At 47.0% G+C, this 117,412-nt stretch overlaps 2 pseudogenes; one reads left to right on the plus strand and one right to left on the minus strand.

The window, feature by feature from the left end:
• Window positions 1-10,937: 10,937 nt before the first annotated feature.
• On the minus strand, window positions 10,938-41,844 carry LOC115324975 (annotated as a pseudogene).
• A 1,320-nt stretch (window positions 41,845-43,164) lies between these two features.
• Window positions 43,165-76,713, plus strand: LOC120846979 (annotated as a pseudogene).
• The last annotated feature ends 40,699 nt before the right edge of the window (window positions 76,714-117,412 follow it).

Here is a 117,412-nt window from a genome sequence, read left to right on the forward strand (position 1 = left end):
CGTGGTTTAACGTTCGCATTAAACGTCTAACTAACAAAAAAAAAAACGACTGTTCAGGTCAGCTAAACTTTCTTCAAACGATGCGCGCTGGGCCGCATATCAGCTTGCTTCCGAGGAATACGTAACAGCGATAAGAGAAGCTAAAGCAGAGTATCTTCAAAATACTTTGCCAGTCATGCTAACAACTGACACAAAAAAGTTTTGGCGTGTTATTAACCCAAGAGATAATAACGATATCACCCTCGTCAACAGTGATGGTAATGTCATTCCCTCTAATCAATGTGCCATCGTTCTTAATGATATATTTTCACGCAATTTTTCCGTAACTACAGACGTCCCACTGCCTAATATAAACTCATGTGATTACCTTGCAATGTTTCCTGTTATTATTGATCCCAGTGGTGTTGAAAGCGTAATAGATCACTCAAACAATCTTCTGCCCCTGGTTGCGATTTAATTGACCCAAAATTTTTAAAAAGTACCAGTGTTTATTCTTCTATCATTTTATCAAAAGTTTTCCAACAGTCCCTTGACGATGGTTATCTCCCTGCTGAGTGGAAGGTGGGAAAGGTTGTTCCACTCCACAAATCTGGTAACAAGAATGCTCCCCTTATTTATCGACCCATTTCGCTCACAAGCATCCCGTGTAAAATTTTTGAGCACATTCTGTTTTCTAACCTCGCTAACTTTCTTGAATCGAACTCATTTTTCACACCTTCACAACACGGCTTCCGTAAAACTTATTCGTGCGAAACTCAATTGGTATCTTTCACTCATAAACTAAACGCCATTCTTGACAGATCATCACTTGCCGACTGCATATTTTTAGACTTTTCGAAAGCATTTGATAAGGTGTGTCATAAGCTTTTACTTCTTAAATTAAGTCAGCCTAATCTCTATCCCAAACTTCTTATATGGCTCGAATACTTCCTCATTAACCGTTCTCAGTTCGTTTCAGCTAACAGCCTCACATCTCCCCCAAGTGGCGTCCACTCCGGCGTGCCCCAAGGCTCTGTGCTTGGCCCTCTCCTTTTTCTTATCTACATTAATGACCTCTTTTCTTGTGTTTCTTCCCATATTCATTTGTTTGCAGATGACTGTGTAATTTTCCGGGAAATTTTATGTGATAACGATATAACCACTCTTCAATCTGATCTTAACGCCATCTCTGTATGGTGCAAAACATGGTGCATGGAACTAAACATTAACAAATGTAAACTTATGCGTTTCTCTAGAAAAAATATTAACTCGCCCGTCTACTCTCTTAATAATGTGCCTTTAGACGCCGTATCTTCTCATGAATACCTTGGTGTCCACATTTCATCGAACCTAACTTGGAGCGTTCACACCTCGTACGTCATTAATAACGCTAACCGCATGGTGGGTTATCTTCGACGTAACTTTGAAAAAGCACCTTCATCCCTGAAACTACTGCTCTACAAGGTCCTCATTCGCTCTAAACTCGAATATTCCGTTTCAGTTTGGGATCCAAGCCACGAAAACTTGATACACTCACTTGAAATGGTTCAAAATAATTCTGTTCGTTTCATATTGTCTAACTATATTAGAACTGCAAGCATCAGTACAATGACATCTAACCTTGATCTGCCATCCCTAACATCCCGCCGCAAAATCTCTCGTCTTTGTCTCTTTCACAAACTGTTTCTTCATCCCTCCTTGCGCGCCGAACATATTTTACCCCCTCCCCCCCAATACATCTCATCTAGATTAGATCATGTTCATAAAGTCGGGATTCCATCGTGTAGAACTAATGCTTTTTTTCAGTCATTCTTTCCTCGCACATCACTGGAGTGGAATGGCCTTCCCGCCCCGACAGCAACAATCAAAGATCCCCAGCAGTTCAAGAACGCCATAGCTAACATTGTATAAATAAGAGTCAATTTACTGTACTAATAACCACTGCATTTTTTAACTTTATACTTATACATTGTACCCACTCCCCTCTCTAATGCCTTTGGCCCTGAGGGTATCTGAAATAAATAAATAAATATACGCGCGTTGGGGTCTTCAAAGTGGTAAACGCTTGCTGAGCTCCAGGGATTGTTTGAGTTCGGCTATTCTTATCCCCGCAGTGGTCGAACACGAGCCACTATGCGAGTGTCCGCCGACACATGGATTGTTACGAGCCGAAGTTGTTTGCTCACGCAGTTCTCGTGTCCAATCCACCAGCTGCTCTCGGCTGTCGCCAGGCGGGCGGTTTTTATCCCACGATTACGTCATCAAAATTTGCGAATGCAGGACTGAAAAAAAAAATGCGGAGCACAAGTTCGTTTGCTTTTTGCACAAGGGTTGCGTTGATGTCAGAACGCCGAGCTCTTATTGGCTGATTGTAAAATATAGTGCGTATAGCTCAAGGCATCCAGCATTAAGGTCAACCCACTATCCTTACAGTCAAAATCAATCAGAACTCGACGTCGTTCTGACGTCACAGCAGCCCCTGCGCAAGGAACAGACGACTTGCTCTCCGCATAGTCCACTTTTATCCTCGCAACTTCATCGCGACAAAGAAGCTTCTGAATCAGTGGCGGTCTCTGCGAGTATACTTGGCCTAGACTGGGCCGAGTATGACTCTGGCTGTCCCGCTAAAGTTGAGTCCGACGGAACCACCCCATCGCCGTTGACTTCGGTTTCGGGTAGCCGCTTTGTCTCGGCGATGTGCGTTGTGAGACGCTGAATAATTTCATCTTTGTTTCCGGTATTGTCCAGTTGGCGTCGAGCAAGTTCTTAACGAATAAGATCCGCTATGAAGCCGGCGAGCTCTGCGGCAGTGGCTGCCTCCCAGCTGATGAGCAGCATTTCCGACGAGATAAGAGGCGAAGAGGGCATTGGGTGGTTGAGGCAAATGGAAGATTTGGTAAAGTTTCGAAGGGCAAGAAAGACTCGAAGGCTAGTTTAAAGTTCTTGAGGTCGACTGCGCCAGATGTGAAACATGGCAGGGCTGAGGCTGTGCGTAATGGTAATAAGTAGGAAGTTTATTGAAGAGCTTAGATGATTACATGTTCACAGGGCTAGAGGTGAAGGCGGCCTTATAGACACAAAGCGAAGTAAGCGGCAGGCACGGCACGAGACCACAGCGAGGAACATGGGGAGAGCTGTCTGGGAATGCGGAGGGTAGACACTTGAGATGGCGGTGGCGAGAGCGTACGGGCGAGAGGGGAAGGCCTGGGAAGCATAGTGAGCGCGGTGAGGTGGAGTTTACGCGGTTGGCGTTGCGGTCTTGCGGTGGGGAGACCATGAAGCCCATCAAGGGGCTTCGTGGTCCACTCTGAGTCTGTACGACGTGGGCTCGCTCACACCAGTTCGCAGATGAGCCGTTCGAATTTCCAAAAATGCAGGGAGTCCAGCGCCCCCGTGCTGGAGTTCCTGGGAGGGGGCCGGTGTTGGAGGTGTGGCGGTCTTCGCGAATGTGAGGCTGACATCTCTCAGCTTGCGGTCGAGATTGAAACCGAGCAGCTTGCGCACCCTGTCGATGGAACACATGGTGGGTGCCAGTGGTCCGTGTGGGTATCTGACGATGGAAAAGACACGTCTCACAACCAGCTGGCTTCCTCTTCAGCGTGGTTCTTTTCCCAGCGTCGATTTGGACACTTACCTTTTTACCTATCCTCGTTCGTGTCATGAGCGATCCGTCGTTTCCTCATAGTTTCCGAAATTGCGATAAAGGAGTCAGATGACGACGATCCCAACGATATTGTTTCACAGGTCCTCACCACACGGCATTACGCGCGCCATATCGAACTAAAGTCACTGCAACGGCCGCCTCCAAAACAGTGGCGCTTCGAACAACGGGAGGCGAACCGTGATGAGAGCGGGAAGTGTACTGTCCGTGGAAGCAGCATCTAGGAGCGTTCCGTAACTGAGCTAATCTAATAACTTTGGCAGAAATAAAGCCCCCTGATTAAGGCGTTTCTTAAACGTAATGTCAACCTTTGTTGTAGAAACGCGTAAGGCACGTGTCATAATCGGGTGCTCAGCCGTTTTTCTTAGTGTGTGCATGAGTATAGACCTTGAATTTAATGTGCCTCAACTGACAACTTGTTTCTCCGCTGTAGATGAGAAAGTTAGCAAGTCCGCTACGACCGCTAGCCTGGGCTCTTTAACGTGCACGACGCAGTATGATACGAGACCGGACGCCAGTACGATGCTCATCCAGATCGTAACGCGGGTAGGGATTGAACTCAGAATCCCTGTGTTCTGCATCGTGAGATTTCACTTCACGTTCTCCGAGCTGGTCTGCGCTTACTCATTCGGCTATGGTGGCTATTATGGGAGGTGTTCCGAACAAAAAGTCAATAGCATGCCACATGTCCACGACGCCGGTGGAACCGGTACCCTGCGCCTGGTGCCATTGGGCGGCACACAAAGGCACCACACATAGAAGTGAGTCCTGCATGAGCACGCGTAGTACGAGACGCTCTTGTGCCCCGTGCACTCGCGCACAACACTTGAGACGCTTCACGCAACGCCCCTTCGAGCAGACATGCACCGGTACCTAAAGTCCCGTCATGTTTTAAGAATAGCGCAAAGTGCGTCGATACACAACGCACGTGCATCGTGCAGTTCTTGGAAAGATCATGGCGGCAGAGCGCAGCACTGAGCTACATTTCAGACGCCACGATCTTCCCAGAAGCTGCGCGCGGCACGTGTCTCGGGCATTTTAACAACAATGAATGGCACCACTTTTCCCAGGACAGAGAGGCTTTACCGGTACCTAGAGAGCTTGTATAGGCTCCCTATTGGAGCCGGAGTTGCGCGTTCTAGAGTTCCTGTATAGGGAGCATTCACTGGCGGCCATATCCGTGTGCGCTGCTGCTGAGAGCGTGCTGACGGCGAGCTTCCGCAGTCCTTTCGGAGCGTGCATTTAGCACCATCAAGGTTGCCGGTCTTAGCAGGCTATTAATGTGAGCTCGTTCTGAGCATGCACTCTAAACATCGCCCTCAAATATGGCGTCCAATGAATACCTCCTATAGACCTTTTCTGTGTACTCTCGTCCCCAGCCACATAATAAGCGTATCCGGTATGGGCGACGAAAATATACTAAAACGATTCAACCTGCAAATAGTAAAAAAATAAAGGGGAGGCAAAACGAGAAAGTGGGACGGTGACGTTTATATCCTAAATGCCTTCTATTGGCGTTGGCGACGCACTTGATGGTGACGCACTTGCAGAAAAGAACTATAGGCTCCCTACGGGAGCCAGAGGTGCGCGTTCATGCATGGCATGTGGATGCAGCTCCTCACGTGACTGAATTCGGCGAATAGCAGCGCCGCGCGTTCGAGGCGCGCGGCGCGCTCAAAAGCCGGGGAACGTAGGCCGGGGCGCGTGCAACGTCTACTTTGCTGCACGACACTTGATACGGTTCCTCACGTGATCGGATCTCGGCGAATAGTGGCGAGAGCGGCACGCGGCACGTGGAATCAAACGCGCAACTCTGGTGGTGTTCCAGAATTTACTCGATCCGACCCCAGAGTAAAGGTTTCGCACCGTGGCGTTTCAAAACTTACTCGAGCATACTCGATGACGTCAGAACTCGCGTTTCAGAAGCGGGTTGTTTACTACGGAGTAATTACTCGCGCTATCCTCCTAGATCGGGGGGTAACATCGGATCAAATCGAGTAAATACGTCGCGTGATCTGCTCGTCGTCTGCTTTCTGCGCTAACAGCCGCCAAAGCTCGTTTGCGTTGTTCCGTTCGGTGACAGATTGCAAGAATGGCTGAGAACTCGACGCCGTCGTTTTTGTGCGGTTATTGCGACATGTCTTTCTCAACTCATGAGTTAGCTGTGCAAAACATTCACAGCGTACATCTTGCGCGAAAACGTATGCACATATTTCTCAGTAGCGATTTCTCTGCATCCTCGCTCTCAGCGTTGGAGTGAGCTCGGGTTTCATGCTTTCAAGATTGAAGGCGTTCGACACTGACCAGATTACTTAGTTATTAAAAAGAGACGTCCAATCAAGCCCTAAATTACAGGGACCGACGTTTCGAGGCCTACTCGGGCTCTTTCTCAGGGGTGACTGCAGGAATGTCCCTTGCTCTGGATCATCTACTTCTTTGTCTAGGGTCCCGAAGGAAAAATCCATCAATGTAACCCTATTTGGCAGTCAATGTTTTCTAGTGGACCGCTGACTGTGCCTGACTGTACGTCAAACATGTCTGATTGGCCAACAAGTTACTCTGACCGACAGCCAAACTCCAGTCAGACCCCGCTTGTCGGCTTTCTGATGGTTTCCTGGTGGCAGTCGGCCGCCGCGAAATTCCATCAGGATGTCTTGGTGGCGATTCTGATTTTACATCGATTGGCTCTGATTGTACGTCAAAAAGCTTTGACGTGCAGACAGACGTACGGTCAAAGGACGTAAAGTTCGTTCGAATACCACTATTTCGTCAAATCTATGAATACGAAAAATAATCTATGCACAAGAAATCGATTTCGGGACGTGAGCCCATAAAACCGCTGATGTTAGAGATATGACACGCAGCCGACCGACAACCTTGATCAGAAGCCCGCCGAAACGCCGAAAACGCCACTTCGCACTTCGCTTCCTTCGCTGGGCTTTCATGAACGATCGCTCTCGACTCGTTTTGTTTGCCCGCTTGCTCCAACCTGTCGATCCTGCCCGGGCTCTACAGTGTTTTATGTTTTAGTAGAATTTCTACTCGACAAGACCCAGCCTGTTGTGAGTTCCGACGATGTAAGGGACTTTAGCGGTGTAGTTGAAGACGTCAAGGTGTACCAGGTCTACTGGGCCGGAGACGCGTGAACAAAAGGATCGTTCTACGGCGCGAAAGTACTCTACATGGCAGGTGAGTAGAACTGAAGTACGGCGAGTGATGTACGAGTGCTTTGCATAACATGCTGAAGTCTTAACTGCATTTGCAACCGAAGCATCTCGTATAAAACGAATGGTGAAATCGAGCTTTCTAACAAACGGCGTAGCATAGGGGTTAAGGTGTCCGATTTGTACGCAAGTGGTAGCGGGTTCGATCCGTGGTGGTCCTGCTTTTTTTTCTTCTTTTTTTTTTTTTGGAACATTTTGTTTTATCGAGGCATTTGGCGATATTTATGAGTGCGTATAGCTTTACTCTTATATGAATGCTGCCCTTGTTGATGAAAATTCTTAGGCAGTGGCAGTCAGACGTCATCTGATGGACCATCAGATGACGTCTGATGGTCCATCACGTTCCACCAAGGCTGCTGACTGGCAGTCAGTGTCCCAAATTACGTATCTTGATGGAATTTTCAATAGGCGTGGTGTTTTTCTTTTTGCATCGGTGATGTGACAAAGCCCGTTTACGTATGCGGATGGTAAAGCACCAAGGGATCTGTTGATGTTTCCTGGCGTGCTTTGAATATGCCAGGCTTCTAAGAAAGTCTCTGCCGGGGGTCGGGTTCAATGTCGATGACGAGGTGTACGTTTCCTCGGCGATGTATAACTTGGCTAGAAAAGAAAAAGAAAATATCGCTGACGAGGCTGTCACGCGGCAACAGACAACGCCGTGGACAGGCATTCTTATTTTCTAGACTGAGAAAGTTGCACTGTCAGTTTTCTCCGGGTGGAATCGAGCACCGGAATTAACGCACCTTTCGCCCGAGATGTATTTGAAGGGCACAGAATTTCGGTATACTTAGAGACAATAATTGCATAATGGTACAAAACTCTGATGAAGAGCTGAATTAGGAGATTTAATTTTGGGTATTAAATCTATACACAGCCCATGTGAAAGCTGAGCAAGACGGGCCACCTCCGAAACAGCCAGCTGAGAAGGAGGTGTATGTTTATTGGGCTGACGACTTGTACGTTCAAGGCTGAAAATAGTCGAACACAGTAGATGATGATGATGAAATGATGAAGTATATGATAAACATGGTTAAAAATCGCGCACAAAGAGACAAGAACAAATGGGGAGTGGAACACAGACAGGCGCGTCTGTGATCTATGTTCTTTCCTCGTTTGTTCTTGTCTCTTCGTACGCGATTTCTAACCGTGTTCAACGTTTACCAAGACGCCCAGCTTACTACTTTACTATAGAGATGCAAGTATATTTTTATTCCAGAGTGAGCATAATAGCGCTTGTAAGCAGTGAAGGCTTGGAAAATTTTATGTAAATGATCAGTTAACATGCGCCCCCCCCCCCTTTCCCCCCCCCCCCTAAAAAAATACCGTTCAGTTTTAAAGTTTTCTTTGTGATATATTTTTGTTTTTCAGCGTCAAAACTAAGGTAATTAAGTTACATATTTCACTGAGTACCGCTACACTGTGTGGAATATGATTTTAAATTTCCGCAAATCGTAATCGATGCAAATTATGATACGGGGAACGCATATGTATAAGGCACCTGGAGTATATAATAACAGCGATCGCTCTAACTAATAAAAAGAAATGTTTGATGTCTAACTGAACTGAGTTTTGACCTCAATATGCAGTTCAAAAGGAAGCTGACCAAGTGGAGCCGGTGGAGCCACCTCCAAGAACATTGACGCCAAGCAAGGAGGCGTACGTGTGTTGGACACGACCAGTCGTACTGGCCTTAATTTAACGATGTTCCAAGATGGAAAAAAAAAAGTAATCCTGTCGCCAGGACGTTCTGGAAAGGGTAAAACGATACATTTTCAGGTATTTTGTATTATCGCTGTGAAATGAAGGAAATGCATGCTCGTGCCACAGCTGCGTAGTTGCAATTTCCTCTCCTTTTTTTTTTTGTAGCACGCATTTTTATTTTATTTATGTTTTTAACGAAGATAAGGAAAATATGTCTTTGCTTACCTGGTACTAGACACCTACAGCGCGTAACGTTTCACACGAGCATGTCCGAAGATGAAAGATGTTTACAAAAGTTAAAATGTTTGCCACTCATGGGGAACTCGCCGGTTTGGTGGGCTTGCTTTTAATATAAAGAGGCAGAATTTCAATTTTGACTACTATTTCAGGGAGCGTTCATTTGGACAATCCGGTCACAAGAAACTAAATACACTAAAAAAATTGGTGGTGATTTATTTCAGGCTGGCCGAGACCCCCAATGAAATGGGGTACCCAGTCACTGAGGACCAGTGTTGCAATAAATGGAAAAAATTTGAAAAAAGCGTGTAAAGGTGTTAAGGACCACAACGCCAAGAGCGGCAACGACACGTACGCATTTCAGGTCTCAATTTTTATATTTCTTGAGTGAAATATTGATGAAATCTTTCAGCACTGTATTAATCTCGCAGGAAGGATTGGCCATTCCTCTAGGAAATGGATGAAATCTTCGGGCGAAGGCCGGATGTGGTCCCTCTGGCTGTTGCAAGCACCTCAGCTGGTCTGAGCGTCAGGGAAACCTGAGAGGAGCCGAAGGGGGAGTGCAGCCGAGGAAGCAAGAGAAAGTCGAAACTCTCGGAGTGACATGAGTTGCTGTCCAAAAAAATGGCCTTAGAAGAAAGGAAAGTCAAGGCCCTCAAGGATTTTAATTGTTTTTTTAAAGATTTTTTAGAACTCAAGAAAGCAGAGAAAGCCAGAGCGGAAGAAGAGCCATGATGTTTGAAACTTCGTAATCTAGATTTTATTTGACGAGCAAAGAGCTGCAAAGATGAGTTCACCTTCAATGTTATTTATTTTGTGTGAGTGTGTGAAGATATAAGTCACAATGATTAACATGTTCGCGTAACCGCGGGATCACAAAGAAATGTGAAAGTTCTAACTAGTTTTTAATTATTAACAGTAAATTGATGAATATGCAAAGAATAAAAAAATAGGTTCGTCTCCTATTCTTGTTAATAAACATGAACTATGTACATATACAGGGTGTTTTTCTTTTTATTCTTACACATTTGTTTAAAAAAAAAACGTGAAAGCTACACTAATGCTGTTTGTGCAGGTGGGTTATACGGCCGGGCGGACATTATGTGGGTGGCTAATTTTTGCGATAAAAATCGGCTAATTAATTAAAATTTGTTAATTAACTTTTAATTAGTGGAAATAGACATACGGTTTCAATTAGAAACTTGTAGAGCATCTTCGAAAACCACTAAATCAACCATTTTTGGAAGGATATAACGCCGGGGAAGCATTTTACAGCATTCTGTAAAAACGCTCCATTTGGACGCGTTTCAAGATTTCGGTTTCTTATCGGAGCGCATCACCGCGCCCGCGGTCCTGCTCCCCGGTGGCTGAGACGCGCAACAGACGTGCGCCGTACTTCCCTCCATTCTACGAGGGAGGCGAGGAGGTGGCTTCACGCCGCGACCACCGGGGAGCAGGATTGCGGGCGCGTAGATGCGCTCCGATATTGGATTGGAAAACCTTTATTGTTCGCTAGAGTTACAGGTGGGTATGCTGATCTTGCTAGGTGGATGTCAATGGAGACTGGCGGCGACCTCTTGGGCTCTAGTCACGGCCTGGACTTGGGTTTCCAGGTCGGAGCTGAGCAGCAAGCTCTCCCACGGGCCCGGGTGCGCGAGCCTCTGGAGCGATAATGGTGGGGGATCTGTCGGACAGTCCCAGAAGATGTGGTCTACGGTAGCTTTGCCACCGCATTTGCTGCAATCGGGTTTAAATCTATCTGGGTATGCATGGCTTAAGACCGCGGGGTTAGGAAGAGTTAAGAAACCGAAATCTAGGAACGCGTCCAAATAGAGTGTTTTTACAGAACGCCGTAAAATGCTGCCCCGGCGTTATATCCTTCTAAAAATAGTTGATTTAGGGGTTTTCCATGATGCTCAGCAAGTTTCTAATTGAAACCATATGTCTATTTCCACTAATTAAAAAGTTAATTAACAAATTTTAATTAATTAGCCGACTTCTCGCAAAGATTAGCTACCCACATAATGTCCTTCCGGCCGTATAACCCACCTGACAAAAACACATTAGTGTAGCTTTCACGTTTTTTTTTAAACAAATGTGTAAGAATAAAAAAAAACAGCCGGTATACCGGGGCTTCACAGGCTATGCATAATAAAGTCTCTCTTTGCCTTGCCCCTGGCCTTGTCGCGACTTGCCGTGGGTGTGTCGTCTTCGTCCGAGGTGGACCCACCGAACTCGCTGGAGTGGCTGTCCGTACCGTCACCTGCGGGTCCATCGTCCTCGGTGTGTAGGGGACCGTCGTAGACGTCCCGCCACTCCATGCACGCGTTGTGCATGACGCAGGCTGCCACAATCGTCGTGACGATGCGTTCTGGGCGGCGGGCTTCAATGTACTTGAGACGTCGGAACCGCCCCTTCAGAATCCCAAAGGACCGCTCTATAGCCACTCGCGTTGTTGCGTGCTTTGTGTTATAGTTTCTGTTCTGCTCAGTTAGTCGGCCGTTGTTCCTGTAGGGGACAAGGAGGCTTTGTCGCAGCGGGTACGCGCCATCTCCGAACAGGTGGCTGTCGAAGGGGAACTTGTCCGCAGTCAAGATCGTCGGTATAGCTCCGACCGCCTGTACATGCGTGCGTCGTGCAGGGACCCGGGATCTCCTGCGCTGCAGCGAAGGAACTTCGCCTCGTGGTCGCAGATTGCTTGAAGGAGCACCGATGGCAATCCATGTTGGTTGATGTACGACTGGGCATCCTTGCCCTGAAGCCCCTTGCAAACGTTATGACTTCCGTCAATTGCTCCCAGGACTCCAGGGAAGCCTGCTTTCGCCTCAAAGCAGGATATAATATGCAGTGCCTTTTTCTCCGTCGGCCACGGCACGAAGTTTGGGTTGTGGGTCAAACAGCTAGACCAACTCGGTGCACTACCCTGCACACCGTAGACTTGGAGAGTCGAAAGCGGTCTCCAACAGACCTGTAAGATATAAAAACAGCCAGCATCTAAATGATATATAACAATGAACCACCTTGAGTTCGTTCTCATACACAGTATATGCTTATATTGTCATCTGACATTTAAAGCGATGAGACCCTTTCACTGGCGCCGAACAACTAGACATTTCAGAAATCATTGTAGTCACCCAGACATTTTAGAAATTTAAAGTAAGGAAATCCTGCTCAGACGAATTGCTCCCCGCATAGCTATGCGGAGAGCAAGTCATCTGCTTCTTGCGTAGGAGTTACGGTGACGTCAGAACGACGCCGAGCTCTGATTGGCTTTGATATGAAAGGATATGGCGGGTAGATCTCAATGCTAGATGCCTTGAGGTCCCACTATTTTTAATCAGCCAAGAAGAGCTCGGCGTTCGGACATCATTGCAACCCTGTGCCAGAAGCATACGAACTTGCACTCCGCATAGACAACTAACGAGTTGGGGATATTTACTATTGGTTCAAGATCGAGAAATAACTCGTTCCTACAAAGTCACCTGAAGCACTCCAGGTTGGCAAGACTCCACACGAATATCAGAGTCTGCTTAGTAACGTCTATGGCCAACCGTCCGCGAGGAACTTGCAGCTGAGGGGCGAGCAACGTCACTAGGCGCTCGACAGAAGTCCTTCGGAGCCGAAAATGACTTTTGAAGTCCTCAGGAGACTGGCGGGGGACAATGGTTTCCGCATGCCCTAAAATCTTGGCCACTTTGCGCCTGAAATGATATATATATATATATATATATATATATATATTGTTGAGACGTTGATAAAAGAGATTTAATAGAAGATAGGAGGAAAATGCGGCCAGTATGAATGGCGGTACAGCATTCAAGAAGCGCCCGTGCCGAGCGCGCGCTTGGTCAAACCCCTGCCTGTCTGTCCGTGCCACTTCTTCTTCCTTACAATATCCCCCGGTGTTGTAAGCGCCGGTCATCCGGCGCGTTTAGATTATGAGTCTTGGCGGTAATAAGGCTTGATGCGGCTGATGTGTACCACGTCGGAGGACTTGGAGCGAAGGTCGCGGTGCGGCGTAACAGGCTCGACTTCATAATTGGTTGGGGAAAGCTGTCGGATGACACGAAAAGGGCCAACAAACTGTTTGAGAAACTTCTCGCACTTGCCCGGTGCTCGCCGGGGAGACCACAAGAGGACTTCGTCACCTATGTTATAGGCAGTGGGGAGGTGGCGGTCGTCATAGCGCAGTTTTTGTTGTTGCTGGGATTTAAGGGTGCGGATGCGGGCAAGCTGACGGGCGTCTTCTGCTCTGGAGACAATCTCCTCTGCGTAGGGTTGCATGAAGTTGTCAGGTCGGTAGGGCAATATCGTGTCAAGGGGTGTTAGGGGTTCGGATGCATAGAGCAAGTAGTAGGGAGAGTGTCCCGTGGTAGATTGTCGTGCAGTATTGTATGCATAGGTTACGGAGGGGAGGATGATGTCCCAATTGTCGTGATGATCGGCTACGTACATTGAAACCATGTCAGCGATAGTATGGTTGAAGCGCTCTGTTAATCCATTTGTTTGTGGGTGGTAGGCTGTTGTAACGCTGTGAACAGTCGAAGAAAGGCGGAGAACATCTTCGAGCACGTTGGATAGAAAGGGAGTGCCTCGATCGGTGATTATATATTGTGGAGCTCCATGGCGCAGCAGTATCGAGTGGATAAAAAAGTTTGCGACTTCGTGGGCGGTAGCGGCGGGAACGGAGGCCGTCTCGACGTAGCGTGTTAAATGGTCAATCGCAACAAGTATCGACTTGTTGTTGCGAGTGGATTGGGGAAAGGGGCCAAGGAAGTCCATTCTGATGCGTTCAAATGGGCGGTGCGCTTGGGGAAGGGGTTGTAGGCAACCTGGAGGCTTTGTGGTAGGACGTTTTTTGGTCTGGCAGTGGTGGCACGCTCGAACGTACTTGCTGATGCTGCGGGTCATGCCTGTCCAAAAGTAACTGCCTCGGATGCGAAAGTAAGTTTTAGAAAATCCAAGGTGGCCAGCTGTAGGGTCGTCATGGTTTGCTTGGATAAGATCCTTTTGTAGTCGGCGGGGAATCACTAAAAGCCATGGCCGTCCTTGTTGTGTGTCGTAGTTTCGCCTATAAAGAATGCCAACTCTGAGTTGAAAAAGACGGGCACGGCGCTGAATTTGCACAGAAGGATGCGGCAAAGCACCTTCAAGGCATTGAATAATGGGGTGCAATAAAGAATCGAACCGTTGCTCTTCTGCAATGTTGACGGAGCTCAGGACAGCAGTTGTGTCTTCGTGGGCGGAGGAGTTCGAACATTGCGACCCATGGGGAAGGGGGCATCTGGAAAGGCTGTCAGCATCAAGGTGTCGTTTTCCAGATTTGTAATGAATCGTGTAGTTATAGTCTTGGAGTTTCAGGAACCAACGTCCGAGTCTTCCTGAAGGGTCTTTTAGGGTGGCTAACCAGCATAGGGCGTGATGATCGGTTACAATAGTGAAGTGTGTGCCGTATAGGTAGGGACGGAACTTCGAGATCGCCCACACAACGGCCAAGCACTCGCGTTCAGTTATGGTATAGTTACGTTCACTTTTCGTTAATGTGCGGCTGGCGTAGGCGGTTACTCTCTGGGCACCGGAAATGTTCTGGGCCAGTACGGCGCCGAGGCCATGGCCACTGGCGTCTGTACGTATCTCAGTGTCAGAGCCAGGAACGAAGTGACCGAGCACTGGGACAGTCGTTAGGGCGGTTTTCAGGGCTTGAAAAGCATTGCTTTGAGGGCGATTCCATTGGAAAGCGGTGTTGTTACGGAGTAGCGTGTTGAGAGGTTCAGCGATGTGGGAGAATCAGGGTATAAATTTTCTGAAGTATGTGCAAAGGCCGAGAAAGGACTGAAGGTCTTTTAAATTTTTCGGAGATGGAAATTCGGAAACAGCTTGTAATTTAGATGGGTCAGGGCGAATGCCATCTGCACTAATGATATGACCGAGGACCTGAATTTGGCGAGCTGCAAAGATACATTTTTTTGTGTTTAGTTGCAAATTGGCGGTGAGAAAGCAATTCAGCACTTCTAGCCTGTGCAAGTGCTCGTTGAATGAGGCGGAAAAAACAATTACGTCTTCGAGGTAACAAAGGCAGGTTCTCCACGTGAGACCCCGTAGCACAGTGTCCATCGTGCGTTCGAATGTGGCAGGTGCATTGGACAGGCCAAACGGCATGACATTAAACTGGTATAGGCCGGAGGGTGTAACGAAAGCAGTTTTTGGCTTGTCGGCGTCGGCCATGGGCATCTGCCAATAACCGCTTCTAAGGTCCATGGAAGAAAAAAATGATGATCCCTGAAGAGTGTCGAGGGTGTCGTCGATTCTAGGTAAGGGATAGACGTCTTTAGTGGTGATCTTGTTAAGTCGACGGTTATCTACACAAAATCGCCATGATCCGTCTTTTTTCTTGGTGAGAACAACAGGGGCCGACCATGGGCTGGATGAAGGCTCGATTATGTTTCTTTAAAGCATATCTCTGACGTGATCGTCGACGGCCTTACGTTCGGTGGGTGAAATTCTATAAGGGCGGCTTCGAATGGGAGATGCTGTGCCGGTGTCAATGTGATGAGAGACTACCGAAGTTTGAGCTAGAGAGCGGCTATTAAAATCGAAGAGTTGTTCATAAGAAACAAGAAGCGTTGTTAGGGCTTCCTTCTGGTGAGGAGGCAAGCTAGAGTCTACCATTTTAGCAACTTGTGCGGCGGTGCTTTGGGCAGCTGACGGTAGCCTTGTAGATGTAAGTTCGGAGAGCGTTGCAAGCGTGGTATAAGAATGAGATGTTAGAGTGGCCAAACGTGCACCACGGGGAACAATTTGCGACTCAGTAGATGTGTTGGTGACGAAAAGAGAAACTTGTTCTTGAGTTGTCGTGGCGATGCAGTAGGGAAGAATAACTGGCTTTTTTGCGACAAAGTGGGCGATGGGTTCAATGAAACCAGTGGTGCTTTCGAATGGGCGGTCCGGCAGGAGTGTGATAGCAATAGCGGAAAGGGGGGGCAAGAGGTAATCGTCGTCGGTGTGAAGCGAAATGGGTGAATTTTCGTACACGTCGTAACTAGTCTGCCGAGTGCTCAAATGAAGTTCGCGGCTGGCGCAGTCAATGAATGCCTCGGTGGCCGACAAAAAATCCCATCCCAAAATGACGTCGACGACACAATTAGCAAGTACAGTAAACAAATGATATAGGAAGTGCCTCCGATAGAAATAGGGATGGTGCAGTAGCCAAGAGGTTGCACAAGTTCACTGTTTCCCATCCGTAGAAAATGTCCAGAGGGTGGAGGGGTGAGCACTTTGTGTATACGGCGGCGAAGCTGATTAGAAATGCCGGATTTTGCAGCACCTGTGTCAACTAATGCTAAAAGTTTTTCTTCTCCAATGTAGACGGTAATAGTTGTAGGGCCAAGGTAAGGAGGATTTAGGACCAGAGACGGTAGTGCAGCCTGACCTCCATTTTTAAGACAGGCTGCGCTGCTTAGTTTGACGACGGAAGTCCGGTAGTAGCGTCAGTGAACGGCGAGACGGAGCGGTTTCGTCGAGGATAGGGGGAGGGTGATCGACCACGTCGGAATTCAGCAGCTGGAAAGGGACGTGTGTTGCGATGGTCGTCAAAATTGCGGCGGTCACAGGAACTGCCGTGGTTGTCGAAATTTCGGCGCGTGTCGTGGTCGTCAGAATGTCGAGTTTGATTCTGTGGGGTGCGACTGTAGGCTTCAGCATTCATGCGGCGTCGGCAGTAGCGGATGATATGACCTGGGGCGTGACAGTAGAAGCATATCGGACGTTGATCTTGAGTGCGCCACTCCTCTGTCCGCCGGGGTGATAGGTAGCGTGTGGATGGAATTGAGACGTTGTGAGAAGTTTGCAGAGCGCAAATGTGTGGCGCTGAGTGCTGTAAAGAGCAGATGGGTGGTGAGGAAGTCGATGGTGCCACGCATGTGGGAGACGACGAAGAAATAGGACGAAGGGCAGCACTAAGTTCGTCTTTGATTACCTGTTCAATCTTAGGCGCCTCGGGTTGCGAGATTGAAGAACTGGCTGAGAGGCGCAGGGATCCCAAGAAGTCGCGTAGTTCGTCTCAAATTATTCGCCTGATGAGATTGGGGAGGTCAGTGTCGGCAGTTGTAGTTGAAACTTCAGGGAGCCGTTCAAATCCGGTGTTGGAAATCCGACCACTTTGAAGGTCTTCATAATGCTTGCATTCTGCAATGAGCTGCTGCACGGTCTGAGGTGACCTGGGTGCGACGATGGAAAACAGCTCTTGGGATAATCCTTTGAAGAGGTGCTTGATTTTTTCGTCCTCCGGCATAGCTGCGTCGACACGTCCGCAGAGGCGAAGGACGTCCTCGATGTAGGACGTCGATGTTTCGGAGGGGGCTTGGTACCTCCTGGAGAGTTTGTCCCGCGCTTGTTGTCTTCTGCGTTCAGGTGTACCGAAGACGTCTGCGAAGGCGGTTTTGAACGCATCCCATGAATTAATTTCTTCCTCGTGATTGTCTGATTGTCGTACCATTGGAGTGCAGTCCCTTTGAGGAAAAATACGACGTTGGCGAGTTTGATGGTGTCGTCCCAACGGTTGTGTTGGCTCACCCGGTCGTAATTTTTGAGCCAGTCCAGAACGTCAGCGTCGGCTGAACCGGTGAAATCCTGGGGGTCACGTTGGCGAGTTTTGACCGTTGAAGTGTTGGTGGGGCGCTGGAGGGCTATGTTGCGCTTTTTGCACTCCCAGGAGACTAGGGAGAGGGAAGTGACGTCAACAACGCAGCAAATGCAGATTGGATGTTGATTTTGTTTTCTTCTGTCAACATCCAATCTAATTTTCTCTAGTCGTTGACGTCACTTCCCTCTTCCAAGTCTCCTGGGAGTGCAAAAAGCGCAACATAGCACCCCTGGATAGCTAGGTTCGACATTGTACATGTACCTTTTTTTAGTACACGGAAGTGACGTCGTCATGTCTGATTGGTTGGAAACAAAAGTGACGTAATTTCCCTAGAAAAATGTGGGCGGAGTCGGCAAAACTGGGCGGAGTCGGCTACCGGACGTGACAACAAAATGACGTTTCGTTTTGTACCGAGTACGTTTCTAAAGGTACTTGCTCGGAACTAGGTGTCATTAGCAGCATGTGTTCGGCGGCGAGGCGCCGCCGTCTCGTCAATTCGTCTTTTTCTTTAATAGAGCTTTTTTTTTTTTCGCCAGAAAGGCTGTATCGGGAACACCGCGATGCATTCGAGCTCCAGGAGGAGATCTTTTGGAAGCAATACCGCCTGCCCAAGATCGTGGTGCGGTGGTTGTGCGACGAACTTCGCGAGGAACCGGAGGTGGGGAGAGTGCGTACCTCGTGGACGGTCATGACTGTGGAGCTTCAAGTGTTGTGTGCACTGCGCTTCTACGGCACGGGGAGCTTCCAAGGCATGGTGGCGAGCGACGAACACGTAGCGCGGGACCAAAAGACAGTCAGCGTTGCGGTCCGCGCCGTGTCCGTCACTATCGTGCGTCGTCTCGGGGTCCAGCGTGGCTGGATCCACTTCCCCGAGACGCCGAGCGAGAGGTTCGACGCGGAGAAGGGCTTCAGGCTGTTCGGCAGGATACCCGGCGTCATCAGTTGCGTGGACGAGACCATGGTCTCCATCGTCGGCCCGTCCAAGAACGACCCCACCGTCACGAAGGCGGCGTACTGGTGCCGCAAGTACTTCTACGCCCTCAGCGTGATGGTGGTAAGTACACTCATGTTACGTTGTCAAAACGCGCCCCAAATCTCTAGAAAAAAAAAAAAACGTATTGCCGATACGGTTTAAGTATGCCGTTTTATGACTGCGGGCTGTGGGGTCTCACGACTGCGCGAGCGTGTGCTCTACGTAGCATGTGAGCCGTGAGACGCTTCTCCCAAAAATAATACTTGTCTGTTAAAACGTGCAAACTTTCGTAAAAAAACAAAAAAAAAAAAAACATTATTTTTGTTTTAAGGCAGTTAGTTGTACCTTGCATCCAGGAAGGTGTGTTGACATGCATGTGTCAGACAAAATAACTTAAAAGGTTCTGAAATTGCGACTGCTTTGTGAACCATAAGTACAATCTACTACTTGTGGATTCAGGTAATTACATGTCAATATCTCTCTCACTTTCAGGTGTGTGACGCCGACTGCCGGATAATATGCATCGACCCACGGTATCCCGGGTCGGTGCACGGCTCCTTCGTGTGGCAATTTTCCTGGCTCCGAAGCCAACTCAAGCAAGGGCAGGTGCCACGCGACGGCCGGTTCCTGCTTGGTGAGCGTACTAAATTCATTCCTTACGCACACGGTGACTCCCACTGCTTGAAAGCCACAGTACCACACGTACTGTGCTTTGGACATTTGAGAAAAGGTACATGGAAGTGACGTAATGCAAAGGAGGAGCGTATCCTAGCAACACTCACGTGGCGGCTCTGCCCACTTTGACGCCGCTACGTCATCGCAAACTTGACACCCGTCACCCGTTTCAGCGACGTCCGGAGCCAACCACCGACGAGCGGAAGTAGCTACGCATTCCCTGAGGCGTCCCTACGCGCGGGATACGGGGTAGGATTTACTACGACGCGGGGAGCAGTTCCTGCGTTTAGCGAAGGAACGGCAACCAATCCTGTGCGTCGCTGGCCGTCGCATCTGTTCTAGTACAGGTAAAAGTATTGAAAAACAATCAAAACCTTTTGGGCGTTGTTAAAACAAACCGCTTTTTGTACCCTTTTGCAATACATTTAAGAATTAATTGGAGAGAAAGTTGTTCCAATATTATGCGGGATGAGCGCTACGCGCCTTCTTCAAACCAAAATGTCGAACCACGAGGAGCCGGGTGTGCCGGGGGCAGCGGAAGGGTCGGCGGAACCAACGAGGAGCGCGCGAGTGACGGCTGCTTGAGTCAGAAACAATTTTTTTATCTTTCGAGAACTTGCTATTGCTGTGCTCAAATAAGAATGTTTGGCGCAACATCTGTGATAATTCTTTCAAAGTGGTCCAGTGTTTATATGGTGGTATGCTAGTAAGAGAATATATAATTTTTTTTTCCTTTCGAAACTTAACTATTGTGCTTCAATAAGACCAGAGTGTTCAACAAGATATCTGTGATATATACTTAAGATTGCCCAATTGCTTACATGGTTCCTGTCGATGCTCAGTTTTACTTCCAAGAATGAAATATTACATTCCATGTTATCACACTTTTATTCATGAAGTCACAGGTTTTTCTTTAAGAAAGAAAGCAATTTTCAAAACAAACTACATGTGCACTGTCTTGAGATAACACAATCACCTAACTTTGATGAAGTACCATAAAAGAGATAATAAAATGGAGCAGAAGGCAAGACGCTTTGAAGCATTTTTAAAATGAAAAAATGTCCATGACAACAATGTCCCTGGTTCAATCAGCAACTAAGAAAGCAATCTCTGCAAAAGCAAGCATTTCTTTCTAGAGGTAGTCTAAATTACTTCCGAGTTCTTTGCAGGGGCAATTCAGATAATCTGTTGGTCTGGCAACTAAACCTCCGAACCTTTTCTGTCACTGTCGACTGCGTCTCGTGCCTTCTGCTCATAAAAATAAAAAAAAGGCTGTATCGATTTCACTGCGATGCACTCGACACGAATCCGGAGGCAGCACGCTGTCTGTGCGACGAACTTCACAAGGTGTAGGAGCTGAAGAGAGTGTGTAGCTTGTGGACGGCCATGACTGTGGAGCAGGAAGCGAAGTGTGCACTTTACGGCTTCCACGGGGAGGGCTTCACTGAGGGCAAGGATGTGACGGGGTCCTTGGTGGTCAGGACCTCAGTCGTGGTGGCGAGAGGTTCCCTGTCGCTTGCGGCGTCCGTGCTGGGCACCACCGCAGCGAGGGCGCTGAGGGGCTTCCCGAAGGTGTCCCTGGTGGTCGGGACTACCGTCGTGGCGGCGGACCACTTGCGTGTGGCGCTCCGCACGGGCACGTCTGCAGCGGGTTCCGAACCGGGCGACAAGGCGCTGCCTCAGAGCCTTCCCCCTGTCCGAGAGGCCGACCGGAAGGCCGACCGGAGGGCCGGCAGGAGCCAGCCTCTTGGGAGCCGACGCTGACCTCTCCGAGCTCGGCTCAGAACCGTCCGAGCTCGGCTCAGACTCCAACTCCGACTCTTCAGGGTCGGAGTCTGACTCCGGTTCTGGCTCGCTCGATGCAAGGCAGATGTTGTAGAGCACTGCACATGCCGAAATAATGGCGGTGGCTGTTGAAGGGTAGTAATACAGAGCCCGGTGCCTTTGCAGACACCGGAATCTGTTTTTCAACAGCCCGATGCAGCGCTCCACAACAGACCTGATCGAGGAATGCGCCTTATTAAACCGGCCGCAAGCGGTGGAGGTCGCGTGGTTCCCGGGGACAGGGGTGATGAGCCAAGGCTCCAAGGGGTAGCCGCTGTCACCTGCACATGTAGAGGATGGAACATATTACATTCTTTACTTTTTAAAATAAAAGGCAAGAAAACAGCTGTGTGCAACTATGTCAATTATAATGTAACTTAAGTGTGACTTAAAAGTGTGTTAATATTTCTGCACTACAGTATCAGTTTACATTATGATTAATTAGCACCAGCTTGCCTGCAAACTCCCTGTTATTTCATGTAACTATGTGTTTTCCTGGTGGGTTGTATGGGATGTGTGCACGATTCCTTAGGGGTGCTGTGTTGTATGCAAGTGCATTATTAGGCCCTTGCATCCGACAGATAACAGCTCTGTTGCTTTTGGGAGTGTGGCCGTGACCTTAGGCACGGGCAGAGCAGAACACGCTGGCCTTGTCTTTGGCAAGCAAGGGGATAAGGCGCCAGTTCGACGAATCTCTTTCCTAATCCTCGGTGGAGTTGGAGATGGGGAAAAGAGAGGGGGTGGTTAGATTGGAAAGGAGTCAGGTCCTGTTGGGACACGGAGGGTCTAATAGGAGGAGCTATATAGGCAGACCGAAAAAGAAGGGTCAGGGAAAAAGAATCCAGTGTGTGGGACAGAGACGACCCAAGGACAGATTTGGCGAGCCCCAAGTGGCCAAGGAGGAATTGATCCCATTCCGTACAAACTGACGACCGTCAAAGCGACCAGGCGAGCCCCCAGGTATCAGTGAAAGAGCTCCAACTTCATGCAAAAACCAACCAGCAAGAGGGTACAGGCAGACAGTAACAGTAAGTGGGCCGAACCGGACAGCGACTCGCACTGCGGTTGCATGCCTTGCGCAGTCTATCACTGTCGTGAGATTGGTGTAGTGTGGCTTTCGTAGCCTGCAGAGTGTGAGAGTTATGTGGACATAAACAGAGATTAATGGCCAAACCTTGGGTGTTGTCTCACTTCAAGGAGTTCCAGCAACTGTGTCTGTGTGCCTCACAACAAGCACAGTACGTGTGGTACTGTGGCTTTCAAGCAGTGGGAGCCACCGTGTGCGTAAGGAATGAATTTAGTATGCTCACCAAGCAGGAACTGGCCGTCGCGTGGCAGTTGCCCTTGCTCGAGTTGGTTTCGGAGCCAGGAAAATTGCCACACGAAGGAGTCGTGCACCGACCCGGGATACCGTGGGTCGATGCACATTATCCGGCAATCGGCGTCACACACCTGAAAGTGAGAGAGAGATTGACATGTAATTACCTGAATCCACAAGTAGTAGATTGTACTTATGGTTCAGAAAGCAGTCGCAATTTCAGAACCTTTTAAGTTATTTTGTCTGACACATGCTTGTCAACACACCTTCCTAAATGCAAGGTACAACTAACTACCTTGAAACAAAAATAATGTTTTTGTTTTTTTTTACGGAAGCTTGCACGTTTTAACAGACAAATATTATTTTTGAGAGAAGCGTCTCACGGCTCACATGCTACGTAGAGCACACGCTCGCGCAGTCGTGAGACCCCACAGCCCGCAGTCATAAAACGGCAGACTTAAACCGTATTGGCAATACGTTTTTTTTTTCTACAGATTTGGGGCGCGTTTTGACAACGTAACATGATTGTACTTACCACCATCACGTTGAGGGCGTAGAAGTACTTGCGGCACCAGTACGCCGCCTTCGTGACGGTGGGGTCGTTCTTAAACGGGCCGACGATGGAGACCATGGTCCCGTCCACGCAACCGATGACGCCGGGTATCCTGCCGAGCAGCCTGAAGCCCTTCTCCGCGTCGAACCTCTCGCTCGGCGTCTCGGGGAAGTGGATCCAGCCACGCTGGACCCTGAGACGACGCACGATAGTGACGGACACAGCGCGGACCGCAACGCTGACTGTCTTTTGGTCCCGCGCTACGTGTTCGTCGCTCGCCACCATGCCTTGGAAGCTCCCCGTGCCGTAGAAGCGCAGTGCACACAACACTTGAAGCTCCACAGTCATGACGTGGTACGCACTCTCCTCACCTCCGGTTCCTCGCGAAGTTCGTCGCACAACCACCGCACCACGATCTTGGGCAGGCGGTATTGCTTCCGAAAGATCTCCTCCGGGAGCTCGAATGCATCGCGGTGTTCCCGATACAGCCTTTCTGGCGAAAAAAAAGAGCTCCATTAAAGAAAAAGTCGAAGTGACGAGACGGCGACGCCTCGCCGCTGAAAACATGCTGCCAATGACACCTAGTTCCGAGCAAGTGTCTTTTGAAACGTACTCGGTACAAAACGAAACGTCATTTTGTTGTCACGTCCGGTAGCCGACTCCGCCCAGTTTTGCCGACTCCGCCCACATTTTTCTAGGGAAATTACGTCACTTTTGCTTCCAACCAATCAGACGTGATGACGTCCCTTCCGTGTACTAAAAAAAGGAACATGTACAATGTCGAACCTAGCTATCCTGGATCGCTAGGTTGGACATTTGAGAAAAGGTACATGGAAGTGACGTAATGCAAAGGAGGAGCGTATCCTAGCAACACTCACGTGGCGGCTCTGCCCACTTTGACGCCGCTACGTCATCGCAAACTTGACACCCGTCACCCGTTTCAGCGAAGTCCGGAGCCAACCACCGACGAGCGGAAGTAGCTACGCATTCCCTGAGGCGTCCCTACGCGCGGGATACGGGGTAGGATTTACTACGACGCGGGGAGCAGTTCCTGCGTTTAGCGAAGGAACGGCAACCAATCCTGTGCGTCGCTGGCCGTCGCATCTGTTCTAGTACAGGTAAAAGTATTGAAAAACAATCAAAACCTTTTGGGCGTTGTTAAAACAAACCTCTTTTTTGTACCCTTTTGCAATACATTTAAGAATTCATTGGAGAGAAAGTTGTTCCAATATGCGGGATGTGCGCTACGCGCCTTCTTCAAACCAAAATGTCGAACCACGAGGAGCCGGGTGTGCCGGGGGCAGCGGAGGGGTCGGCGGAACCAACGGGGAGCGCGCGAGTGACGGCTGCTTTAGTCAGAAACAATTTTTTTATCTTTCGAGTACTTGCTATTGCTGTGCTCAAATAAGAGTGTTTGGCGCAACATCTGTGATAATTCTTTCAAAGTGGTTCAGTGTTTATATGGTGGTATGCTAGTCAGAGAATATATATATATTTTTTTCCTTTCGAAATTTAACTATTGTGCTCAAATAAGACCAGAGTGTTCAACAAGATATCTGTGATATATACTTAAGATTGCCCAATTGCTTACATGGTTCCAGTCGATGCTCAGTTTTACTTCCAAGAATGAAATATTACATTCCATGTTATCACACTTTTATTCATGAAGTCACAGGTTTTTCTTTAAGAAATAAAGCAATTTTCAAAACAAACTACATGTGCACTGTCTTGAGATAACACAATCACCTAACTTTGATGTAGTACCATAAAAGAGATAATAAAATGGAGCACAAGGCAAGACGCTTTGAAGTATTTGTAAAATGAAACAATGTCCATGACAACAATATCCCTGGTTCAATCAGCAACTAAGAAAGCAATCTCTGCAAAAGCAAGCATTTCTTTCTAGAGGTAGTCTAAATTACTTCCGAGTTCTTTGCAGGGGCAATCCAGATGACCTGTTGGTCTGGCAATTAAACCTCCGAACCTTTTCTGTCACTGTCGACTGCGTCTCGTGCCTTCTGCTCATAAAAATTAAAAAAAAGGCTGTATCGATTTCACCGCGATGCACTCGACACGTATCCGGAGGCAGCACGCTGGCTGTGCGACGAACTTCACAAGGTGTAGGAGCTGAAGAGAGTATGTAGCTTGTGGACGGCCATGACTGTGGAGCAGGAAGCGAAGTGTGCACTTTACGGCTTCCACGGGAAGGGCTTCACTGAGGGCAAGGATGTGACGGGGTCCTTGGTGGTCAGGACCTGAGTCGTGGTGGCGAGAGGTTCCCTGTCGCTGGCGGCGTCCGTGCTGGGCACCACCGCAGCGAGGGCGCTGAGGGGCTTCCCGACGGTGTCCCTGGTGGTCGGGACTACCGTCGTGGCGGCGGACCCCTTGCGTGTGGCGCTCCGCACGGGCACGTCTGCGGCGGGTTCCGAACCGGGCGACAAGGCGCTGCCTCAGAGCCTTCCCCCTGTCCGAGAGGCCGACCGGAAGGCCGACCGGAGGGCCGGCAGGAGCCAGCCTCTCGGGAGCCGACGCTGACCTCTCCGAGCTTGGCTCAGAACCGTCCGAGCTCGGCTCAGACTCCAACTCTGACTCTTCAGACTCCAACTCTGACTCTTCAGGGTCGGAGTCTGACTCCGGTTCTGGCTCGCTCGATGCAAGGCAGATGTTGTGGAGCACTGCACATGCCGAAATAATGGCGGTGGCTGTTGAAGGGTGGTAATACAGAGCCCGGTGCCTTTACAGACACCGGAATCTGTTTTTCAACAGCCCGATGCAGCGCTCCACAACAGACCTGATCGAGGAATGCGCCTTATTAAACCGGCCGCAAGCGGTGGAGGTCGCGTGGCTCCCGGGGACGGGGGTGGTGAGCCAAGGCTCCAAGGGGTAGTCGCTGTCACCTGCACATGTAGAGGATGGAACATATTACATTCTTTACTTTTTAAAATAAAAGGCAAGAAAACAGCTGTGTGCAACTATGTCAATTATAATGTAACTTAAGTGTGTTAATATTTCTGCACTACAGTATCAGTTTACATTATGATTAATTAGCACCAGCTTGCCTGCAAACTCCCTGTTATTTCATGTAACTATGTGTTTTCCTGGTGGGTTGTATGGGATGTGTGCACGATTCCTTAGGGGTGCTGTGTTGTATGCAAGTGCATTATTAGGCCCTTGCATCCGACAGATAAAAGCTCTGTTGCTTTTGGGAGTGTGGCCGTGATCTTAGGCACGGGCAGAGCAGAACACGCTGGCCTTGTCTTTGGCAAGCAAGGGGATAAGGCGCCAGTTCGACGAACCTCTTTCCTAATCCTCAGTGGAGTTGGAGATGGGGAAAAAAAAGGGGGTGGTTAGATTGGAAAGGAGTCAGGTCCTGTTAGGACACGGAGGGTCTAATAGGAGGAGCTATATAGGCAGACCGAAGAAGAAGGGTCAAGGAAAAAATCCAGTGTGTGGGACAGAGACGACCCGACGACAGATTTGGCGAGCCCCAAGTGGCCAAGGAGGAATTGATCCCATTCCGTACAAACTGACGACCGTCAAAGCGACCAGGCGAGCCCCCAGGGATCAGCGAAAGAGCTCCAACTTCATGCAAAAACCAACCAGCAAGAGGGAACAGGTAGACAGTAACAGTGAGTGGGCCGAACCGGACAGCGACTCGCACTGCGGTCGCATTCCTTGCATAGTCTATCACTGTCGTGAGATTGGTGTAGTGTGGCTTTCGTAGCCAGCAGAGTGTGAGAGTTATGTGGACATAAACAGAGATTAATGGCCAAACTTTGGGTGTTGTCTCACTTCAAGGAGTTCCATCAACTGTGTCTGTGTGCCTCACAACAAGCACAGTACGTGTGGTACTGTGGCTTTCAAGCAGTGGGAGCCACCGTGTGCGTAAGGAATGAATTAATATGCTCACCAAGCAGGAACCGGCCGTCGCGTGGCACCTGCCCTTGCTCGAGTTGGTTTCGGAGCCAGGAAAATTGTCACACGAAGGAGTCGTGCACCGACCCGGGATACCGTGGGTCGATGCACATTATCCGGCAGTCGGCGTCACACACCTGAAAGTGAGAGATATATTGACATGTAATTACCTGAATCCACAAGTAGTAGATTGTACTTATGGTTCACAAAGCAGTCGCAATTTCAGAACCTTTTAAGTTATTTTGTCTGACACATGCATGTCAACACACCTTCCTGGATGCAAGGTACAACTAACTACCTTGAAACAAAAATAATGTGTTTTTTTTTTTTACGGAAGCTTGCACGTTTTAACAGACAAATATTATTTTTGGGAGAAGAGTCTCACGGCTCACATGCTACGTAGAGCACACGCTCGTGCAGTCGTGAGACCCCACAGCCCGCAGTCATAAAACGGCATACTTAAACGGTATCGGCAATACGTTTTTTTTTTTTCTACAGATTTGGGGCGCGTTTTGACAACGTAACATGAGTGTACTTACCACCATCACGTTAAGGGCGTAGAAGTACTTGCGGCACCAGTACGCCGCCTTCGTGACGGTGGGGTCGTTCTTGGACGGGCCGACGATGGAGACCATGGTCCCGTCCACGCAACCGATGACGCCGGATATCCTGCCGAGCAGCCTGAAGCCCTTCTCCGCGTCGAACCTCTCGCTCGGCGTCTCGGGGAAGTGGATCCAGCCACGCTGGACCCCGAGACGACGCACGATAGCGACGGACACGGCGCGGACCGCAACGCTGACTGTCTTTTGGTCCCGCGCTACGTGTTCGTCGCTCGCCACCATGCCTTGGAAGCTCCCCGTGCCGTAGAAGTGCAGTGCACACAACACTTGAAGCTCCACAGTCATGACCGTCCACGAGGTACGCACTCTCCTCACCTCCGGTTCCTCGCGAAGTTCGTCGCACAACCACCGCACCACGATCTTGGGCAGGCGGTATTGCTTCCAAAAGATCTCCTCCGCGAGCTCGAATGCATCGCGGTGTTCCCGATACAGCCTTTCTGGCGAAAAAGAAGCTCTATTAAAGAAAAAGACGAATTGACGAGACGGCGACGCCTCGCCGCCGAACACTTGCTGTCAATGACACCTAGTTCCGAGCAAGTACCTTTTGAAACGTACTCGGTACAAAACGAAACGTCATTTTGTTGTCACGTCCGGTAGCCGACTCCGCCCAGTTTTGCCGACTCCGCCCACAGTTTTCTAGGGAAATTACGTCACTTTTGTTTCCAACCAATCAGACGTGATGACGTCACTTCCGTGTACTAAAAAAAGGTACATGTACAATGTCGAACCTAGCTATCCTGGTCTCTTACATTCCCGTTATCGTCGTTCATGGTTGTGACAGTCGACCGTCCGCTGCGCAGCTCCAGGTTGGAATTACCAGATGATCAGGTTCGGGATCGCTAGCGCACCTCCACCAAGTGTTGAGACGTTGATAAAAGAGATTTAATAGAAGATAGGAGGAAAATGCGACCAGTATGAATGGCGGTACAGCATTCAAGAAGCGCCCGTGCCGAGCGCGCGCTTGGTCAAACCCCTGCCTGTCTGTCCGTGCCACTTCTTCTTCCTTACAATATATATATATATATATATATATATATATTATGTAGGATTTGTTTTAAAGTGCAGGTGCATTGGTTTCGCGTGTCTAGTCAGCTTCAATATATACATAATTTATCGTTGGTTTGCATCCCCGACAATAATCAACCAGCTACTCATAACACACGTGCGATTTGTGATCTTTTTTATCCCGGTGACCAGCGATTCATAGAATGCAAGCCTGGGCCCGTTTGCTCGAAGCACTAACCGCGGCTAAAGTTAGCCGCAGTACCTAGGAGAGGGATTTTGAAATCACGTGACTGGGCTCGGTAGGGATGCGGGGAAGCATGGCGGCGCACCAGCGAGTGAGCGCCGCTCGCTTCGGAAATAATAGGGACTTTTAGTAGACCGTGTTTCCCGCTCCGCTAGCCCACCGCTACGAAGAAACCGCCACTGCGCCTGCGCGCCGATGGCCTTGGCTGTAGAGTTCCGGGTAGCGGAGGGGCTTAGCGGAGCGGGAAACACGGTCTACTAAAACTCGCTAATATGTCGTTGTAGCTGCAATATCGAGCGCGTTAGTCAGCAACGAATGGTGCAGGAGGCTTTCGCTTTGCGTTACCTCAATTAAACCGCAAAGCATGGGCAATAGACCCCTTTCAAAATACGGTACTTTGTTGGCAGCTGTGAAATCCCTGCACAATGGCGGACTAAAACGTCAACGTCATGGCACACTGGAAGAAACACACCCACTAGAAAAGGTGATGAGCGCAGTGACGTTGCACTTTCGATGCTGTTTGATTGGCTCGTCGGCGCGTAGTGTTGGCTGCGCTCCCACATTCGCTATCTTATGGAATGACTTGCACGTTCCTCAATGCAGACGCTCCGCCATTGTGCAGTGGTTCCGACTCTCTAATAATCGGCACGTGACTTTTGAAAGGGGTCTATTACATAGGCGCATTTTTGAGATAGTGTTTTGATTCTGGGCACTACTAAGCCTAAATGAACGCGATAATTGTCGGCATGGCAACGTCTTTAGAAAGCGGATTGCCTTGACTTAATCGGCCGGGTATAGACCCTTTCCGAAATTCAGTGCCATCTGGTGGTTTGTAAAGCAGTTTAGGTTTTGCCATATCAATGGCGGAAATGAACTTGTATTGGCACCGTCACTTTCGCAAGTCAACGGCACGCGAGGAATTGTTCAGTGTGAGTTTTTTCTCGATCACTTTCAGTTCGATGGTGACCAAGAACCTGCATTCAGAACAAAGCTCCAACCCACTAAGATGCCTCGAGAAAATTCTATACACCAAAATGCTTTAAAGCCGATTGTGTGCCGACCACAGATTGACTGAATCTGAGTTTTTAGAAATAAACGCTTACGTAGCTCTTGTGTTTCATTCCTACGCCGCGTCGTACTGACCCCCTGAATGTACAGGCCTCGCAAGATCCGCCTAGGAGCATCTTCATTGTCTTCCTTTATCATCACTAGAAAGCCGCCATTGGTATGGCACAGATGCCGTTCCACAGATGATGATAGTGATCAAAGTGGCCAGACTGAATTTCGGAAAGGGTCTATTGATAGCACACAAAAGCAGACAGCGTTCCAACAGACTTTCTTCTAAATTATCCAAGCATCGCGAGGAGAACGCTCGAAGTGTATTTCTACGGTCCACGCGCGCTGGATTCGAAGTAAAAAATCATAATAAGGCTTTAACGAACGCGCGTGCAAGGCAAAATTTGTTTTATACTTTTTGCTTTAGAACGGTTACTACTGCAGACGCCAGCACGTGCGACGCGTGCAACTACAGTCGTAGCATGCACCTCGGTGCTTGGATAATTTACAAAAAAAGGTCGGTTGGGACGCTGTCTGCTTTTGTGTGCTATCAACAATCCGCTTTCCAAAGACGTTGTCATGCCGACAATTATCGCGTTCATTCAGGCTTAGGAATGCCCAGAATCGAAAGACTATCTAAAAAATGCGGCGATGTCATTGCCCATGCTTTGCGGTTTAAGTGAGGTAATGCAAAGTGAAAGCCTCCTGCACCATTCGTTGCTGACTAACGCGCCCGATATTGCAGCTGCAACGACATATTATTTCCAAAGCGAGCGGCGCTCACTCAATGGGACACCGCCATGTTTCCCCGCATCCCTACCGAGCCAGTCACGTGATTAAAACAAATCCCTCTCCTAGGTACTGCGGCTAACTTTAGCCGCGGTTAGTGCTTCGAGCAAACGGGCCCTGGTAACACAAAAACAATTCATTCGGAATAAACAAGTCGGTTGTGCATGTGTATATATAAAAAAAAGAAGAAACACTTAAGGGACGGATTCCACCCGAAGTCTTCCTTTAGATGTAAAGCGTAGCTAGTGTGGGTGTTCATGGTACATTATATAAAAGCTAAAGATATAAATAAAGCCTACACGCAGAACATAATTTACTAAAATACGCATGACGGCCAAATGTTCTTTTATGTTGCCTTTATACATATTTTACGTCCCACGCAGCTTATTGAATAAGATGAGAGTGAATACGTAATTCACTCTCATCGGAGTGAATAGTTTCGCTTTTATTTGTATACAATAACTAATATAAGCTTCAAGTCGGCGTTGCAAAGTGTGCCAATGAAGCACGCTCTGGATACTTTTTCGATTTACGCGCTAGATGCCGCTTTAAATTTTATCAGGAAATGTTTCCTTACCTCTCCTTCGTTGTAAAACTCTCTAATGTTTCCCACTCCTCCGCCGCGTCGTCACTATCAAAAAAAAAAAAAAAACTTCGCAGCGGTTAATATCATCGTCTCTTCGAGTGCTTCCTCCATGATCAAAACAGATCGTCTGCTATTTCCAGAATCGAGCCGGCTATGCTTTCGTTTTGCCGTAGCACAAGACGAAGCCAATCCGCGTAGTATCCAGGTGATCATCCAGGCCGTTCAAAAATCTAGTCGCGGATCGTTTACTCGCGACGTTACGTGGTATTACCCGCTGACGTAGGATACAGGTTACTCGGGTAAGATTTGGAACATACCCTCTGGCTCCCGTAGGGAGCCTATACAGGAACTCTAGCGCGTTCATCACCGTAGCGCCGTCTTTCCTGCATGACATCTTGATATTGCTCCTCACTTGACTGAATGCGGCGAATATCGGCGCCGCGCGCGTTCGAGGCGCGCGGCAAGCTCAAAAGCAGGGTAACGTACGCCGGGGCATTTGCAGCGTCTACTTTTCTGCACGGCATTTGGTCTTGATCCTAACGTGATCGGATCTTGTCAAATAGTGGCACGGCGGCACGTGGAAAACAGACGCTCAACTCTGGCTCCCGTAGGGAGCCTATACAGGAACTCTACCGGTACCCAGAGCCGTATATGGGGAGATTTTAGCCAATCTATGATCTCGCCACCGTAATGCCCCCCCCCCCCCCTTCCCCCCCCCCGAGTGAGCCAATCAGCCCGCGGCGCAGAGCCGCGTGAACTGCCGGCTGCTCCCAGCTGAGCGAGAAAGGCCGCCATTTTCACTCAATCGCCCGGCGGAATGCATTGGATCGACATCCAAAATTCAGTTCTTTCCTTTTATTTGGCAGGCTCTGTCATGAAAATTATATAGTGTTATTCCTCTGTGGCTTAAAAAGCTAACGAATGAAGTTCCTCCGCGTTTCAACGCCAACTTTTATTCAGGCGAAAAAAGAAATAAGCCCGTAGCGGACGACGCGTAGCCGCAACAGTGCTCGGCGCCGACAGCGTTTCCTCAAAATGGCAGTCGTCCCCTCTTTGCTTCCTTCTTTCTCTCTCGCTCCTCCGGCACTCTCGGCGGTCTTTTCCCTTTCCTTCACTTTTCTCCTCTCCGGCGCCCTCGTCGCCACCACTCACTGGCAAAACTAAGCGCCACGTTTTCGTCACGAAGCGGCGGCACGTGGAACTACCCAAAAATGCGGAGCGCTCAGTGCACCTACCTCTACAGACCGTTTTACTGAAAGAGGGCGAGAGAGAAAAAGTGAAAGGGCTACCGGCGCTTTCCCCCTTTCTGATTGTGTAGAAAGAGTGGAAGTCCCGGATGAGAGGCTTCACCGGTGTTGGGTGTCTGCTGTGCCCGAACTTCGTTCGCGCTTTCTTTCCTGTTTTAAACTCGCAAACTTAATTAGAGCCAGAGGCTTCGATGGCAACAGTCCCCCGGTCATCGGGACGCCATTGCTGGGTCATAGGGTGCAGGAATAAAAACAGAAAGCACAGAATACTGTCCGAGGACATATGTAGCTTGCAAGGTACCCGGCAAGGCGAGAACGGCTGCAATGTCTTTGAGCTCCATCGCTTTCCACACGACCCCTGTCTCCGGCGGCAGTGGATTGCGTTCGTAAACCGAAAAGGCGTTTCCTCAACGCCATCCTCTCGACTTCGCTCGGAATATTTCGTGAATTATAACCTTAAATCGCAAGCTTCACCCTTGTTGGTGTACCGAGCTAACCAGGTAAACCCCTGGTTAGCTCGGTTGGTAGAGCGCTCCACTTGTAATGGAGAGGTCCCGGGTTCGATGCCCGGACCAGGCGGATTTTTTCGGTCGCTCACCAGTCACCTAGCTGTGTTTGGAGATTTATGTTTGTCCTTTGTCCCTCTTGTTCCCCTTCTCCAGGGATTATTTTCGTCATTCTTGTCCTGCTCGCTTGCACCTTTGCATTTAATTGCACTATAATGAAAATGCGCCTGCAAACGGGGCACCCAAAGTATTAAAATAAGAAGAAATAAAGAAATGATGGAGGAAATAAGATACACAAATATATACCAGAGCCTCCTATACTCGCACCAAAAAATGTGTTTATCGCCGCCTGGTGGAATTTTTTCACAGCCCAGAGTGAGGATACTTGAACTTCTTCTCCTGGTGGAAGCACGCGCAATGCCAAGCTTCTGTGCACTGTGAAAGTTAAAACATAACCGCGTGGGTAGCAAGTGCACTACCCCTTATGAGGAAAACTTAAGCGCCTCTTGCGAGATTCTCACAATGAATAAGTTTCAAGCATATCGTATTGGACGCTCTGTATATAGACACATGCATACACGCACATGCACGCTTGCGCATTCACACAAGCAAGCACACACACGCACACACAGACAACATGTGAATGCGATCCAAGTTTGCAAGTTTCACTGTCATAACCGCTCTCGCAGATGTTGACCAATTGAGCGGCACATTGACACAGAATCTGTTCGATCCTGGGGAAGCGGCGAACGTATTCCCAGTAGGGCTTTGAAAAGTCTTCGATCCCGGACAGGATCGACAAAGAACTGTGACGTCGGGTCCACGCTGGAATGAGCTCAGGCAATTGACTTCTTGCTTAGCCATGAAACCTCTAGAAGGTACCTTCCTTTGAGTGAGACGTCGAGAGGTCGGCTGGTTAGAGTCACCCTGGCCACTTCCCGCCGATGAGCGAGGGAATGACATGTGAGGCGCTGCAGCCAAGTTGCATGGGGAAGTGCAGGTTCGGTTTGGCGGGTAAAGAATATCCGGGTGGCACGCCTCTGTACACTTTTCAGGCTGTCAATATAAATGAACCTAATATGGGCACCACACAACACTACTACAGTACTCGAGGTGCGGAAGCATGAGCACCATGGATAAGACACGAAAGGTTACCGGATTACACGCTTTTGTGGCGCGATTCACAAACCTCAGGGGATGCTTGGCCTCGGCTAAAGCATTGCGAATGTTTGCAGAGAAAGAAATGTCAGGGGTGAATGTTAAACCGAAAATCGGCATTGATGTGACAGATGTCAAGGGAAGGCCAGAAACGGTATATATTGAAGCTTCAGGGGTGCGACTTGACTAATCCGAATGACGGCACACTTGGACGAACTCAGCACTTGGCAGTTCATTTCAGGCTACTGCTGCACCAGGGGCATAGGCTGCTGAAGGCTGCGACTGCCGGCTGGAGGGGGCGCTCGAGCAAGGAGAGTGGTGCCGTCTGCATATTGAACTATATGGATGTCGTAGGACTGAGGTAGGTCATTCGTGTACGTTGAGAACCGAGTAGCGCCAAGGGTGGGCCCTTGTGGTACGCCTGCTGAGACAGTCAATCTTTCAGAACAGAATTCGTGGAGCAGGACCTGATGTGTGTGGCCAGTAAAAAAAAAAAAAAACGTGTTGTCTACCGAAGCAGGGGGCCGCTGTTACCGGCCTCTGCTACTTTTCGAAAAAGTATAATATCGTCCAGCGTATCAAACGCATTGCTAAATTCTAGCGGGGTCATATCTGTCGGTGTACACCGGTCAAGGACGCCGCCGATGTAGCGCTTTATTAATGCCAGTGCCGTCTCGGAGCTTCTATTCTTCCTGAAGCCGTGTTGCTCATGAGCTATGACTTTTGCAGCGTTAATCAAGAAATAAGATGTTGCCCTAATGAAAAGAACACAAAGTGTTCAAAGCAAGGAATACAATATTTGTATTTCCTGCCGAAGAGATTTGATTTCTTCACCAACATTAATTTGTATTGTCTCATAGCTAAAGTATGTGCAATTGTTATAGCGTTCCTCCGAGCCGTAATTGTGTTGTGCGTATCCTTATGCAACCGGAAGGTAGTCAAGACCCCAACGGGCGTCTGGTGTCTCAGCTGTAGTTGAGAAATTTCAGTGCAGTACAACCTATAGCTTGGGGTCTTTAACGTACACCAAGCAGTAGTTTTGCAGGACCGCACGCCGACACGATGCTCATCCAGACGAAACGGACAGGGGCGGTGATTGAACCCAGAATTGCTTCCTCATAAAACGACGACGACGACGACGATAACAAGATGCTACGACGGGTGAATGCGCTTGGGATCGCAGCCATCTAACAAGACTGGGTCACGTCATGGAGCCCGCTGCCGTGAGCGATGACACCACCAAACCGACCAGGGCTTTCCCACCTGAGACTTTCATCGAACAGCCAGCTGGAGCTATAGGTCACTTCATCTCACTGATTGACTCGCTTGAATCGTTCCCTAGCCTTCGAGCAACGGTGCTTGCAAGGTTGAGAACACTGCGTCGCCCTCCCTTTGTACACAGTTCGCAACTTTACTCACCTGTAGGGCTGCACTGGCGCCAATCAAAATATCGGTCATCTGGATGATCGTCGTAGAACAGTAAGTAGTACGAGGCTTCGTCTACGACACGTAAGTAATTCTAGTTTTGTTATATGCCAGCAGCATTAGAGCCTTTGTTTATTTTTTCGCATCAAGAAGGTGTAGGCAAGCAGCTTTACAGTGAAGCCGATCATCCAGGAGCTACGGAGCGGATTCTCACACCGCGGTACTACCATCGCTAAAATTTGCGAATACCATCACTTTGATCTTGTATATTATATCATCGCATAATCAGCATCACTGGAAGCGGCACCGCGGGCATCCATGGTATGGGCTGTTGCCTTTCTTTGGTGCCGCGGCACTCCTGAGGCCCGATTCAGACAGGGAAATTGCTCCCAGCAACTTGAAGTTGCCGCACCATTGTATCGGTAACAACGTCACCATACTACAGTGTACTCAAATGCGGGGTAGTGTTTGGTCCGGTGCGACTCGACGTGGGAACTTGTAAAGCTGTGCGTGTAAGCAACAATCGCGGCGCTGCAGACGACAGGGCAGCAGAAAGTCGCTTTACAACCACCACCATGTTGACCCTACTGCCGATGCGGAGGTGTCGGCACCTATCGCGATCCACACCACATGGGTAAAGCGAGCCGCTCCGGTCGCATCACTACCCTTCATTCTAGTACACTGTAGCCATACAATGGCAAACACCTGCTATATGAACGATTGCAAAAAAGGAATCGGGCCGCCGCCGTGTTCGTGCTCTTGTGAGCAAGCACGTGCAAGTGCGAACATTCTAAAGCTACATTCACGCGCATGCTGAACGTGCTTGCACCAGACTTGGACGTAGTTCAACTACTCTACTCAAACTACTGTAGTTTCAACTACTTTTTCGAGTAACTTGGTAACTTTCAATTACAACTGTATTTGGGTAATTAGTAGTTTAATTTAGCTACGTTTTTTAGGTAACTTCTACTCAAATTACTAACTACTTTCGGAATCTAGCGCTAATTTTGCTCATTAAAAAAGTTTGAGCGCAGAAATAAATAGGCTGCCGGCAGATGATGTGGCATTCCCGAACAACGGCCCCCTCCCTTTCCGTTCCCACGCGCTTATACTCGGCGGCCGTAAAAACTGCATCAGAGGCGTCCTTGGGCCACTGTGGTGACGAGTAGCCAGAACATAACACCACCACACACGAACGGAGGCAGAGATGCGTAACAAGCATTTGTCGGGTATTGAACTAAACTGGTAATGCACGCAGGCGCCGCGCCTCCAGCTGCAACCGCGAAAGACCAGAACACTCCGAGGGTTGTTGTTGTTTTCATGTTGTCAGGACACGCCAAAAATGAATATGAGATGGCTACACTGATAGGACCCTATGTATATTCCTATAATCTTGCAAAATGTGTGTTGAAAATGGCGCCGTAGTTTTAGGGATAAATCAATTTATATCTTGGACCCTCGTATCCGGCACCCTTGGCGTCTCGAGCTTCAGCTGCTTCCAGCTTCCCTTTACCTTCCGCGTTTCGAGCATGCGGTCAGTGACGATTATGTCTGTGGCATCACTCGCTTAGTTAAAGTCTTCGACACTGATGGCAGCAGCGATGAGAGTGATTGTTAACAAGAAATTTTGGAAGCTGCTCATTTCGACTGCGATGCGCTGGTCACAGTCGAAATGAGCAGGCAAGCGAGTCACAGACGAACTCGCTGTGATCGCCGTCGTCCGGGACAATCTCGCAGGCGCAAACAGGGTGGAAGGTCAAAGGGCCGGGGGCGAGAGCGTGAATAGCATTGGCGTTGCTGAGTTTCGTGAGCGGTTTTGATCGTTCCGTGGCGAGGCGAGCTTGGGCGATAATGGGGGCGCCGAGAATGAGATAGCGTTCATGATGACGTGGTTGATGGACATCATGGCTGGATGGATGGATGTTAATGGCTATATCCTTTGGAACGGGCAGTAGTTTGCGCCACCTAGCTTAAGTCTATAAAGAATAACACGATTCCTCCCGTCCTCCTAAGATCACTTTTTTTCCCCTAACTATCACCAGACAGTGTGGAATATCACCAGGATGATCTTTGTGGGATCGGGCAAAATAGTAAAAGCCTCCCCCCCCCCCCCCCGCCTCTTCCCTCCCGGCGAGGGGGTTGCCAATTTTCCTCTGGTCGAACCTCTTCGGCGTTACCCACGCACCGGACCCACCGGGAGAAATTGTTACGATGTTGGGCCGGAGCAACGCGGGAGGAAGTCCGAATTTTCCTCTGTCCCACCTGTCCCCAGCTTTGCTAGTTATTTGTGCATTATTCAATTTCCCCTAGATGATTTAAACAAATATTCTAATCGCCTCTTTGTTACTTTGATCGTTTTCCCTTCCGCCCTTCCATCGTCGCCAGCAAAACTAAAGGCCCCGGCTAAATCTACTACCCCTTAAGGCAGGGCAAGGCGAAGCCCAGTGAATTTCAAATCTGAGTGCTCTAGTGCCTCGCTCTTAATATGGCAGGCAGCAGATAATGTGTCTGTCCCTTGAAATTTAGCACTGCACGTCCGCGTCCTCAAAACTCACGGTCTCGCCTCAAACTGTCAAGAACCTCCCAATGAATTGTGAAACACATTTTCCTTTTTATGTATTGTTTTTGTGACATGTACATTGTTAGAGCCGATGTTACCCGCATTCTTAACTCCAACATTTGTCTTCCTGCCTCTTTCACTCCCTTTTCCACTGAACTAGTCTGCTCAGCCCCATCACTAGCGTGTAAGTATTTAAATGTAAGATTTTGGGTTTAATTTGTTCATTTTGTGTTTAAATGTTCCATGCATAAATATTTGAATACCTTTCGTGCTCTCCGAGTATCATTCATTTTGGTCAACCTTTGTTCGAATCTCAACTTACTAATAGACTGATCTCACTAAGTGTTCAGCGCATGCGTGACGCAGCCTCAACTTTAGTTCACGGGCGGCAGACGACACTGCATGCGAGGGCTCGAGCCGTATTGTGCTCCACAAGAGCAGAGCTCCAGCCAGGTTATCGCACGTGCGGAAAGACTTAAGTTCCCTCGATGCTTTGCGGCAGCGGTGGCGTAGTCAAACTGGTTGGTAAGACTGGGCTACTGCCTCCCTGCTCTTAAAAGACGACCAGCCAAAGTCCCCATGTGCTCCCTCATTTAGTGTCTTTCCATATGCTCCCCATGCCAATCTCCCTACGCTTTTTTCTCCAATTTTAATCCGGATTGAACCAATGATTTCATGCATAGTTCCCCATTAGCAAATAATGGTCATGGTGCCATCACTCCTTTCTATGTACCCATTGCCAGTTGATATCTATTAGAGTACCATAGTGCCTTCAGCTTTAAGCTATATTAATTTATTTTCCCTTTTACGATTATATTCTCCTCATGTTCCCCTAGATATTTTCTTCCGTCACTGAGCCAGACTACCAGATATTAGTATTTTTCTACATAGTCTATTACAATGTCTTATCTCTTTAGGAGTTCCCTCTTTCCGTCGTTAAACACAATTATTCCAAATTTGTCACCACTAAAATTTATGCCTAAGTTGTCCCCCCTCTCCACATATTCCAGCTAGTTCCTGTAATGTATCCTAGTGATTTGCCATGAGTACCAGGTCGTCCGCATACATCAGTCTTAAAATTACCTGTCTTACATTTCTCCCCTCCTTCCATATAACTCACATTATGTTATATATAACTCCTTCAATATAACTCACATCACAAAATTAAAGCAGGGATACCTAAGTTGCCCTGCTTTAATTTTTTTTCTGAGATATATCATGAGAAGAAGAGGTGACAGTGAACAGCACTGCCTGAGTCCTTTTTTATTGCTGCGTGTTGTGTAGTTCCTGCTTCCCTTGTGATAACTAGGTTATTTTCTGTGTATAGCTGCTAGAGAAACCTATCAAATTTACATCTAAATTATACTCCTTTTGCTGACACCAGAGATTTTTCTAGCTTACATAATCGTACCTTCATGTCCCAATAAGGTAACTATAAAGGAGTTTGGTTATTTATTGCTATTTCAATGCACTAAGTGATGAATGGGGGAGCGGTGACCGAGTGGGCGAGCGCACACCGGCTCGGAGCAGGTGGAGCGAAAGCTCGCAATGCAGAACCAATGGATCTTTGGTTCCACCCCTACCTCTGCCCGTTTCAATCTGGACTAGCATCGTACCGGCGTGCGGTTGTGTATCATTACCGTGTGGTGCCCGTTGAAGACCCCCAGGCTAGCGGCTGTACCGCACTGGCCAAATTGCTTATCTACAGTTGAGATACAAGTCGCCCTTTGAGACAGACTAAATTCAGGATGTACAAAAATACACACATCAATTCCTAGTAAGACGAATAAATTCTCTTTCTGTCTTCTATCTCTTCAGAATCCATTTTGGAGCTCACGCAGTATTCGCATATCTTCTGCGCATTCATCCATTCTACGCTTTAATATCTCCATAGCTAATCTGTATAGAACTGGCGTTACCATTACCGGGCGATGTGGCTTAATGTTGTTTTCGTTTTCTCTGCCTTCATATATTAGTCTCATTTTTCTTAGTTTCCAATAATTGAATGCCTCTTCTCTCATAATGATTTGATTAAGAACATACCGTCACTTGAATTTGCTTGTTTTTCCTGTGTCTTTATGAATTCCATGGGTATGTCGTCTGGCCCTGTCGCTGCATCTGCTGGAATTTTGCTTCCTGCCTCGTCCCATTCTCTTGTGGTCCTCTCCATTGTTACATATTTCTGCTCGTCCTCTACATTGCTGCTGGCAGTGCGATCCACTCCTCCCCTCTGCTCAAGCTGGGGGAAAGCCTCTTTGATTGTCTACCTACTATATTCCCGTGCTTCTTACCCCTCTAGTCTTCTTCTCACCTTCGTGGTCGGTAAGTGTTGGGAACCCTCCTTCTTTATCCCCTGTGCTTCAATGCTCTCCCAAAACTTTTTTGCCGGGTTCCTATCTTTTTTATTTATTTCCATCATCCACTAGACTTCTGCACTCTTTGGCATGTATTAAAGCTGAAGCTTCCCTTTTCGGCTCCTGAAAGTTTCCCATTTTGATGCTACTTTAGGCGTCGAGGCTCCTTATTTCTTTGCAAACCTATGCTCCCTAGATGACTCTTGGCGCCCCAACATGGCTCCTTTGACTTCCTTATCATACCAGCTTTTTGGTTTGTGCTTTCGTTTTTGCTTTCCTTTCTATTTGATTAAATGCTTCTCTAATTTTATTTTAAAGATTACTTTTAGATCCTCATACGTCCATTCTCTTTCTTGTTGTTTGAAAACTATAATTTTAATACTTTTATATACTCCTTGTATTTGGGCTCCACCTAGTTTCGGCTTACCCCCGTGTTCCTGCGCTTGTTGTTCTGGTCGAAATGCGTCAAATTTATTCTTAATTCTTTTGTGGTCACTCTCTCAGCTTTTTGTACCTTCTTCACCTACTTACATACTTACTGACTTATGTCATACAACTTGTGAGATGTGGGGCCGTAGTCTATTTTTGAGTGTGAGTTGTCTCGTTCCCCCATTACTTTCCTGTCACGTTTTACTTGCGAATTAACTAACACTGGGTCAAGGGCATTAACTAACACTAACATGGATAGTGTTGTCTGGTCACCAGATGAAAATGATCAAAGTTCGTAAATTTATTATCGCAATTACTAGAGCTATAAAAATTGCGAAACTTGGTGCATATACTCAGTAGCCTATGAGTATCGCATTTAAAGAATAATCTATCTGTTTAATGTTCGTGTCCTAGCCGTTTAAGTCCAGACACAGCCGACTCTACGACCTGATGGGGCCAGGCAAGCAGCGTCAAAAGTGCAAGTCACAGGGCATTTCCTGTTTATGATTGGTTCTGCGATGACAAAAGACTTACCTTGGAACGCCAGTCCCTGAGAAGGAAGCAGACGACGCACGTGTTCGCTATTACTGAAGGGAGAGCAGTGAGTATAGACACAGCCTTTGCATCTACCCACTAATCCTTCCAATCAGAGCTCGCCGCTCTGACGTCATCGCCCGCTTTCATCTCCTCCTCTCCGTCGGTTTCCCCGCCTTATAGCTTCCCGAGTCTGAGTCTAGCCCATTACATTTTCACTGTCTCTTGATCGTTTTTTTTTTTTTTTCGTTTTAATGACCGATTTTAGCGACCGTGTCGCAGGATTTTAGCGTATAAAAGAATGTTACGGACTGGAAAAACAAAACATTAAACCAAAGAAGGCAAACGAAGAAAATCTCTTACCTTTATTTGAGTCCTGGGCGCAGGAAACCCAACTGTGTCGACAGCGATCCTGTTTTTGAAGGGAGTGCAGATCATGCCGGCACCTTCCGTGGCTCCATAGGGGTTTCTCAACCCTTTCAAATTGAATGCGGAAAGAATTTCCCTGGCCGCCTGTTTCGAGAGGAGGACGCCGCACGCCTCCACTTTGGTCACGCTGTCGAGCCTCGCGCTCGTTCTTTGCAATTCTTTAGCAAGCTGCTGCAGTACTACGACGGGTCCGGAAAGCATCGTGACCTGGATGAGATCACAAAATGGAAGTTAGAGGATTTGCGGTACATGCCAAAGGGAAGCGAGATATCACAAAAAATTAGTTGGCTAAGTCCCAGTGTACACACTTGCGTTTGCTTACGACCGAGTTCATGTGATCTCATGCGACGACAGAACACTAGAGATCCTGTAATAGAGAGAGTCTCCAACTGTTCGATCGGAGTCGCGTGACTGATGGTGGGCCGCGTTCAGAATAACGATCTGCGAGGAGGTGCCGAAAGCCTTGATCGTCTGCAAACGTCACCTCCTTTCCGCCGGTTTTCCTCCTAGCCACGTGAAAACGTTTCGCATACGCATTTCCGATTATCTCACGCGGGAGGCGTCCGACAGTAAATTACAAGCGCTCCCCATGGTTTGGGCTGAACCCTCTCTTTACTCTAGGCTCTCTAGATAACAAACTGGCACGCTGGCGCATTCTACGAAGTGATCCTGGAACTGCATTTCACTAGAGCAAAGCTTTTGCGATATCTGCGAGATCAAATGTACGTACTATCGATGAGAAATGGTCGTTTATAACATTATCACAAGTTTTTCAATCCGAAATAGAAAGTATGGTACGCGAAGAAAAGGAACTATACAGAAATGCGAAGAGTTCCAACTTCCATGGCTACTGGATAGACGGCGTCTGTGTGATCTCTCGTCCCAGCCTTGGGCACATACTAAGTTAGATCCCGACCGTCCCAAAGGAAAATAGCCGCAGGATCATCATCTTTATCGTCGTCGCCTTCGTAAGAAATTTTACGAGGTTTTAGGACACACGGTCGTAAGCGTTCACAAGTGTGTCAACCCCCGTTCAGCTTGATAAGGTTAGTTCAATTAAGAATTAGTAACGTTAGTTTTGCTCGGAGACAAATGCGTCGCTTATTAAATTTAAGAATTAGTTACATTAATTTTGAATCGGTTAAGAATGAGTTGCATATTACGTTCAGGTAAGGACTGGTTAAGGAATTTTTTACCCGATATTAAGTTCAGTTATGAATTGTTACATTTGTAAAGTCTAGTTAAGAAATTTGGGAAGTTAGTTGAACAGTTTTGATGCTTCAATTTATGCATTAACTTGCGATGTGAAACCCTGAGGAACGCCTTTGCGAATTCTAAGAAGACAGTGTCGACTTGACCATTGTTATCAATCACTGAACCAAAATTGTGAACCGTATAAAGAGGCTGTGTCACTGTAGAAAAGCCTCGTCGGAACCAGTGATGATAATCCACTAAGAAAGTTTAAGGTTCTAGGAAAGTTACGATGTGCTCAAATATGAAGTGTTCGTGAACCTTGCTACAATGACAGATGTTCTCTGTTTTAGGTACGTAACTTTACAATTTCTCTCGTTTCTCTCTTAAAATTATTAGATGCGAGGTTCCAAGATGAAGCAGGGCATAGGCAGAATATGACGTCACTGCTGATATCTTAACACGTGGCATCTGTGCTACTAGACATCATAGCTAGTGAAGAATGTATAGTGTCATAGGTAATTAGGTCTATTTTAATACATTTGCTATTATCGTTGTCGTAACAAGCTAAACCGTCGCTTTCATCATTACAGGTTGGTGTAATTTTCTTGCAAAACCATTTTTAAGGTTTGTAGCTGCTGCCACTGCTGAGCCGTTCTTTTTTGTGTGCGCCTCTGTGTCATGGAGGACGAGGGTCCTTGTTTATCATGTCACAAAACTTTACCAGTGAATGGTGTTTTTGCGACATGTTCGGAATGTGGTCACGGTTACCACTTTGGGAATTGTGCTGGTACGGATGAAAAGACTTATAAAGCCAAAAATTGGAAGTGTTCGACATGCCGGAAACCAAAATTCAGATACACCCAAAATCCCCAAAAGGGCAAGAAGGATCAGGAACCTGATGTCGCTACACTGTTAACCGAAGTCAACGTAAAACTCACAAGCCTGGCGACAATTACGGAAAAGGTTGACACGCTAATGATCATGAAAGAAACCATCGTAAACATCGAAAAATCAGTTCAGCACATGTCTGACCAATATGATGAAGTCCTTAAGCATATTAAAGAACAGGACAACGAAATAGCTGAAATAAAAAGTAGACTTGAAAACGTAGAGAGAAACAATGGTGGCCCTGACGTCCAACAACTAAGAATAAGTGTAAACAACCTAGAACAATACAGTCGTCGACAGAATCTGGAAATACATGGCTTACCGCGGAAAGAACACGAGAACCTTCTACACACTGTAAATGAACTCGCGGCCAAACTGGAACTTCCTGAACTCGCTGAAAGTGATGTCGAGGGCATGCACCGCTTGCCAGCTCGTGCTGATAAGATCCCTGTCGTGTTAATACGTTTCAACTCACGAGCAACAAAGGAAAAGTGGATTAAAAAGAACTCAAGCTTTCGGGAAAGGCAGTCTAGCATACGCTTGTTTGACAATCTAACAGCGGCAAACAAGAAACTGTTGTGGCTAACAAAGGCAAAGGCGCAAGAAAAGGACTATCAGTTCACATGGCAAAAAGACGGAAATGTGTTTGTTCGTAGGAGACAGGGCGACCGAGCTATCAAGATCGAAAATGAAGACGATCTTCAGAAGATAAACTAGAAATAAAATAGCTACAGATAGCATATATCGGTTTTCCGTCTGAAATGATTGATAACAAAACAGAATGTTCATATTATGACTCTGCTTCCTTTAATCATTTTGTGAGAAATACTTCTACCAATGAAAGAGGACTATCTCTTTTCCACTTAAATGCACGAAGCCTGAAGAACAAACAAGATGAGCTAGATATTTCCTTGAATCAGTTGAACGTTATGTTTGATGTTCTGGCGTTCACCGAAACTTGGTATACCTGCAAAGATGACGCTGTTTTGTTTGATGGCTATCAGACTGAAAGTATGTATCGTAAACACAAAAGAGGAGGGGGGGTTTCTTTGTATATACGGCACAACCTTATCTACACTGTTTTATCTGAATATTGCTCAATCTGCTGCGATTATGAGTCTATGGTTATTAAATACGAACAGATAATTATAGCTGTGATTTATCGGCCGCCATCTGGTTGTACTGCAAATTTTTTTGGTTTTGTTGAGAGTCTATTGGATTACGCTACGTCTCTAGGTCTCCAGTTAACGTTAATTGGCGATTTCAATATTGATATACTGTCTTTAAGCCCAACGTGTATAAACCTTATGGCGATTGTACAATGCTATGGCTTTCATAACATAATTGATATACCTACAAGAGTTACACTGGAAACAGCTACTGTAATCGATTTGTGTATTACGAATTGTAATCCTAATGAACTCACAGGAGGGGTGTTAACGTGGAATGTAAGCGACCATCTGCCAACATTTTGTTTATTTAAGAGACTTAGGAAAAGCCCCATGTATTTCCCTTGTATAACTTACCGACCTATCAGCAAGGAAAGCCTTGACATGTTTTACTCCTCGGTGTCTAATATCAATTGGGACTTTGTATATAATGAAAGTGATCCAGACATATCATACAATCTTTTTATTAGCAAGCTCATATCTTTATATGACAATGCCTTCCCGCTAAGAACCTTGAAAAAACATAAGAAGTCAAGAAAGCCTTGGGTGACTCCTACGCTATATAAGAGAATAAAATATCGAGACTCCGTATACGATAAATTTATCAAGCTAAGAGATAAAGATATCATTGTCAAGTTCAAAAAAGTTCGAAACAAACTAAACTCGGACCTAAAAAAGGCACGTCGCGAATATTATATAAATAAATTTATGAGCATCCTAGGTGACCCTAAGAAAATCTGGAGCACTGTAGGGACTTTGATTTCCAGGCCTAGTGATCCACCTCCTACTGAACTGAAAATTGACGGCAAAAGCTACGGAGGTAAACAGCTCTCAGACTTGTTTAATACTCATTTTCTAACATCAGGAGCATGCTCGTCTTCCCCAACCAATGCAGCTAATGTCATTTCATATATACGTAATAACGTAACTAGCTCAATTTTCTTTTTTCCTACGGACGAGGAAGAAATAAGTACCCTGATTGCTTGCCTTAAAAACAGTACAGCCCCAGGTGAAGACGGTCTCAAAGCTGAACCAATTAAATTCATTTCCAGTCTAATATTAACTTCGCTAACACACATATGCAACACGTCACTGTTAACTGGTCGCTTTCCAGACAGAATGAAAGTAGCACGCGTTTGCGTTGCACATAAGGGTGGTGTACGGAATGACCTCAATAATTACAGGCCGATTTCTGTACTTCCTATTTTTTCGAAAATTTTAGAACAAATAATTAATAATCGCCTGACTAGTTTTTTCACAAAACATAATATAATCTCCGAGCAGCAGTTTGGGTTTCAAAAAAATAAATCTACGGAAATGGCACTTGTAAATATTAAAGATAAAACTATTACAAACATTGAAAATAATCAGTTTACCATCGGAATATTTCTTGACTTCCGAAAAGCCTTTGATTCAATTAAACATCAAATACTACTAACAAAGCTAAACATGTATGGTGTAAGGGGCATAGCGAACAAATTAATTAATAGTTACTTAAGTTCTCGATTACAATTCACCACTTATAACGGCGTCAAATCAGACATCCATCAAATAGCATATGGCGTCCCGCAAGGATCAATTTTAGGACCATTACTATTTCTTATTTACATCAATGATATCGTTAATATTTCGCATCGCTCAGAAATGGTATTATTCGCAGACGACTCGAATGTATTTTTTTCCGATAGTAACCTCCAGTATCTCGAAAGCACAGCTAATGATTGGTTAATGAATTTATCACTGTGGCTAGTTGCAAACCAGCTTGAATTGAATATTTTAAAAACTAAATATATTGTTTTTAGGGCAAGAAATAAGATGCTTAACTACGACTTAGATATAAAGTTTAACTCCTACAAATTAGAGAAGGTTGAGACATTAAAGTTCCTGGGTGTATGGTTTCATGAACAGTTGTACTGGACAACTCATGTGTCCAGGTTGTCTATAACACTCTCCAGATCAATTGGCACAATACAAAAAATTAAGATATTTATTACCAACATGGCTTAAGTGCCAATTATACTATGCACTTGTTCACTCTCATTTACATTACTGCTCATTGGTTTGGGGTACGACTACTAAAAATAACCTTGAAAAACTACTAGTGCTCCAGAAAAAAGCGATCCGTTCTATTGAGTGTCTAAGCTATAACGATCACACATCTGCTTATTTTAAAAAACATCGCTTGCTTACTATACAACAGTTAATAATGTTCAACCTTACAAAAGCCATCTTTCATTATCTCAAAACTGACACGGAGTCGTTTCACACCCAATTTCCCTTAAGAGAAACTAACTACAACTTAAGACGTGTGGATTATGCTAGAGGTCACACACGTACGAGCTATGGTGAACAAACATTAACACAGCGAATTCCCCAACTTCTAAACATGCATCCTCAAATTCTGGAAATAGCTGAAGCAGTAAATTCAATAGATACGTTCAAAAAAAGAATAAAGGATTATATTTTGAAGCTTGAATAATATATTGGATACAAATGTGTAAACAACCTTGTTTTTTTGTGTTGTATTTTTTTTTTTTTTTTGTTTTTTATTGTTTTTATCTGTGTTGCCGCTCTGAAACCTGTATGGGGCTCGGGACCTTGGTCAGGTGCTATTAAGCACCTTTTGTCCCTGCCACCCCACTTCAAAATGGTTAATAAATGAATGAAATGAAATGAAATCTACGCACACAAATGTCGTAGAAAAATATAAGCAGAAAGGCTGTCGTTTGCCGACGCCTGGTTCCACCGTCAAATATCGAATCTGCCAATGTGTATTTTGATGAAAAGTCTGGGGCGGGACTCCATTCGTTAAAACGTCGTTCAACCAACTGAGTGCCATCTTCCGAACGATTAGTGAGATTGGTCTATTTTATTCTCGCGGAGCGAGCGAAGATTGTGTTCGTAGATGGTTTGTCTGCTAACGCCAGCAAAGAACGTAGGTCGTCTGCTACGAAGCGCCATTTGCAGACGGAGTAAAACCAAGATGACGCAGTACGTCGTCTGCTAAGCGACGGGTAACAGAAGTTGATCTTCAACGAACCAAGGGAAGGGACGCAGTGAGATCGGACGCATGCTGAAATTACGATCCTCCGCTATTTCACGTTAAACATCCTTGACAACCAGCGCATCTCTTCTTTTTTTTTGTGTCAAGTCTCATGTTTCTTTCACGATTCACCAATCCAAAGCAAGGAAAAGATTCTGTCGCCCCTTTAGGTTCTTTAACCTAAATGCTCTAAGTGCCGCCATTCAAGCGGTAGAGCTTAAATGTGTTCCATTAGCATTCAACCCTGATGTGGCAATTATAATGGGACTTGGCTGCACAGTAAAATACCTGATAATGATGTTTTCCCTCATGGTTCCAAAGTATTCCGACGGGATCGTGGTTCAAGAGGGGGTGGGGTCGCTCTTTTGATAAAGGAAACCATTTGATGCACGTCTATTGAGCATGGCCAGGACTGTGAAATGATATGGGCCTCTAAAGGTTTGGTTGCCAATCAATGCTAGAAGGAGCTGTCTGTAGATGTCTTCAGGCCAGTATTGATATCCTACCGAGTTTATTCGAGTTTCTGCAAAGTAAAACCAAGCAATGTTCATGTATAGTAATGGCCGGTGATTTAAATTTACCAGACATAAACTGGAATTGCGGGACGCGCAATGGAATATGCAAGCAATCCAGGCTTCTCGTCGATATTGCGTTTAATACTAATTTAAGAAAACTGAACAGGTGTCCCGCAGGCGTGTAAAATGGTAGGGAATCCTTGCTTGATCTCGTATTTTTATCTGAGGTCGTTACCATAAGTATTCTTGGCGTATCAATCTTGGAGGGCATATCTGATCATGCAATAGTTCTATGCGACTTATCTTCACCGCAGCATGCGTAGCAAAAAACCAAAGCAAAATCTTATCGTGATTTCAACAGGCGTATGATATCGATATTACAGACTTCTAGAAGTAGCTCTGGAGAGGTTTCTTGTGTTTTCCGATGGGAACCCGGACTCAGTAGATAAGCTTTGGCTCGTTTTTTAAGCAAAACGTCATTTATTACAAATTTTGACAAGTTTATTCCAGAGCGACCGTCACAAGGGAAGAGGCACAATCCATGGGTAACTTGCGATATTTTACATTTAAAACGAAAGATAAACCGAATAAAAAGTTTGCAGCCAACTTTAAAATTTATGCTTCCTCCTCTTCGCCAAGAGCTACGCACCCTTGTGCACACATCTAAATATCGTTACTTTAATGTCGCAATACAGACCTTTCTAAAAAAAAATTAGGCTCATTTGACAAAAAAAAAAGTGTGATGATTAAGGAGTTTATTCGTAGAGGGCAGACGTTTTCGATGAAGCGAGAATCGCAAGTGAGATTAAATACTTTTTCTCTACTGTCTCCCTGTTAATAACTCTTTGTTGCCTTCATTTAATCATGACAGTTGTGAAATCAGTGACTTAGTGGTTTCTACAGAGGGATTTTTTAAACAGTCTTTTGCACATAAACAATAGAAAGTCGAGTGGCCCAGATGGAATTCCTAGCGCTTTCTCACGAAGGTACGCGGAATGGTTTCTTTACGTGATTTACATTTGCAGTTCAGAAACTTGTGACGTGCGCTTGTGACGTCTACTGAGCATCATCGACAAACACTAAACCGAAAAATTGCAGAACCATAGAAGGCACGCGCGGTATTTTACGGCTTTCTGAAAAACCGCACAACTTCGATGGGTTTTTAAGTTTCGGTTTGCAATCGGAGCTGTTCTCGGCACTGACCTCACCGCACCCCATGGAGAAATAGTGCAACCAGCCTCTGCTGTGTTACGCGAGGACAGCACAGCGGAGGTTGGTTCCACTATTTGTTCACGGGGTGCGGTGCCCTCGGTAGCGAGAAGTGCTCCTATTGGAAACCGAAACTTAAAAACCCGTCGAAATTGTGCAGTTTTTCAGAAAGCCGTAAAATACCGCGCGTGATGGGCTCTTACAGTAATGGTTTCGTCGAAACTTGTAATCTTGCAGAAATTATCTTTCCTCGTATTTGTTTGTACTTGATTTAACGGAACTTGTTATATTACATAAAATTTCTGTGCTGGGATATTTTTTGCGATTAGTTTAACAGAACTTGTAATGTCACGTATGTTTTCCCTCCTAGGATTTTCTGCAACTGCTCTCAGAGAATTTGCGATTTTACATAAATGTTGTTAGTGAGGAGCAGGAAATATATGTTGAATAACAGAAAAATTAAAAACAGAAAACATAGCTTTACAGAAATTTTCTGGCAGGCCAGCTGCCAGACAATTTCTTCTTCTTTACTCAACTTTTTTACAGTGTACGGTATGGTAACCGCCACGCGTATACTCAAGTGACGTGAACGTGGTACCTGTTTTTACGTAACATGTACGCACAGCAACTCAGCGCCGAAGGGATCACCTCACCAGCGCAGTCTTGTCTCCATGTTTCATGAGGCACCGGCGTACGGCTTCGAACATGGAAATCTCAGCAGGAGGATGCTCGGGGAACGGTGAATAGACGATGCTGTCCTCAATGCGTGCTGTCACCATCTTCGCTTTACTCTCTCGAACCGTAGCCTGCTCACGTAATGTGTTTTCAACACGCCGCTTTCAGAAACCTGTCGCAAGGTTTTCGTTATCTGTAACAACAGACGAAGTTTACAACGGCATTTTAATTGTTACTGTCGTTATTTGACATAGAAACAAACGCCCACAGGCCTTTGTATATCATACTATAGGGTGTCGTCACGGCGACATTCAGAACGCACTCAAACTTTCTTTTGACATCACTCGCGACCGCGGCCACGACGAAGTGGGCAGTAAAACTACGGAATCGGCTCCGTGGGAGCTTTGACCAAACGCGAGGGCGGACACGCGAAGGCGAAAGCCAAACGCCAAACGGCGGCGTTCCGCGTTATAACGCGTTCTACGAGAGCAATGGAGACAAAGGCACCTATAGCTCTAGGTCTGCCCACTAACCCTTCCACTCGGAGCTCGGCGTTCTGTCGACCCCCCCCCCCCCCCCTCCCTGCACACACACAAACACTCTCGCCTCCTCCTCTCCCTCACTTTCTTGGCGCGTAGGTATATACGTTAGAATATACAAGAAGATTGTTCGCGCATTCTATTTTCAGAGCTTTAAAAATATAGGCGGGTCCGTAAATTTCATTCTTTCTTCACTTTTGGTCTATAAAAATGAAAAAAAAAGAGCGTGTTCTATTTGTTGTGGTTTTCTTAGGCCTTTACATGTCTGCAAAAGACATGGTGCTCGCGGCAGACATGATGACAGAATTGTCGAAGGACATACCTCAAGCATGTTCGAAGCCTGCTTGCTTCATACATGTATGGAACATGTCTAAAGACAGTTTGTGCATGACCATTACCGACCAATGTGGCAGAACTGTTCGTACAAGGAAGAACACTCCTCAGATATTGGCTGAAGGCCGTATTTTTTATGATATATTAGCAGTGGGCGGCCGATTTAGCGACACAAATACACTTTTATATAAATATATAGGCAATTTAATTTTTACGTCGTGCTGGAAAAAAGATGGTAATATCTCAATAACAAAAAAAAAAGGATATGTACGCTGCGCAAATTCTTCACTAAAGCCGAGGTCACACTGCATATACACCATACAAAAAACAGTCTTCATCCAGATTCGAACACGAGTCAGCGCGAGATTCGCGCTTTGAATTCCGCATAGTAACGAGTTCTGTAACGAGTTCTTATGTATGATGAGTGAGCAGTGTGACTCCCGCTTTAACCCGAGATCGCACTGCAAACACCAGTAACCCCAATATCCGTGGTTCGAATGCCGCGCGCCCACGCTTCTCCTTGTCCTCGCGTTGTCATGCGGCATTCGAACCACGGATCTCGCGCTGACTTGCGGTCCAATATCAAAACCGTTTTTGAGTCATGGCTTTAGTTCTCGAGTTTTTGACAGTTTTTGACACAGGCAGATTTTGGGAATTGGGCGATCGTCACGGGTCGCGTACTTAGAAGCTTCGCCAAACTAAGATACCTTCCGCATAAGAAAAAAAATATACGTGTTTTTTTAAAACTATGTTAAAAGCAAGATGATGTTCATAAAAAGGCCTTGTTTTTTTTATTTTTGTAAAAGATCCAGAACCTGGTCTTTATGACAATAATTTCCCAGGTTCGAATGATGACAAGAAATATAACGAAAGCTAAAACAAATTCTAATTTAACAGGTACAATAAAACTCTAGACATAGAATCTTATCTTAGCGTAAAACACCTTTGAATACACGAGGAAACCCTAAAAGTTCAAATTTCCTCAAAAGGCTATTTCGAAATATTTTTGTTTATTTCTCGTTCAGGCCATTCCCTTGAAATGGCCTGAAATATTCGAACGTCTTTTAAAGACACAACATATCGAGCACCTTCTTTTCCCTAACCTTATGAGCAGAACAGGCGCACAACAACATTACCTTATATTAGAACATCAACGCTACCTACTAATTTCCGCTAAATAAAAAACACTAGTCACACCCAGCCCCGATACCTGGACAATGCCTAAACCACAGACGAATATAAATTGAATGGAGAATGGAAGCTAACTGAGCAGTATGGTGGCGGCACAACTGGCTCTCTTCCACGCCTGCAATCAGTACCCCAGTTTCACTCAAGTGTACACAAACGGATCTATTGATGATCAACGATCCGCTTCTGCATTTGTGATACCATCTTAAGATACACATCGTTCATTTCAGCTATCCCACCGATCATCGTCCACAACAGCTGAGTTACATATGCTATTCCACCAAAATTACAATTCATTTGACGTGCAAGCCCGATAAAGGAATGAGTCATATGAAGTGACTCTCAAGTGGCTCTCACATCGAAGCAATCAATGAACTGTAAAAGCATCAACGGCGGATACATTCACAAAGTTTTGATTTAAACGACGACGGCAATGAAGGCAGGCCACAACATTTCACTTCAGTGGGCTCTAGGAAACTTTGGCCTCAGGGGTAATGACGCGGCAGACTGACTTACCAAGACGGCACGCTGGGACAGGAAATATTGTCACGAATGACAAGTGATGAGGCGATAATAACTAAAAAAAAAAAACTAAGCGTTTTATGGGGCGAATTTGTGCCCAAAAATAAAAAGGGAACAGAAGAAAACAGTAGAGCGTCGCGGGCGTCGATGTCGGCGAAACCGCAGGTTCGAGCGCGGGGGCGAGACTGACTCCGGCTTGCCACGCGGAGCCGCTTTTGTACACGCGTGGGCTTCCGGAGCATTCGGCGTAGAAGGTTCGGCGCGTAGAACATTCTAACCTCGAATCAGCAAGACGGTTCTCGAATTCACTAGAACATCACATTCTAGTGTCAATAAAAATGCGTAGCCGCGGCCAGAAATCGAACCCTGGCCTTCTGCGTGGAAGGCAAGCGCGATAACCGTTAGGCCACGGGCGCTCTGCCTGTTTGGTCAGCTGCGCTCGCGGCAATATCAACGTGTTCCTTTTTCCCATGGGGACACTCGGGATATATTAAAGAGAAACTGAAGCGGTTTCGCGTTTGGGGGAAAACACTCAGATCATCTCAATTTGGCCTCCAGGATCACGAATATTAAGATTATTTTTTCGATTCGGTGCACGGAGGCTGCAGAAAATCATTTTCAAAGTAACACTAAAGCCCCTCCTTCCCGTAGCGCGACGTCGTGATACGAGTTTTCGGAATCTCCGCTCTCACGCACCTTCAGCACCTATAAAAGCTATACACTAGCAAGCTGTATCTTGCTATTGTCGAGAAGGTCCAAAGAAAATACGTCACGATTGGCGTCAGTGCGGTGAATATACTAGAAAACCTTGCAATTACACGGGCTGCCCACACGAGCGACAGGTGCTTGGCGGCCGAAAGATGTATGACATAACAACTGGTCAAAGGTTATTCGTGCTTTCTCACGTTTAGTTGTGTTTAAGGGGAAAACGAAGGTGATATTCAGATCCACCGGATAAAAATTCTCTAGAATTCACCTCTAACTCGTTTTCTTTAAGAACCTCCTTAGCGTCCCTTTAAGGTCGGTAGAACGCAAGAAGTGCAGTTCTACGGTGTTTGACGGACCGTCTAAATGCTTCATAGTCCACAAAGTCGACCCTCCGATAAAATTCCGTGTTTCCATTTCTCTCACACGCAGCATAGCCTACGTCTCATTGTCGTTTATACCGCTAGCTTTTTACACCGTATGCGTTGTGCGGGTTCTTCAGAATGTGGTTGCGGACAGTCGTCGAAGATGAAATTAATCTCTTTCTAGAATGCTCGAGATTCGAAAAGTGTTGAAGACAGCTCAATTTACGGCTCTGTACTTGAGGCAGCCCCTTGTCTGAAGAGAGGGTGCTGGGACCTCTGCCCAATCCAGGTCTGCAAAAACGGGCTCTTTTTGCCTTACGTGATTTCATATTGGAATCTAAAATAGCGGACAGTTATTGAGAGCAATAGATCTTCATCACCAGCAACACAAACATAGCACAAAAGTAGAACCACCATTATTTAATAAATTGACATTTTATACAGTCTATAACTGTATTCTTGGTTGAATATTATCGCGCTAAAATGTGCTTTTAATGTAAAAAGTGTTTTGGTAATCTAATGTAAATTACGACTCCTTCAACGTATATTGTACAGTACACAATATACTCGCCTTTGGTGAATTAATTATTTTATGTCAATCACATAAAACAATCATTGCACCCTAATGTGAATAGCATACTTTTAGTGCGATAGCATTATTATGTTACTGATCCAGATTTTCAGCTATGCATAATTTGGCCTCCTAATGCGCAGTAGGTATGCGCAGTAGGCCATTTCAGCTCACAGTACTTTCCCCCATACCGCCGCGCGTAAACGGAACGGCAGCATGCACTCCCTCATATTCGCACCCTCTTCTAAGGACCTGACGACCTTGACGTCGTCTTCGACGTCGTCCCTGAGATCGTCCCTGAGATTGGCCCTGAGGTCGTCCTTGAGGTTGTCCTAAACATCGTCATTGACGCCCTCTCTAGGACGTCGTCCTTGACGGCGTCTAGGACGACATCCTAGAGAACGACCTTAAGAGCGACGTCTAGGATGACCTCAAGGGCGACCTCTAGGGTGATCCAAAGGATAAAAAGGATTTAGCGTTTTACTAGAGGACGACGCTATATATACGGGGTAGTTTCCCCGCTAAATTTTGCGGAAAACATGACATCACGACCTGTACACCAATGCCGTTTCCCCGCTAAATTTGGCGGTGTACAACGATAACTGCTTTTGCATTCAGAGATTATATCCCCTGTGGTTTCTACAAATTTGCGTCGCCCATCAACGTTTCTTGTTTATTTTGGTGCGCATTGCAGGGTGTTCTGTGGAATGCTTAAATTATGTGACAACTCCGAAATCTCAAGTAAGTTAACACTAATCACTTATTTTACTTTTTTTTTATTTTGATCAGTTTTCAATACCGCTCCAGGATGATCGGAACTAATCGCAAAAGCCTGAAACATAAATCACTCACCCTCCAACGATGGTACGAAGCTTGAATCGTCGAAGAGGTCTTCTTTATATTGAAAAGCAAAATGAAATAAAATAAAACGTCGTCCTGTTGATTGCGCCTAGATAGGGGTAGATATATCCGGTACGCTGCCCGCAGGTAGACAGCCGCGCAGTATTTTGGATATTGAAATTTTGGAGTTGAAAGATAAAACTACAGTTTCGTGGCACATGCCCTTGTTGTTTTGATACGTTGAACTTGAAGTCAACACCCTCGGCGGCCGGCTTTGGAATGATTCTTTGCTCTGCCGGGAGCATAGGGGATTTGACAAAAAAAAAACAAAGAAACGACGTTTTGTAGCTTTACGCCGGCCGTGACTCAAACACAAAGCAAAACCACACGCGCGACTGCTACACATGCACTGAATAAAACAGAACACGCTAAGCCATAAAACATTTTTTTGTGTGTTTTATTTATGCTTTTTTTATTCACAGCAGATACCCGAAACGCTCGGCGAGGCAAGAAACATTCCGCTTTCCAAACATAGATCCACCACAAGTATTATCAATGATTGATTTCAACACCGCAGAATAAAAAAAAAACGTACGTTATTATAATTAGTTGCAACATAGATCAGCCGTAGGCGCGTCGCCTCCAACGCGAACTTTCTACTATATATAACGTCAGCGCACGCGCAGCGAAACACACCGTAAGGCAATGAGCGCGTGCTAAAGGCTGAACACTCTCTACCAATTTTATGTTGCAACCACTGGTCTCCATGACTGTTAGCTAGATCGCGTTTGCCCAGCTCCGCCTATTCGCAGGAATGTGGCCGCAATCGGCTATTTTTTAGGTTGTTATAATCTCTAGCCATCACAGTAAAAGGGGGGAAAGTGCTGTGGCGGCAGGCTGCCATACAAATAGCCGTGGGTCTAGTACACTGTATCGTTTGGTGATATTTCGTGCCTGATGGAAGTCGACCGACTAAGCAGATTCTTGAAACTCAGTAGATGCGACAGATGAAGGTCGACTATGGCGTCATGTTCTGCGGCGCGCTGTTCAAATCGCCCCAATCGCGAAATGACAAGAACTTATCATCGCTAACTATTCAGCGTTTTGTGGCTATCCTGGCGAGTAGGGACACGTTCGGTGAGAAATATTTATTTCTTCTCAAAGTTTTCATGACGTCGCCCCGTGACCCTTCAGCTGTGGGTAGGCAGATGTAAGTGGGAGCCTTTAGAGACGAGCGTGGTCTGCTCGGACTACTTTGAAGAAAAATGTTTTGACAGCACGGGTAATATTGTGCTCCGAAGCGATGGTGCAATACCCACTACCTTCAACCTGCTTTCAGACCTCCTCAAGGTAATATTGTACCCCTGCTTCTAGATATATAATCTTTATGTCCCTAAAATTTAATATCAGGGATTTTCAGAGCAAAAATATTATCCGTTTACTTATTAAACTTTAGTCTATCATTTTTTTGTTGTTGTTGTTATCGGCAATCTTGTGTATACCGGAGGCGATCATCTGAAGGATTCTTTCAATACCATCACATGCGTATTGCACAGAAGCTTATAAGTCCAACCATGGTGGCAACTTGCAACCGCCAGATGACTATGATGTGACTAGAGATGATGTAACTACCAAAAAGATGGCCTACTGTGGCCGAATTCGCGGAGTGGGCGAACGAGATACAGCAAATAGTCTTAGAGATCAGTGGTTGCAACAGACTATATAGGGTCGCACTAGAGCCCCTGTGCATGATATCTTTAGCTGCCAGAGCAGCGACACAATACAAAAATGCCTAGATGCACAAAGTAAACGCCGTATACCGCGTGCCAAAATATACTTCATCTCGCTAGAGACTAATTGTTACGTACCTCGTCGTTCAAGAATAAAATCAATTGGCATTCAGAGTTGCTCTACCTGTATTTGCAAGTGATGTGACCCGCCGGCAAAGCCATAGGGATCTCCGTTTTGGGCCTGGAAGATGATAATTGAGCTGCTAGCGGCGCCTGGCGGACTTTCGCATTAGTACGGTTCATTTTCTCACTCCACGTCTTCATTGAAACGCAATAGAAGTTGAGAGAAGTGCTTAAAAACCACATAAAACCGTGGTTGGCGTAACAGCAAAGGTATCATTAAAGTTTTGAGCGCCTCATTAACCGTATATTCAGCACATAGAAAACAAATAGTAGTCAGGAGTTTCTTAGACGTTTGCAAACATGGGTTCCCGACTGGTGCCCCATGCGTGCAAGCCGGACATGTACAAATTTCTTAAAAAAGGTAGTTAAGTTAAGTTGCTGAGTATCGACGCCAAAAGTTAATTTGAGTAGAGTAGAAATTATGCATTGGTAATAGTAATTGAGTAAACTTCTAACTACTGTAAAAAAGTAACGAGTTACTTGTGAAGTTACCTTCGAAGTTCCTTTTATATTTTTGCGATAGTAAAATAAACAGCAGTTTTTGATACCTGAAAAACCCTGCAAGCCTAAAATAATTGCCGTCATTTTATGGCTTGCGTTTTCACCAAACTAGTTCATTCGTCCATAGAAGCAATTGCCTTTCAAAGTTCTTATCGGAAAGTTTTCCCCTTTTCCTCTTAAAGACTTCCCCAGCCAAGCTAAAAAGACGTTCCGCCCCAACTCTGCGAACGGCAGCGTTGAATCTCAGAAACTGGCTGTGCAGGATCGGGCAAGCGAGTGTCGGCATCTTTGGTGTCCATGGCGAAATATGTCAGGTTTGCCTCGGCCTAGAGGGTCTTTTATAACAAACTCTCCAACTTTTTTTTTTCTTTTTTTCTACGGCAAGTTGAGATTGTTATGACTGGCCCCTCTTTATTCCCACGATGTTCGGAAAGTAGGTTCAGCGTGTGCACCTGACCGTCAAGGGATCAGGTCTAGCGCCACGACGGCGAGATCACCCGGACGACTGCACGTCTCGTCGCAGTGCTAGTAATATGCTACTAAAAAAAATTATTTTGGTTTAACAGAAGATTAAACGAAGTATATATACTTCGCCGCTGACGTCAGGTCTAGCAAAAGGATCTTTCAATGGTGACTCGCAATTCTCGCCGGCAACTCCGGTATCCTGATGCGCATAGCACGCCTGCCAAGTAAATCGTTTTCAACAAAAAGGAGGTTCCCCTGCGTGGAAGGTCGGAAGGACGCGAAGGATTACGTGAACAAGCGTTGTCGCTCGTACAGTTTCAGCTGGAAGCGTTAACGTGCACCCACGAACGGATTATTCGCGTCTGTGTTTGTGCGCGGGAGAGTCCGGCTTTGCTAGGGAGTATGCGCTGACGAGGAGACGAACATGGGAACAGGCGCTCAGGTGGGAGGTCATTCCAGTGGTTCCTCCCGTGGAACCCACCGCTTGAGTAAGACTCATTAAGCTGAAACGAAATATAGAGTGAGAAGGCGTGATTTTTTGCGGCCTTCACATGGGGGGTAGTTTCCCTCCCACGACAGCTCGGTGGTGTCGCTACAATCTCACCCTCCCTACAGCGCTTTGACTAATTCAAAGGAGGAACCCCAACCTCACAATTTCGGCACCTTTGCTCAGGGGTCAAAGTGGAGGCATTTTCAGGCTGGTTAGGCCCGCGGGCCTTGAGGCCGCCTGCCTGGAGAGACTTACGCGGACACCTTTTACCCTTCATACGTTACTGAAACGGGTTCCATGGGGGAACCCCCCCCCCTCCTTCCGCCCACATGCTGGAAGGAAATTCACATTGTTGTTAAACGAGAGAAAAGGCCGTAAGAAAGTGGCTATCAGTCCGTATGTGGCTGAGAAAAGCAGCCCGTATGGAAATCTTATATCTGGGCCATATCTGGCCATATCATACATTATATGATTATATACGGCCTATATACAGCCTTATCAGGCGTATATACAGACTTATCTGGCATATATACAGCCTGATATGGCGTATATACAGACATATCTGGCGTATATACAGACTTATCTGGCATATATACAGCCTGATATGGCGTATATACAGACTTATCTGGCATATATACAGACTTATCTGGCGGCCGGTTTTCAATAAATGAAAAAGTTGAAAAAATTTCTTTCTTAGCAAGCTGTGAATGACTCATTGTTCGCGAGCTAAATATTAGCACAAATAATTCAAAACTTCAGCTTTGACAAGCTTAAGTTTGAGATTATTTGTGCTAGTTTTCACGAGGATTTCAATGTAGCTTAATTATTTTAAAGTGTGAACATTACGCCCGAATAGACAATTTGCTAAATCCCCCAAGCGCCTCGGCCCGTAGTCGAGTAATCATGGGGACGGTGTTTCTTCAGCTGCCGAGTGATCGGAAATTTCGACCAATTCTATGGTTACACAGATTTGAGTGAAATTCGGAGTCACCCTGAACAAGTGTCGTACAGAACCCAAGTACCTGTCATACCACTTTGAAAATGTCCCGCCAATGTCAGTACTGTGCATTTCGTCCAACCTTCAACCTGGATGAGCTGCAGATATATCTCTTACATTGTTATCATTCTCGTACAGCTTCAAAGACTCTGATATTAAGTTAGAAAAGCTAAAAATGTCATAAACAGCTCCGCTGAATCCGAGCTAAATCCCGGTTTTGGTTGATGTGATTTCTCGGCTTTTAAGTAATTTCTGCTAAAACAACAATCACGAGAATGATAATATGGTAAGAGATTTCGACAGCTCAGCCTGGTTGAAGGTTGGACAGAATGCGCAGTATCATAAACGATGCCATTGACGAGAAAATTTAAAAGTGATATGACAGGTACTTGATCCCTATGGAAAGCTTGTTCAGGGTGACTACGAATTACACTCGTAATTGTGTAACCAAGGAATTAGTCAAAACTAGCCATCATTAGAGAGCTGATCCCCGTTTCCACAACTCCTCGAGTGCGGGCCGGGGCACTTGGGAGAATTGTAGACAATAAAAAGATATAAAGTGCTGATTTCAGGCTTGTGTCCTTTTGAAATGCCTTGCCAGATCTGGAATTTCCTTACTTAGCCAGATCTGGGATTTCCATACCTGGCCAGGGGTATCAGGTTATATCTGGCAGATATACCATATCAAGTTATATGTGGCCAATTTTTGATATGGCCATATCTGAAATATTCAGATCTGGGCAGATATAAATTTTTTGTAAGGGAGAGGTCACACGGCTAACACATCCTACAAGAGACAGTCTGCAGACACTGTCTGAGTCGTGTTTCTTCGGCCGTGTTCCAAAATTTACTCGATTTTACTCCAGGCTTTGGTACCTTGGCGTTCAAAAACCTACCCCCTTCCAGCACTTTTCAATCTGTGTTGTCACGTGACACGACCCGCCAGGGTAACTCATTTCCAGTTGAGTAAGATTCGGAACACAGCCTTCCTTGTGCGACGGTCCTCTCATATTGGTCATACGTGGATGGATGCATGTTAATGGCTGTACCCTTTGTGACGGGCGGCAGCTTGCGCCACCGAGTCTGGGATTAAAAAAAAAAAAAAACGTACAATTCCTCATTTTCCAAGCGAATTGTCTTCCCCTAACTGTCACATGGCAGTCTGCCATGTTTGCAGAAACTGTTTGCAAACATGTTTGAAGCATATATGAGAATGACCTACACATGTTTCGAAGATGCTTGAATCTGTCCGCAGATAATTCTGTCATCATGTCTGCGGAGAAAATTCGTGTCTTTTATGTGACATGGGAGTGGTGTGAAAGCGGCTTAATTAAAGAATCTCCCAGAGTATGCTTGAAGATTCGCTGCAGGCTCCACAATTTCCCAACCTTATCGGTAAGAGTAAGACAAGTTTAAATACTTTTTTATTTTGCGCTTCTCACATGTAAGGTGGGAGCGGTGTGTGAAAGCCCGTTCACAAGCGCGCATTTGCTTGAAACCGAGTTTATTTCGCGCTCTAGCGAAGAGAGCACAAACTGCCACGCTGGCATCGTCTATGCTGTGACCCTGAAATTGCATTTCAAGACTACGAAGATATTTCTGTATTCGCGAAATCAGGTGTACGTACTTTTTTATTGAGAAAACAAAATGTCACATTGACTTTTTTTGTTTTTGACACGATGGTAGGTTGTCGACACGAACACGGGGAGAGTCCTCGGGCCAGGAGAAAGAGGGCAATTGTACATCAGATCCCCAATGCTCCTGGCGAGCTACCGCAACAACGCGGACTTCACTTCGGTTGTTTTTACCCCTGACGGCTGGATGCTATCAGGTACGATGAAAAAAACTACGTTTTGGAATCAACAGTACTTCATTACCCGTCCAAGAAAATTCCCGCCCTATGTCTTCGTTTACTAACAATATTGATAGGCGTTTTTCAAATGGCTGACGGTTGACTTACATTTTTTTTTTTTAAGAAGCAAAGCAGAAATACTGATTCATACTGACTCCGTAAGGTTCCTTTTTTTTAGGTTGTCCGTCAAAGACATCTTCCGCTTTTATTCAATCGCTGAATTTCGGCGGCTGTGGCAGAATTAAAAATGATGTTTTGTTTTTAAGCAAGAAGTCGAGCGAAATATGATTTGCTTTTACAAAATTGGTTCAAATAAGCGAGGTTGTGCCGTGGAGTATATGTATAAAAGGCCATGGAGTCTTGAATTAACGAGGAGCAGTCTCGGTGCGATGGTACGTCAGAGCGATCTGGGCGCTAATTCAAAGTGGGTCTGAAATTCCGATAACCCTTCCAACACTATTGATAGGACAAGAACGGCGGAGTCCGTCTTTCAAACGTCCAACCTCCAGCGCCTGGTCGTTGCCTTCCGCAGTGCTTTGGCTGCGCGTCCACGCTCGTGGTTCACGAGATGCCTTCGACTTATCAAAGGCATGCAGGCAGCCCACACTGAAGGCGGGACAGCTGGAGCTCCTCTTTACTGTTCTCGTTCTGTAGTGATGCGGGACCCTCAACGGCACCTCCTAGATAGGCGGCAATGTACCCCGTGTCGATCCCACGCAGCGACGAGCACTATCCCGCTCTGCGCTAAGTCCCTCAATGGGCGCGTTTAGTCCGTCCCTTAGCAAATAAGCCTATATTTTAAATACATTTTAAATGCATTTAGTACATGTATTTTATCAAATTTTTTTGTCCGCACTTGAAATGCATTCAAATGCCTTTCTCGAAATGCATTCGAACGTATTTTTTTGGTGCACTAAAAGTATGAAGGAACATATATTATAAATGCATTCAAATGTATTCCAGAATGAATTAAATTTGCACCACGAGGGCGTTCTAAAATGTATTCGAAATGCATTTCTGCATTTTATTTAAATGCATTTTAGGTGTACAGTATTTCTATGTTCTATTTATTTTTTACATAATGCTACTGAATATCCCCCCGACTTCAAAAATGCAAGCCATCTAGTACAACAAATGCACAAATTAATGCTCACTCAGAGACCCCTCCCAGAATGCTAGACACACAAAATATAACTGTCAAACACATTGAGCATTTAACACAGATTGCAAGTAGAAACTGGTTTATTTTGTACTACCGGTACAATCGTAAACTCCATCCCCTCAGCCTTCTCGTTTTTTTTTATACAAAGCTTTATATTTAGACAACACCATTTCCAAATTACTACAGAATGCACTTTTACGCCTAACAAAAGATAAGCACTTGCTACCAACAACACTCACACGTGCGACGAAGAAAGAAAACAAAAAATAAACAACAGAGGAAACACAACTAGTGACTGATGTCCTTAAAGGTAGAGAAAAAAAATAGTTTCCTCTTGCACAACTTCTGGAACACGAACGTTGCCCGGACGCACATGCAAACAAACATTAAAAACAAAGTCAATTAATAAAACACGCATTTCGACAAAAACAAAACGCTTGCCGTGTGCTGTCGAAGATGAGCTGTCGCCCGTCCGTTTAGGCCGGCGGCCGATAGCTGAAAATCTAACACGATGGAGGCAAACACGCGTCCGGCACTGGCGAATGCTGCAAAAACAAAGGTGGTCGGTCTCGGAACTATGTGTTTCGCCTTGTAATCGCCTGGTCGTCATTCGGTCAACCCGCCAAGGCCTGTAGAATCGGGAAGGCGTCCGGCACACCTGCTGACCACCAGAAGGCACCCCAAAGTTGCACAAGAGGTGGCGCAGGATAGCCAGGCGGGCGTGAATATGGGCGCCATGTTGACTCGGCTGCAGCTGGGGTGCAATGTTGCGCTTTTTGCACTCCCAGGAGACTTGGAAGAGGGAAGTGACGTCAACGACACAGCAAATGCAGATTGGATGTTGACAGAAGAAAACGAAATCAGCACCCAATCTGAGCTTGCTGTGTCGTTGACGTCACTTCCCTCTCCCTAGTCTCCTGGGAGTGCAAAAAGCGCCACATAGCCCCCCTGGCCGCCAGTGGCGGGCAGATGGCAGCCATGTTGAATCGGCCGTCTCTTCACGATAGAAACGTGCACCTCGGAGCTTGAAAAGCTACACGAATGATCGAGAAACGTATCGTATGCTTTTCTTGAAGAGTCATGCAGCCCTCCAGGAATTGTTCGGCGAGGATTTAGACGTTTTCCGGCTAAAAACGTAGAAACTCACGGGACCCGTTGCTCTGGGGCAGGGGGCGCGAGCGCATCCGCAAGACGCGACCATGTTATGATGGCTGAACCATCCAGGTGGCTCTGTAACGTTCGATTTTGCACGTGCCACGATCGAATGCAAGCATCTGAAGATGCGCGATAACAAAACCTCTAAAAAATAAAAAAAAAGAATTATGCAGCTCGCGGCCGCAGCGTCCCATTAAACATTCCTTTCACCTTTGCCTTCTTTAATAGCTTCCGCGAGCACGTATGTTTCATTTTACGTGATAGCGAAGCCGAAGCTACTCGCAAAAGCGCGTCCTCCTGAAAGATGCTCGCACTGCACGAGCGGGCGGGCTTGGCAGGGACGCTGAAAGCTCAAAGCTCGCTCTTGTAGCCTCTGCTACGCTGGCTCTTAGAATGGAACAGAGTAGAAAAAAACTCTAGTGGGGAAGCGTATTGACGCATGTTCGAAACGCAAGCCAAATATTCTATTTTGCCCGCCTGGAGCGCTGCTCGAAACTTGAGAGCTAGGGGCCTATGGTAGAGACCTGACGCACGCTGGCCTCCTACTACAGTGCTGCCAACCGTAAAAAAAAGTGTGCATTTTTTTTTTTGGAATTGGGCAATTGAGAGTAAAATGTGTACATAAAAAAAAACTTCTTGCTCGAAATTTGCCTTGCTTTTTCAAGTCAGGTTTTGGCGAAGCCTACCTCGTGTAGCAACATTTAACGTTTATTTAGATTATGGCAAGCCAAATTATGTATTATTGTTGGTGTCGGTCGCGCTTATAGGGAGTATTCACTGGGGACATAGCTCTGGGGACATAGCTGTGCTCGACTGCTGAGCGCGTGCTGACGCCGGGCTTTCACAGTTCTTTTGCAACGTGCATTTCGCACCATCAAGAGTGTCGGTCTTAGCAGCTTATTAATGTGAGCTCGTTCTGAGCATGAGCTCTAAACATAGACCTCAAGTATATCGTCCAGTGAATACCCTCAATTAGCGGCGAGATGTTTTGGTGGCGCCCTCCTATGGTTCCCCCTTGTTACGTCATCACCTTGATAACAACAAGTTCGATGGTGTTCGTAAATAGCACGGTGGAAGCTTCAAATCATTGAGCTCTTAGAGCACCACTGCCAACACCATCAAAATTAAAGTTCTTTCATTCCTCTTATTTCCGTCGATGATAAATCCCCTTTCCTACGTCATAGTCAGCGTTCGGCCAATCGTGGAAGGCCGACCACAGCGACGCTTTCGGTCGCGCACGGGGCTAATAGCATTCCACGACTTTATGTATAAGTGCATTTGGACTGTGCCTAATTCATATTTACCACAATGTATTTTTGTAAATGATTTACAATATATTTCTGAAAATATATTTTAATACAAAGCAAAGAAAATTTTTATTGACCAAAAATATGTTAAATGCATTTTGAATGTACTAACATCGCATAAATGCCTTTAAGTGTATTTGAGGTGTTATTAAAGTACATTTTAGAAAACACTTATTTTTGCGTATTTAGAGAAATACATTTTAATATTATACGAAGGACAAACAAATGCATTTTAGTGTACATTTTAATGCATTTAGAGACAAAAAATACGTTTAAATGCATTTGAAGTACATTTGGACATATTGCGAACGTATTAGTTTTCACTAAGGAGTGCTCCAGAGCGCGAGAGTTTGGCGCTCCTTTCACAAAAACGAACAGGAGTGCCATCGAGACTGACACTCGAGCGCGATCTCGGAGCGCGAGTGACTCCTTCGCGCTCCGTGACGTCACGTAAACAAATAAGATGGCTGCGCTGCTCTTGTGATCGTCGAGACGAAAGGCGTAGTCGGACCGCTGCCCCTTTTAAGTTTATTAGTGCTTAATCCAGCTGGTAAAAACGATTTGATTTGAAAGCCAAGACAGCAAGCAATGAGCGTTCCGAAAAAGGTGTGCTCGTACATCTCGCCTGAAAAAGAAATTCATTTATCAAACGGTAGCGTGCCGATAGCACAGCTACAGGAAACGTTGGGAAGATGAGGAAACATTCGGACCGCTCTATCCCTTTTATAATTTTTAGTTCACTGAATAAAGATACTTTGATCTGAAAGCCGAAACATCAGTGAACGTTGAGGATAAGGTTTGTTCGTGCGTGCCGATAGCTCGGTGACAAAAAAGTTGTAATGAAAAGACGGTCAGACCGTCGCCTGCTTAAGGGGTGTCCAAACAGGACACCCCGTGCGTTTTGTAGTGTCCTGTATGGACACCCCCTTAGGATTCTTAGCCCAGCCGCAGCGAATAAAGATACTTAGGTTGGAAAGCCGAAACACCAGTTAGCGTTGCGGGAAAAGTTTGTTTATGCATACCGCCTAAAAACGAATGGATGTGCTATCGAACGACGCTGTGCCGGTATCGGCGCAGCTCCCGTCTCGCTGCGAGACGGAACCGACGGAACCAGGGAACCTCTGACAAATTTGAGGGTTTCCTGAGTCGACGAGCGGGTTCAAGAATGTTGTCTTTAATTTAAATCTGAACAGCATGCATGACCAATAAGTAGATTGGCCAAGGTAACCTTCCACATATGTGCATGAAGCGAGTCTTTAAACCTTTTAGGAATATTAAAACGTTCATAGAAACTTCATGACGTCGCCGTCTCTTTTGCTTTAGACTCTGCCGCTCCACACGAGCCTAATCATTTATCTTCGAAATATTTTCGGCAACTGCCACCCGTATCCACAGTCGGAAGGAGCTCGTGTGGCCCGTCGATAGTTTCTGGCCGTGTTCCAAAAACTACTCGACCTAACTCTAGGGGCTCTAGGGTAAAGGTGGTTATCGAAAACCTACCCGCGTCCAGCGTTTCTCTATTTTTGTTGTCACGTGACTTAATCCACCAGGGTAACTCGGATCTATTCGAGTAGCTTTGGAAGGCTGCCTCGGTTTGTCACGCTCCTGTACGCTATGCGTCGTTTAGTTGCTGCGGGAGTAAAGGAGCGCCGGCTTAGCGCGCCCAATGTTTTTTTCGAGAAATGTCTAGGGACGTTAGCTCCGAGGCGTACGAAGCGCTTCCATACCGTTGGGGAGAAGTTTCGTGGCCGATGTCCCTGACGTTTGTTCCATCAGAGAATGTGATCAAGTCGTCCTGCGGACTATATGTTTGCGAATGTCGTTCAGTCCGACAAATGCTTGTATGTTTCATGAAGAAAAAAAGTGCGTTTCTTCGTGCCTCCACCGTGATAATGGAACTCAACGTCGGCAACAATGCGCCGAGAAACTGAGGGAGAGGAAAAGACAGGAGCGAACAGGGACGTCAGCACGCCGAACTCTGTCTCGAACGTCTAGTGGGTAGCAGCATTTGTCTCCACTGAACTCGTCGTACGCTTTGGAACGCGAAACGCAGGTGTCAGGGGTTTAGCTTTCGCATTCGAGCACGGTGGACGACTGCAGTGGAGGCAAAGAGCTACCCACTAGTCATTCCAACCAGAGATCGGCGTGCTGAAATCCATGTTCGCTTTGTCTCCTCGTCTCCCTAGGCGTGGGTATAAACTGGGAAGAAAAAAGTGAAAGCCGTTTACAACTCCCTGTAACGCCGAATTGGAGCGCAGCTCTTGAGGAGGAGGAGGGAAGGGCACTGAGGGGAGGGTAGACCCCTCCTCCTCCTCCTCCTCCCCTCATTCTTTAATATGCTCCGGGGGGTCACCTGACCTCGGGGGGAGTGGGTCACGTGACTTCGGGGAGGGGGGCCACGTGACCTGGGGGCCACGTGACCTGGGGGCCACGTGATCTCGGGAAGTCACGAGACCTTGGGGGTCACGTGACCTGGGGATCACGTGACCTGGGGAGTCACGTGACTTGGGGGTGACATGACCTTGGGGGTCACGTGACCTGGGAGGTCACGTGACCGGGGGAGTCACGTGACCTGGGGGGTCACGTGACCTTGGGTTGACTTTGAAAGGGGTCACGTGACCTTGGGGTGACCTTCAGAGGGGTCACGTGTCCTGGGGGTCACGTGACCTTGGGGTGACCTTGGTTACGGCGACGGCGACGCCGACGCCGCTCAAGCCGGAAATCGGCCCCTAAGAGCTGCGCTCTAAAAACCCTTGGTGAAAACAGCGGCACCGCGCCCCGTGGAGAGGTAGTGCAACCAACCTCTGCTGCGCTGTCATCGCGCGACGCAGCAGAGGCTGGTTGCACCATCTCTCCACGGGGCGCGGTGCCGCCGGGGCTGAGATGCGCTTCGATAGCAAACCGAAACTTAAAAACCCGTCGATTTTGTACGGTTTTTCAGAAAGTCGTAAAATGCTTCGCGTGCCTTCTATCGTTCTGCAATGTGTTGATTTAGTGTTTTTCGATGATGCTGAGCAATTTTCTAATTTAAACCATGCCCATATACACAATATTAAAAAAGATAATTACGCAAAAATAATTAACAACTTAATTATCCCGGACTTTAATAATTTTCCTAAATGGGCCCCTGCCCAAGGACTAAAATTCCACAAGCTTTTTTGCGTTGCAATGAGTAGTTTTCACAGGAGCGATTTGGCCTGCGTTCTCTGAAACATCCTATATATATATATATGAAGTAGGAGAAACGAGGATTTACTCATTCCGGAACCAGAATGAGTGTGAAGGAAACACAAAGCCGCAGAATGTATTTACCGTAATATCCCAAGTCATCGCCCATCCCCGAGTAATCGCCCACCCCACTATTGGGGCCAGTATCGATTTTCAAATGAAACAGCGAGTCATCGCCCACCCCTTCAAATACCCCAACCCTGACTACTCGATCTGCGAACATTCATCCTACCCAAATGACGCGGCCGCAGACCTTACAGTTGGAGGGCGTCTGTGACAAAGTAAAGCGAAGGAGAGAAAGACACTTGCCTTTGTTTACGTATTTACTCCGCGAGCGACCTCGATGTCGTAGTGTATCCGTGCGAAAAGAAAACGATGGAGATAACAGAAGAAAAGTTTGTTTTGCTTAAAAAAGAATCGCCCCTCCCCCCCTCAAAAAAGGAAAAAAAAGTCGGAAAGATAACAAAAGCAGTGACCCATTCAAGGATCTCGATGTAAGCGAACGCCCCATTTTCTGGAATGTAATCGCGGAGTGTAGGTCATAGTCCGTCTCCGCCAAAGTAAGGTCGCCGCTCACCCGCTTCTTCTCACGGCGCGTCACAACTGCGCGGCTATGCAATGTCTAAGACAAAGCCAACGTGTAATTAAAGCTTTGCTGGGACGACGCACACAGACTTTTGTAGAGCGAAGCGTCCCATTTCGACCTCCGTGTTTGCGGTGACCTCCACACCACGCAGCAAAGCAAGCCGTGCACGAACGCAGGCATGTATGCACGAAACAAGAAAGTTCCGCAAGAGCTTGCGATTGACAAGGCTGACTTGGCCTGACGCCAAAGTATTTCTCAACGCGATCGCTGGCTTACTCGCTTTCCCATCATCCCTCTTCGTCGCTTCTTTGATACGCTCGCTCGCTTGCTCGCTCGTTGCGCCTGGTTGCTTTTTCTATTTTCTTGTAAACATTTTTTTTAACTGACGAGGAACATATAGCGGGTGGTTATCATTCGAGCCCGTTCTCGTTTTGACCTTCACACTTGGCCCTTCTCAAAACAACCATTCTCAAAAAGATCTTCTCTCTTGGACCTGACGCATTTGGTCCTTTCCCGTTTCGTCTTTTGCATTCCTACCCTCCTGATTTGGGCCCGTTCTCGTTTCGCCCTTTTCACCTGGCCCTTTTCAAAAGAGCCATTCTCAAAAAAAAAATCTCGCTTTGACCCGTCGCACTTGACCCTTTTTATACCAAAATCGTCTTTTAGGGTAATATTAATAAACACATTGATATAGTAATTTGTGTGTGTGTGCCACGCTACAGGCATACTCTCTCTGCTAAGGATTTTAGAAGTGCGTCGAGGTCGTCGTGAAAAGGTACTAGCTGACAATAAAACAGACCAACTATTTATCGCAGCCAGATCATATTCCTAAATGTCACGTTGTTTGAGGTCTTTCGACTTGGGACAATGCCACCACTTCTATAATGCAGTGGTTCTCAAAAGAGGGTCTGCGAAGGCATCCTAGGGGTCCGCGAAGCCCTGACTCATCAGTCAGGCACGGCAATATTAGTTGTCTTTCTTCACGTTGAGAAGAAACGTTCCAATTTTCGGGAGAGTACTCTCGTGTTGTGGGAGCCGAGGGTGAACGACGAGGCAGAGGGCACGTGACAGGCGGCCGACGGAGACGACACGAGCTGGCGCGAGACATTGCGTGCTGAGCGAGGCTGGAGCTAAGCTGGACAAGAACGACGGAGCCCAGGCTGCCTAGCCTGGCCCATAACGAACCCCGGAGCGGTCCACCAGCGAGGTCTGGAGCAAGACCGGTGGAAACGGCGAAAGGCGATCCGCAGGCCTGGACACGGACCCCGACTGTGAGCTCTGATCGACGGGCGACAACAAGGGTCGGAAAGCCCGGACTACCGGCTCTCGACGACGGGCAACCGAGAGGTACAGTAAACCCATTCGCTGTCTCACGTTGCTGTGTGTCACTCCCTGGGTGACGGGCGGAGCGCATACCGATCGGGCGGCGATTGATAGTAGTGGACCTCCATAAAGAACCAACACATTAAAATGGCGCCCAACGTGGGGCCCGTTCGGTATGCCTCTGCTTCTAGTCGTCCCCAGAGAGTCCCATGGATTCGTTGAGCGGGTTGTTCACTAACGCTAACGATGCCCGTTGAGACAAGGTATTTCGGAATTTTGGTGACTTGTCTCACAGCAGAGCTCAGCAGGTGTCTCCTCGAATCGAGTACTTGAAGGTCTCGAAGGACGAGGTTGCGGACGCGCTTTCTCGGGTACCCCAGAATAGTGGTTGGCAGAAGGTGCCGTAACCGGGGGGAACACGAGGAGCGCGGTTAAGATGTAAGAAAGTCGTCTTCGGAGGCAGAGGAGAGACACGGCAGGTTTGCTGGAAGGCAGGATAGCGACTGGCAGGAGGAAAAACAGCCAGGGCTTATTGCATATTTAGGGTTTAGGCTTGGAGTGATGCGGTGAGGCAGTAAGCGCTTGTCGAGGCCCGGGGTGCAGATGGGTTTTTGTCAGTGGGTGTCGGAAAGATTGCGGGAATTGCAGTCGACACCGGGAACACTGGCGGACGAGATTGTCAGCGGGTGTTGAATAAACTGGCGTAAATTGCAGTTGACACCGGGAACGCTGGCCGGCGAGTTAAGGAGCAGTATGATTTGTAACCGCTGGGCCAAGACGGCTAGTTGCTTCGCGTCACTCCAACAACCGACGAAAGGCAGAGGGACGACTCTCCCTTGAGAGGGTCGTTCCGAGAAAGCTACGAAATGTTCGACAGGAAACTTTTTCGGCTTCACTCTGGCCGGTCGTGGCAGTGACAGCAAGACTTTTGATAAGTTATGTCGCGTCACGACCTGGCCGGGGATGAGGCGGTAGACATTTAGGTGGCTTGTAGTTGTCCAGCTTGCCTTGAGGCGTGAACGGTTTAAGCGGGCTTGCTCGCTGAGCTACCGCCCCCTCCGAGGACCGAGCAGTCCCTAGAGCTCGTATGCACGTGGACGGAATGGACGCTGACGCTTACATCGAGTAGCACATGGTATATGTAGCCGTTGCGGAATTGTGGGTATGGTATTTGGTCATCCCGCAACAGGCTTTGGATCCCTTCGCTTGCGCAAAAGATGGACTAGGATTACGCCATCGTTACCTGTTCTGAAGGAAACTCACACTTTGAGCAACGCAGCTAGTGGTTTGGTCGCATCGCTTGCTCCGAGGTGAGAAGGGCACCCGAGGTATAAAGAAGCGAGCGTCGTGTCTTACTTCTAGGCTTACTCGGCGAGATACAAACGAGGACGCTTGCCCGGTTCACATCGCTGACTTGAAAGGATACTACCGTCGTCGCGATGGGGAAGACGTATAGCATGAGGTTGCGGTAGGACACAAGAAATCCCCTGTTCTTGGCGACCCACGAGCGAGCTCTGGAATGCAGACTTGCTGAGTTGGCCGCATGGTACACGAACCCGTCGGCAAGCTATGTGGCGGTAGAGGCTATGGCCAATGCCACATTCTGCGGCAGAGTATTTGTTCGCTGTGTGTTGTTTTTACAGTTTGTTCTGCGCAGAATAGCTTCTTGGAAAGGCGGCCGTATACAGACGGCGTAACCCAGGAAGCCCACCGGGAAGGAAGACGGGACCATTCGTTTTCCCAAGTGCTCAGGGTGGCTGACAGTTGTTCGGCCTGACGAACGGTTCAGGCGGGCAGTTCTAAGCCCGCTGTGACCTCTAAGCGGAACGGGGCAAGTCCGTCTGCGTCGGCCGGACCAGCTTAGAGCAAGCCCCCTGCTGCATCGCGGTGAGTGGGACAGCGAGCGAAAGACAGGTCGGCATTGCCTGCCGGCTTCGCTAGCCACCACCACCTACGCCGCTTTCGTACGCTGCAACGTGCCCACTCCGGCAACAGCAACAGCGGCCGCCCATGAAACCCAGCGGCTCCCTGAGGCCCATGAAGTCCCCCGAAGTCCGGGCCTTGAGGGGGGGAGAGTGTGGGAGCCGAGGGTGAACGACGAGGCAGAGGGCACGTGACAGGCGGCCGACGGAGACGACACGAGCTGGCGCGAGACATTGCGTGCTGCGCGAGGCTGGAGCTAAGCTGGACAAGAACGACGGAGCCCAGGCTGCCTAGCCTGGCCCATAACGAACCCCGGAGCGGTCCACCAGCGAGGTCTGGAGCAAGACCGGTGGAAACGGCGAGCCCGGGCCATATGACTTGGGCTACGACGATCCCGGGGTGGTTCCGCAGCGAGACTCGGGCATTGATAGCCCGGGACGGACAGCCTACGCAGCGCTGGCGTGGGAAAGGCGATCCGCAGGCCTGGACACGGACCCCGACTGTGAGCTCTGATCGACGGGCGACAACAAGGGTCGGAAAGCCCGGACTACCGGCTCTCGACGACGGGCAACCGAGAGGTACAGTAAACCCATTCGCTGTCTCACGTTGCTGTGTGTCACTCCCTGGGTGACGGGGAGCGCATACCGATCGGGCGGCGATTGATAGTAGTGGACCTCCATAAAGAACCCCCACAGTGTGTATGTCAATGAGATAAGTCTACTTCACACTAGCTATTAGTTATATAAATTAATTAAATCATTATCATCATAACCTATACCTTTCTATTCCCCTCACCCCGAACGGTGTCCTCCATCATCTCCGCCTTTCTACAAGGGGTCCGCGACACATCAATGGTTGAGAACCACTGCTATTTAGTATGCTATTTCTGTTCAAACAAAGTTTATAAATTAAATGTTCATCGCTTTTTTTTTCTCATTTGATTAGAGGAAGGGGGGCTGGCGTCAATGTACGATTCTCAGTGCTTACCTCTACACATAACATATATCTGATGGTATGTTGGGGGGCCAAGCAAGCTAAGGCTCGTCAACAAAGCCGCGAAAGCATAACGACGTTAGAAGCATGCCGAACTATACTTTGTTTCAGCTTCGATCCGAGCGCGGCCGATGTTATGAGCCGAAAGGCCAATCAAACACCGCAAAAAGCGCAGCGTCATGGCGTGCTCTCTGCGCTTGATAAGACTATCCGGCGGAGGAGCACGCACAGAGGGACGGCGAATACCGGCTGGTCCTATCAACTGCGGAGAGCACGCCATGACGTTGTGCCTCTTTCGCTGTTTGATTGGCCCTTCGGCTCATAACATCGGCCGCGCTCGGACCGAAGCTAAAACGAAGTACAGTGCCATTCGGTCGTAGCGCGAACGGGCGAAATGAGAATGGGTCCAGTTGCGAAAAGCACGATTCGGATCTTATGAGAAGGTTCAAACGAGAAGGACCAAATGAGAATGGGTCGAAATTTGCAGGGTTCAAATGCGAATGGGACGTTTTGAGATACACCCCATATAGCGGTGTAACGTGCTTTCACGGAACAACCCGTTCGCGCTGTATGCCGATAGTTCAAGGCGCGTATGCAACCAACGGACTTAACCGCCAGTAAAACGTTTTTTCGTGGGCATTTTTTGTATAAAACAATAAACCTAACCGAGTTTTGAGTTCAATATATCTCTTCTGCAGCCGCGCTAGATGCTTACAAAAAAAAAAATGGGCATTTTTTTTAAATTTTTTTAACTTTATGTGTTTGCCCATGGAGACATGGCCCACCCCCATTTTTTTATGAATTTCAGGCGGCGGGGGGTTGGGCGATGACCCGGATAATACGGTATGCGTGTATTCAACCCGCGTCTGCACAAGAAATGTAAATATTTGCGATAGAAAAAGTCCACGAGTTTGTAAATGTGCCTTTTTCGTCCAGAAGCCATTGAGCTTTCTTCAGTATAAATTTATTGAGTGAGCTTACACGGGAAATTTTTCTCGTTAGTGGAAGTGAGTTACGCGGCAAGGAAGATGTAATTTACGGAGGTAATGATCACAAGAGGTCGATTAATAAACCCCAAAAATTGTTAATTAGCTTGTCAGATAATAAAAATAAAGGTTGTTATTTTGCGTGGTCAAACTTTTACAAGATCAGACAATTTCACAAACATTTTGAGTGCGTGGGAAGCGTAAGGGTGCGCTAATGTTACCACTCGCGCAACCCTGCGCAAAGCTGACTGCACATACGCGCAGGTGATACGCATATACCGCGCGGGTACGTTTTTCCGTGCGTAAAGTGTGTGGAGGTTTTGAAGTCGTGGAAGCGTGGTGGTACACTTTAGAGCACCACCACCTCTTCTCACCCCGTCGAAATGTTTCTAGACTTGACTGGTGTATGCAGTGGTTTTCCATAACACTCAGCAAATTTCCATTCACTGTACGTTTATTTTCTCTAATTAAAAAGTTAATGAACGAACTTCACACAATTAAGCGACTTATTATGATGATTATCTTACTATGGTTATGTCCCCCTGGTCGCATCCCTCACCTGGAGCGACAGCGTTAAAATAGCTCTACCGGTTTTCAATGACTTAAAAACTCGGGTTTCAAATGATACTGAGTATAGACCCCGTTGACACGGTACGCGACGCCCAACACGGTTTGATAAAGCGCACTTTGACACGAGACTTTTTACTTGTTCTCGCTGGTGTTTTCCGTAGGTGACATCGGATACTATGACGACGCCGGGCAGTTTTACATCGTGGAAAGAATGAAGGACTGCTTCAAGTGCATGGAACGTTGGGTCTTACCAACAGACATCGAAGCTGTTCTGCTGAGTCACGCAGACGTCGCTGAAGCAGCGGTTGCTGGCGTCCCTCATGACCAGTATAATGAAGTCGCCAAAGCCTTCGTCGTGCTCAAGCCAGCTTCCCAAAACACGGCCATACGAGTCACGGAAAATGATCTGCAAGACTTTGTGGCAGGTAAAGTGTATATACACAGTATGAGACAGAAAGTGCATGCAAACGAGAAATCGACAATTTCTTTTTTTTTTCTTATTTGTTATAGCGGTCGTAAAAAACTTGTTGTCGTAGACTGTGCTACACCTCAGCACCTATCAATGCCGTTGTATTGATGGGGAGTGTCAAGAGAAGCTATAGGTGTTCATAAATGAAAAATAAAAGCAAAATTAAAAAAAAAAAGCAACGATGTCGGGTTTGCACTAATTGCATCAGGCAGCGAACAGTCATGATTAAACGTAGCGCCTTCAGGCGAGGCGTTACGTTTGTGGGATATTGAGACTCTTTCTTGTAACGACTCTATACTACGTTTCACCTTACGTTGTACCGCAGCGAAGGCTAGAAGCGCGAGCTCGCAGCGTTGGCAGCCGCTCTTAAGTCACGAGCGCTTGTGCCGCCAAGATGTGCCCCAGAGCAAGGAGCTCGCGCTTGTAGCCTTTCCTGCGGTACATCATAAAGTGAAACAGAGTATAGCTTTATTTGACAGCATATCAACAGTACTCCGTCTGGCGTAAATGTTGAAACCATTACGACAGCCAATAAAACTCTGATTCGCAAAGAACCCTATCAGATGCATTTCCAACTAGCCCACCTTAATATTGTAGACAGTTGCACGTTACAAAATTGAGCCGCCCGGTAAGGTGGAATCGAAACATTCAAACACACGCCCGTATAAAATCGACATTAAATCTTATCTGCCTTGTTTCCCTAGAACACACTCCATGTACGGTCAATTCACACACACAAAAAAACATAAGAATCGCACAAGCTTAAATTGTTGAGCCCGGAACTGTAACCGAGACACTCTTTGTGAATTGTGTTATGGCCCTTGTTGTGGACCAGATTGGGTATTATTCGAGACTCATGTTGTGGTTGTATTGCGTACTTTCTACGACTGATGGTTTCATCTTATCCCGGAGCTTAGGTGAATAGATCGTTCACGAAGCCTAATAGGTTTAGGTAAGTGTCTCACAGTCGTCTTCATTAAGTCTGGTAGGAATTAGTCAATGCCAAAGATAATCAGATTTACCTCGAAGTTTATATTCAAGAAAGAAGACGGCTGGACTGAGTGAAGTCAGTAAACGATGCGGTTATAACCAGAAAGGAGGGAGATGGGAGGGAACTATAGTTTCGCTATAGTTTACGTTGTTATTGCTATAACAAAAAAAAATACGACAGGTTATAGTTTACGTTGTTATTACTATAACAAAACAAAAATCCGTTCGAAGTACTATAAAAAATTTGAAGAGTGTAGCCATCGATTGCAAATATTTCTCTCAATTTGTTTTCAGATCGTGTTCCAATCTACAAGCGGCTGTACGGAGGAGTAGTGTTCGTCGATTCTCTGCCAAAAACCGGCACCGGAAAGGTGCAGAAACACATTCTGACGGGAATTGCGTAAATGCAAAACTTAAATTTGCCTCTACACACGCTACTACCTCCTCGCTTCTTTTCTTTCGGTCTTCGTGTCCTTGGACAGAATGTTGATGGCAACAACTAATTTGAAAGCGAAACCTTACAAAATAAACAGCAGTCTTCGTCACTTAGGGTGAAGAGCGGCATGGCATCTGTTCAGTGCCGTAATGCCCAGTTGTTACGTGATCACACGTACGTTCATAAACAAGGACAGCTCCATGTTGTCGGTAATACCGGGTATCCAATTGAGCTTTTTTTCAGATGCCGTCGTCTTGGAATCATGTCTTCTAGCAAAAGAATTACCCAGCGGACACCCAGACCTAACCCAGACCCCTACGTCTCCAGCGCTCAAGCTTTGAACAAACTGTGGCGCATTCATTTTGGTAGTACAGGCTCACCCGATTCGGCCTCGCACTACTTGTGGCGTCTTCGCTGAGGTTTTTTATCTTTCGGTGTAGTGCTGAAGACGCGCACCGCCGCTAAGGTACGCATCTTTTATTTTTGGGTGGCGACGTTAGAATATCTGGCGCCCCGACGCTTACTTTCCTTTATCTTTCTGTTAGGCCCCAGGACTTTCGGGGAAACTCCGTTCTATATATATATTCTTGCTTGTTTTTTTTTTTTCTGGCGGGCTCAAAAGAAAACAGGGGCCCGCAATGTTTATGAGTCCCGGACGCGACGGCAGTTAACGAATTCCGAAGTAACCCGGTTCTTAAGCACCGGGGTCGGAAATGTAGGGAGTCGGCGAGAACCACCACCGGGTCGGAACAACACGGCGGGGGGTGTGGAGCGACCCAGCGAGGTGACAAGTGGTGCTGACCAGACGCCCGGGAAAGTGGGTACGATTCCTGGAATTTCGGGGGCGCGCGGGAAAAAGAAAGCCAGTCTACGCTGAGCATGGGAGGGGACAGTACGCCACCGGGACTCCGAGAGGTCTCGCGTAACTCCTAAGATCTGTAAACCAGTCCATAACTATATATGTAAATAAATCACATATATCTATTCGTATCCTTCACCTGGGTGTCCCTCTACCACTACATCTCCGTTGGCCAAGGCGGAATCGGGGTTGCTATCATCACATCGTCGGCAACCCAACAAAAAACTTCAACCTCTCTCAACGGCACCAGAGAGAGAGAGAGAGAGGCACAGTCGGCAAGGATTCCGCCACCGCCCTTCGGAGGAGAAAGCTGTCTTCATCATAAGGAACACCGAGAGCTTGGCAGGTGAAAATGACGAATGACTGGGACTCGTCACTGTTGGAGTGACGAAGTGAAGCTGCGACCGTAGAAGGGCGTCGATTGTCCGGCTGTCGCCGAAGTTGTGACAGTGAGCTGCAGGAGCTCCTTGGAAGCAGACACCTGAACGTTCGACCGTCGCCGTGAGAGCGACGTGGGGTCAAGAACACCAGACGACGTGGAGTGTCCGGCAGTCATCGGAGGTGTGATCAGGAGCCGCAGGAGCTCACTGGACACAAGACGTCAGGCCGTCGCCGAGGTTGCGAAGAAGGTCAACGCGATCATCGGAGAGTGCTGAGTGTCCGTCTGTCGCCGGTGGTGTGACAGGGAGCTGGAAGAGCTTGACGGATACGGAAATAAGGCATCCAATCGCCGTGGAACTGCGACGCAAGGTTGACGAGATCATCAGAGAGCGTCGACTGTCCGGCTGTCACCGCAGGTGCGACGAGGAGCCGTGGAAGCTCGCCGAAAGAGAGACGTTCGACCGTGGCCGCAGGTTTGACGGGAACGCAGCTGGTGATTGCTGCTGACGCTGCTCCTCAAGACATCTGATCTGCACAGTGCCCCAAGTCGGCAGCGGCCAAGCCTGGTGCAGCTATCCGGGGCAAAGAGCCGCCCGTGAGTGTGGCGGACACGACAACCAGGTAGGAGGTCCCTTTGTCGTTCTCCTCTGAGCGTCTTGTTGGGTAAGCGAGCAAACTCCAAGAAAGGCCAGTCATCTGAAAGCAGTCGTGAATTGGGGGCAGAAGAGGAGTCCGTATGAACAGCAACGCTTTGCAGCTCCAAAAGGAACTAAAGGAGATGAAGATTGAAAAGCTGAAACAAGAGCTGGAAGTGGCTAGACTTGCCAGGGCGCAGGACACCACGTCGGGAGCCAGCGCTACCCGAACGGAAGGGGACGAAATACTTTGGTACTCGCGGATTGTTAGGGGCGTATTGTCCAACATGCTAAAGTCCGAACCGTTGGTGCCCTCGTGGTTCTCCGGGGTGGAGAGTATGTTCAACAGCCTTCACGTGCCGGAAAGCATCAGGGGCGCAATGATCCTCCCCTTCCTCACGGAGAGAATGAGATTGGTCGGAAACCGAATCGCGGCTGACGCGATGCCGTCGTACGACGACTTAAAAGGAGCGATGCTTGATGAGCTTCAGCTTGCTCAAGCGGAGTATCGGGAGCTGTTTTACAAAACTAGAAAGGACGAAAAGGAGTCCTGGGGACAGTTAATTTGCATCTCGGCTGGGCGACTTTATTGGATATTATTTGAAAATTAGAGAGGTGACATCTCTGGAGATGCGAGGCAGCTGCTGATAGCTGATCAGCTAAAGCGCACGATGCACCGAGACACGAGAGCATATGTCGACCTGAGCAAAAAAAGTAAATGGTTACCGCCTGCAGAAGTAACCAAACTTGAGGTAAAGAATGAGTGAACACTGAAGGAATCGAGGGCTAAACCAGGGGCTACCTTTCCCGAATCCCGAAGGGAATAAACCGAGTCTGAAAGCTAAAGGCGTGGCTTCTGGTGCAGAGAAAAGAAGCTGCTTCGGATGTGGGAAGTTGGGGCACATTTGGGCCAACTGCCCGAAGCCTAAGGATAAGGTCCCTAAACACGGTGCCGTTGCTGGTGTAGAGCGCAATCACAACGAACAGCTACGGAGGGTGGTGGCAAACGAGAGGGACATCGCGATGAACACTCCTATTGGGTCACGAGTCCAATTGGTCCCGTAGGTATCCCTGCATAACAAATTCCGAGGGAGGTTGGATTCGGGGGCGGATATCACGGTTATCAGGCGGAATGTGGTCCAGGGTGCAAGCCTTGAAACTTCGGGACCCATTGTTCTCTGAGGAGCTTTCGGTCAGTCAATAACAGGTGACTTAATGTACGTGCCGCTGCGGGCCGACTGTGAGGAGTACGACACCGGACTACAGGTTATATCCCTGTGCGCGGTAACAGAAGAGCTGGCTGAGGGAATTGACGCGCTCATAATACCCGACGTGTGATGAACTCCTCAGAGCGAAGGCCGAGTTTGAAGCTGAAGCCTGCTACCTGGGCCCCGACCTGCCCGAGGGGCACGGGCCGAGCCGGTAGACTTTGAGGAGAACGAGATTCGCGCCGAGGTGCAGTTCGTGACGAGTCCGGCTGATGCAGGAGAGGGTACAAGCGTAACAGTTCCGCAGAGGGCAGCTCCACGACGAATCACTCAGGGATGCCTGAAAGGAGGCTGAGAACGGGACACATGGCATGGTTGTGCGCGAGGGGCTCCTGTATCACAAGGATGACGTTGATAGCCGACCTTGTGAGCAGGTGGTGTCGACGGCGTCCAGGCGTGAAATGGTGCTCGAGCTGTCGCATGACTCCCCGTGGGGAGGGACTTTTCGCAGCAGACCAAGAAGAGAATAATGGGCGCGTTCTTTTGGCCGACGATGGCTAAAGATGTAAAGTAACACTGCCAGTCGTGATATGCGTGCCAAGTACAGTCGAAAGCAAACGTACTAGACAGAGTGCCGATCACACCGCTCTCGCGGCCTGAGCTACCATTTCAAACAATCTTCATAGATTGCATCGGGCCGCCTGACCCTCCTTCGCCACGGGGTCACCGGTACTCGCTTTGCATACTCGACCTGTGCACGAGGTGGGCTGAGGTGGTCTGTCTGAGATCATTGACGGCGCAAGCCACGTGTGACGCATTGATGGGTGTGTTTGCCAGATTCGGAACGCCACAACTAATGTGCTCGGATCAGGGCACAAACTTTATGGCCAAATTGACGCGACTGCTAACAGAGCGGCTGGGGTGGAGATGCGGTCCTCGACTCCAGAACAACCTTAGAGCAACGGTGTAGTGGAGAGGTGAAATGGGACTTTCAAGGCCACGCTGCGACATGTAATTGAGGATCACAGAGGGCAATGGGACAAATACGTTCCATGTCTACTGTGGGCGTATCATGAGGTGCCCAATAAAACGACAGGCGTGCCACCGTTCGAAATGATGTTTGGCAGAAGTCCAAGTGGTCCACTCACCCTCTCAGTAAGCACTGGACAGGAGAATGGGCGGCTACGGTAGGACTCAACTCGTCCACCGAGTCGTATCTCCTGCAACTTAGAAGAAGGATGAAAGGATCCGCTGATCTGGCGCAGGACAATGCCGTGGTAAACCAGCACGCTTACGCGGCACGGCACAACTTGAGTGCCAGGGACAAGTCCTTTGCGGTAGGAGACCTAGCGCTGATCCTGTAGAAGGACTCTAGCGGTAAGTTAAAGGGAAAGTGGATCGGTCCCGTAAAGATCGAACAGCGGGTCAGAGAACACGGTTATGTTGTGAAGCTGTCGGATAAAAGGGAGCCCTGGTTCAAAAGCCCACAGAGCACCCACAGAAAAGTTGTGTGGGTTTTTAGAGGTCTCCATGGGGAACCCGTGGGGTTGTATGGGTGTCCTAAAATCTCTGTGGGGTCAGGCCTGTGGACCTATGGGACGTGTGTGTTACTGTATGGCGTCCTCTAGGTAACCCACACAGCATGTGCACAGGCTGTGTGGGTTACCTAGAGGACGCCATGGGGTTACCTAAAGGAGCCCCCATGGGGGCTCCTTTAGGTAACCCACACAGCCTGTGGGGGTTTCTTTAGGTAACCCACATAGTCTGTGGGGATAAAACTCTGGCTTTTATGGTACATGTAGGAAATTCGGTGGGTTGCTGTAGGTACCCCGCAGCCTATGGGAATAGAGCCTAGGATCTTATACGACAAGTGCGACATTGTGCGGGTTGCTGTAGGGATGCCACACGCTAGAGGAGCACTTTGTGTTGTTACACGGGACATGTGTGAGGCTTATGGGAAGCTGTGGATGTGCCGCCTGAAGATATATCCTACAGAAGTCATGCAAAATAGAACTTTCTTGTAAGTTTTTTTGTTTTAATTACATCGCTCACCCCAGTGCGCATAACGCTACGCCGACGACGTCGACCACGCGGGGTTTTTCTTCGAAATCAGGCTTGTAATGCTCACGCATTAATAACTTGTGTCAACATTGTTCCGAAGTGGTTAGTTTCGTGTTCTGTACTCTGACCTTGTCAGTCTTGTGTGTTCTGTATTCTAGTGAAAAAGCATATTGCCAAAATGCAGAGCAATATATGTTTATGTTTATAGGCAGCAAACAAATTAAACGCAGGACAGGACTTATGTGGACTCTTATTAGGTTTATTTTATAGATATCCAATGGGACCGCAAACAGAACAAGAGAAAAAGCTAGTACTTTGAGGAGTATACATGAGCAAATGCAATCATTTTGGAGCAGAATAGTGATTGGGTCTAAAAGAAGGGCATGTTTTAATACGACACAATATGGAGACGGACTGAAAAACAAAAAGCGAGCAGATTTTCTGGAGTAAAATGCATGTACCCAAATAGCACACCGCGATAGCCGGTATCGGGGACTACGTCGGCCGGTCCTGCAACAGAATGGCGGCGCCCGGAAATGGGTGCGGGTGAGCTACCTGTCCCCGGCCGGCGTCAGTGTTTCGTCTTACTCACTGGCCAGTTCAGCCGTAGAAGTTACAGTGAACGGCCGGCGTCGCGTTTTTGCTGTCTTTGATGGCCAATATTTACATGAAAGTTCACTAACTGGCCGACATCGGTATTTTGCTGTCTTTGATGGCCAGTGTTTACATGGAAAATCAGTAACTGGCCCGAATCGGCGCTTTACTGTCCACGCTGGCGAGCCCCGCCGTGAAAGTTTCGTTTACTGACCAATATTGTTTTATTTTTTTGGCGTTTTCACTAGGCAGTCAAGTCATTCAGATTCTGACGAACTGCGGCATGACTAGCATTAATAGCGAGAGGAAATGTTTGCGTTGAACAATCCTTCATAAATGATTTTCGACGCTGGCTTATTTGGTCCCAGCATGGCAAGGCTGACGTATTTTACCGCGAAAACGAGAGAAAAAGCAATGCAGTGAGGAAAACTTACAGTTCAGGATATTGAAGAAGACGAAGAAAATAAATCTGACCACGTACGCCACGAAAAATAAATTTTATAACGCCGAACGATACTTTTTTTAGGAATCTAGTTTGATTTGATGTACATATACTTAAGGTCCGGCGGTATACGCACGCGTTTGGCTCAGATAAAAAATAAAAACGGTATAACAAAACCTCCGAATAAAAAAAAAAAAAACACGTGGCAGGAATGGGCACGCGCTTTGAGCTACAAAAACATTAATAAACATTACTTTCCAGAAACTAAAAAAAGTAAGAGATGTGTTTATTGCTTACGACGCCAAGAGAAGTACATAACTATCCTCAGATCATGTTATCGGTGATTTTAATTGAGTGTGAGAATATGTTATTTTAGGCAGGAATCGACTTTTTCCTGTGGTAGTTACGATCATATAACAGAAATATTTAAAATGTTCAGATAGTCAGACGATATCTGTCTTCCTATAGCTTATGTTACACGACATACCGCACCAGAGACGGGGGCGCCCCCCCCCCCCCCCCCCCCAAACGAAGTTGACCCCCTCCCCTCCTTCCTCCCCCTTCTCGGGGGCAATTTTACATGGGTGGACCCCCAGGTTCACAAGAAAGAGTGGGAGAATAGTCTCCTTTCTGAAGCAGCAACCTCGAACACTCTTCGAAATAGACCCTTTTCAAGAGTCAAAGTCCTCTTGTGACAGTCCGAAAAGCTCCAATATTACCGCTCTAATGGCGGTGATAGGAGATCATGCGCGGCTAAATCAAGCACCCTCGATTTTGTGCATCTAAAGTGACGTGAAACGACCAACATCTTTTCCTTTTTCTGCTGTATGCTTTCGAAGCCGTTAGATTTTTCTGGTGTGGAGAAACAGTGTAGTTCCGCCATTAGAGCGTCGGGTCTGGCTCTGCACAAGGTGGGTAGACTGACTTTCGGAAAGGGTCTGTTGGTTTTCTTCAGCATTTTGCGGGCGACATAACCACTAACATAGGTTATCCGAGAGTCGCTTTTTGATGCAACCATGTCACCGTGCTCTGGAAATGTACTTCATGTTTTTATCATCTCATGAGCCTCGTTCAAGTATCCCACATCCAAGAGATCGTCCAGCTTGTTTTGCAGTTCCGCGGGATCACAGCACCGTGCCAATGCCCGTTACCATCTCAAACCCTCATCAGCGTTGTCGACATTCACGGTTGTCGTCACTGATCCCTGCACGTTTGCGGTGCAGTGGTTACTTGTCTCGCTAGTAGAGCACAAAAGCAGCTTCTGAAAGCCGAGAGTTTTACCATTTGGTGCTGACACTGAAAACGCTACGATTTTTGGTGTTTTCGGGGTCCCGTGCTTTGCCTAGTACTTGCTTGGAAGATTCTCTTCATTCATGCTCTCCATTTATTCTTTGGTGCTGGGCTGCGTCACTGGTGTTATGTTGGCTACAACGATGTGATTGTCTTCACGAATGACGTCGCCCCTTTTTTGCTTTCGTGGCACGCCGCCGTTGGACATCACCGTCTTGCTCTTTGACCACAGTTTCTTCGACAGATGCCCGGGGATGTTCGGAAACAAAGTTGGGATTGCATCGGCTGTCAGGCAACGGCGACCGCGGGGAATTTTCACCGTCTCGCCATAAATAACGTGCGTGTATAGTTGCGAACTATGAATCTCTAACCGAAATGAGCTTCACAGACTACGGAGCTTTTTTCTCGAGAGGCTTGTCAGCTCGCGGGATTAAATGCTGCAAGGCATGACGGCGTTCATCGTTGCCGGAAACGGCGAAGAGGGAGGCATTATTCCCTTTCTTTCTGGCAGAACCATACCCTGTGGTACATCCGGGAGCAAAGCAGTGTGTTTGACGTTTTGCCATTGCTGTGGTCTGGACGCGTGGGGCGAAAATTCTGACGCCCCCTAGTAAAATGAGCACTGGGAGCAAAGTGCGAAGTGAACAAGCCAAACGAGCCTTCGCCCACACTGCGTTTTCCGGCGCGGCCGCAAGGCGCCTGCAAAAGGCGTCTCAGATTCGACGCGCGCGCCACCTCTTGTCGTCAGAACATACTAGCCCGCCTCTTTCATGGCCTCCGAGATCCCGAAGCGCGCGCGCGAAGCATTCGCGGTTCGCGCGCTTCGGGATCACGGAGGCCATGCCTCTTTGCACGGCGCGGGCTGGGCGATTCTGACACCTCCCTTTTCTAGCCACAGTAAAGGCCCGTTTGCACACTTGCGACCTCTTAGTACTGAGTGCTTTGGAACCTCTTATTATCTTTTACGACAAGAGTAGAGTTCGTGTATAGACAATTGCAAGCATGGCGCCACAAGTGGTGCCCCATGCGTGCAAGCGCGTGCAACGCGCGGGTGAACGTAGCTTTGGCAAGTTCGTAATCGCACGGGCGTGCCTGCTCGAGCAGAGACATGGCGGCGGCCAGTCGGCAATGTGCGCGATCGAAAGTGTCGCTGTGGTCGGCTTTCCACGATTGGCCGAATGCTGATTATGACGTGAGGAAAGGATTTCTCATTGACGGAAATAAGAGGAATGTAAGAACTTCAATTTTGACAGTGTTGGCAGTGTTGCTTTGAGTGCGCTATGATTTCAGGCTTCCAGCATGCCCATTACAAACACCATCGAACTTGTTGTTCACCAGGTAATGACGTCACGAAAGGTAACCAAATGAGGGCGCCACCGAAACATCTCGCCGCTAATAGGCTCCCTACGGGACCAAGAGTTGCGCGTCCGCCCCCGGAGCGCCGGCTTTCCTGCACGGCATGCGGAGTCTGCTCCTCACGTGACTGAACTCGGCGAATAGCGGCGCCGCGCGTTCAAGGCGTGCGGCGCGCTCAAAAGCAGGGGAACGTACGCCGGGGCGCGCGCGACGTCTTCGTTCCTGTACAACAATTGATCCGGCTCCTCACGTGATCGGATCTCGGCGAATAGCGGCGCGGCGGCACGTGGAAAACAGACGCGCAACTCTGGCTTCCGTAGGGGGCCTATACCGGAACTCTAGACAAGAGTAAAGCCCTTCTATCCTGGGAAAAGTGGCGTTATTCTTTGAACTAGCCGCCGCGCACAATATTGGCCAGTCGTCACGTGACATCTGGTTTTCTGTTTTGGGCTTCCAGTCGTCATGAATTTCCCCAGATGTTGCTACGCCGCAGCTAACGGGCTGCGCCCGTAGAAAAGTCGACCGGAAAGCTTTTCAGTGTTCCCTCTGAAACGGAAAATGACCTTCGGAGGAATATCTTGCTTCACCGAATCGGTCGAAAGGATTTCAACCCGACAGGAGCCGTAAAGTTATGTGAGGTAGGTGCTCTGTATACTCATTAGCATGCAAAAAGACAGCTGTTTTAGAGGGAGTTGTGCATCCCATTCCATCGTAAATGCGAGCGATGTAATAGCGAGCACAACATTGCCAACTTGGCATGCACGGACGCTCGTGCCGTGGAAGTAAAGGCCCCTACGCATGGTTGCGTTTGAGAGCGTTTGACTGCGTTGCGTAGAGAAACGAAAGCGAGTCACCAGCACATCTGTGCTTCGTATGAAGCGTGGAATCCAATTCAAGGAATTGCTTGGCACGCGATAAAATAAGTATGGATGTCCTGCGTTCTCGCAGTCGCAACGCAGTGGAACGCTGTCAAACGCAACTGTGCGTCGGGGTAGACATTTGCGTCTGACTGCGTTTGACTCTGTTGCGTCGAGAACCGTAAGCGAGTCACTGGCACATTTGTGCTTCGTATGAAGCATGGAATCTAATTCAAGGAATCATCTTGGCACGCGATATAAGCAGCAAGGATGTCCTGGTTTATCGCAGCCGCAACGCAGTCAAACGCAGTCAAACACAACTGTCTGAAGCATTCAAAGGGCCTGCTCCTGCTCGTGCTTGTGGCATCGGTGTCGCCCCAAATTACGGGTGCGTGTGGAGTACGCGCTCTCGTCAAGCGTTGCGTACGTGCTCGCGTACCATACTTTGTTTCGCACAGATAGCTTGCAACGCTGCCGCAGCTGCGGACCCGAGCATTGGGCTGTATCTATTCGTGACTCCAGTGACCTATAGGGGACGCCACTATCGGGCAAATATGGCGGTCGAATCCAGCTCCTGCCGTGCCATGTGCCAGCTCAACGCACAACGCTGCGGCGCCAGCAAGCAAGCATTCGACTCAAAATGGCTTGCCTCGCGTTTTATCTTCCACGTTTCGAACCTGCGGCGATGTGTTGGGGTAAGCGAGCCTCCAGAGGCTTGACTTTCTTCGAGGAAACGAGGAAACGAGGAAAGGACTGCCCACTGTCCTTCCACGGTGCTGATGAACGTTGATAAACGCAGAATGTCTGGCTCACGCGGTTACATAGGTCGCGTGCAGAACAACCTGGGTCACAAGGCGATACTACGGTTACGACACGGTCACCGGTAGAACTGTTCTGTCGCGCAAACCACCGACAACGTGGAAACACTGAAGCCACAAGAGACGAGCAGAAATCGCGAAAGGACCTGTTCTGGCCAGTTCAGTGTTTTCCCGCTACGTGCCGTTCGTCTCGCTGGAGTCGCGATCAGGCAGTGCGACAAGCAGGAGTATGTTTCCTCTGACGACGCTCTTACTGGACGAGCGTGTGTGCGTAGTCCGCTCAAAGTGCGTTCGCTCTCGTAACGTCAATAGGGTCTCCTTCGCTCGTAGTCTTATTGAAACGAAAAGCGCAAGCAAACAGAACTTTTGAGATCAACCTCACACTCGCGCCAGCAGCTTTGACAGCGCGCAAACTTCACGTGCAAGTCCTTGGCAGGCTAACCTAGGATCTGCAGAAATGGACGTTTGAGGTGGCAATACACGATGTGCTCTCGACTAAAGTCCGATCTCTTCAGCCTATTACAGGACCACTTCAGTATCGACCAATTCAAAACACCAATCATGCAAAACAAACAAGAGCAAACAATTGAGGAAAGATTCTCTCCCAAACATTTCTTTTTTCGTTAACTTCAACCATGAGAGTAAACCACCACTGCAAGGGAACTGGAAATGTAAATGGTATGTACAACATCTCACAAAATATTTTTTTTTTCTTCAGTGAGACACGTTGCATCAGTTTTATGATACAAATTTGATGCACAAACTGATGATTTTGGATGCCTAGTTTACAAAATGCAATTCCATTTGTTTGTTTTGGTTGCCTCCCTAAAGTCCCCGAGGCACCCCCAGCGAAACCTGTATAGTACACCACAAGGTAGTGCCCACAGTACTAAAACATCCTCAGGACAGACTGCTGCAGCAACCGCAGCTGCTCTTTAGCTTGGCTGCCCGATACTGTTTCGTGGTCGACCGAGGCCTATCTACCATTAGTGCCATCTCTGTCCATCCTAGGAGTGTGTGTTCTCCCGAGGGTCCAAGCGGAGCTTTTCCCTCAAGACAATCTGCCGCAGTGACCACAGCTGTTGGTGAGTTTGGCAGTCCGATACTCTTTCCAGGTCAACTGAAGCTCGCCTACCACTAGTGCCGTGTTTGTTGATTCTAGGCGAGTGTGTCCTCCTGAGGCCCCCCAGCAAGTTCCAAGCGGTGCTGTACCGAACGTAACTTTCCCAGCTTCCCCAGAGCAGCCCGGGGCAGATCCAGAACTCCGTTTCTTTTTTTCTTTTCTTTTTTTTTTGGGGGGGGGGGGGGGGTCGGGGGGAGGGGGGGGGCGGAAAATTTGTAAGGATACTATTCTCCCATTGGGGGTTTCGTGTGCACCGTGGGGTCGACTGTGTCCAATTGCCCTCCAAGAGGGGGGGAGGGGGGGGGGGTCGACTTTGTTTGGGGGGGGGGGGGCGACCGCCCTGTCGCCCCCCCCCCCCCTTTTGGACCTGCCCCTGAGGTCAGCCTGGTTCGGCAACCTCCCCCCAGCTGCTGGTGAGTTTAGCACAATGATACTGTTTCCAGGTCCACTGAGCCACGCCTAAACGACTGTTGTCTCTGTTCATTTAATGAAGCAATGGTGAGGGTGCAGGCTAGCTGGTGTAAATTGAGCATAGTTGTAACCCGAGACTGGGGATACGGACAAGGGACAAAACACAGAACGACAGGGACGAAGTCTCAAACGCAGCTACAAACTTTATTTCACAGGACAAACATATATGTCACTCGCCACCCTCCGTCCCCCTCTGTTTCCCTTCCTTTTCCCAAAACTCCACCCCTTCCCTCTTCCTTTTCCCAAGCCCCCGTACATTCCAGTCAAAAACAATTTTGATGGCGCCAACTCCAAGTTGCCGACAGACCTCGGGATGTCGCGGTGTGGGCTGTTGACACGGGATCTGTCGGCAACTTGGAGTTGGCGCCATCAAAATTGTTTTTGACTGGAATGTACGGGGGCTTGGGAAAAGGAAGAGGGAAGGGGTGGAGTTTTGGGAAAAGGAAGGGAAAAAGAGGGGGACGGAGGGTGGTGAGTGACATATATGTTTGTCCTGTGAAATAAAGTTTGTAGCTGCGTTTGAGACTTCGTCCCTGTCGTTCTGTGTTTTGTTCCTTGTCCGTATCCCCAGTCTCGGGTTACAACTATGCTCTGTTCATTTATTCATTCTAGAGGTGTGTGCCGTCCCATGGCTGCCCGAGCAAGGTCTGAGCAGCGCCCTACTGGCCCTAACTTTTGCAGATTGTCCCGGACAGATTGACGCAGCAACAGCTGATGAGTTTTCATTTTCGACTGCTGTTTGTTTCCTGGCAGAGTGCAGGCAGTTGCACACTGTTACTTTCATCCAATCTTATTGTCTCACTGTTAGCCACTTAACAAGACTAAAGTAATAATCTTTTTTTTTTCGTTCTCAGGCATACTGTTTACACTTGGTATCAGGCAGTATTATTAGAATGCCCGTTTTTCTAGTGTACTGATGAATAGCAAAGAGCTGCAAAGAACTCTATTCAATGAAGATAAAACTGATATTGGCGCAATGACAGGAATATCATTTGCAACGTGAGAGAACAATGTACAATTTGGACTTAAGCGCTTTCTCGTTGCAGATCAAGTTAAGTGTCTCGAAAAGTCCACTATGAAGGGGACTGCATGGAGTAAAGGGATCCTCGAGAATGTTGTTAAAATTCATCTTTCTTGTGTTTCCCATGGTTTCAGTGTGCTACTGGGGGATCGGGGTAGCTTTTGCCTGAAGAATGCACACTTCATTGGCATCTACAGGACTTCAAGTTTGGGTCAGACATAATGCACATGCTGATGGATTTTTTAACATACAAGGTGAGCCAAACTTGCAGCATTCAACACACTCGTGCATCCTTATCTTCAGTATGCATCTGAAGTCGGATACCTGCAGACTCGTCTCATCAAGCAGCTCGATGTTTAATTTCATTTGGTTTGTACAATTTATTGTCTACAGGTGTACCGTACCAGTAAGAGCATTAGAGGCTGTAAGGACTTTAAAAGTATCTTATGATATGTAAAAGTGACTTCACCTGTCAGTAAAGCTACCCGCACATTTGTGAAGTGTTAAGAAAGCATTTTGATTGTGTATGGTGTGTCTCCGTCTCATTTATCTTTTTTTTTTCATTCTGTGATCTCTTTTGTTATGTACTCAGCATGTGTTCTACTTGTAGTGAATGGAGCGCTCCTGCTGTGGCCTTTTACTTGACTGGCAGTTTTGTGAAATAAATAAAATTGTGACTTTGATTTTGTTTTTTTTAACATCTCTGCGCTTGTGTATTTTCATGAAGATTTTTATCTCGCATTCGCTTATTCTTCATGGTTCTCTGGGTGTGATTTGAATTATTTTTGCCTCATTCCCTTTTATTGAAATAACCAGCAATTGCTTGACTCGAGAAGTGGGTGCTGAAACCGAGCGCTAGTTTCCAAGTCTGCACCAGGACGCTGGCCCAGGAGTCTAAAAGCAGCGTAAATTGTAATTAAACCTGGATTGTTTTAGTATGAACGAATAACGAAACATATACAGACACTCTGATAAAATTACGGAGTAACAAAACTAAACGAAAACGGAGTTTTCATTTCTAAAAACGGTTTCATCAAACAAAATAACGAAAATAGTATTTATTATACGCTCGGAAAGGTAGCGGCACCACGTAGCCCCGTAGCGAAAGACCCGCGGTGTCGCAAATTTTTACGGCAATCACAGAAATACGTAGCGATTTTTATAATTACTAGAACTGCAGGCAACTTAAAAGTGCTAGCTTAGCGTCCTGCAGCACGGTTGGACCAACAGATCTAGAGTGGCTTCAGGACGGTCGGATGCGAATGCAATGAGGTCATTGCCACACTTGTATCACAAGAAAGTTCACACGATCGGCAACTCGCCCGCTCCAGCTGTGAAGCCGAACACTCACGAGACACTGACCTAATGCAACTCGGTAGGGAGGATTATCCAAAGAACTTTCGGGATTCACGGTTGGACGAACAGATCTAGAGCGGCTTCAGGACGGTTGGATACGAAGGCAGGCTCTAAATGAGGTCTTTGCCACACTTATATGACGAGAAAAGTCCGCACGCTCGGCAACTCGACCGCTTCAGCTGACCGAGACGTCGAGACGCTTGGGAAATTCCAGAGGGCGCCTCCGTCGCAAACAGGAAGTTAGAGGTGGGGTAAGGAGGGTTTTTAGAGGAGAAGAAAATGTGCCACTTTTCCTAGATACAGGGACTTCAGAAAAGAAAACACATAGGCGCCATCTATTCGGTAGCAGTGTAAACTTGGCGGTTCGGCATATTTTCTATTTCTCTCGCGCATTATCCCTTCTTTCTCGGCTCAAAAAACTTTTGTCAGCGTTATAAACGAGCCTTTCTCATAGGTATCACGCACATTTGACCTCGGAAATCTTACAAAACCTTCGCCCTAGTGAAATGCAGTTCCAGGGTCACCGCATAGATAGCGCCAGCGTTCCAGTGTGTTCTAATTATAATGCAATTAAATGCAAAGGGGCAAGCGAGCTGGACAATAATGATGTATTGTCCAGCTCGCTTGCCCCTTTGCATTTAATTGCATTATAATTATAACATTAAACTGCAAGCTTCACCCTTGTTGGTGTTAGACAGGTGGCAGCTGATAAAACCAGTTTGCTCTACTGACGTCTAACCCCTGGTTAGCTCAGTTGGTAGGGCGCTCCACTTGTAATGGAGAGGTCCCGGGTTCGATACCCGGACCAGGCGGATTTTTTCGGTCGCTCACCAGTCACCTAGCTGTGTTTGGAGATTTATGTTTGTCCCTTGTCCCTCTTGTTCCCCTTCTCCAGGGATTATTTTCATCAGTGTGTTCTCTCGTCCTAAGAAATTTTAAGAGGTTTCAACAAGTCTTGTCTCTCTCGGTCGTACTTGGCTGCAAGTGTGTGAACGGGCCTTTACACTACAGTAAAGTCACTGTAGTAACACGAGCAAGCAAGGTCCGTGGAGGTTTCAGATTCAAAACTATAGTTTTGAATTTGGCGGCTTCCGCGTTAGGCGCTTCGCGTTGACCCTACAAGGTGGCGTTAGCGCTCCGTCTCCCGCTCAACAAGGTAGAGAAGCTTAGAGTGATAAACCGGGGTTCCGGTATGGTGGCTGGAGGGGAAGTGTGACGGGCGTGTCAAAGAGGGGCGCGAGTTGCGATGAAAATTCTTCGCCACCGCGAGGGGCGCTGCAGTCTGCAGGGGAGTCAGCGGTCTCGGGTGATCTGTTGGTTCGCGGACGTCGGCGCTCTTCTGAGGCTGCTACAAGTTCTGCTGTTTTGGCTGTTCTGCTGTTTTGGCTGTGAGTAATCATAATATACATTAGGCTCATAATAAATGAGAGTATTAAGATAAGCTCAAAGTGATCAAGAGTCATCCCAATGTCTGTTCGGTCTCATTCAAGTCCACTGGGTTAAAAGTAACTCGAAGTAATAAAAGGAGTAATAATAATGTCAAATGAGTTCATTATAGATCATTTGGAGTTATAATAACACGAAATATTTAAACGAGTAACCAAAATCTCAGTTATGCCGAATTAACGTCCATTTGGTCAATAGTAACTCAAAGTAATGAAACAAGTAATTGTAATATCAATTGAGCGAATAATAAATAATATTGTTAAATATTAGCCTAAAAAATTATAACAGTCATCGCAATATCAGTGAGGCCGACTTGAGGTCCCGTGGATCAAAAGTAACTCGAAGTAATCAAAAGACTAATAATAATGAATGACTGAGCTCACAACCCATAAATTGGCGCTATGATGCCTGCATCAAATCAAAATACTGCCACTGGGATTGGCAGTATTTTTAAATAAATAAATAAATAATTACACAAAGTAAACAAGAGTCACCAAATGTCACTTCGGCCGAATGAAAGTCAATTGAATTGAGAGTAACACAGTAATCAAGAGTAATCATAATATCAATAGTCATCACATAAAAATTCAATTCGTTGAATATTAACTGAAAGTAATGAAGAGTCATCACAATGGCATTTGATTCGAATTTATGGCCAATGTGTCAAAAGTAACTCGAAGTAATCAAAAGAGGAATAATAATGTCAACTGAGTTTATTATACAACAGTTGGAGCAATAATAGCACGAAGTATGCAAAAGAGTATCCTAAATTGCAACTGTACTAATATCATCTGAATTGTATCACTGATAAGTCGAGCAATAAGACACATTAAACAAAACGTCCATTCAGCTAAAATAAATTCGGGTGCGCCACAATAACTCGAGGTTACAAGAAGAGTAACAAACATATAAATTACGCATCGTCAAAAGTGGGACTAGTAACTCCAAGTAGTCACAATAGTAATCAAATGATCAGTTGTCCCCCAAGAAATCTAAGTGTACAAACAATTATTCTAATGTGTAAGCGAAACATGACCATTGAAGGCATAAGTGCTTGGTCCTGTCTCGTCTTCCTCGTGTCCTCGTTCTTTAGCCGTTTCACAAGTTGCACAATCTAGCCCACCTATCCATTTTACAGTATAGATTATATATTCTGGATTAAATTGACTGACCGCGGGATTAAAGTAGGTAGCGCAAGGATTAAATTGTGTAGCGCTTGGATTAATCTGGGTGGCACTGGGATTGAATTGGCCGTCGCTTGGATTAAGATGAGCTTGTAAACCTGTAGTTCAGTGTGTGGCATCTCCGGATCAAGCGGCAATAAAACATTTGTCTGCATGCGCACTTTTCCTCTACATTTTTTTGCTGATTTTCTATAAATAAAATACTCGGCGCGCTTAATACCTGTCCATGCACTCTTCCGAGAAATAAAAAGACTGTCAAAGCCAAGGCTACTTCAGAAGCAAGTAGTTTCCTTTGGCTTGTTTTCTTGACGCAATATCTGTAAGAGTAAATAAAAGTGAGTCATTCTATGCCTTATTCGTCACATTTGTCTTCTGCTGCACTCTGAAACATATGAAGTGTCCACGATTCACAAAGTTATCAAGTAAAAAAAAAAAGCCCCATTTCGGCAGCACAGAGTATATACGCGACAGGGTGGACGTTCACCTGCTTCAGCTCATTTGTTCTAAATGGAAATCAAAAATAGTTAGTTTTCTTTCCTTTCTATTGCGTAACAGGGCGTCAATAGATTCAGCTCTTGAAGAAAACGCCTAGTTGTCTTTTATTTGCGTATCAACTATTTTACAGTATTCGTAGCAGGGGGAAAATATCACGTAGCGCTCCATTCCTATGCTCCGCACGCCAGTGCTAACTCCCCTGCTGCGCGCAGCGCCCTCTATTATTTTCTTCGCAACTCTGTGCAGCGCTTCGCTCCCGGCTGCCACACTTCCCCTTCTAGCCACCATAGTTCCAATCTGCACTCGAAAGTGACCCTCCTAAGGCCGCTGCCATTGTACGCAAATTTGACCACTCGTCATGTGACCAAACCAAATACGTGACGTCACGGGAAAGATGGCAGCGCCCAGACAGCGGCTGGCCCCAGCTGGGCTGGAGCTTGTCGGATGCTTTGTTCGTTGTCGTTTGTGTCGGCCAGTTGATTTCAGACGCGGAAGCCGTCATATAAGGCCGGTCGAAAGCGACTTCAGAGTTCAGCGTGGTGTCTGACGTAGGTATAACGTGAAAATAAGGAGGAAGGGTGTGCATATCGCTAGTGACCGGCGGGGCAATTGCCACGAAAGAGACAATCGGCCCTACGTCGCTCGGACCTCGGATTGATGCGGATACAGCTAAGATAAATTTTAAGGCGACGCTTTTGCGCGCTCGTTGACCATCGGAATCATCAATGTCTGCAGTGAAGTGTGTGCAATATATTTGGATACACACTATAGCGACGGAAATTGTGTGAGCCGTGCTTGGCAGTGTGCAGTCGTGGTGCCGCTCCGTTCAAATGACCGAAGGCTCACTTTGGTTATGCGGCGCACCGGAGTGCTGCCTTCAAGCTGGTAGTGCATTTGCCGTGCTTTAGGTGATGCCGTGCTGCTTCCTAAAGTGTTCTGGCGTAGACGTGCACTTTCACGGAGCACAGGTGTTGCCGTTGGTATTGATTCCGCTTGTCTGTCGCACGTTTCGTCGACATAAGTTTCATCAACACTCGGTACGCGAATTGCAAGCTCATCACGCGTGTTACCTACCCAGCCGACCCGTTCACGCCGCTTTGCGATGACAGTCTGCAGCGGCTCATTACCAGAAAAGTGATCCCACATTCATTTCAGTTCAGTTCGTCCACGGCAGTCGCCAAATCCCTAAGGAGAGGATCTATTCGGACAGAATGCCACTAAGGCAGTGCATCTTCTTTAGTGGTCAGGATAGACTCTCTTCTGTCAGTTTTGTTATATTGTGATGGATGCCCGAAGGAAAAATTCCTCAATGTAACTCTGTTTGGCAGTCAATGTTTTCTAGTGGACCGCTGACTGTGCCTGAGTGTACTATCGGGGAAAAATGAAATGCGAACAGAGGAGCGCGTGGCTCGCGGTACAGGCTGCGCCACCTGGAAGTGAGCCCAGGAGCGAGGGTGCGTGGCCTACTCCAACGTGTTCACGCCCCTCCCTCTGCGCTCCCCGAGCTTCAGCAGTGCGCCTCTTGGTGTGCTGAAAGCTATCACCGCTATCTTTGCTGGCTCAGCGCGTGCGGCGCAAAGAAGCTCGCCGCATTTGCCGAGCAGGCAAAGATAGCGGTGACAGCTTTCAGCGCACTGAGAGGCGCACTGCTGAAGCTTGGGGAGCGCCAATCGAGGGGCGTGAACACATCGAAGTAGGCCACGAACCCTCGCCCCTAGGCTCACTTCCAGGCGGCGCCGCCTGTACCGCGAGCCACGCGCTCCTCTGTTCGCATTTCATTTTTCCCCGATAGTACGTCAAGCATGTCTGATTGGCCAACATGTTACTCTGACCGACAGTCAAACTCCAGTCAGGCTCCGGTTGTCGGCTTTCTGATGGTTTCCTGGTGGCCGTCGGCCGCCACGAAATGCTATCAAGATGTCTTGTTGGTGATTCTGATTGTACATCGATTGTCTCTGACTGTACGTCAAAAAGCTTTGACGTGCAGACAGACTTACGGTCAAAGGACGTAAAGTTTGTTCGGATACCACTATTTCGTCAAATCTATGAATACGAAAAATAATCTATGCTTGAGAAAACGATTTCGGGACGTGAGCCGATAAAACCGCTCATGTTAGAGATATGACGCGCAACCGATCGACAACCTTGATCAGAAGCCCGCCGAAACGCCGAACACGCCACTTTCACTTCGCCCATAGAGGCTTCGCCGAACTTCCATGAACGGTCGCTCTCGACTCGTTTTGTTTGCCCGCTTGCTCCAACCTGTCGATCCTGCCCGGGCTCTACAATGTCTTATGTTTTAGTAGAATCTCTACTCGACAAGACCCAGCCTGTTGGGAGTTCCGACGATGTAAGGGACTTTAGCGGTGTTGTTGAAGACGACAAGGTTTACCAGGTCTACTGGGCCGGAGACGCGCGAACAGAAGGATCGTTCTACGACGCGAAAGTACTCTACATGGCAGGTGAGTAGAACTGAAGTAGGGCGAGTGGTGCACGAGTGCTTTGCATAACATGCTGAAGGCATAACTGCATTTGCAGCCGAAGCATCTCGTATAAAACAAATGGTCAAATCGGTTTTCCTAAGCGATGGCTTAGGATAGGGGTTAAGGTGTCCGCTTTGTACGCAAGTAAACGCGGGTTCGATCCGCGGTTTTTTTTTTCTTCTTTTTTTCTGTTTTTTCGAGGCATTTGGCGATATTTATGAGTGCTTATAGCTTTACTCTTATATAAATGCTGCCCTTGTTGATGAAATTCCCTTGGCAGTGGCAGTCAGACGTCATCTGATGGACCATCAGGGCACGTCAAGGCAGCTGACTGGCAGTCAGTGTCCCAAATTACGTATCTTGATGGAATTTTCAATAGGGTGCTTTCTCCAGTCCTATCATCCATCAATATTTAGTATTCTGGAAAGTTCCAGGCCATGCTCAGCTATCATCGTATGTTCTGCTGGAGGTGCTGGGTACTTTACCCATAGCCGTTCACTTTGTGTGCACCCTGGCGGCTCCTCAGCCAAGTTGCCCGATAACGGGACACGGGTAGCACACTATCCCGCGTTTTAAACCCCCAGCGAGCCGTGAACCAAGTCCTAAACCGAGCTCGGCAGAAAAACCGCAAGACGAGCGAGTACCACAACGACGAACCTCAGGAACACACCACGAAGAACCTGAAATCCGAGCCAGTCACTGCTATCAGCAAGAACCACCGGATTTCGGTCTTTTGCCAGAAAAACCGAAGCTGACTAAGTCAACAATCACAATCCTGTAGTAGCAAACCGTGTCCGCACCCACCATTGTTTGCATGCCCGTCGCACCTCACACTCCGGCGCCCTCTCACTCAAGGTGTATGAAGACGTCGAGGGCTGGATTAAACAATATGACCGTGTTGCCCGCCACACTGAGTGGACAGACAACCAGCTACTGCAGAACCTATACTTCCCGTGGAAGAAACTGCCAGGCACTGGTTTGAGAACCACGAATCCTCCTCATTGTCATGAAAAGTTTGCAATATTGAGCTGAAGTGCACGCTCATCAGTCACCATTGACGAGAGAGAGGTGAATTGAGATTCTGTCTAGGACATGGCCCATACAAGAGTGTCACCGCCTTCGGGGAGGATGTTTTGCACCTGGTCGAGCACCACCGCAAACCCTGATGCTACAGAAGACAAGAAAAGAATCCCATGTCCCTCATGTGAGTGACGACACTTTCGTCAGTCTTTTCTTCAACCCCACGATAACAGTCGAAGGGTTCATGTCACCGAGGCTCCCAACATTGAATGTAGGCGGCAGGCCCCAGCCTGTAGCTATCAACAACTCCCCAGCGTCTTGACACTCCTGTCGTCCAGCTGCAACTTCGACACCAGCCTCCCAGGCATCCGGAACATCATCCACAACGTTGTCCGGGAGGAGATAAGGAAGCTACTTCCTGCCATCAGTTGCCCACCTTTTAATTTGATTGCCGAGATTGTTTCGGAACAAGTTCGACAGGCATTTCAACTGGATACTTCTTCGAGCAAAGCGGCATCTGACGAACCGAGGGCGACTTATACCACAAAGTCAAGGCGTTCGCCACCGGCTACCCGTTAGTATTCAATGCCAATTCAACGAGACACCCCAACACCGAAGCATTCCCGACATCGGGAAGGACCAGTGTAGGTCAGCGCTGAACAAAGTATACCGAAGAAAACGGAGGTGCTGCAAATGGTCGACCGAAAACCACTCTTCTACCACTGCATGTTTACTGGAGGTGCCCGTATACCAATGAATTGCCCTGCAAGGGTTCGTGCCGAGCGACCCTCGACTACGTCTCAAGGTGCGTCCGCGGGTCATTGAGGATTATCTTCGGCGGCCTTTGGCTTTTGAAGGATGTTTGAACAATCGCAGCTCTGCAATCGAGCACTTCTGCCCAAAACGTCGCACCCGCCTCCAATTCGCGGGTAAATTGAGCGTTTGGTTGTCTCATGAACTCTTCCCGAAGAACTCGCTACTATAGACGTTTGCAAGTAAAACATGTGGGCGCCGCCATCTTGCTGCTGGTGTGGGTAGATGATCGTCTGATTGTCAAGCATTGCCGACGCGTTCCCATGGCCTCAGCAGTGCTTCACTATCAGACGATCTACCCACACTATAGTAAGATAACGGCGCCCACAGGTCGCACCTGCAAATGTCTATAGCGGAAGGCAATGTTGCGACGGTGGACGTTCATCTGAAGTTTGTTGGTTACGCAGTGGACAACTTCTTGCAAGCAGACGACAGCTGGTTCCTCCAGGCCTCGCGTTTGGCGCAATGACACAAACACTCCCGTGACGTGTATGTCACGTGCCTCGTTCCTACGTTCTTATTGGGTCGCTGGGGCCGTAGCCTCTACAGTTCGCCAAGTCAGGGGGCCCGCACCATGCTGGTGGCTGACTTCACACCACGCGGAGGCACTCACCAATGTGTAGGATACCGCCAACTGCCCAGAGATGCTCTGGCACGCACCGCATTTTCATCAAAGGTATCTAGTGTCTTAAATGTGAAATTGGAAAGATGTGCTGAGCCAAACGATGATGAGGTTCAGCCAGTGAGTGCGAAAGTTTTCGGCGTTGGTGCGATTGCGCCGGTTGCCGTATGAAAACGCACTGCATAGGGTAGCCCAAACGTCGCTCGTATACGATGTCACAAAGGTGGCACCATACCCATAATCTATAGGTTTGCTTTGCGATTTCACGACATAAGCAGGTGATAGTTAAGCAAAGGTACGGTTTCTTGTCAAGACCAGTGATTTTGCGACACACTACCAGTCTTGTACACGTTACTAAATAAAAGTAATCGATTACAATTACTATTACTCTAGGCTAAAAAGTATTCGACTAGATTACTTGATTACTCGATGACAAAAGTAATTGGACATTACTTAAAGAAGTAATCGTTACTTTTCCGATTACTTTGTTGTGTGAAGGCACATCTTTAGCGCTCATAACAATGAGCTACTTCCAACCTATATTTCCCATTTGCACAAGTATTGAAGAAAAAAAACTGGCTCCCTCTTCGTGGTCGTTGCACCTTCACAATGCGGACAGAAGCATAGAATTCGTTTGAAGACGTTTAATGATTCGGGCGTTCGCCAGTGTGTGTGTGTGTGGGGGGGGGGGGGGGGGGGGGGGGGAGCGGAGGGGGTTCTAGATCTTGTTAAGCTTGAGCAAGGGTTGTCGCTCAAAGTTTGCGTCGCTCATTTTATTATTCACATGTGGATGAGCTCGCATGTTATACAAAAGAGCAGCAGCTCCAGGATTTGAGACGGATCATGTGTAGTATCCAGTAGCGGAAGAGATCGCCCCGACCACTTCTTAACTCGAAACATTGCTTGTCACAAAGACCACGTAGGGGAAATGGGGAAATATTTCAACTGCCTTTGTTATATTTTGCATCCGCTTTAGGCATTCTTCGGTTCTGGTTCTCCTACGGGCTGCGAGTAGGTACCCTAAGCAGGATTTTTTATTTTTTTATTTATGTGTGTGTGTGCGTGAGGGGGCTAGTTTGAACGAAGGACTCACAAAGTTACATCCTGCTTCCTCAAACTTCGCCCTGAATGACCTTTGTCACGCACTGCGGCTTTCCTGGGGCTTCCCACTCCCAGTCCCCCCCCCCCCCCCCCCCCCCCCCCCCCCAGCTCGAAAAAAACAAAAAAAAAAAAAAAAACGGACATTCCACAGAAACTGTACATAGGAAGAGATTGACCTCGTTTCCTACAGCTCCGCAAAAATCTTTCTTTTTTTCCGTTCAAAAAAACAAAAAATAATTTTATTTTTGTCATTTCATAAAAAAAAGGCGTGTGCCGGGTGGGAGGGAGGGGAGGGGGGCGGTCCAGTGGACAAATTGTAACGGTTACAAGTAATTTTATTACTTCAAAAAGTAATCAGATTACTCTTGTCATTACTGCCTAATAAAAGTAATTACAAAATTACTCCAAAAAGTAATCGATTACAAGTAATTTGATTACTTGTGATGCGTACGGTTCAAGTCTGCACACTACTCCTGGCTTGGTCAGCGCATGTGGCACCGTAATGTGTACACCACTGTGCAGTCCTGTTGTATGCATCACCCTAATGGTCTAATGGGATCATGGGTAAGCACCAGTTACACTACACGCAATATCCAATGGAAGAATTTATACTGCTGGCCCTGGATCGGGTGTCTGCAGGCACTTATACCAGCACGAATCAGTAGGTGTGCAAGGCTTGTCATGGGACTTTTTGTCTTGGAAGCAAAGGAGGTGAATTTGGTGATTTTAGTGGCAATAGCCTGGTGGGGAGTTGTTGCATGCCTTATTCCATAACTTGCTGGGCATTGGTTGCCTCACTGCTGCCACAAAAAAATGTAGCCACCCTTGACCTTCTTGTATCACTTGACAATGGCTAGCGGATTCTGCGCAGGCATGCCCTTTGGTACACTTTGAGCAGTGCTGACCTCAAGATGCTTTTGGAAAACTCTGGTTTGTGCAAAGGTTTGTATGTTTCCATTGCACTAGAAACCATTGCCAGTCCTTTCACTACATGGTGAAATTAGCACACACTCTTGAATATTTGTTGTGATGAGAGAAACTGAAATGTACACCTTCATGGGGATGATGGTTATGGCTGTCTGAGGCTTTTCGTTGATGAACGTGTGGAACAATAGCCCAGAATGTTTATCACCATGAAGTGGCCAATATGGTTGGGTTTAAGGCTATAGAGAAGGGGTGGCCAGGCTGACCCGGCCTAAGACCCGCGAACAAACCCACGAAGCTTCCAAGAGCCGCGAGGGGGGGGGGGGGGGGGGGGGGCAACTTTTGTCCAGAGCAATAAACGAAGCTCGAACTGCTTTCAACATATCCGAGTCAAAAGCAGTTTAACTGCACGTAAGGTAGTAGTAGCAGAAGACTACCAAACCGCAACCTGTCTTTCGATTTAAAACGCGTTTCATTTCTCTTTTTGGGGAAGTGCTTGTGTTTTTGGGGAAGTGGGGGGTGGGGGAGAGGGTCGGAGAAGGAGCCGCGAGCCGCTTTTTAACACGCAAAGAGCCGCCTGTGGCTCGCGAGCCGCGGCTTGGCCACGCCTGCTATAGAGGCATAGGCTCTCTACTACCAAGCAAAAAGCCGGTGACCATGTTTAAAAGTGGTGGATTTTAATTAATAATATTCCACGGTTTGCCCGGAGGTTAATTGGTGGGGACGGGGTACTAAAGTATACGCGAAAACCACGATCAGAAACAATAGAAACAGAGTTCAGGGCCCAGCACCTACAAGCAGTGTTAGAGCGAAAATGATGCTAAATGAAGCCAGCGTGATGTCCGACTAAATCTAGAACTAGCGCGCATATCGTATAAGAAAGACGGGAATAAAGTACACTTATATGTCGCACAAATCACGGACAGGTCGAGTTGTGGAGAAATGTTACGAAGCAGTGTACGGTTCAATTCGCGGAATGTTTACACGCTTATCCTGAGCCCAGGACCAAGTTGAACGAAAGCAGTAGCGAAAGCACGAGGAACATTTATAAAGAGTAATACAAGCAGATCTCAAGCTCCTGCACATACACACAGTGTAATGGCGAAAGTGAAGCTAAGTGAAATCGGTATGCTTTCCAACTAAACCGCGATCGAGCGCCGATGTCGTAGAAGAGAGACGTGAATGGCAGTACACTTTTATGCCAAGCAAATCACGGAAAGGTCGAGTTAAAAACGAATGTTACGAAGCAGTATGTGGTTTAATTCGCGGAATGTTCACGCGCACACCCCAAGCCCAGAACCAAGTCGAACCAAAGCAACAGCGTCTTCACTATATCCGTCGTGTTTCTTTCATTTCAACACATCCGGCGTGCTTTAGCCGAGCTACAAGCGATGGCGTAGCCAAGACGAGTGTACCGTTGGTACGCTTCGTCTAGGGGTGTTGCGAACCGGTCGAGGTTATGGGTTCGACCAGGTTTGCCTTTTTCGAACTTCTTGTGAAAAGTTCGACAAAGGTTCGACTCAGATTCGACTAAGATTCAACTCAAGTTCGACTGCTATGCGCATGCGCGACAAGCTGGCCAGTTGGCTTCGTATTGGATGACGATGGCTAAGGGATGAATTAAGGGCAGCACTGATTGGTTGTTTCAGTTAATACAGTAAAAAAAATGAAGTTATCAACTTTTTCAGTGCTTAGAATTAATTTCTTTTAATTGCAACTTTTCATAAAATTAAAATAACCCTTTGCATATTTTTTTTCCAAACCTAGGCATGCTTGTATTAAGGTTTGGTCATACTGTCCACAAAGTCGAACGGGTCGAATCCGGGTAAAAGTTCGAAGGTTCGTCGAACCGGTTCGACCGAGTCGAACCCCAAAAGTTCGACCTAAAAATCTGGTTCGACAAGAGTTCGCGACATCCCTAGCTTCGCCGCCACTGACCACGATGGCCGAAGTATCCCTCCCTTCTCCCCCCAACGCGTTCCTTCTACGAGCTTTTTTCCTCCTTCTCCTTTTATGATACTGAGCATGTATTCCATTCAAAATATTCTATTAAATCAAGTAGTTAATGAAATATTTTCAAACAAAAGTATTTTTAATTGTAAACGATTCATTTTTTCTAGTAACGTGTACAAGACAGGTGGTATAAAATCACGTGTGTAGTGGTCAAAAATGTACAAGATGGCGGCGGCCACTTGGGGTCACTTTCAGTTCCCAGTTTATCGCTCTATGGCCCTCTACCTCGTTGGATTCTATAGATATTTTTGCTGTTTATAAACATTAACTGCCGCTTGCGTCCCAAGCGACTTCCGACCGCACCATCTTTCCAAGCCTGTAGAGCTTGCTTATGTCACCAGTGCTAGGAAGCATCAATGCTACGCGGACAATAAAGTTGGAGATTTAACGAGCGCCTTCGGCTGTGCTATATTACATGTTGGAGGAGGCAAGTTGGAGTTGGTTTACGAGGATACTGAAAAAATTTGAACAGATCTCGCACTCCTTCGCTTTTTTGGCGTTCTCCTGGAGAATTGGTGGTTATACGTTTCATCTACATTTGAAGCAGCGGTGTGAATGTGACCTTTGCTTATTCTTTTTATAAACCGGAAGTTCTCTGGGACGTCAAGGACTGGAGCACCGCCTGGTGGCGTTTGCCATAGAATAGGTCTATTGGGTCGGCTTTGGAGGCACTTGAAATGGTTCAGTTCAGTTCAGTTTATATGAGGGGGGATGAAATGGCATATACAGATGGCAAAAGAGTGACGACAAGGTAAATATAGGAAAACGCAGAAAGAAAAAAAAAACTACAAACTAATAGGACAGACATCAGACCATAACATGTAGAAAAAGTAATTAACAGATAAACATGTTAAGGATCAACGCTTTTCAGTTGTGCCTTGCATATTTCACGGAATGTCTTAGGGTTAGATTCACGTACTATGGATTCAGGAAGGGAATTCCAGTTAGTGATAGCGAGAAAACTATACAATAGAGTATAACTCACTGCCTTCCAATACTGGCCAGAAGGAGAAGGGGAGTGTTGGTTTAAGCAAGACATCTACGTTCACCATGTATGGCGACTTGTATGGTGAGCTTGTTACGTGCGTAACAAGCTCACAATAAAAGAAAATGTAAATCGTGACAACCAATAAATAAATATACATTTATTAAGACCGGCACACTTAGGAGCAAATAAAATTTTGTTTGCTTTTGTAGTTTTTTTTTGTTTTTTTTTTGCGATTTTCTAATTTTTGATTGTGTGTGCACGCTCTATAGAGTACCCGTACCTGCGACATCCCTTTAAGCTCGACCCTGAGGTCTGTTTGTTGGAAGTTATGCGCACCTGTTTCAACAGTGGTCTGAGCGAGAGAGAGGGAGAGGGAGAGAGCATAGGCTGGTGCATCAACTACGGAAAAGACTCTGGATAACAAACAAAAAATCGCCACCTGTTCCGAGTCCGTTCGGCTGCAGTTTTGTAATCCGTCCGCCAACGGATGCCCAGTGAAATGGCCTAAACCTGTAGGAGTAATTAATGAGCTGGAGAACTCGCCCTTGGCGGTATAAGTTACGAATAATATGGAGCATACACGACAGACGGGACAACACGTGCATTTCCTTCAGCTAGAAACAACTTTTCATTTTTATAAAAGTTCACCGATGGCAACCCGGTAGATGCATTGAGCTACTGAATTGGAGGTAAAGAGGCGGAAAAAGAATTGATAGAAACATTTGAAAAATGTGTGACTGTTGTTCATGTAAGCTTAAAAAAACAACCCACGTCATTTTGGTACATGGTAAAGCAATTTTTCCTTTCGTAAAAGGTAGTGACTAAAAAAAAAACAAGTTTCTCGACCATACCTTTTTTGTTATGCTTACGTAATTCTGTAGGGAACTAAATATAGTTTAACCAGTAGGCATAAATGACAATTCAATGTTAAGTGTTTTCCCAAGCCCACGCAGCTTTCGCATGGTGATTTTTCAAAAGGTTTTTCACACATATCGACATTTTCCCCATGTACTCATGGGGAGAATGGAAGTGACATGTAGTTATGGTGTACTCATTCGTTGAGTTGCATCAGACGCATCGGAAAAAGAAAACAAAACGTCAGTTTTAACCAACAGGAGATCGATAGACGATGAGCTCTGAACAGTGCTACGCATATAATACATAACAGCCAAACGCAGTCCGGTTTGTTTGCTTTTCCGGGGAAGGGAGGGAGGGAGGGGATAGGGGAGGGGGGAGGGAGGTTAAAAGGGGTTTTAGAACTTATGTCGTTAGGTTTTTCAGCTGGCGCTGATGCCTCTTTCCGAGGATTTCATTATTTTGCTCCTTTTTTTCCCTACCGTTTACCTAATTCAACATCTTGCCATGCTCCCTTCGCTGCCGTTTTGTACAATAAAAAAATCTTTTGTTTTCTCGTTGAAGAACAAGCAGTTGTCGACCCGTTAGCTCCGAATGTCTTTATCTTATTCTGAGAAAACGCGTAAAATTTATATTCTTTTTTTTTTCGCAAACTTTAATTACACAGCAGACGAGCTTCCCGTGTCACGCTGTCTTCCACTTTTTTTTATTACTAAAATTCTTATGTATAAAACTGCAGATATTTTTACTTGAAAAAAAAAATACACGCCGTTATACCTCTACTTTTCCGCAAAAAAAATTTTTTTTTTCACCATATGGTGTTTTGATGCTTCACTATCTGTCGTGTTGATGATGAGGCCACAGACGCCATACGTTGGCCTTTGTTTCTTTGTATTAGATTTACCCTACTTTCAGTTCCTCCCGCGAGGAAATCAGAAATAGTGCTTCCGGTGTTTCTAAACCCTAGTCTGCGGGCGTGGGAGTCCTGCTGTAGACGTTTATTGCATCTTAGGTGCCCTTTTCTTGAAACAATATTTCAAGGTAAGTATGTTTTATATCTACGTCATAGAAAGGCATGACGGCACACTGCTTGCTAATCAAACTGTCCCATTGTCCGGTTTCTTGAAAATAAATATTAATTGGTCTTATCCAGTCCTCAATAAAGAGCATCAGACTCCGGCAAGCGAGCACACCGACCCAGCCTCGACAACGCTTTTTCTTGTAACTCGCATAGGAAAGACCGAGATATTTCGTCTTGATGAAGGCGGCAGAGACTGTGATGGCATCCTTACGTATCCCTTTCATCCTTCTTTTCTGCGCCCCCCAACCCCCGGATTCAACAATACAAAGTGTGCCATTTAATTTATTTTAGGTGTCATGTATTCTACCCGCAGTTCCACTTGCCTCTTCATGTGCCAATTTTATTTGTTATGACTGCTGGAGCAATAAGGTTTTCATACATACGTTTAGCTGTGTTTCGACTTGAAGTCATTATTATTATTTTGCCATAATTGTTTTGTTGGTCATAGTAGTAGTGGCACTATCGCTTTTTAGTCTTTCATCGTCATCATTATTGCAATAAGTTTCATAAATATTGTAAATTATTTTAACTTGCAGTCTAGAGGTTTTTGCGCGACACAAGGGACAATCACAAGCGAGTAGACACGGACGAGCGCAACTTAGTTTTGAAAATTGTATTAATATTATGCTTATTGTCAGCATTATTTCATTAACACATATGCGCCAGTGTACAGCATTCACATCGGAACTAATTACCATTCCAAAGACAAAAGCCCCATGTATAAACCTTATTTTCACTTTATCTTACCGTAAACTACTTTTTACCTGGTAACTTTTCATTCTTTGAATTAAGTAAGGTTCAAACTGCGTGGACCGTTACATAACTACAAACGCGCTAGTAAAAATTACGGGTGAGCGAACGGTAATTCGTATCAAATAGCGCTGAGTCATTCATGGCCTTTTCAATGCAAAGCCATGGACTCTACTTCGCGCAAATAATTGCTTAATGATCTTTAGCTGCGTTGAATTTTCCTACACGCCCTGCACCGCTGCAGAAAAGTGCAGGGCAGTGTACTTCCGGTGTGTGTATTGATACACAACCGGAACTTCACCGCCCTACAGGAGACGCAGGTAAATCGAACGCGGCTTTTATTAACAGTACCGACGAGATTAATTATGTTTCGCTTGCTTCATGTCCAAAATGTGCTTCTACGACAAACACTCGGGCAGCTTTGCAATCCATCCGCCAAATGACGTCGGCCGCGGTGCTTTTTTTGGTTTTTTTTTTTTCATCAGAGCTAGACACTGATGCCTGGGGCTAACAGTATTGAAAACACAGTTTATCATGTTTTTTACAGCAATCGTAATACAATTCTCGGCTCAGTTTTGCGTAAATGTCTCATAATTTGGTACAGTCACGTGTCTATAGTGGTCAAAATTGTACAACGTCGCGGCAGCCAAGGGGGGGGGGGGGGGTCGCTTTTGGATGGTGAACGGGATACCCAGAGCCGTATATGTAGAGAAGGGCCATTTGTTGGGAAGTATAGCAGAAAAATGAGGAGGCGCCATTGGCCAAAAGAGGCCTGGGCGTGTTTCAGGGAGTCTTCAGAAATTACGATGTAGTCAACCAGAAGCCGGAAATAATACCCTGGCGGTGGTCGCGAGAAACAAACGATATGTGCGTCGGAGTAACTTTCGGTGATTGAAAATATGGTGCACGTGATGCTTCAATCAAGGTCATCTAAAATCATAGTGGAATAGTGCGACTAGTGGAACGATCGATATAATCCGTGCGCCAAGCGCCGAAGGCCGAGAATCTGCCGTCCGTGCGGTCACACTCTGTCCGAGCAAAACAGAATTCGAGCGGCGCATTCGTTTCTTAAATCTTTCTGCATGATCCTGATCGAAACATCACGTGCGCCGTATTTTCAACCATGGAAGGTTACTACATTTAACTCTTAAGCGCTTATTAAAACGACCAAAACTGTTTCTCGCTACCACCGCTAGGGGATTCTTTTCGGCTTGTGGTTTGCCAAGAGAGCCTGTCAAGGCCTCTTTCTGTGTCTGGTGCACGCCCTGACTCTGCCCGCGCCTCCCATTGACCGAACTCTTTGTATACACTGCTCTGGGGATACCCACTGATCTCTATTGTAGTGGGCTGGATTGCCGATGGGGAGCCCGTCGGTGTCAGGCTAATACTTCACAGCGCACAAAAGACAACACACTATAAAAATACATTCACACAAAGAAACAACTCTCACGCAGCGCTGACTTTCAACTCTTGGATATATTAAACATCATCTTCGTTATTTTTTACTCTTACGCACAAACAGAAGAAAATAAAAAAAATTAACCAAGGAATAAAAGGAAAATGAGAGAAGATAGGAAGAAAAAGAAAAACAAGGAAATAAAATAAGATAAAAAGAAAAAAAAATGACATGAAAGAGGAAGGGATAAAGTCCGACTACAGCAAAAGTCACAAAGGAGGTTTACTTAAATAATCTAACTCTTTTTGGGATAAGGTAATCGACGGGGTACTACCGCATAATACATCTAGCAGGACTATGCTAGCGGCTTCGATAATTTCTTCAGTCAGTTTTTCCTTGCTTCGTCCCAGTACCGTGCAATTCTTTAGAAGGGGTGAAAATTCACAATCACTGTAATGAACGCCCAGGTGACTTGAGTTAGCGTTAAGGGCGTTTTTGTTATGTTCTCGAAGTCTATCATTAAGACAGCGGCCCGTCTGCCCGACGTAACACAATTCCCACAGGTAAGTGGAATGGAATAGATCACTCCTTCTGCACGGGAAAGAAACTTGGTCTTGCGGCTTCTGTTGCAGCATTCTGGTATAGTATGTGGCCATTCACCGGCTTGCATAGGCTGGAAAGTTTTTGCGGAACAGAGAAGACTACGTCGATGTTGATTCTGTTGGCTGCCTTTTTAAGCTTGTAGGACAGTTGTGAATATAAGGCACTATGACAGGCCTTGTGGTGCGTTCTCTTGTTTTGTGGTTAGTGGCTTCTGCTTGCTTTACCTCCCTAAGTAGGCATTCAGAGGCTGAAATTAATAATGACACAGGATATCCTGCTGAAACCAATCGAGATATTTGCGTTTTGAAGCTCATATGGGTCCAGTACACGCAGGGTTTCTTGAGAGGTATTTTAAGTAAAGTTTAGCAATGTCTCATTTACTACGTTTTGAATGTGCAGAACTATGATTAAGTTGTGGCTTTTTTGCCCTCGGTTGGTAAGATTAGCAGATGTGACTGCTTTAAAAAACAATCGAAGGTGTAAGAATCGTTTCGAATGCTCGACCGGAAGTTTGTGGGTACGTTTTAACAAATCAAGGCATCTTTGGAAGGTAGAAAGAACATCGGCCACTATGGTGGGGAACGTGCTATCGTAACTGTCAATTAAAACCAAGTAATCATCCACATACCGAAACACACGCACAATTTTTGAATTGTCGTGTTGCTGTAAGGTTCTGTTGTGGAAGGCCAGAAAGAGGTCACTGAGCACAGGAGCTATACTGGAACCTAAACATACTCCGGTTTTTTGTAAATATGTTCAGCCATTCCAGGTGGAAAACGTAGAATGCAAGTAGGTGGATATTAGGTTCAGGAATCCCTTGAGAGACACCCCTGCTGCATTTTGAAAGGCTACGACGCCAAAGGAGTCAACACTGTCCTCTATGCACATCAGGAGACGATCATGAGGTAGGGCATAAAAAGGTCCTCAACGTCAATAGAAACGGCCATGAGCCTTCTGTCCTTGGGTTTTTGGAGAAATTTCAATACATCATCTGAGCTCCTAATCAAATAGGGATCATTTATGTCAAGAAGATTTAGTTTGTCTTGGAAGAACATAGCGATGAACTTTTGCCATGTGCCTCTTTCAGACACAATGACCCTGAGGGGGCAATCGGTTTTATGTGTTTTCACATTGAAAATCTCAGGCTAGACAATGGATGAACTAAGTTGCTTCAGGTCAAGCGACTTACATAATTGCTTGGCTCGGCTTTTGATTTTACTTAAAGAGATGCCGTGATGGCACTGGAACACGGACTCTAGGGCTGCATAGGCCTTAGTGCCAAACAATTTTTTATGCATGTGCACAAAAGCTGCTTCTTTGTCCGGAGGCAGGAGAGTTAAGCTATGCTCTTTTAAGTATGTCTCAACCTTCATAATGGGCAGAGGTCTGACCGGGTGTTTGTGATCTAAAAGAATGTATATACCTTCTGAAATGCACCGATCAACGTAAGTGAGGGAAGCTCTCTCATACACTTGCCTGACTGGAGATAACAGCCCAGGTGCCGACTCGTGGTGTTCAACCGCGAAATTCGAGCCAAGGCTGAGTACCTTTCGAACTCCTGGAGGAAGGAAGATGTCACCACTGACATGCACAGGTAGACTTTGGGTGCTTGTCTTCCATGGAGTGATGAATCTAAGATGCTTTAAGGTGAGTCGCCAAAGAGTTTCAGTTGTACGATCCGTGAGGATGGAGTAAATGCGCCACGCTCTTCCTCCATAGGGTGGACTAGCGTGGTTATGCAAAAGCACGTACAAACTGTTCCTGTAAAGTCTTGTTTGTCTGACTTGCCCACGAACTTCTGGTCGAGTATTCGATACGATTCTTAGACCTTCAATTTTTTTAAAGGCAGTCACATCTGCTGGTCTTACGAACCCAGGAAAAAAAGCCACTTCTTAATCATAGTTCTGCACATCCAAAACTTGTTAAAAGAGGCATTGCTAAACTTTGCCTAAAAAACTATCTCAAGGATTCTTCCTTGCACATGACCCATATGAGCTTCAAAACGCAAATATCTTGATTGGTTTCATCGGGATACCCATTGTCACTATTAATTTCAGTCTCTGAATGCCTACCTAGGGAGGTCGAGCAAGCGGAAGCCATTAACCACAGAACAAGAGAACGCACCACAAGGCATAGAGCATTGTATTCACAACCTGTCCCACAAGCTTAAGAAGGTGGCCAATAGAATCAACATCCGACGTAGTCTTCTCTGCTCCGCGAAAACATTCCAAAATATGCAAGGGGGTGAATGGGCCATCTGCTCTCCAGAGTGCTGCAACAAAAACCACAAGACCAAGTTCGTTTTCTGTGAAAAAGGAGTGATGTATTCCTTCCCACTTACCTGGCGGGAAGCGTTACGTCGGGTAGATGGGTCGCTGTCTTAAGGATAGACTTTGAGAACATAACAACAACGTCATTAACGCTAACTCAGGTCACCTGGTCATTCATTGCAGAGATTGTGAATGCTCACCCTTTCTAAACAATCGCACGGTACTGGGACGAAGCAAGGAAATACTGACTAGAGAAATCATCGAAGCCGCTAGCATGGATCTGCTAAATGAACTATGCGTTAGCACTCGTCGATCACCTTATCCCAAAAAGAGTTAGATTATTTAACAAAACCTTCTTTGTGACTTTTACTGTAGTCAATCTTTATTCCTTCCTCTTTCATATAATTTTCCTTTTCTTTTTATTGTATTTTATTTCTTTGTTTTTCTTTTTCTTTTTATTTTCTCTCCTTTTCTTTTCTTCCTTATTTAATTCTTATTTTCTTTTTTTAGTGCGTAAGAATAAAAGATAACGAAGATGATGTTTAATACATCTAAGAGTTGACAGTCAGTGCTGCATGCGTGAGAGTTGTTTCTTTGTGTGCAGGTATTTTTATAGTCTGTTGTTTTTAGTGCGCTGTGAAGTATTAACATGATTCACCAACTCGCCAAAGCTGAAATATTGACCGTCGGTGTCGCCACCGGTGGCCATTGCTTGACACCAGGCAATACAGGCAAGTCTATGGCAGAAACGCACAGAAGTAAGAACATTGAAGCATGTACGCTGTGCTCAGAGCCGAGTATTTTATGGTGTGCTGCAATCCTCATGTCGGGTGTTTGGAGATTGAATTGGTTTTTGTCAAACGTTCGAACGCCGATGAAAAAATCAAACGTATTGGAGCACCTACTGTTGAGCTAGCAAGCTTGCTCTCGTAGTGGAGTAAATTAAGGAACTTGCCGGGTCAATGAGACCGTCCTCGGGATGCCCAGAAATTGATGAATGACAAAGAAGTTTTATCTCGACAGCCCCGCTTAGGAGAGCCTTCGAGCTTGTCCTCTGCTAAAGCCAGCTCAACAAAACCGCCACCGACTACGCGGTAACTGTAGGTAACTCTCGCCTCTTTGAGCTGCACTACATTTCTCGCTTAGCGGAGTCGCTCTCGACCACAAAAAGTAACCATACTAATAGAAAAGTCCGCCAGAAGCCTCTAGCAGATCAATTACCTTAGAGTAACTGCCTTGCGGAGCAAAGTACCGAAATGGTGCTTCTAAACCGCCATGTTGGATCCAAGGCCGCAGTGCGGGAAGCTAGTTTCTAGATTATCATAGATTGCCATGGTGACATCCAGGCCCATAAAGCTGAACCCTATAGATTTGTTCCTCTTACCTTTCTTACCCAAAAAGATCCGGCGGGTCATATCCCGTGCAAACACAGGTAGAGCAACGCCGAATGCGAGTTGATTTTTGAGCAACAAGGTACGTAACATTTACGCCCTAGCGACGACGGTAATAATCCCTGGAGAGGGAAGACAAGGGCGAAAAAGGACAGACATATGTCTTTAAACACGGCTAGGTGACTGGTGCGCGACAGAAAAAATCCGCCTGGTCCTGGTATCGCACCAGGGACCTCTCTATTTCCAGTGGAATGCTCAACCAACTGAGCAAACCAAGAGTTAGACGTCGCTAGAGCTAACGAGTTTTATCAGCTGCCACCGATCTTATGCCAACAAGTGTGAACTTAAACACTACTAGGTGACTGGTGCGCGACTTAAAAAATCCACCTGGTCCTGGTGTTGAACCAGGGACCTCTCAATTTCCACGGGAGCGCTTTACCAACTGAGCTAATCAGGAGTTGGACGTCAGTAAAGCAAACTGGTTTTGTCATCTGTCACCAGTCTAACTACAACAAGGGTGAACGGCCCTTGTTGATGCTTCCCTTCTCCAGGAATTATTATCGTCATTCTTGTCCAGCTCTCTTGCACCTTTGCATTTATTGGAATTACCATTACTCTCTAGCGAGATGAAGTAAATTTTGGGAGACGACCTATGGCGTTTACACTGTGCATCTAGGTATTTTTGTATTGTGTCGTTACTCTGGCAGCTAAAGATGTCATACACAGGGGCTCTAGTGCATACCCCATATAGTGTTTTGCAACCACTGATCTCTCAGACTGTTTGCTGTATCGCGTTTTCCCGCTTTCCGAATACGGCCATGGTCGGCCATATTTTTGGTAGAGTTATATTATCACTAGCCACAGCATAGTAGCGTGGTGGTTGCAAGATCCCACCATGGTGGGGAATTATAAGCTTCTGTGCAATACGTATGTGATGGTGTGAAAAGAATCCTTGAAATGCTCACCTCTGGTATACACCAGATTGCCGATAACAATAAAATGATGAACTAAATAATAATAAATAAATAAATCATATTTTGTTCTGAAAATACCTGACATGAAATTTTTGGACATAAAGATTATATTTTTAAAAGCAGAGGTGCAGTATTACCTTAAAGAGTTATGTAGGCAGGTTGAAGATAGTGGGTATTGCACCTTCCCTTAGGCGCACAATTTACCCGTCCTGTCAAACCAATTTTCTTTAAGCTGGTCTGAGGAGACCACGCTAGTCTTGAAATTCTCCCTGTTACATCTGCCGACGTTTTCCACCCACAGCTGAAGAGTCGCGGGGTGACTTCGTGGAAACCTTGGGAACAAGTACATATTTTTCACCGAACGTATCCTTGCGCGCGAAGATAGCCACGAAACACTGAGTACCTACCGATGGTAAGTTCTTGTCATTTTGCGATCGGGGCGATTTTAACAGCGCGCCGCACAACATAACCGCATAGTCGACCTTCCTCTGTCGCATCCACTGAGTTTCAAGAATCTGCTTCGTCGAGCGACTTCAATCAAGCACGAAATATCACGCACGGTACAGTGTACCAGACCCACGGCAACTTTTATGGCAGCCTGCCGCCACAGCACAGTCCGCCATATTACTATAATGACTAGAGATAATATAACTCTACCCACAGACTCCTCTATACTGACAAAGCCTAAAAGATCGCCAAGTGACGCGGCCGCCGAAAGTGAAAAGGCAAAGCGACAGACAACAGTCATGTAAAGGGTGCCCCGCTGCGGCGAGACGCCGAAACACACTTGTCCCGAGCGATGGAATGTCCGCTCGTGCTTCTCGCGTTCCTCGGGCTACCGCTTCTTTTCTCGTCGGCTTTGAAAACCATGTTTCGGGTCCCCGCCGCTGCAAAAGCTGTGCGCTGAATACCAGACTCCCCGAGAATTTCTCTGTGCCACCAGATCTTTGAGCTTCAAATTTGCGACCGGTCACTCTATGGCTCCGTCATCGAGCTGCCAGGCTTTGTGAGTATAGAGAAGGCTATGCTCTACCAAAAAGATGGCCGACCGCGGCCACATTCACGTGCATAGGCGGAGCTGGGCCAACGCGATTCAGCAAACAGTCATCAAGATCAGTGGTGGCAACATAAAATTAGTAGAATGTGCTCCGCCTTTTGCTTGCTCTCATTGCCTTCCGGTTTGTTTGACTGCGCTTGCATTGACTTACCATGTAATGTAGAAAGTTCAAGTTGGAGACGACGCACCTACTGCTGACCTATGTTGCAAAAATTGCTGTGTGTATGTTTATACAGCCGGAAGTTAGTCTGCCTCAGTGGGCGTCTGGTGTCTCGGCTGTTGATGAGCAATTTAGCCAGTGTGGTACAACCACTAGCCTGGGGCCTTTAACGTGCACCACGCAGTAGTGATGGACGACGACACTTCAGTACGATGCTCATAGTAAGGATCAGAGTGTATGTGTTTTCTTGAGTTGTTGTTTGTTTTTGGCCGCTCGACGGTCTTGCCGAGAGGGCCCCCTTTTCAAGAGGAGAAGGCTGGCGGTGCGCGGGAGGGATCAAATGGCGCGGCGCCGCAGCGCGGGTGGAATGTGTCCCCTTGGGGGCCGGAGGCGGACCCCCGCAGGAGCGTGGTTGGGAGAGTTTGAGCGGTAGAGGACCCGAAGTCGGTCGCGTACGTGTGTCGTCCGCCGGCAATTTGTTAATAAATGTATAGTGCAAAAGCATCAAGTTGTCGTCGCTGCCACTGCCTCGCCATCGAAGTCACCAGCCGCAATCGGGGAGAGGATATTCCCCAGCTGACGCCTCTCTCCACCACAAGAACCTTACTCTCATCCAGATCGAAAAGGGCAGGAGTGTAGATCGATCCCAGAATCCCTGAGTTCTGCAGTGCGAGCTTTCGCTCCACGTACTCCGAGCTGGTGTGCGTTAGCCCACTCAACCACCGGTCCCCTGATCTATGTTGCAATTAACTATAATAACGCTCTTTATTTTATTTCACAGTGATTACATCGATTATTGAAAATAATTGTGCTGAATGTATGTTGGGAAAGCGGGATGGTTTTCTGCGTCACCGAGTGTCCTATCTGCTGTAAGTAAGAAAGCATAAATAATACACAAACCCATTTTTTTATGACTTAGCGTGTTCTGTTTAGTTCAGTGCATATGTACGCACTCGCGCGTGTGTTTTCGCTTTGTTCTTGAGTCACAGCTGGCGCAACGCTACAGAACGTCGTTTTTTGTGTTCTTTTTTTTTTTTTTTTTTTTGCTACCGGATCAGCAAAGAATCATTCGAAAGGCGGCCGGCTAAGGTGTTGACTTCAAGTTCGACGTATAAAAACAACATGTGGATGGCCACAAAACCGTAGTTGAAACTTTCAACTATAAACGACTGGATTAGAGTCATTCTAGTTCGGATATCAGGGCCTGTACAGGTATGGGAAATCCGAAATGATATACTTAGCGGTGGTCGACACGCGGGCAGCGTACCGGATGCATCCAACCATATCTAGGCGCAATGAAACGTACGTATTTGTTTTATTTAATTTTGCTTTTCAAAATATAGAAGGCCTTTCCGACCATTCAAGCGTCGTACCATCTTTGGAGGTTAATGACTTATGTTTCAAGCTTTTGCGATTAGTTCGCCGTACACAGCCAAAAAAGAAGCAGTATTGAACAGTTTTATTTTATATCAATTACCGAACACTTTTTTTTTTGATAAATAATAAGAATAAATGAAAAGTGAAATAGGTAGTTACTCTTAACTTACTTGAGAGTTCAGAATTGTAACATAAACTCAGCACTGCGCAGAACACCCTGAATTCACTCCAGAGTATAAAACAAAATACTGGGCAGCAATTTACACGGCTCAGGGGATGAATCTCTTAGTAAAAAGTAAAAGCTTATGTCGTGATTATTTGAAAGCCAATAAAACAAGCCGCTCCACTGCGGTTCCGAACGATGCGTTTGATTCCCCGCACGGCACGTCACAGCCAGTATTTCTATTGTAGTCTTTGTTTTTCTGTTGGTGCTGTTTGCGTACGGTTTCAATTGCCGTCTTGAATTAACCTCTGTAAAGCGGATATTCACTCAGCTGTAAGGGATTCTTCACGGGCTGAGAAATCACTTTTCGATTAACTTGATTGCAATAAAAGCCTCGACTTGAGGCGGGTGTTAAGTGTACGGAGCTACGCCATGGTGAGCTCGAAAACGTCTAGCGCTCATTCCAGCTCGCCACATGGAAGGCAGTAGGCAGTTTTAGAATAGAGCACGCTAAAGATTTGCGAACTATAGCACCGTCGCCACCGCGGATGCAGCGAACGCTAACCACGTTTTGCTCTTTGCGTGCGCTAATAGTAAGTTTAATAGGGAGTTTTAGAATAGCGCACGCTACAGCCTTGCGCACGCAAAGAATAGCGTCGTCGCCACTGCGCATGCTCCGAACGCAAAGCAGGTTTTGCGCTCTGCGTGCGCAATTTTAGCGTGCGCTATTTCTCGGAAATAGCGTGCGTACGCAAGGAGCCTTTGCGCTTCTCCAAGGAGGATTCATGATGAGAAGTTGGCTAAAGCCAAGACGAGCAGAGTTAAGCAAAAATGGCGACTTCCAGGATTATGTCGGCAGCTGCTTTGGCGGCATCGTGAGTGCGACGTCGGCGGCATCCTCGCGACTGCGATCTTCAATGCGAGACGAAATTGTACTCGGTTTGGCAACGATCACCGGCAACATGAGGCTTGCGACGCGCGAACACTTCTCAGCGAAGGTGCGATGTGCGAAGGTCAGTACACGACCTC

This window comes from Ixodes scapularis, unplaced genomic scaffold (genome assembly GCF_016920785.2).
Source record: "Ixodes scapularis isolate PalLabHiFi unplaced genomic scaffold, ASM1692078v2 PGA_scaffold2__306_contigs__length_199485367, whole genome shotgun sequence".
NCBI classification, from domain to species: domain Eukaryota; kingdom Metazoa; phylum Arthropoda; class Arachnida; order Ixodida; family Ixodidae; genus Ixodes; species Ixodes scapularis.